At 41.3% G+C, this 144,179-nt stretch overlaps 1 protein-coding gene across 2 annotated transcripts; it reads left to right on the forward strand.

Annotated features, from left to right (window-relative positions):
• The first annotated feature begins 1,869 nt into the window (after positions 1–1,869).
• Positions 1,870–88,042, forward strand: MXRA5 (matrix remodeling associated 5). Of its 2 annotated transcripts, XM_040338164.1 has the most exons (7): positions 1,870–2,273; positions 54,811–55,021; positions 58,147–58,276; positions 61,981–62,371; positions 65,357–70,306; positions 79,378–80,278; positions 85,098–88,042. In XM_040338164.1, the coding sequence occupies exons 2-7, from the start codon at positions 54,819–54,821 to the stop codon at positions 87,001–87,003; spliced, it is 8,481 nt and encodes a 2,826-aa protein (XP_040194098.1). In that variant the 5' UTR covers positions 1,870–2,273; positions 54,811–54,818; the 3' UTR covers positions 87,004–88,042. The 2 variants fall into 2 exon arrangements, with proteins under 2 accessions (XP_040194098.1, XP_040194099.1); XM_040338165.1 differs by lacking the exons at positions 1,870–2,273; positions 54,811–55,021; positions 58,147–58,276 and adding an exon at positions 61,173–61,680.
• Positions 88,043–144,179: the final 56,137 nt, after the last annotated feature.

The following is a 144,179-nucleotide window of genomic DNA, read 5'->3' on the forward strand; positions in this document are numbered from 1 at the left end:
TTTTTCTCACAATGATCTAGCAAAGTGAGGTTACGTTCCACCACGTTTTTCCATTGAAGCTTGCTTCATAAGTAGCTTCTGGGCATGCGTGGATGAAAAAACGTCTTAGAAAACGACGTTTTTTGCTACACACGGTCAATTTCTGTGAAGTAAAAAGTGCACTTTTGAAAAACGACACATAAAATTGAAGCATGCTTCAATTTTTTTTGGTCGTTTTTTACAAGACATAAAACGACGTTTTCCCCCACACACGGTCAATTAAAGTGACGTTTTTAAAAACGTCATTTTTTTTCATCACATAAAGTGATGGTGTGTACGGGGCATTAGGTCTGGAAGTGGTTAAACAGTGACGGAGCCCTTAAAGTAGGTGACCAGAAATCCCGGTTTCCGGGGACAGTCCCGGATTGAGGACACTGTCCCCAGACCAAGTCTGTCCGCGGTTTTGTCCCCGGATTGGATTTGATCAGGGGCTGGGAAAATTTCAAAGACAGAATTAAAAAAAAATATTCTGAATTACACCCCCCGTTCTAGCTTGGGGGGGGGGGGGTGTGTCATTTTTCCATTATCTGCGCCCCTTTCTGATGATCATGTGCTGGTCGGAGCAGAGGGAATATTTCTTCGGTTTCGGGTACATGCCCATTCAGCTCCGCTTACATGTTCTTCTGCCTTGGCTCAAGTCCCGGCCAGCCGCCTGCCTTCCCTGGCAGAGTGATCTTCCTCCACTCCCCACCCAGTAGTAGCCGGGGGCCCGCAGAGTAAGACTTGACAGGGTGTGAGGCGAGCAGCGGCGGCGACGGGTAGAGAGTCGTTGATTGCTGCCATTACTCGTAAAAAAAAAAAAATATGTCCCCGGATTTTATTTTAAAAATCTGGTCACCTTACCTTAGGCCCTGTACACACGATCGAACATGTCTGCTGAAACTGGTCCGCAGACCAGTTTCAGCGGACAGATCCGACCGTGTGTACAGCCTAGCAGACAGGTTTCCAGCAGACAAAAGTTTTAAAGCATGCTTTAAAACGTATCTGCTGGAAACCCGTCCGTCCGACATGTCCGCTGGTTAGTACGCTTAACCAGCGGACCGAAATCTCCCGCATGCGCCGAATGGATTCGACGCATGCGTGGAAGCATTTTACTTCCTGGTTTGCGGACGTGGCGGCGTCAACGTCACCGCCACATCACCGCGCTGTCTGTCCGCGGGGATTTTGGTTTGATGGTGTGTACAACCATCAGACCAAAATCTCCTAGCAGACATGTCCGATGAAAACGGTCCGTGGACCGTTTTCATCGGACATGTTCGAGCGTGTGTACAGGGCCTTAAAGGTCCTGTCAAAAAAATGCAGTCAGCTGTCAGAAATGGGCAACAGAGCTTGTCACTCTATGCACAGAATAAAAGTATAATAAACCTACCCCACCCTGTTAGATTGCAAGCTCCTACGAGCAGGGCCCTCCTAACCCTCTTGTATTTTATTGTAACTGTACTGTCTCCCTTTATATTGTAAAATGCCGCACAAACTGTTGGCACAACTTCAATCCTATACAATAATAATAGGAGTATTTGCAGATGGCTCTGTCTGCAGACCGGCATTGACTAATGCAGCTGTTTGCTTACACTTGCTCAGGTTTACTGCTTTAGGTTTGTTGGGATTGTCGTCGTGCCTTAGGGAATTTCTCTGTGTCTGTCAGTCTGATCTGTCTATAAGATCGGTTCCTAAATGAAAAAGTTCATAGCTCCTTCCAGCATCCACAGGAGTCCCTTGTGTTTGCATCAGGTCCTCTCCAGGAGCAGAGCCTCCCACCAGCAGAGCCTGAGCTGCGCCCTCCTCCCTCCCAACAAAAGAAGGAGGGAGCAGGCATCCGACCTTACTTTAAGGTTCATGCTTCCAGCATTGCTTATTCACTACTATTTTGGATCACATTGTACTAAGTGGATGCTATGTGATTGGGAAATGAAATTCTGCTTTAAACTTTACACATTCTCTTATTAATATGCCCACCTGCCACTGCTAGCTGAGGATACCTATGCTTTACATTGTGGATTCATTCTGCACAACTGACTTCAATGGATTTGTGGTTGTGTTTGGACTTATGACTTCTATACAGCTTTTCCATGTGGATGCAGTGACAGCATACCATACAAAACCTGCAGGACTGAAACTCTATCAGCAAAGGAGATAATAAAAAAAAATACTCACTAACTTTTATTAACTCCCTGATTTTGTTATATAGAAGATGGACTGTGACAGGCGTGTGTGATAATATTGGCATCATACAGGTAATTCGTAATTTTTTTTTCAAACGTATTTGTTTTTCATTACTTGCACAATGAATGGGTTGGACTATTTTGGACAGATATTATTATTATTATTATTATTATTATTATTATTATACAGGATTTATATAGCGCCAACAGTATTACAGTTGTTTACTGTATTTGGATATATTAATGAGCTGATCTGTAAATACTGCAGATGATTGGGGTTTTCATGGTTCATAAGATTTAAAACTATCTTCATTCATTCAAAAAAAAGGTAATTAAAGATTGCATTTAATGAAGAAAAGTATTTCAATAATGCATCATGCAAAATATGTAATTCACTGTCTTTTGTTGCATTATATACCGTTATATTATGTTATTATACATTGATATATTTTTTTTTATTTATTATTTTATTGCAATTTAATGTAATTCTTGTGTGTTTTTATTATTGTTAGTATAGAACACCTGCAGTAATAGTAGTTTAGTAATATTATTATCTTATCAATATATCATACCTTTGTTATTGTACCTTATATTGCTTTATGTTACAGTAATAAGTCTGCATGTGATACATATTGTAATTCAATTTAATTCTAGAGTTTTTTTTTTTTTTTAATAGGAATATAGGGCCAGATTCACGTAGAATTGCGGCGGCGTAACGTATCGTAGATACGTTACGCCGCCGCAATTCTACGTGAATCTGGCCCTATATTCCTATTAAAAAAAAAAAAAAAAAACCTCTAGAATTAAATTGAATTACAATATGTATCACATTACACCGCCGCAAGTTTTCAGCGTAAGTGCCTGATTCACCAAGCACTTCGGCGTAAGCCCGCGTAATTCAAAGGGGCGTGTGCCATTTAAATTAGGCGCGCTCCCGCGCCGGACCAACTACGCATGCTCCCTTTTGAATTTCCCGCCATGCTTTGCGCGAAGTGACGTCATTTTTTCAAACGGCGACGCGCGTAGCGTACTTCCGTATTCCCGGACGTGTTATGCAAGCGACGTTAAATTTTAAATTTCGATGCGGGAACGACGGCCATACTTTAAACAGCAATACGATTGCTGAGTAAAGTTAGGGCAGGTCAAACGACGACTAACTTTGCGACGGGAAACTAGACTAGCAGCGACGTAGCGGACACGAAAATCCGTCTGGAATCGCCGTAACTCCTAATTTGCATACCCGACGCTGGTTTACGACGCGAACTCCCCCCAGCGACGCCCGGGGTACTGCATCCTAAGATCCGACAGTGTAAAACAATTACACCTGTCGGATCTTATGGATATAGATGCAGAACTGATTCTATGAATCAGTCGCATAGATAGAAACAGAGATACGACGGCGTATCAGGAGATACGCCGTCGTATCCCTTTTGTGAATCTGGCCCATAGAGCAGTAGCTTTAGTACTACTATGTTACTAATATACAGTATAACCTTGGTTTGCGAGCATAATTTGTTCCAGAAACATGCTTGTAATCCAAAGCACTTGCATATCAAAGCATTTTTTTTACAGGGTATAAAAGAGAAGAGAGGCACCTCTAAGTGTAGCAATAAGTTGCTAAATGTTGTACCTTCATTAAATGTAACCATATTGTTACACTTAGAGGCTCCTCTCTTCTTTTTTATACTCAGTTGTGACCAGGGCTGTCTTAATAGCATCATGGGCCCCTGGGCAAAGTAATGCTCTGGGGCCCCTACAATGGAGACAGTGCAGATAAACAAAAATCAAGTCGGTAGGAGGTAGGAGATATCTAGAGTGTAGAGGGGTCAGAGTGCTGGGGGCATATCTGGGATGCTTTGGGGAAAGTACAGGCCCCCCCCCCATGCAGCTAGGACCCCTGGGCAGTGCCCAGGTGTGCCCTCTCATTAAGACAGCCCTGGTTGTGACATGACACTACTCTTATATCAAGACATTGCTTGTATATCAAGGCAAAATGTATTAAAACATTTTGCTTGCAAAATGCTCTCAAACCAAGTTACTCTCAAACCAAGGTTTTACTGTATCATATAGTTGATATTGTACAATATATTATTTTGTGTTATAGTAATAGGTCTACATGTGATACATTTTATAATTGCATGCAGAAGATGTTATTATTAGTAGTATGGGACATTTGTTGTTTTAGTAGCTTTGGTGATATGACTATCTTACTAATAATACACCTATCACTACTATACAGTAACCCATTAACCACTTCCCGACCCCCGCATGTATATGTACGTCCACAATATGGCACGTACAGGCATATGGGCGTACACGTACGTCCTCGCCTATTAGCGGGTGGGGGGTCCGATCGGGACCCCCCCCGCTACATGCGGAGGTCGGGTCCGCTCGGGGAGCGATCCGGGACCACGGCGCGGCTATTGGTTTATAGCCGCTCCGTCGCGATCGCTCCCCGGAGCTGAAGAACGGGGAGAGCCGTGTGTAAACACGGCTTCCCCGTCCTTCACTGTGGCGGCGCATCGATCGCGTCATTCCCTTTATAGGGAAGACACGATCGATGACGTCATTCCTACAGCCACACCCCCAAACAGTTGTAAACACATACTAGGTGCACCCTAACTCCTACAGCGCCACCTGTGGTTAACTCCCAAACTGCAACTGTCATTTTCACAATAAAGAATGCAATTTAAATGCATTTTTTGCTGTGAAAATGACAATGGTCCCAAAAATGTGTCAAAATTGTCCGAAGTGTCCGCCATAATGTCGCAGTCACGAAAAAAATTGCTGATCGCCGCCATTAGTAGTAAAAAAAAAATGAAAAAAAAAAATGCAATAAAACTATCCCCTATTTTGTAAACACTATAAATTTTGCGCAAACCAATCGATAAACGCTTATTGCGATTTTTTTTACTAAAAATAGGTAGAAGAATACGTATCGGCCTAAACTGAGGAAAAAAAATGTTTTTATATATGTTTTTGGGGGATATTTATTACAGCAAAAAGTAAAAAATATTGCTTTTTTTTCAAAATTGTCGCTCTATTTTTGTTTATAGCGCAAAAACTAAAAACCGCAGATGTGATCAAATACCACCAAAAGAAAGCTCTATTTGTGGGGAAAAAAGGACGCCAATTTTGTTTGGGAGCCACGTCGCACGACCGCGCAATTGTCTGTTAAAGCGACGCAGTCCCGAACTGTAAAAACACCTTGGGTCTTTAGGCTGCATATTGGTCCGGGGCTTAAGTGGTTAATCAGAAATCAACTCCAATTAGTTTGTTAACATAAAGCTCCTTATAGCCTCTTTATAAATATCTACTATGTAATATTTACTGCTTTATACTGCTATTTGAATTGTTATGTGCCATGAATTACTTGTTTTCCTTACTATAGCAAGATAAAACCTTTTATTTAGAAAGAAATATTCTGTATAATCTGTTGTATGACAATTTCACCCAAAAAAAAAAAAATTCTCTGTTTTGGCTTCTCTTTTTTTAAGGAAAGTGTTAGCGAAGAGCAGGGAAGGGTTAATGAAGTTCATTAGAGCCCAGTTAAGTAGCAAAGTTTGCTAATGGGAATCATGTGTCAGTGAGTGAGACGGCAGGCAGGGGGCAGGTGTGTCCACAGTCTACATGCTGACTCTATCCAGACGGAGAAATTAGACAGTAAAGAGGGATAGTAGGAGGAAAAAACTTCTCCTGCTGCTTATGTAGCTGGTTAAGTCATCAGCATATCAATGTGCTGCTGTATTCTCTTTAGTTGGAAAACGTTCAGGAAATTCTTGCCAAATAATTCCGCCTCCTACTGTATTAAATCAAACGCCTCCTTGATGTGTCAGCGGAGGGAGGAAGATGACGGTACCCATGTGCAAGGTGAACGGACCTCTGCTTTTAATCACTAGACCTGAAAAGCCTGAGCTGTGAAGTCGAGCCAAAGTAACCTGCAATCGGTATATTCATCAGTGACTTCCAGCTAAGACCAGGAAACCCATTTTTATAGGAAGCATGTGTATACGTTTAAGGGATGATGATATCTCCTGGTGTGGAGGCTCGCCAGTCAAAATTACAAAATTATTATTTTATTTCTTTAGAAAGGATTAGCTTCTAAATATTTGCATGGTTTTAAATTTGGGTGTCTAACAGAAATAAAAATACTTATTTTCAGTTATATTATTATTATTATTTAGGTACTTATATACAGTAGCGCTATCAATTTACGCAGCGCTTTACATATACATTGTACATTCACATCAGTCCCTACCCTCAAGGAGCTTACAATCTAAGGTCCCTAACCAGGGCCGTCTTAATAGCATCTTGGGCCCCTGGGCAAAGTAATGCTCTGGGGCTCCTACCCAGGGCAGCCATCACAAATTCTGGGGCCCCTTACACAGCTTTAGGCAGGGCCCCCCTGGAGCAGAGAACCGGGGAAGGGGGATGCTGATGCAAGATAATAAGCGGGGGGTGGGCGGGTGTAATGCAAAAAAAAATCGGGAGGGAGGCTTGCTGGGCCTGTAAGGGGCCCTGGGGGGGGGGCCTTACAGGTGTATTGCAAAAAAACGGGAGGGTGGCCAGCCGGGCCCCTACAATGATGACAGTGCAGGTAAAAAGACATCAAGTAGGTAGGAGGCAGACTGCCCCCCCTGTGTATCTATCACTCTCAGTGCTATCATGGGGCCCCCAATTTCGGGGCAGCGTGGGCTCAAGGACCAGCTGCTTTGGGCAAAGTGTAGGGCCCCCCCCATGCAGCTGGGGCCCCTGGGCAGTGCCAAGGTGTGCCCTCTCATTAAGACAGCCCTGTCCCTAACTCGCATTCATATACTAGGGCCAATTTAGACAGAAGCCAATTAACCTACCAGCATGTCTTTGGAGTTATATAACACTAAATATAGTAGACCCTTTGTAGATACCATCTAGGAACTGCTAAAATTCCTTCTCAGATAAGACATAAACTAAACAGTTTCAAATATTGGTTAATATACACATTGATCCCCCCGTGTAGGTACCATGTGTTGGGTTCATGATGCTTTCAGGCAACTATTGTGCAAAGCATGACCTAATATTTCTAGCAAGCACTATGTGATGTGTATACTTTCATACTGATCCTAGCAAGCACTATGTGATGCGTATACTTTCATACTGATCCTAGAAAGCACTATGTGATGTGTTACACATCACATAGTGCTTTCTAGGATCAGTATGAAAGTATACGCATCACATAGTGCTTTCTAGGATCAGTATGAAAGTATACACATCACATAGTGCTTTCTAGGATCAGTATGAAAGTATACACAACATCACATAGTGCTTGCTAGGATCAGTATGAAAGTATACACATCACATAGTGCTTGCTAGGATCAGTATGAAAGTATACACATCATGTGTATACTTTCATACTGATCCTAGCAAGCACTATGTGATGTGTATACTTTCATACTGATCCTAGCAAGCACTATGTGATGTGTATACTTTCATACTGGTCCTAGCAAGCACTACTGTATGTGATGTGTATACTTTCATACTGTTCCTAGCAAGCTCTATGTGATGTGTATACTTTCATACTGATCCTAGCAAGCACTATGTGATGTGTATACTTTCATACTGATCCTAGCAAGCACTATGTGATGTGTATACTTTCATACTGGTCCTAGCAAGCACTATGTGATGTGTATACTTTCATACTGATCCTAGCAAGCTCTATGTGATGTGTATACTTTCATACTGATCCTAGCAAGCACTATGTGATGTGTATACTTTCATACTGATCCTGGCAAGCACCATGTGATGTGTATACATTCATACTGATCCTAGAAAGCCCTATGTGATGTGTATACTTTCATACTGATCCTAGCAAGCACTATGTGATGTGTATAGTTTCATACTGATCCTGGCAAGCACTATGTGATGTGTATACATTCATAATGATCCTAGAAAGCACTATGTGATGTGTATAAATTCATACTGATCCTAGCAAGCACTATGTGATGTGTATACTTTCATACTGATCCTAGCAAGCACTATGTGATGTGCATACTTTCATAATGATCCTAGCAAGCACTATGTTATGTGTATACTTTCATACTGATCCTAGCAAGCACTATGTGATGTGTATACTTTCATACTGATCCAAGCAAGCACTATGTGATGTGTATACTTTCATACTGATCCTAGCAAGCACTATGTGATGTGTATACTCTCATACTGATCCTGGCAAGCACTATGTGATGTGTATAGTATCCTATTGCCAACTGCACCAAAGATGCTTCCAGATATATTTCAATGTCATTCAATGCATTTCCTTATCTTCAGAACTATAATGATCTAAAGGTAACATTTTGGCACCTGGCTGGCTATTTTTTTTTATATTATCGAATATTGTCATTGTAGAGTGGAAGGTAAAACGTAGTCAACGTAATTGTTATTCAAATTCTTAGCAGTGTTTCTGTACATATAGATAGTATGTGCAGTTAAAGAGGAAGTAAACCCTGGTGGGTTTTACTTCCTATTTTGCTCGCTGCGAAGCCTGCAAATGAAAAGCATAATGGGCTAGTATTCATCGCATACTAGCCCATTATGTGCCACTTACCTGCAAAAGAATCCAGCGATGTCCCCTGTGTAGGCAGCATCCATCTTCTGGCCCCTCTTCGTTCCGGGCCACGGACTTCCGGCTCTGTGATTCGCCGGAGCCGCGTGACGTCACTCCCGCGATTAACGGCACAGGCTAGGGAAGAAACGGCACTTAGTTTTGTTTCTTCCCCACGCATGTGCCTTTGGAATTTTCGGCGGACTACAAGTGAAATATCTCCTGAACGGCACACATTTAGGAGATATTTCCACTACCTATAGGTAAGCCTTATTCTAGGCTTACCTATAGGTAGAAGTCCAAAAAGTGGGTTTACAACCACTTTAAATGTTCCATGGAATAATGCCAGTTTCTAGAGGTGGATGCTAGGACCTCAAGACTGCAGTATCATCAGGACCATTCCCAGAATCTAGGCATGCCTGGTCACCTCGTGTATGGCTTGATGATCATTTTTCCTGTTACGCTATACATAGGATATGTACACTTGACAAGCTTTGCACTGTCATATCTGTCCGTTTCTGAGATAGGACTGTTATGTTGCTATAGTGATAATCCTAAAGCATCATCAAAACAGCACATGTTCATCTGATGCTAGGGTATATAGACGAATAGCAGAGGACTGCTGACTTAATGCAGAAGAACGTATTCCAGATGTAATATGCACCAAAAACAGTTACTTTGGCCTAATGTGACATCTTTGACTCCTTGCGGGGGTCAGTTTTCTGTAAGAATGCTACAAATCATCATAGTATGACAAGGAAATGTAATTTAAATATATTTATACTTCAAAGAATAACACCAAATGCATTGTCCTGTTTGTATTCAATGCCCTTCTCTGTTGACACCACTACAGTTGTTGGTGTAAAAATTCCCTCTGAACTTAGTTGAGGACTTGCTTGAGTTATGATTTCAAGTGCAACCAGTCTTAAGTACAGGCAGTATCCGGGCTACAAACAATATAGGGTCTGTACTGTAGGTTTGTTCTTAAGTTGAATTTGTTTGTAAGTCTGAACAGGTACATTTTTTAAGTGTAGCTCCAACCAAAAATAATATTTTTTACATTTTTGGATAGCATAGGGAAGGGTGTAACATTTGTTTTTATGTCTGTGCCCCTGTTCAGAAGATTTCAGCTCACTTTCTGTCACAATTGGATTTTGAAAAATGTGGGTTGTTGTGGAAACTTGGATTGGTGATACAGCATCAGTGGAGGTACCTTTTTCCCATATTAACTCTAAGGCCCCGTACACACGACAGAGTTTCTCGGCAGAATTCACAGAGAAACTCGGTCAAAACCCGGATTCTGCCGAGAAACTCTGTCGTCTGTACAGTTTTGGCTCGATGGAGCCGTCGAGGAGCTCGACGAGAAAATAGAGAACATGTTCTCTATTTTCTCGTTGTTCTATGGGAGAAGGCGGCCCGCCGAGCTCCTCGGCGGCTTCATCCCAGAACTCGACGAGGAACTCGACGTGCTTGGCAGGTCGAGTTCCTCGGCCGTGTGTACGGGGCCTAAGGCCTTGTACACACGACCGGATCTGTCCGATGAAAACGGTCTGCGGCCTGTTTTCATCGGACATGTCCGCTGGGATCATTTGGTCTGATGGCTGTACACACCATCAGACCAAATTCCCCGCGGACAGGATACGCGGTGACGTGGCCGCGACGATGACGCGGCGACGTGCGCGACCCTGGAAGGTCAATGCTTCCACGCATGCGTCGAATCACTTCAACTCATGCGAGGGCTTTCGGCCGAGCGGACATGTCCGGTGAGTCATACAGACGACCGAACATGTCCAACGGACAGGCTTCCAGCGGACATGTTTCTTAGCATGCTAAGAAACATTTGTCCGCTGGAAACCTGTCCCCTCGGCCGGGAATCCGGTCCGGTCGGCAGTACAGACGACCGAACATGTCCGCGGAAACTGGTCCGCGGACGAGTTTCAGCAAACATGTTCGGTCGTGTGTATGAGGCCTTACAGGAGAGAATTTCTCTTCCTAGGGGTAGATTTCCTCTCACTTCCTGTTGTCTCCTTCCGTTTGGAAGTAGGAGTCGTTTGTAAGTCAGATGTTTGTATCTCAGGGAATGCCTGTAATTGAATAGATGATTTAATCAAATGGTATCACTTTCTTTTTTTCATTGTGTCTTTAGGTTTAAATTAGAAGAATCATACTATCTTTGGTAGTTGGACTAGGGAATTTATCAGCATGTGTAAAAAAGTTATAGGGAATCCGAGTGTTCAAGGCTGTTGGATTATTTTACTAATGCTGCATGCACTGTACTGTAAGTGCTACATAGCAGGTCAACAAGAGACCTGGTGAAACCTGGCATTGTTCAAAGCAAGGTTTTGATAGGCCAAGGAAATGTGAGTTTAATAGTTTGCAAACCTTTTTTGGATGCTATATGTGTTATGTGTTTGTTGTTATTATCAGAGATGAGAGAGGTTTAAAAAAAACATCCTCACATTGTTTAAACCAGATTGGAGCCATTCCTATATATTTTTTTTTTTTTTAATGTTCCATTTATAATATCACCTAGTGTCTTATAGCACACAGGCTGACAAACCTTTCCCAATATTAGTGCTATCCAGTTGGCTTAGGATCAGTGCTTCACTAGGGAAGAAGACCACAAAAATCTTCATCCCACTAAGGCCGCGTACACACGATCAGTCCATATGATGAGAACGGTCCTTCGGACCGTTCTCATCGGTAAACCGATGAAGCTGACTGATGGTCTAATGTGCCTACACACCATCAGTTAAAAAACCGATCAAGTCCAACGCGGTGACGTAAAATACAACGACGTGCTGAGAAAAATGAATTTCAATGCTTCCAAGCATGCATCGACTTGATTCTGAGCATGCGCGGGTTTTTAACCAATGCTTTTGCATACTAACCGTTGGTTTTGACCTATCGGTTAGGCGTCCATCAGTTCAATTTTAAAGCAAGTTCTAAAATTTTAGACCGAAGGACAACTGACCGATGGGGCCCACACACCATCTGTTTGGACCGATGAAACGGTCCTTCAGTCCATTTCCATCGGTTTTGACCGACCGTGTGTACGCGGCCTCAGTTTCTATTACTAAGATGCTGGCCGATGCGTAAGGCCTCATACACACGACCGAGTTTCTCGTCAAAAACCAGCAAGAAACTTGCTGGGAGATATTTTTGTGTGTACATTTTCGTCGAGGAAACTGTCGAGAAACTCGACGAGCCAAAAAGAGAGCAAGTTCTCTCGACGGGAGTCTCAAATTGGCTCGTCGAGTTCCTGGTCGGGCTGGTTTCCGACGAGAAACTCGAGCGTGTGTATGCTAAGAAACCCGCGCTTGCTCAGAATAAAGTATGAGACGGGAGTAAAAGTAGCATTTGTAATGGAGATAACACATTTTTCAAGCTGTAACAGACTGAAAAGTGCAAATCGTCTCTTAACAAACTTTTACTTAACACGCAAACACATGAGATTAGCAAAACCAGCCCCAAGAGTTTAGCCAGTGGAATCGAACTTCCCTTGCCGTTGTATGTGTTCTACATCACCGCGTTTGAGAACGAGGAGATTTTGTCTTGACAGTGTGTACACAAAGCAAGCTTGTCGAGTTCCTCGACAAGCCTAACAAGGAACTCAAGGAGGAAAACGATGTGTTTTGCCCGACGAGTAACTCGGTCGTGTGTATGAGGCCTGAGGCTCTTTTACTCCTCAAATGGCCACTCCCATGCCTGGTTACATAAGCCATGGAATTTATAGAGTAACCAAGAGTTGTTTATATTTTATAGTAAGGCATGTGAACAGAGGAGCCCTTATTGGTGATCTAGATTCTGAATGGGAGAAACCTCATGCCATATAGGGAGAGCAGCAGTAAAGAGCCTTAAAGGGATTGTAAATGTTTTTTTTGTTTTTTTTTCTAAATAGGTTGCTTTAAGCTAGTGTATTGTTGGTTCACTAACCTTTTCCTTCGATTTTCCCTTCTAAATGTTCTTTTTTCTTTGTTTTCTTTGTCTAAATTTCTCACTTCCTGTTCCTCCTCAGTGAGCTGTTCTAGATGACTAACCCCCAGCCAGAACAGCTCGGATGATGGGTGCAAGCTTACTGAGGAGAAACAGGAAGTGAGAAAGTCAGACAAAGAAAATAAACATTTAGAAGGAAAATCAAAGGAAACGGTAAGTGAACCAACAATGCACTAGCTCAAAGGAACCTATTTAGAAAATAAAAAAATAGCCTTTAAAACCCCTTTAACTACGGTATATTTGCTAATGTCAACACATATAAGAACCCTTTACTGTATAGTCTTGTCTACAATTGGTGTGATTCTTTTTTTGGTGTGATCCATGTACAGTATCTCACAAAAGTGAGTACACCCCTCACATGTTTGTAAATATTTTATTACATCTTTTTATGTGACAACACTGAAGAAATTACACTTTGCTACATTGTGTGTGACCACCATTATTTTCCAGCACTGCCTTAACCCTCTTGGACATTGTGTCCACCAGAGCTTCACAGGTTGCCACTGAAGTCCTCTTCCACTCTTTCATGACGACATCACAGAGCTGGTGGATGTTAGAGACATTGAGATCCTCCACCTTCCATTTGAGGATGCCCCACAGATACTCAATAGGGTTTGGGTCTGGAGAAATGCTTGGCCCACTCCATCACCTTTACCCTCACCTTATTTAGCAAGGCAGTGGTCATCTTTGAGGTGTGTGTCTCTGAAGGGAGGGGATCATGCTCTGTCACAGTATGTCACAGTACATGTTTGGCATTTATGGTTCCCTCAATGAACTGTAGCTTTCCAGTGCTGGCAGCACTCATTCAGCCCCAGACCATGACTTTCCCACCACCATGCTTGACTGTGAGCAAGACACATTTGCCTTTGTACTCATCACTTGTTTGCTGCCACACACGATTGACACCAACCAAATTATCTTGGTCTCATCAGACCACAGGACATGGTTCCAGTAATCCATATCCTTAGTCTGCTTGTCTTCAGCAAACTGTTTGAGGGCTTTCTTGTGCATCATCTTTAGAAGAAGTTTCCTTTTGGGACGACAGCCATGCAGACCACATGGATGCCGTGTGCAGAGCAAAGGCGTGTGCACACCCTAATAACTTTGTGCAGTGCTGACTTACCCTAATGCCTGGGCTTCCCCCTGTGTTGCCCACCCTCCCCAGCCTCCCTCCTCTTCTCTCCTATCCCCTTGGCTACTGTTGGATGTTTCAGGATGGAGAGCGGGGAAAGGGCTCACTGTGTTCATTCACAAATTGAAGCATATTAAACACAGTTTACTATGCTTCGGTACGTTTGAGATTTGGGGAGCACACCCTAATGCAATAGGCTGTGCACATCTATGGTGCAAAGTATGGTCTGAGCACTGACAGGCTCACCCCCACCCCTTCAACCTCTGCAGCAATGCTGGCAGCAATCATATGTCTATTTCCCAAAGACAACCTCTGCATATGACGCTGTGCACCACTGCATATGACGCTGTGCATGCAACTTATTTGGTCCACCATTGCTGGGCTTGTTCTGAGTGGAACCTGTCCTGTTAAACCGCTGTATGGTCTTGGCCACCATGCTGCAGCTCAGTTTCAGGGTCTTGGCAATCTTCTTATAGCCTATGCCATCTTTATGTACAACAACAATTCTTATTTTCAGATCCTCAGAGAGTGCTTTGCCATGAGGTGCCATGTTGAACTTCTAGTGACCAGTATGAGAGAGTGAGTGTAATAACACCAAATTTAACACACCTGCTCCCCATTCACACCTGAGACCTTGTAACACCGGCGAGTCACATGACACCGGGAGGGAAAATGGCTAATTGGGCCCAACTTTTTCACTTAGGGGTGTACTCACTTCTGTTGCCAGCGGTTAGACATTAATGGCTGTGTGTTATTTTGAGGAGACAGCAAATTTACACTGTTATACAAGCTGTACACTCACTACTTTACAATGTAGCAAAGTGTAATTTCTTCGGTGTTGTTACATGAAAAGATATAATAAAATATTTACAAAAATGTGAGGAGTGTACTCACTTTTGTGAGATACTGTATGTATATATATTGCTACTATAATTTTTTGGGTGGGTAATTAACAAGTTAATAACCTTTATTTTTTTTAACATATTTCAGAAGGCTTACAGAAGTTATTTCAATCAGGAAGGCTGTATCAGAAAAAAAAACATGTTGCATTTTCTCTTTTTATTACAAGTACTTATATAGCTCCATCAATTTACGCAGCACTTTACATATACAGGTATATTGTACATTCACATCTGTCCCTGCCCTCAAAGAGCTCACAATCTATGGTCCCTGACTCACATTCATACATAAATACAGTATACTATGGCCTTTCACTTGTTTTCTCATATTAACATGGTAAATTTGGCTACATGTACATGGGCACATTTGCCCATGCAGCGCAAATACACTGCTTTCTTCTGTGTTTCTATGTCCTAGAGCTGTGTACTGCTGCCAATTGGCATGAATGGGTAAAGGCTGCTGTATTCAGTTTTGCACCATTATTTCCGTAAAGTAGTACATGCGACTAGACATATACCTGTGCAGTGCACTACTTTACACCAGGGGGGCCCAACCTTTTGAAGAGCGAGGGCCATTTAAATGACTTGGTAACTGGTCGCAGGCCACAATGAGTTTAGTGGACGGATGACATGCATACTGTAGAGAAGACATGGACACAGCCCAGACGGAAGGGGACAGATCCCCTTCTATTTTTTTTAGCGGATCGAATTGGAGGTAGGTGGGTGTAAATGGAAAGTCCGTTTTCATCTGCCGCTCCATAGAGATGAATGGAGATTCCAATTAGGTCAGACTGATCCTGCGAAAGGGGCCAAAGGCTGCATTCAGACTGATGTGCTGCAGTTTACCCACACTGGGGGTGCACCTGTGGCTTTCCTGTGGGTTAGCTGCATTTTTCTATAGATTTCAATTATATCCTGCAGGTGTGGTACACTTTCAGAAAGCGAACCAAACCAGGTAATTACAGAAGTCTACGGCTCAGCGCAGGTAACTTTAAAGGCTAATATGCAAGTTATTGTCCTAAAAAGTGTTTGGGGACCCGGGTCCTGACCCAGGGGACATGTATCAATGGAAAAAAAGTTTTAAAAACGGCAGTTTTTTCGAGAGCAATGAATTTAATAATGCTTAAAGTGAAACAATAAAAGTGAAATATTCCTTTAAATTTCGTACCTGGGGGGGTGTAAAGTATGCCTGTGAAAGCGCAGGTTTCCCGTACTTAGGACTGTCTCTGCACAAAGTGTAATTTCTGAAGTAAAAAAGTCATTTAATAATGACTCGCGGCTATAATGAATTGTCGCCTCCAGGCAATTCAGAGAGAATTCATTTAAAAAAAAAAGCGTGGGGGTCCCCCCAAATTTAATTACCAGGCCCTTCAGGTCTGGTATGGATATTAAGGATTACCCCGCCAACAATTGAAAAGAAAATAACGTCAGGTCCCCCCCCCAAATATCCATTCCAGACCCTTCAGGTCTGGTGTGGATTTTAAGGGGAACTCCACCCCAAATTCGAGTTCCCCCAAAAATCCACACCAGACCCCTTATTCGAGCATGTAACCTGGCCGGCCACAAAAAAGTGGGGGGGACGAGAGAGGGCCCCCCCTCCTGAACTGTACCAGGCCACATGCCCTCAACATGGGGAGGATGTCCTCATGTTAATGGGGACAAGAGCCTCATCCCCACGACCCTTGCCCGGTGGTTGTGGGAGTCTGCAGGCGGGAGGCTTATCAGAATCTGGAAGACCCCTTTAACAAAGGGGACCCCCAGATCCTGCCCCCCCTATGTGAATTGGTAATGGGGTACATTGTACCTTTACCATTTCACGAAGGAAGTGTAAATAATTGTAAAAAAACACACACACCGTTGAAAAAAGTCCTTCATTAAAAAAAAAAAAAAATCCAGCGGTGGTAATCCACTCTTGATCCCCGCTCCCGCGCCAACGTTGTCAGTATCCAGCGACATGTGATCTCCTCTCCGGTCCAGCGATGAGAAGATCATCCAGGTCCGGGATCCAGAGCGCAGCATCGCCGGCCGCCTGTCTCCACCGGAGACAGCCCGGCGAATGACGCGGCTGGAGCTAGTACAGTTCTTATACAGGTGAGGCGGTGCCACCCGTCACGTGACCCCGCCCCCTCTGACACAAGAGGGGAGCCTGGGCTTTCCCAGTGACGTAGCAGAGTGTGTGTCAGAGGGGGACAGGGTCACGTGATGGGTGGCCCCGCCTCACCTATATAAGAATTGTCACTAGCTCCAGCCGCATCATTCGCCGGGCTGTCTCTGGTGGAGACAGGCGGCCGGCGATGCTGTGCTCTGGATCCCGGACCTGGATGATCTTCTCATCGCTGGACCCCGGTGGAGAGGAGATCACCCGTCGCTGAATACCGACAACGTTGGAGCGGGGATTTTTTTTACGGTGTGTTTTTTTTAACGATTATTTACCCTACCTTCGTGAAATGGTAGGGGTACAATGTACCCCATTACAAATTCACATACAGTAGGGGGGCCAGGATCTGGAGGTCCCTTTTGTTAAAGGGGTCTTCCAGATTCTGATAAGCCCCCCGCCTGCAGACCCCCACAACCACTGGGCAAGGGTTGTGGGGATGAAGCCCTTGTCCCCATCAACATGGGGACATCCTACCCATGTTGAGAGCATGTGGCCTGGTACGGTTCAGGAGGGGGGCCACTCTCTTGTCCCCCCCTCTTTTCTGCGGCCGGCCAGGTTACGTGCTCGGATAAGGGGGCTGGTGTGGATTTTTGGGGAAACTCCACGCCATTTTTTTTAATTTGGGGTGGAGTTCCCCTTAAAATCCACACCAGACTTGAAGGGTCTGGAATGGATACTTGGGGGGAACCCCACGTCATTTTTTATTTAAATTGATGGCGGGGTTCCCCTTAATATCCATACCAGACCTGAAGGGCCTGGTAATTGAATTTGGGGGGACCTCACATTTTTTTTTTTTAATGAATGACTATTCTCTGAATTGCCGGGAGCCGACAATTCATTATAGCTGCGAGTCATTTTTAAATGATTTTTTTCCTTCAGAAATTACACTTTGTGCATGGACAGTTCTAAGTACAAGAAACATGCGCTATTTCACAGGCATACTTTACACCCCCCCCAGGTACAAAATTTTAAGGAATTTTTCACTTTTATTGTTTCACTTAAAGCATTATTAAATTCACTGCTCCCGAAAAAACTGCAGTTTTTAAAACTTTTTTTTGCATTGATACATGTCCCCTGGGGCAGGACCCAGGTCCCCAAACACTTTTTAGGACAATAACTTGCATATTAGCCTTTAAAATTAGCACTTTAGATTTCTCCCATAGACTTTAACAGGGTGTTCCGCGGCTTTTCAAATTTGCCGCGAACACCCCAAATTGTTCGTTGTTTGCCGAACAGGCAATGTTCGAGTCGAACATGAGTTCGACTCGAACTCGAAGCTCATCCCTACCCATGTGCATATAGCCTTTGACAATCACTGAAGTCCTTTATGTTCATTCCATTCCATATGTGTTTTCTTGATGTGGTCTGGCAAGGAAATTATACAGTGATAGAAATTTACATATTTTTCTTGTTTCTATTTTCCTTTTAGTACCATTCAGGATTGTTTTAGCCTTTACATCATCTGCCTGGCATTTAGTGCCATTATTTAGGTTGTTCTTGTCTACTATTTAAATCTTTTTTAGTTAAACTTCCTCAAGGCTTGTGTTTTTTTAATTATATTTGTCTTTGTTGTATAAGTATGTCTTAAATGTATTAACCCTGCAGATGAGGACATTTCATGGTAGGGAAGGGCTGTAAGGGGTAGACTGTCATCTTTCTTGTTTTAATAACCTGAGGTCAGTCATCATCTTCTTGAAAAAAAAAAATAGATCAGTTACTGTGGAAATTCATGAAACCCCTTCCAGTTTGACCACAGGTCATGGAATTCCTTTTCTCTGTCATATCAAATGCGCTCATTCATTTTCCATTCGGACTAATAATGCATTTGTATATATTTGACATGTAAAATTTTAATATGTGAGAAAATATATACCGTAATCCGTAATTTATTCCTGACATATATAGGCCTGTTGGATCAGTTCTGTGATCCTCCCATAAAGAGCTTGAAGACATCTTTTCACAATTAATTGAATCTGCTTTCCAACTTCATTCTTTGCTGCATGGCTCATCGTCATATACTATTAATTACAGAAGTAATTATGAATTATAAACAACAAAAAAATAAATAAATACATTACAGTGCCACTTCAGTATTTTTTTATTTATTTTTTTCATTTTCAAACAATGTGAAAGGGCTTAGAATCTTTTATTTTTATTTTTTTTAATTGTTGCTTAGAAACGTTATTGAAGTGAATGTAAAGGCTAAAGGTTTTTACCCTTCATGCATTCTATGCGTGAAGGTAAAAAACCTTCAGTGTGCAGCTCCCCCCTCAGCCCCCCCTAATACTCACCTACGCCCGATCTTGTTTCAATGATATGCACGATATCCGAGGCTCTACTGGGTCTTTCCCTCCTGATTTTCACCCTCAATAACATCAGACATTTGCTGACGAAACGCATAGGGGAAACCTCCAACATATATCACTTCCGATAGTTGGTGAAAGGCAGGTGGAGCGCAAACCGGCATTCCTAATGTTTTAATGCTGGATTTTGTCTATTTAAATGTAAGTGCATTACTGTTGGTTTTAAAATAAAAGTTTATAATACTACACCATTACAGCTCTCTTCTTTCTCTCCTCATCTGTAAACCCATGCTGAGCTATACAAGGGCGCTATAGTGCTGTGTTATACATCTCTAGAGGATCTCCTTATTAGGATATCTGGTGGGTGCTAGCAGCAATCTGGATTTGGATGTATGGTGATCAGACTGTGAATTTCCAGGAAATACCCCATTGCGGTTTTTGACTCCCTGTAATAGGGGTCAATAGAGTCTGGGGAGGGTGCTGTACATCAATATGTTTGTGGAAAAGAGATCACTTTGTCTTCACTCTTGGTGGATGATTACTTCTCTTTAACTGGATTTTATTTGGACTTTATTTTATAGACTATGATAATACATTATTTTCCAGGCTGCAGGCACAGGAAAGACATTTCCTTTCTAAGGGGACATAGACAGCATTTAAAATTTCACAGTAATACCTTATCTATTTACTAAGGCAAGCAGACTAAGAATAGCCTAAACTAGTTAATATTGAGTTACTAGAGAGTAGTAAAGAGGGGAAGAAAGTGGATAAAGGGCACTTGGAGGAAATGGGGATTTGGCACAAAAACACACATTTTGTTTGGTTTGATTGGCAGACATGGGTCATGACATCACTTCTGGTTTCCTTGGCTGCCAATGGCACCAATTTAAAAATCCTTAGTATTCAAAAAACGCGAATTTTGGTGCTTTGAATACTTTTAGGTGCAAAGAAGGAATTGGGGTCTTATAGACGCCAGATCCCTCCATACAAAGTACCTGTCACTGCCTATTACTGTCACAAGGGATGTTTACATACCTCATGACAGCAATAAAAATGATCAGAATTTTTATTTTAAGAGACAGTGTAAAAATAAAAAAATAATACAAAATAAAAAACTTGAAAGCGCCCAGTGCTAGCAATGCATACAAACAATTGGATTAACTTTACTGTTGTTTTTTTTTTTTATTCATAAAAGTGAATTTTTTCCCAAAAAATGTTGTTTAAAATACCAATGCCCAAATGCTGTGTGGCATAAAATATTGCAATGATCGCCATTTTATTCTCTAGGGTCTAAAAAAATATAGATAATGTTTGGGGGTTCTAAGTAATTTTCTAGCAAACAATTTGGTTTTTAACTTGTAAGCAACAAATGTCAGAAAAAGGCTTAGGCAGGAAAGGGTTAAGGGCAAGGTGAGATTTGTTTTGTTCTTTCTTGTAACTATAAATGCTTAATAAAAAAGCTTAGGAAAGAAAAAAAATGCCATTTCCTTTATCCATTAAATGGTTAACTAGTTATTTTTGTGTTTATTAAAAGTCAGCAGCTACAAAAAGTGTAGCTGCTGACTTTTAACAAACTCACACTCACCTGTCTCAGAATTTGGCTATTTTGCCGCCCAAACCCTTGATTCTCTCCCTCTCCTCTCGCCGGTATTACAGCTGTTGGCACCTGGGTTGACAGCTTGCAGCTTCACAGCTGGGTGTGCACTGTGCCTCCTTAATGGTCGGGCAAACTTCTCGGACATGTGACATGTCCCAGAAGATTGCAGGGAGGGAGGGGGAGAGGGGAACTTTCAGTTGGATCGCCTAGGCAGTCTGACCGGAGGTGTGAGTGGGTACCTGTCAAAACTAGGTACCCGCTCCCTGCCAAAAAAAAATTACACGCCAAATGTGGCATAGGAGGGGGGTGGAACTCCGCTTTAAGGGACAGTGACTAAGATGCTTTATTTTGGAAACTGTGGATGGGAGAGAGCACAAACACTATGAAGTTTACTATATTAACAGTAATATATGACTCTTTATAAAATGTATACTTTTTATAAGAAATCTTAATTTGTACTCATAGCCTCTTGTGGAACTAGGGGAAAGAACAGAAGGAAACTGAAAGGAGACCTGGGGTGTGCCATGGTCACGAGATCAGTATGCCTAAAAGGGGGCATACCCAAGAAGAGATAAGAAATGAAAAAGTGATGAAATGAAAGGAGTGGGAGGGTGGGATAACGAAAGGGAAGCCAACAAGAGGAGGCCCTGGGGCTGGAATAAGAAGGTGAGGCTCCTCCTACAAATGTAGGTGGGCCTGCGTCCCGCCTACTTAAATGTACACTATTTGGTATAGTTTCACATAGAAGTCATTTACATTATTCTAAGTGCTCTGAATTGCTTTTAGATTATTTGTTTGTTCTAGGTTACTGCACTTCCCATTCCATAGTATAATTGACTGCCTTTGAAATGATAAAAAAATGATATAATAAACAGCAAAAAAAAAAAGGATGAAGGGTGGTGATGACAAGTATGCAGTACTTATCACAACATATGCTATTCTTACAGTGTGTACCAACTGTACAATGCAGTGATGCTGAAAACAGTAGCTTTCTGCGCACCATCTGGCAGACAGTTTATGAGAAGCTTGAACATTCTTCACATTTAACAGTATGATCATGCTTATTAAAAAGCTGCATGTGCCTCTGCTGATGATTGGTCAAAGCAGTTGTGGGAAATGGAATATGGGGATCTTCAAAGCTGGAATACTAATTTGGCAAATGAAGAGGTGCAAAACCTTAGAAGGAAACAGACTTCTGACAAGATTATGTAACAAGGTGTCGCTGTATTTTCTTTCATGTGACTACAACCCAAGTGTAAAGGCTTGCAAGTTTTTTATGTTGAGATTCCATTTACCTAATCCTCTTCACTCATTGTAATGTTTATATATTGTGCATCTGGAAAACATTTCATGTTATCCTAGAAACCTGCTGCTATAATGTAAAGCAGAATACAGTTATTGTAGAGGCATTGAATGGTAAATATTTACTATATATATATATCTATATCAATCAATATATATATATATATATATATATATATATATATATATATATATATATATATATATATATATATATATATACTAGATACTGTATATATCTTGAGAACTTGCATCAACTGTAGAGCTTTGAGGACTCTCATTTCTTATTTTTAAGGGCTTTTCTAGCCCACTTTTATTAAAAGAAAGAGTTCCACAAAATACAACACATGAGTTTTCTCTTATGGGGTTTTCAGCATTTATCTAACATCAAAACAAACAAGCATTCATCCTTCAGTCTTATACATGCAGCACTCCTGCTCTGCCCTTAACCTGTAGGCCTTTGTCTATCTCCCACAGACCGTCTTCCTACACAACTCTATGCACACAGCTAGCAGCCCTGCTGGACCGGCTCCCACCTCTCTCCTTGGTGGAGCTCTCCTGACTCTTGGGCAACAACCTTCTGTCTGCCGGGGTGGTCGTTGCCCAGCACACACCTGACCAAATAATGTGCTGGTGGTTCTGAAAAACCTGGACCCAAGATTGGATTCCCAAGATTGCCAGTTTCCTCTGCATGACACCCGTCTGGTTGAGAATCCTATGTCATAACCTCTTTCTAGACCCTGGCAGGGCAACACACTGTCATTATATATATATATATATATATATATATATATATATATATATATATATATATATATATATATATATATATATATACACATATTGAACATGCAAGATACACAGTCTTAAGTTATATAAATGCTTTGTTGCATTGTTCATTGATTTGTCCATTGTGTTAAGGTCTTACCAGTGAATGGAACATGTAGGGTCAGTTAATGCCCTTGCTAGCATTTATGTGGATGATCAATTAGAAAGCATGTGTGCCCATTTCTACATTTAAGACAGTATCTTTGATCTTTACTGGAGCTCGTCTAAAGCTGGCTGTATATGTGTAGGGCCAAATCTTAGGCCTTCGTACACACGACCGAGTTTCTCTGCAAAAACCAGCAAGAAACTTGCTGGTATTTTTTTTTTTGCCGAGGAAACCGGTCGTGTGTACACTTTTCAACGAGGAAACTGTTGAGGATCTTGTCGAGCCAAAAAGAGAGCATGTCTTCTTTTTCCTCAACGGGAATGGGGAAATTTGGCTCGCCGAGATCCTCGACAGCCTAACAAGGAACTCGACGAGCAAAGCGATGTGTTTCGCCCGTCGAGTTTCTCGGTCGTATGTACGAGGCTTCAGAGATCTGATTATTCCGTGGCCTTACAAAGTATCTTTTTTATGGATGATACTTTCAAAGCATTTCACAATGGCTGTATATTTGCACTAATTTAGTCCTCATTGGACTTCCCCGCCCCCTTAACTATATCCAGATGAAAAAACAGGTAGCAGTTGGCACAGATTACTAAATAAAAAAATTTAAAGGGAAACTCTGAAGTAGACCATTGTCACCAGTAGAGAGGGTAAGGGGACATTTTTCCAGTGATCTTTTAATGGGGACACACTTTCCAGTGATAACTATCAGTGATGCCTCACACTTTTTAAATGTTTTTACTTTTTTTTCCTGCCATTTCAAAGGGATAGGAAGTAAAAAAAACATCCCTCCAATGGAGACACAGACATGCTTGCAATACTGCAGGTGTTATAACCCCTCCCCACACCAATCAAAGATAGAAAAAAAAAAAGTTTAGGCTCAATTTTTATTCAAAACTATGTTAATGTGGCAATTATTAGTTTAACAGGGAGACAAACACACATATAGAAAAGCTAATTCGTAAGTGATGAGATTGATTGTAGTGGGAATTTGGCAGACCTGGTAAATCCTATACTATAGTAGTAAATGTGATTCTTCAGTTCCCCTTAATATTCACATACCCATTTGCCCGATCTGTGGAGAAGAACATAATCCTCCAAAGTTAATTTTTATATGCAAAGTTAAAGAATTTAAGAACTTATCTATAAAGAGACAAATCCGCCATGAAGGGACCCTAAAGCCCCGTACACACGATCGGACCTTTGCCTGACCAAAATCACATCGGAATTTCATCAGAGTAAAAGAGAATACTTTCTCTATCTAAACGCCGACGGAATTCCTCTGAATTTCCGATGGAAATAATCCGATGGGGCATACACAAGGTCGGAATTTCCGTTGGAAAAAGTCCATCTGACTTTTTCCATCGGAAATTCCTATCGTGTGTATGGGGCATTAGAAACATTTTTAGGTCTTAGGCAAACCCTAAGGCACACAGGATGTTTGATTTAACTCTCGTAAAAGCCAGCAGGATTTTTACAGAACAAATGCCTGGCATTTGTAAAAGTGTCTAAAGCTTTTACAAGCTTTTAGAAGCTTTTACAGCCTTTAAGCTATTGGGTGTTGATTCTTTTTTTTTTTTTTGCCAGAAAAAAATTATTTATTCTGGCCATGGAAATGAATTAATGCTCAAGAACTACCTTTTAGGTGCATTTAGCAGCTTCTAGCAACTTTTGGTAGCATCAAGTGTTTTTTCTGCCCAAACTCTGCTGCTCCTAGATGCACTGGCAGTGGGATTATTTTCCTGACTCTAAAAACCTCTAACAGCCTCTGCCACTAAAATCTTCTAAAAGCCATAGGGGTTAATATACTAAGACTGGAGAGTGCCAAATCTGGTGAAGCTGTGCATGATAGCTTCTTATTTCAGCTTGTTGAATTAAGCTTTGAAAAAAAAAAATGGAAGCTGATTGGTTCCTATGTAAAGCTGCACCAGATTTTGCACTCCCCAGATTTAGTAAATCTCCCCCATAGTGTGCATGGACACATAGAAAAACATTGAGAGGTGTTTTAACTGCTTGCCGACCGTCCGCTGCAGTTATACGGCGGCAGATCGGCTCTGCTGGGCAAGATCAAGTAGCTATATGTCATCTCTCCCAGCAGCCATTAGGGGCCGCCGGGCACCTGCGATCGCTCATTACAGAGCAAGAACCGGGAGCTGTGTGTGTAAACACACAGCTCCCGGTCCTGTCAGGGGAGAAATGCCTGACGATCTGTTCATACAATGTATGAACAGCGATCAGTCATTTCCCCCAGTCAGTCCACCCCCCCTTCAGTTAGAACACCCAGGGAACATACTTAACCCCTTTCCTCGCCTCCTAGTGTTAACCCATTCCCTGCCAGTTGCATTTTTATAGAAATCAATGCATTTTTATAGCACTGATCGCTATAAAAATGCCAATGGTCCCAAAAATGTGTCAAAAGTGTCTGAAGTGTCCGCCATAATGTTGCAGTACCGAAAAAAACGCTGATCGCCGTCATTACTAGTAAAAAAAATATATTAAGAAAAATGCCATAAAAATACCCCCTATTTTGTAAACGCTATAACTTTTGTGCAAACCAATCAATAAAAGCTTATTGCGATTTTTTTTTTACGAAAAATATGTAGATGAATACATATCAGCCTAAACTGAGGAAAAAAAATGTTTTTTTATATATTTTTGGTGGATATTTATTACAGCAAAAAGTAAAAAGTATTCATTTTTTTCAAAATTGTCGCTCTATTTTTGTTAATTACGCAAAAACTAAAAACCGCAGAGGTGATCAAATACCACAAAAAAAGCTCTATTTTTGGGGAAAAAAGGACGCCAATTTTGTTTGGGAGCCACGTCGCACGACCGCGCAATTGTTAGTTAAAGCGACGCAGTGCCGAATCGCAAAAAGTGACCTGGTCTTTGACCAGCAATATGGTCCGGGGGTTAAGTGGTTAAGCTGTAAATAAAATGACGGTGCTAAAAGCGGCAGGAAAACTGTCCTGTGTGCATGAGGCCTTAATAAGATCCATAGCTCATGATAAATATGTGTGATCAGCAGGTTGTAAGGTGCTTTTAAAAAAAATGTGGTGTAATAAACTGTATCTAAAAACAAAATGTTTATATTTGCAGCTTACCAATTCTCAGATGTGGTGGCTATATTCGTTTTTTTTTTTTTTTTTCCCCTGGCCTTTTTAACTTCCTTTAACAGACCAAGCTGTCCAGAAATGGTGTCAGTCAGCTGGTTGTGAGAAACTATTTAACACAGAGTGCTTAAAATGTTCAGCTTTTATTCTTTCAGGTAAAACCTTTATCCCAAAAGGGGAAAAAACAGCTGTAACTATTTGAAAAGTGTTAGCTGGAGTTCGACTTTAATTTGTTAGTCAGATCCACTTAAATTTGCTAGTACATCTAATGCCCCGTACACACGATCGGAATTTTCGATGGAAAAAGTCAGACAGAATTTTTTCATCGCATATTCCGACTGTGTGTATGCCCCATCGGATTTTTTCCATCGGAAATTCCGACGGAGTTAGAAAAAGAACATGTTCTAATTTTTACAGACGGAAAACATTTCTATTGGAAATTCTGTTCGTCTGTATGGAACTCCGATGGCGAGAAAACCATGCATGCTCAGAATCAAGTCAACGTATGCTTGGAAGCATTGAACTTAATTTTTCTCGGCTCGTCGTACATGTTGTACGTCATCGTGTTTTTGACGGTCGGAAATTGGTGTGACAGTGTGTATGCAAGACAGCTTGAACGGAATTCCATCTGAAAAACCGGTCAGAGTTTATTCTGACGGAAACTCTGCCCTCTCTCCAGATTGACAGTGTCGCTGTCCGATGTTAGTCTACCTCTATCTTTTTGAAAACAAAGGAGTAGAGAGGACCTTTGGTGTCACGTTCCTGGTGGAAGAGCTGATAGGATAAGGAAGGCCTGTCTTACACCTCTGACTCAGGGCTCCTGATAAAGTAAACAGGAAGCACAGGAATGTAGAGTGGCACAAGTGCCTGGTGGTCTTGCTACAGGGCTGGACAGGATCTCCCAGTCAAGTGTGTGGTCGCCAGTGAATCACAGCAAGCAGCGATGTGGGGTAGCAGTCAATAGCAATAGACAGGAGCAGGCTGGCACTGGTGATAGCAGACAGGTGAACCAGAGCTCAGTAGCAGGCAGATGGAGAAAATGCACTGGTGTGGATAACAGGCAGATGTTTAAAGCTTGAAAATCCAGTAGGGACTGGAATATAGACAGGGTCAGAGGAGCTCGTCATATTCAGGCAGACTAATCAGGTACAGATGTGGAACAAGAAGTAAAGCTCGGTACAGGCCAGGTCAGTAACAAATCAGCAAAGTAGCAGTAATAGGCACAGGCAGAGGCAAAGTTCAGGGACAAGCCAGGTCAGTACAGGCGAAGTTCAGGAGTTCAGACAAGGCAAGTTAAGTCAATAGCTGGAGGCAGATGCAGATTGTAACAGGTTGAAAATTTGTACGGGAATGCTGTGGACAAGACAGCATGATCCTGGGTACAGGCCCAGTTTAAATAGTATATTTGGCGCTAACATCTGTCACGGGGTGCGCACACGCCTATGTGAGATTATGCATATCTATGCACACCAATGTCTATACTTGTGCAAGCACATGGGCATGAGCGAGTGCACATCTCCTACGTACACGAGAAGAGCCGCAAACAGAAATCTGCCCAGGGAGCCATCTTGTCTGCTGGCATTTCCTTTCTGACAATTGGTCACTTCTCAGACTTAATGTTTGACATTTTTAAAAGAATGAGGGTAAAACATTATTTTGATAAAATGTAGGGCAATTTGTGAGCACATCATTAGCATCATGCTATAATGACAAGTTTAACCAAGTTGGCACTATAATATGCACTAGCATTCAGTATAGAAGCTACTTTCAAATTACATTTCCATTGCCTCCCCTATCCTTGGTTGAATTCTCCAAAGAGCCTGAGATGCCTATGTTAAACTTTCTCATGTGAAGGAAAATCTCTGGAAAGAAAACTGTGAAAAAAAATGAAGTAAAAAAATATGTTTTCCGCATTAAGTGCTACAAACCTAGTGATACTGCTATAGGAGTCAGTGTTATACCTCTTGGCCATTCCTCTAAATTAAGTGATTATGGAGTATTCACTTAGTATAACTTATGAAAACCATCTGTGCAAATTCTAAATATATGGTCTATTCTAATCAAATACTACAAATGCTAGAACACATAGCATAACACTTTTATAAAAGGGGAGGGAAGAATATACAAGTACACAAGTACACACAGCTTGGAATTGTTAATTCAGTTACTATCAAGTGAGATAAATATTGGTGTGAATTGGAAAATTTTAAAAAGCTGAAAGATCAGAATCACGGAACCAGTTATCTGCAGTAGGTGAGTGTCAGATAAAGTTCATGGATACTAGTGAAAGATTTAAAGACTGACATTTTTACAATTTTTCTCCATTACATTTTTATTGAGGTCTTCAAACAAAAGTGCAATACACAGGACTAAACATAACTTGTCCAAATCCGTAATGTACAATAGAACATATGGGTAACAATCGTGTACATGAATCAACACAACATCAAAGAATAGAGTTACAGAGAAAGGAAAAAAACAAATAATGGCACAATGGCACAATGGTGTCCTGGGAAGAGATGGAGAGAGAAAATGTTTTTTAGCATGTGGTATCCCAAATTTTCTTCTAAGAGATCACTGCATCATAGTCTCCAATCCTTTACTGTAGGTCTGGGTGAGATCTATTTTATGGTCTCCTATTTGAAGCTCCATGTAACCGTAGAATCTAGAGAAGGTTGCATAGATATTCTACTCCCCGAGTCATCCAATTAGGCTCATGTGTCAGTGAGAATAAAGGAAGGAATGAAAGGAGTCAAGGTGCTGTGAGAAGAAAAAGAGAAAAAAATTAGGGGGACTTGAGCAGGAGCAAGGGGTTGAAAGTGTCATGGTGAGGTAAGCCCCAAACGGGATTCTCAAGCCTCGTACACACGACCGAGAAACTCGACAGGCGAAACACATCGTTTTCCTCGTCGAGTTCCTTGTTAGGCTGTCGAGAAACTCGACAAGCCAATTTTCTCCATTCCCGTCAAGGAAATAGAGAACATGCTCTCTTTTTGGCTCGTCGAGTTTCTCGACAGTTTCCTCGACGAAAATGTACACACGACCGGTTTGCTCGGCAAAAAAATATCTCCCAGCAAGTTTCTTGCTGGTTTTTGCCGAGAAACTTGTCGTGTGTACGAGGCCTGAAGCCTATATGGTTAGTTCTGACATTTCCATTACCTCAGTAGTTCATTATGTTAATCATATGCATTGTTAGAAAATGTAGGTACTTGTATTTGTGTTTGTTGTCAAGGCACAGTCATATGATGAAGAAGATATTGCGTCGGTGTGAAATCCAGCCTATTGCTAGAGAACACAGATTTATTGCGATGCACCTCTGGCCAGCATCGTTGTATGTGCAGGCATTACCACCACATGTGCACTGGCATGCACTTCTGGACTAGAATGTGTAACAAATACCAGTCAATGCATTAAACTATTTAGATCAATGTGCCAAAAACAATATAAATGTCCAGCAGCATACATCAACAAATAAAAATGCCCAAAAATTTGAAAATACAAAACAGTCCACACACCATGTGTATCTGGTGTGAATTTCTGTCAAGACGTCACTTCACACTTGTGCCAACTTCTGTGTTCCACCACCAGTGTACAAATATACTCTTTACCACAAGGACACGATCCATAGAGCATGAAATCAAAAAGCACATAAAGATCATGAAGCACCTATTTTTTAAGTAGGCTGGTAGATATATAGGGTTCATTTAGGAGGTATGTGGAAAGTTGTCACAATCGCAGAATTGACCTCCACTGAATAAACGTCCTGCCAATATTCTAGGGGATTGTCAGCATTCCACTAGGAAGGTTTTGGACATACCAGGATAGAAGTCATGGTTTAAAGTGATTCTAAAGGTTCAAATTGTATTTCTTATAACTGCTCTGTGAAATGATTTTGCACAGAGAAGCTCCAATCCTTCTATTCTGGCATCCTCCATCTGTGCCCCTGCCCCCCCCCCCTGCCGATTGCCCCCATAGCAAACCGTTTGCTATTGGAGCACTCGTGCAGTCTCACTCCTGAGCTGCGCTGTGTATGTCCATTCACACTCTCTGCTCACTGTCTGTGATTGACAGCAGCAAAAGCCAATAGCTCCCACTGCTGTCCCTGAACCTATTGAGAGGGAGAGAGCAGAGACAGACACTGCTCTCATACACAATGTTAAATTGAGATGGGGTAAGGGGGGCATTGGGTGGAAGCCACACACAGAAGGTTTTTCACCTTAATGCAGAGAAATTCATTAAGGTGAAAAACATCCGCCTTTAGTACCACTTTAAGCGTACTGGGGTCAATAGACCCAGAGTGGAGGAGATGAGATTCAGTTGGCAGTCTTGATGAAATTAGTAAAGTGTGGAGCCTATAAAGATATGGTCGTTTACAGCTTTTGAATGGAGTTTAAAGGAGATTCAGACCTTCTTAATATTTGCCCATATACATGTCAGTCTTAACCTCCCTGGCGGTATGATTCTTTCAGATTTTTGGTGCTGAAAACGGTGCCATTATTTTGCATGGGAATTTGGTGTTTTATATTGTAGGCCTGTAATTCTTAGGAATAACACACTTAAATCTGTCCAAACAAGAGTCTAGTAGACAGACATCCCGGGAATGATAACGTTTGAAACACGAAATCATAAATTATAATATAATAAATAACTATAAATAATTATAACAAATAATAATGTAATTAAAATAAAAATTATTCAATAATGTAATCAAATCAAAAACACTGAAATTTGCTCAGTTGCAGAATTGTCGCTGTCATTACTTTCAGTGTTTGATGATGAATTTCCCCACAAATCGCTATCACTCAATTCTGCAAGTGATTCTGATTTATTATTGCTGTTTTCTAGCTGGTCTAAAACCACTTTTGACATAAAGGGACACTTTTTGGTTGCTATGGACAATCTCCAGTTTCCAGGCAGAAAAAAATGTCTTTATTATATAAAACTGCATGCAGGACACTGGACAGACCACTAGGAACAAAGGGGGTGTGTAATTATTTGATACAGTACTGTAATCTGTCAGATTACAGTATACTGTATCTATACTGTGTTTTTACTTTTTTTAATTTGGCGTCGAACTCCGCCCCATGCGTCGCGCCGCTCGGGAATGGAGCTCGGCGGCACTCGGCAGTCACCAGTGTGTGAATCGAGCGAGATGACAGCTCGCACACAAAGCGGGGAGACATCACAGGATCCAGGGACAAGGTAAGTAACTTCCCCTGTATCCTCCTGCAATGAGATCCCCGGTAACCCCGAGTCTGGCTCAGGGTTACCGCTTTGGTATATAAAATTCACCCCGAGCCAGACTCGGGAATACCGCTAGGCAGGTTAATGATATATTGTATTTCTGTTTGCATAAGTCATCAAAAAATAGAAATATGACTTTTCAGAGGCTAACTTTCCTCACTACTGGCAATAATTTATATTTTGGCTCAAAATAAAAAGCCAGACAAAAGTGAAGTGCACCTTTCCAAGTACAGGTAACGTGTGTGTTAACTAACTGCATGTGAACTATACACATTTGTGGAAAAAGCACTGGTTTTAAACACTCTTGTGAAAAATTGAGTAAATGTCAAAAATAGATTTTAAAAGGAAAAGACACTTTGGCAATGGGCTTCGTTTTTCCTTTGGCATCTATGAACAAAAAGGAAAACTCTCACTGGAACAAATTTTAATTGGCCACAATCCAGAAACAGAGTTTTATGAAGCTTAATAAGGTGTAGCATACTTGAGATGTGAGTTTGAGCCATCCATAGTTTACAGAAGCTCAAATCATACTTAATTTGCAGACATTTAATTTATTTTTTGGTGATTCCTATGTTTTTTAAAGATATTTATTAAAGCAGAGCTGTTAAAAGTCAGTATGTTCATTAAGGAAGCCTACAAAATAAGTTTTTATTCTTTGAATCCTGAGCTACAAGTGTTTTCAGCAACTCATGATATAACTTGTAATAATGCTTTATAGCCCCAGAATTGGTATGTTTTTTTGTGGGATAGAGAATGGTAGGGTTCCCTTTCTCTCCTATACACTAAAGTAGTGACTAAGTTGTTGGTACTCTCTTTACACCCTGTGGGTTTAATGTACTAAATTCAAATAGGCTGTTCACTTTGTTAGGGAATTTCCACTTTGCAGGGGAATTTTCTATTTGTTTTGTAAATGTGTTGAAAAGTTTACTTTGCAAAGTTTTATGTGCAAGGAAAATAATATATGCACACTAAGGATGAGCCGAACACCACCCCGTTCGGTTCGCACCAGAACCTGCGAACAGACCAAAAGTTTGTGTGAACTTTAGAACCCCGTTAAAGTCTATGGGACTCGAACGTTTGAAATCTAAAGTGCTAATTTTAAAGGCTAATATGCAAGTTATTGTCCTAAAAAGTATTTGGGGACCTGGGTCCTGCCCCAGGGGACATGTATCAATGCAAAAAAACGTTTTAAAAACTGAAGTTTTTTCGGGAGCAGTGATTTTAATAATGCTTAAAGTGAAACAATAAAAGTGAAATATTCCTTTAAATTTCGTACCTAGGGGGGGGTGGTGTATAGTATGCCTGTGAAGCAGCGCATGTTTCCCGTGCTTAGAACTGTCTCTGCACAAAGTGTCATTTCTGAAGGAAAAAAAGTTATTTAAAATCACTCGCAGCTATAACGAATTGCCGGCTCCCGGCAATTCAGAGAACAGTGATTCATAAAAAAAAAGCATGGGGTCCCCCCAAATTCAATTACCAGGCCCTTCAGGTCTGGTATGAATATTAAGGGGAACCCCGCCGTCAATTAAAAAAAAAGATGTGGGGTTCCCTCCAAATATCCATTCCTGACCCTTCCACCCCAAATTTAAAAAAAAATGGCGTGGAGTTCCCCCAAAAATATACACCAGACCCCTTATCTGAGAACGCAACCTGGCCGGCCGCAGGAAAAGAGGGCCCCCCCCTCCTGAACCGTACTAGGCCACATGCCCTCAACATTGGGAGGATGCTTTGGGGGTCTGTGACCCCTCAAAGCACCATGCCCCATGTTGATGGGGACAAGGGCCTCATCCTCACAACCCTTGCCCGGTGGTGGTGGGGGTCTGCGGGCGGGGGGCTTATCGGAATCTGGAAGACCCCTTTAACAAAGGGGACCCCCAGATCCCAGCCCCCCTATGTGAATTGGTAATGGAGTACATTTTACCTCTACCATTTCACTAAGAAAGTGTAAAGAATTGTACAAATAAAACACACACACCGTGGAAAAAAATCCAGCAGTGGTAATCCACTCTCGGTCCCCGCTCCAACATTGTCGGTATCCTGCGATGGGTGATCTCCTCTCCGCCGGGGTCCAGCGATGAGAAGATCTCTTCATCCAGGTCCGGGATCCAGAGCGCACGCATCCCCCACTGCCTGTCTCCACCGGAGACTGCCCAGCGAATGACGCAGCTTGAGCCAGTGACAGCTTTTATATAGGTGAGGCGGGGCCGTGACACTGCCCCCCTCTGACGCAAGGGAGAGCCTGGGCTTCCCCAGTGACTTGTTTACAGATCACCGTTTTGCCTCTCTCGGGACCAGCCCGTCTGTCACCAACAACCACGCCAAATTAAAAGTCACTTAAATCCCCTTTCTTCCCTATTCTTATGCTCGGTTCGAACTTCAGCAAGTCGTCTAGATGCCATGTGATTTCATTTACTACGAGAGGGAAAATTCCCTTGCAAAGTAAAAATTCACTTTCAAAGTGAAAATTCACTTTCAAAGTGACCAGCCTCTTTGGCTTTAGTAAACCAGCCCCTGAGTCTTCGGGGGTTCAGCTTTTATATAGATCTTTACAGATCTCATGTTAGACCTCATTTAGAAAATTCTGTCCAGTTCCGGAAAACTCACTTATAAAAAGATATTGATAAAATAAAAAAAAGTTCAGAGATGGGTAACAAAATATTTTTAAAGGTCTGGAGGGATTCAACATTTTAGGAACTTCAGGAACGTAACCAATTAAGACACGGACCAAAATGCAGCTAAAGGACCAGGTCAGGTGTTGCGATTCGGCACTGCGTCGCTTTAACAGACAATTGCGCGATCGTGCGACGTGGCTCCCAAACAAAATTGGCGTGCTTTTTTTCCCACAAATATAGCTTTCTTTTGGTGGTATTTGATCACCTCTGCGGTTTTTATTTTTTGCGCTATAAACAAAAATAGAGCGACAATTTTGAAAAAAAATCAATATTTTTTACTTTTTGCTATAATAAATATATAATAAAAAAATTCCTCAGTTGAGGCCGATACATATTCTTCTACCTATTTTTGGTAAAAAAAATCACAATAAGCGTGTATCGGTTGGTTTGCGTAAAATGTATAGCGTTTACAAAATAGGGGATAGTTTTATTGCATTTTTATACATTTATTTTTTTTACTACTAATGGCGGCGATCAGCGATTTTTTCTGTGACTGCGACATTATGGCGGACACTTCGAACAATTTTGACACATTTTTTGGACCATTGTCATTTTCACAGCAAAAAATGCATTTAAAATGCATTGTTTACTGTGGAAATGACAGTTGCAGTTTGGGAGTTAACCACAAGGGGGCGCTGAAGGGGTTATGTGTGACCTCATGTGTGTTTACAACTGTAGGGGGGTGTGGCTGTAGGTGTGACATCATCGATTGTGAATCCCTATAAAAGGGATCACACGATCGATGCCGCCGCCACAGTGAAGAACGGGGAAGCTGTGTTTACATACAGCTCTCCCCGTTCTTCAGCTCCGGGGACTCCAGCGGCGATCGGGTCCGCGGGTCCCGCGGTCCCGGTCACGGAGCTTCAGACCGGGTCGCGGGTGCGCACCCGCGACCCGCGGCTGAACAATAGCACAGCTTGTACCTGTACGTGCATGTGCCCAGCCGTGCCATTCTGCCGACGTATATGTGCAGGAGGCGGTCCTTAAGTGATTAATGTGTACAATCTGGAGGAAAAAAGGGAAAGGGGAGACATGATCGAAAACGTGAAATACATAAAGGGTTTGCATAAGGTAAAGGAGGGAAATATTTCCAATACAAAGCTAATATCAAGAATATGTGGATTTGACCTCAAACTAACAGGAGGAAAGATCAAATTTAATCCTAGAAAGTGTTTATGTTGAGATTTATATAAATAATATCAATATAAAAAAATGGGGCTGACTTAATGGGCCACTTGGTCTTTTATCTAATGTCAATCTTCCAGGTTTCTATGTTTCTAATTGACAAAGGTTAATGAATGAGGAAAAGCTTTGCTGACTTCCATCATCCAGTCATGTGCAAGCAAAATAAAAAATGTATTTTCCTTGCACTTTATGGGATATTCTTTGCAAAGAAATGTCACCACATCTACTAAGCTCTGGGGAAAACTCCCCTGCAAAGTGCAAGTTCCTTTGCAGAGTTAACATCCAGTTTGCCTTTAGTAAATCAATATCTTTAAAGTCTATATCCAGGCAAAATTTATAAAGCAAATGTTTTAGCCTATGAGCCTCTAAATACAGCTGACCTCTACATAGATTACATTAAATGTATTTTTAAACATAACTTTTTTACATATGCACTTTCAGTATGTTAGATCTCTGTAATCACCTGTGCTTCCAAGACTAGGAGATCAAAGGACAGCACAATGGGAACTCAAATATGTCACTGTCCAGACAGATGCCTGGAACATGGTGTTGTTTTAATACAGTGGAGGACCAGGCTGGGAAATATGGTAGGGTGTTGTGGGGTGGTTAGATTACAAGATTGTCTAAAAATAAATATAAATGTTTTCACAGGTAAACATTTTACATTGTGTATGCTAACCTTTTATTTATCTTCTTAGAATTTAAGCTTATCTTTTATACTTTTGTTAATTTTAGGGTCTATGTTACTACTAGTTCACTTTTGCTCTGTGAATAATATACTAAAGCAGACCTTTCATAACAATGAAGGATCTGCTTTTCTGGCACCCAATTGGTCATAAACATCAGCGTGGCTTATGACGCTTCTAGGAGGTAAAGATGATACCACTGTGCCTTGCCCCTGTCTCCTGTAAACACTGGGTGCTCCAAGTCTTGCAGAGAATACACTGTGCTAGAGCATATTCTGATTGAATTTTGAGTGCCTAGCCATTCAAGGAGGCAAGGGTGAGGTGGTGAGGCATAGGAGCCCAGGAAGCTGGGGGCAAGGCGAGTCCCTTTTTAAAAAAAAAAATGATTTGCATTAGTTTGCTGTTGGTGCAAGTTGATAAAGAGAATGGACTTCAAGAATTTTTTTGGAGCATTTTCCATTTTCTTTGCAAGATGTCCATATAATCAGGACTGCTACAGGTGTAATGAGAACATCCACTTACATTTCCAGCAGGTGGGTGCTGAACTATGAAGGGACATTGTCACCACTGGTATTCCCAAGAGATATAAAACATCAGGAAATAGCTCTGTCAATCAGAATCCTAAATATCAGTGTTTGATGTACTAATGCTATAATTTGTTTTGGTAATAAACATATATTCCAACAATATAAGATCTAAATGTTTGTAACCTGAGAAGTCCCAGATCCAGTAATGCAGATGGCAATAGTAGGTTGCACAATGTACAGTGCCTGTACATATTGCTAGATGAAGTTATTATTATTATTATAATACAGGTTTTATATGGTGCCAACAGTTTGCACAGTGCTTTACAATGCAGTAAAGACACTACACCAACAGTACAATTTAAAAAAAAGAGTTAGAGAAGCCCTTCTCCTGCGAGCTTACAATCTAAAAGGGAGAGGCTGGTGAAACAAAAGGTAGGGACTGTGAGGGATGAACTGATGAGGGAAGTAGAAGATTTGGTTGTTAGCTGGAGGCAGGATAGGCCACGCTGAAGAGATGAGTTTTCGGGGATCGCCTAAAAGTGGACAGAGTAGGAGGTAGTAGGACAGAATGGGGTAGTGCATTCCAGAGGATGGGAGAGACTCTGGAGAAGTCCTGGAGACGAGCATAAGAGGAGGAGACAAGGGAGCTAGAGAGCAGAAGGTCTTGGGAGGAGCAGAGAGGACAGTTTGGGTGATATTTAGAGACAAGATTGGTGATGTAGCTCAGGGCAGACTTGTGGGGCAGAATTGTGAATGGCTTTGTATGTTATTGTTAGTGTTTTGAATTTTATTCTTTGGGCAATGGGAAGCCAGTGGAGGGATTGGCAGAGAGGAGTGGCAGACACTGAACGGTTGGTAAGGTGGATGAGTCTGGTAGCGGCATTCATGATAGACTGAAGAGGGGATAGAGGTAGGCCAATGAGGAGGGAGTTACAATAGTCAAGGCGAGAGAGTGAATAAGTTGCTTAGTGGTCTCGACGGTTAGAAAGGAGTGTAATTTGGAGATGTTTCGGAGGTGAAGTCTGGACGATTTGGACAGTTATTGGATTTGTGGCTGAAAGGTCAGGTCAGAGTCTAGGATTACACCTAGTAACTTGTCATGATGGGAGGGACTGACCAAGGGAGGAGGTGTAAATAGAGAAGAGAAGGGGTCCAAGGAAAACAGAGTTATAGGTCACACTGAAGGAGCACAGAGTCTTGAAGGCCAGAAGAATGGAGTTTTTTGAAGAGGAGGGGATAGTCAACAATATCAAAGGCTGCAGAGAGGTCGAGTAGTATGAGTATGGATTAGTGGCCATTGGTTTTAGCAGTAAATAGGTCATTAGTGAGTTTCAGTAGGGCAGTTTCAGTGGAGTGTACCAAGCGGAAGCCAGACTGTAAGGGGTCAAGAAGGTTGTTGTCAGTGAGGTAGGAGCTAAGATGGTTGTAGACTAAGCATTCTAAAAATGTTGACGCAAACGGGAGCAAGGAGATGGGTCTTAAGTTGTTCAGGTTGGTGGGATCCAGTGGGGGCTTTTTAAGTATGGGGGTGATCAGGGCAAGTTATCATATCAAAGTATTTTAATTCATAGAGAAAAAACAGCAAAAAGGGAAGAAAGCAACAGGCTAAGGTAGGAATTACACACCTAATAGGAGGTTATATGAAAACTAACAATGCAACAGATAGCATGGTTGTTGGTAAAACCTAACGCTAGATTCACACTATTGTGACCTGCTGTACCCACAAAAATGCAGGGAAGAAGTCAATGACAATTTTCTTTAAATTGTGCATCATGAATCACATGGTGCTGCGGGTGCCAATACGTGGGGATGTTATTGATGATTAATTGAACCCCTGCGCATCTGCTAAAGTGCAACGCGCTTCTCTGCGGGTTGGAGAAACCCTCACAAATGTAAACCTAGCCTAAAATATTGCTGGTATTAGATGGACACTTGGTATCTATGAATAATGACATCTCTACATATCCTGCCAATTGGACTTACTCTTATGGCCTGCTGTTTATGCATTTATTGTTGATGCTGCGAATGGTGGATATATTTAAGACTTTGGCAGGTTTACTGGGATTATTATTGTAGTCTACACACTTTCTTTCTTTTCTTCCAATACTTTCAAAACATTTTAGTACACCCAACTTTGAGGGAAAATACAGTAAAACCTTGGATTGCAAGCATATATCGTTCCAGAAACATGCTTGTAATCCAAAGCACTTGTATATCAAAAAAATGTTTTTACAGGGTATAAAAGAAAAAAAGAGAGGCAATAAGTGTAGCAATAAGTTGCTAAATGTTGTACCTTCATTAAATGTAACCATATTGCTACACTTAGAGGCTCCTCTCTTCTATTTTATACTCAGTTGTGACATGACGCTACTCTTATATCAAGACATCGCTTGTATATCAAGGCAAAATTTATTAAAACATTTTGCTCATCTTGCAAAATGCTCTCAAACCAAGTTACTCTCAAACCAAGGTTTTACTGTATGTAAAAAAATATGTAATAAATAAGCAGTATAAGCATACATTTTTAATAAAAAATCTGTGAAATTCCTGTCCTTGCAACAAGTGCTAAGTGCTTGGATTTCTACTTTCAATAGTTTCTTTGAAACACTTAACTGATTTAAAATCTTTTAGTCTGCTGCATCTCTTTTAAAGCTAGCATAACATATTGTCATCATAAATTGGATTAGTACATTGAGATCTTTCTTGTCAGAATTACAATATATGGCTTGCAGAACGTACCCATCAGTTTTGTATTGTGTTCTGCAAAAAAAGATCTCACTTTAGCCTCCAATGGCAAAATATCTTGAAATATTATCTTTTCATTCTGTCTCCTGGAAACATTTTCTTTAGGGATCTCCTAAATTAAGTTTCCCATTATAATTCAGATTGTGTAATTGGTACTAGATAGTTCTTTCAACCTTTCAAAATAAAGAGAATGATTTGCTCTGTGTATGTGGAGTAAAGCATGAGTACAAATGTGACAGCAGACTCAAATATTTTTCTTTTAACATTGCATTCCATTTAGGTTACATTAAAATGTCTTCCAGCAATATACCAAATGTGTACATATCTTGCCTACCAAATACAGTATAAGCTACACATGTTAAATAACATACTATAAAAGTGATATTTTCTAAATAAGGAGTTTACAGTTTATTTTATTCCTGGTATGTACTAGTAAATTGCATGCTATAAAATAGAGGATATCAGGTTTAGGCACGGTAAGGCCCCATGCACACGAGACGCTGGTAAACTCGAGTTCAGAGGCATTTGGGCATTTTTTTCAACTGCCCCTGAACACATTTAATGTTATCCTATGTGTCCATGCACACATTTACGTTTTTTTGCGTTTTAAAGCAGTTGGGTTTAGGCTCATTTTTTCAGACGCAAAATTTTGGGTTCAGACGCAAACGTTTTTGCTTTTCAAAGCTTTGGGAGGGTCTACAATGTCTTTGTTCTGAACGCTGATAGCTGCAAACGCGGTAAAATGCCGCTAAATGCGGCAAAACGCTGCAAAATTTGCGGCAAAAACGGGCGTTTTAAAAGCCGTTTTTTGCCTTCGAAAACTTGAGTTTACATGTGTTTGCATTTGCTTCTCGTGTGCATAGGGCCTAAGTGGCTCATTTGATTATAAAGCTATTAGTGTGTATTTTCGGCGCTTTTCGGTGTTTTTACACGCCCGCGCCAGCCTGCTACTTTTCGCGGCCACCGCGCCTCAGGAAAGTCCGCGGCTTCAGCCGCGGCCTACCGGGGCTCCGACCGTTTCTCCCTGCACCTGCCACCAATAGTGCAGTTCTCTCTGATTATCGCCCCTGCACCCCTTGAGGTCCCCTCCACCCCCCTGTTTAGCAACCAGATCGGTGGAATCATTTTTTTACCAACCTGATTGCCCCCCCAGCCTGGGTCCTGTGTTTTTGCCTGGCGGCCATCTTGGTGCACCCCAGCAACAGTGACACCCAGCACCCCCCCCCTTTTTCCCCTCATTAAGTCAACAGTCTTTGATCCAGGGCTTGAGCCGATCGCCTTTAGGGATCAGGAAGGAATTTTTTTCCCTGCCGCAGCACATTGGCAAGCTTGCCCAGGGTTTTTTTTGCCTTCCTCTGGACCAAAAATTGCTGAGAGCGAGGATTCTGCGAATCCTCTCTCACCGAACACCCGCACCCCCGCCCACGGTGACTGGCAACAATGGTTAAATTGCGATACTCTGCAGAAACCATTTGGGGTCTGAGACAATTCGCAACAATATTACCTGCCGTCACCACAAAAGCCTTAAAATTAGATCAACTTTTGAGAGTCGATCGACGATCGATCATCAAAAATTTCAACCATTCAACACAGCTCAAGCACATATCATGTGCGTTGCTTAACACTAGATCGGCAGTTAAACACCGTTCAGAAATCCATGATTTCTTACTACAAAACGATCTAGACTGCCTCTTTATTACAGAAAGTTGGCTGTCAGACGACTGCAACACCATTCTCGGAGAACTGGTACCAGCAAATTATCGCATCTTAACGGAAAATAGAATAGGGCAAAGAGGAGGAGGCCTGGCGGTGATTCATAAGTCGCATATTGCAATCACTAAACCGGTCCTTCAAAATCCTCTACCTTTTATGGAAACCCTTACGCTTCAACTTCAAGCTCACTCCCAGGAGACCGTTCACATTCTCCTCTGCTATAGGCCCCCTGGGCCCAAATCGCAGTTGCTTCCAGCACTAACGGAGTTCATATCCACTTACTCCCTTAACAGCAATCATCTTTTGCTGCTCGGGGATTTCAATCTGTGGGCCAACTCCTCACAGGATCCCATCGCGGAGGCCTGCATCGACCACCTGGAAGGGTTAGGACTTCAGCAACTTATATGCGGACCCACGCATGCTTCAGGTCACACACTCGACCTAATTTTCAGACAAAATCTGAAAATAAACATTTTGGGTAATGAACCTTTGCCATGTACAGACCACCATGCAATTAGCTTCATAATTCCCAGAATTCCACTAGTTATGAAAGTACCCAAGCCGGTGACAATACACTGGGCTAGATCTCAGAAGAAGCTCCACTCGGAACTCTTCAGATCTACCCTGGGAAACCGAATTGGGGTTATTCCTCCTCAGCTAGCAGCCTCAGATACATTGGATGCCATAAATGCAGCTCTGCTACAGTCAGCCGACTTAGCAGCACCAAAGCGCAAAGTCCGCAGCCGGGCAAAAAAGTCCAGCTGGTTCAATAACCAGCTGTCGCTACTGAAGCAAGAGCGCAGAAGGGCGGAAGCCGCCTGGAAAAGAAGTCCTTCAGAAGACCGCCTCAACTTCTACAAAGCAGTAACAACACGATATCACAAGGAAATTTTCAAAGCCAAAAAACTTCACTTTTCCATGGTGATTAACAGCGCAATGAATCGCCCACGCGAACTCTTCAGGATGGTCACCCAGACCATGAATCCGGGATGTCTTGAAGTCCCCACTTCAGACACCCAAGAGTTCTGCAATGAACTATCGGATTTCTTCATCAACAAAATTGAAAAAATTCGGGTAAGTATTCGGCAAAACAATACTCCACTCAGCCCCCTCTTCAATCAACTACAAAACACTGACAGAAAGCCTCTACAATCAACTAAGTTCACTCTGGAACCCATCTCCATCGATACCACCAAAAAATTCATTGGTGCGTTGCGCAACAGCACAGCACCCAATGACATCATTCCCACCAAGCTACTGAAGGAATGTGCCGACATCCTGGCGCCTCCAATCACACAGCTTATAAATCAGTCATTTAAGGAAGGCATAGTGCCTTCCCTGCTGAAAGAGGGCACAATCCTGCCGATCTTGAAAAAACCTAACAGGTCTAAATGCTCTGTCCAAGATAATGGAGAAAGTGGTGGTAAATCAGCTGCAACAGCATCTGGATACCCACAACCTACTTGATCCATTTCAATCCGGGTTCCGTCCCGGACACGGGACAGAAACGGCCTTACTGAAAATATGGGACGATGCGCTCGAGGCCGCAGACGAATCGTGTCTCCTGGTTCTGCTGGACCTAAGCGCAGCTTTCGACACAGTAGACCATAAATTGCTACTGAGACGACTAACAGAAGTCGCCGGAGTCACAGAAGATGCCTTACCATGGTTCTCCTCTTTTCTCGGAAACCGATCACAAACAGTGAAACTGGGATCTTTCACATCAGAAAAACGCACGGTGCCATGTGGGGTCCCCCAAGGATCCCCCCTATCACCGGTGCTGTTTAATATCTATCTTCGTCCTCTCTTTGATATTATCAGTAGCCAAGAACTACTCTATCACTCTTATGCAGACGACACGCAGTTGTATTTTCGCATCTGCAACAAAAAGGATCATCATCTCAGATTAGAGAAATGTCTCTCTTCAATAGAAAACTGGATGACTAAGAGTTATCTCAAACTCAATAGCGCTAAAACAGAACTCTTTATGTTCGATGCCAGTCGGAAGAGACAACCGGCAACAAACTGGACACCATCGCCCATTCTGGGACAAATCATCTCCCCTAGCTCCAAAGTCAAAAGTCTAGGAGTCACGTTTGACACCTTCATGACAATGGACGCACAAATACGGTCAGTAGTCAGCGGGGCGCACCATTTGATGCGCCTACTACGCAGACTTATTCCATTTATCCCCAAAGAAGACGTAGCAGTCGTGGTGGGAACAATCGTGAATTCCAGACTGGACTATGCAAATGCCCTTTACCTCGGGCTCCCCAAGTACCAAATCGCTCGTCTTCAAGTCGTACAGAATACGGCTGCTAGACTGGTGACTGGGAAAAAATCTTGGGAATCAATCTCACCTTCACTGAGATCCCTTCACTGGTTGCCAGTGAAAGACAGAATTGCATTCAAAGCACTCTGCCTGACACATAAGTGCATCCATGGGAAGGCTCCTAGATATCTATGCGACAAGATCAAACCGCACAATTGCAACCGCATTCTGCGATCCACCGACCAAAATCTGGTCAAGGTTCCTAAAACCAAATACAAGTCCAAAGGAGAAAGAAGGTTTGCTTTCCAGGGCCCCAGGCTTTGGAATGCTTTACCAACCAGCATTCGGTTGGAGCAAAACCACCTGTCTTTCAGAAAGCAGATCAAAACCCTGCTTTTCTGAGGGCATGAGACACAAACAACTAGCGCCCAGAAGCGATTCAGTTCGCATGTGCCGCGCTATATAAATTTTTCATTCATTCATTCATTCAGTGTGTTTTGGAAGTGTCATATTTACAGTTTATTTTCATGCCAGTACCAAGAGATTAGGACAGCGAGAGCTAAATGTGACAACCTAAACTGTTATTCAATCATTTCAATAAAAAGAGGTGCTAAATACAGTGGAACCTTGGTTTAAGAGCATACTTCGTTCCAGAAGCATGCTCTTAAACCAAATCACTCCTATGTCAAAGCAAATTGTCTCATAGGAAATAATGTAAACTCAGATAATTTGTTCCACAACCATTTTTTCATATAAAAATGATTATGGCAAAACAAAATGCAGTAAAAAATGTACTGTAAACATAAAACAAATTAAACTGAACTTGCAGTGGCTCTGAGTTGCAAAAGTACAGTAAAATAATGTGCACAGTGTTAAGAAGTCTGGTGCTCACCTGCTTTATATACTGTATGTAGAGAAGCTCTGTGTTGCAGTAAAAGAATGTGCACAGTGTTAAGAAGTCTGGTGCTCACCTGCTTTATATACTGTATGTAGAGAAGCTATGTGTTGCAGTAAAAGAATGTGCACAGTGTTAAGAAGTCTGGTGCTCATCTGCTTTATATACTGTATGTAGAGAAGCCCTGTGTTGCAGTAAACAAATGTGCCTAGTGTTAATAAGTCTGGTGCTCACCTGCTTTGTATACTGTACTGTATGTAGAGAAGCTGGGTTGGTGCTTATATTTTTACTGTACCAGCTGGTGTACAGTACACACTGTATGTGTCCATAGCATCAGCTCACAGCACTTCCCGGAGAACTCTGAACGGTTGACATCACTTCCGGGTAATCCCGCCCCTGCTGGGAGTGTCTCCAGGAAGTGCTGTGAGTTGTCCTCTGGCCACATACAGTGCATAAAGCTGTGCTGTATACTGTGCAGCTTAACTGGTCATATACATGGCGGTTTTGCACGGATGGCCAGCGGAATCCTTTAAATGTGAGTGTAATTCTTTTTTTTAACTTAAAAAAATGCTTGTATATTAAGATGGCACTCTCAAACCAAAGCAATAATTTTGAAAAAAAGCTGCTCGTCTTTCAAAACGCTCATAAACCATGTTACTCGTAAACCAAGGTTCCACTGTACATTGGAGCTATTAATTGGCAGATATAAACTCATAACATCAACCTATCTAAAAAATAAATAAATAAAACCGTTTAACTAAAAAAAGAAAAAAATGGCTACCTTCTTTACTCTCCTAATTCACATCATAATGTTGCTACATGGCCAAATGGTATCTATATGAGACTGAGTTATGTTGTAAACACTTATGCCCTGTACACATGATCGGTTCATCCGATGAAAACGGTCTGATGGATTTTTTCATCAGATATCCGATTAAGCTGACTTTTATCAGTCTTGTCTACACACCATCAGTTAAAAAAAACGATCGTGTCAGAACACGGTGACGTAAAACACAAGACGTGCTGAGAAAAATGAAGTTCAATGCTTCCAAGCATGCGTCGACTTGATTCTGAGCAAATGCGTGGATTTTTAACCGATGGAGGTGCCCACAGACGATCGTTTTTTTCTATCTTTTTTTAACCATCAGATAATTTTAAAACAAGTTCCTAGTTTTTTCATCGATGGATAAAAAAACGATGGGGCCCACACACGATCGGTTCGTCCAATCGTGCCTTAGTTTTGCAAACATTTGGAGCTGAAAATGCTTCTGCAGTGCTCTACAAGTGGAAACTGATACACAGCTGATCCAATCAGATATACCAGAAATCTATGAGAACCGTTATGGCTAAATATTCAGAAGTCAACCAACATAGGAAAAAAAAACAAGGATTAAGTGACTCCATAATGAAAACCTTCCATGGAATGTCCATCTTACAGGCTGCCCCCAAATGCAAACTGCCTAAAAAAAGCCATTGAAATTTATTTCCCAAAAAAGGCCCTGCCTTACAACGCTTTCAGGAGGCATTAAGCTGGGCTTGAATTTTAGGCATCCTGTTTTCCCTGGTGACACAATGACATCATCCTCATCTACCTGATGCATCAGAAGCCAGGGCAGAGTAAAGTTTTTTGTTTTGTGGGGAATCTGTCAGTAAAGCAGACCTTTCATTTAAAAATGAGGTTCAAAGAGAGTCTAAGGCCCCGTACACACGACCAGTTTCCTCGGCAGAATTCAGCTTCCGACCGAGTTTCTGGCTGAATTCTGCCGAGGAAACTGGTCGTGTGTACACTTTCGGCCGAGGAAGCCAACGAGGAGCTCGACGAGGAAATAGAGAACATGTTCTCTATTTCCTCGTTGTTCTATGGGAGCTCTCGTCCCGCCGAGCTCCTCGGCGGCTTCAGGGCTGAACTGGCCGAGGAACTCGATGTGTTTGGCACGTCGAGTTCCTCGGCCGTGTGTACGAGGCCTAAGGCTAAGCATCACTCCTGAACTTGGTTAAAACCATGGGAAGATGGTTCTTCTGTGGTTTAACTAGTGACCATTGATCCTGGAAAGGAGAGTAATGTCAATTACAAAATGTAATATTTGTCACCACAACAGGAACTAAAGTGAAAGATAACTATGGGGACACCCATTGTGGTGGCAGCTCTCTAAAATGTGATTTTTTTCCTAAAGTGGTTGTAAAGGTTTTATTACCTTCATGCATTCTACACATGAGGGTTAAAAAAACTTCTGCACGCTGCTCCCCCCACAGCCCCACCTGAGCGAAATTTTCAGCATAAGTTGCTCTGATGAATTAAAACATGTCACTAAAGCCCCATACACACGGTCACACTTTTTGCCAACCAACTTTAAAATCTGCAGGTTTTCTGATTTGTCTGACCGTGTGTACGCTCCATCGGACCAACTTTTTTGGGTTTCATCCAACAAAAAGTTGGGTCTGCAAACAGACCAACTTTTCGGCAACAAAAGTCCGATGGTGCCTTGTCTGACTGTGTGTACAGCAATCCAACCAACTTTTGGACAAAGTGCAAATATGCACGCTCAGAACCAATGTTAAAAGCAACAAACAATAGCAGAAGTTAACCAAAGGGTGGCGGTAAAGAGCAGAAAATAGCAAAAAAAACACGTGATGTTAGGAAAGTTTTAGAAAAGTTTGCAGAAAAGTCTGACTGTGTGTATGCTATGGGTGTGGCCGGACAAATCAATTAGGAAAAAAATCCAAGGGAAATTTTGTTGGATGTCTGACTGTGTGTATGGGGCTTTACAGTTAGCTGAACTGATGAACCAACAATTTTATGGCATAAGATGAGAGATCCTTCACTATAGGCTCTGTTCACATCTCTGCGTATGGGGGTGACAATCGTGTTAAAAAAACATGCAAAAAAAAGTGAAAAAAAAAAACATGCAAATAGAATCGCAGGATGCCCGTTGCCCAAAAGAAGCTCCTGTATTTCTTTTGCCAATGCCCAATATATTTGCAGTCCAAATGGCAAGATTTCTGTGGAATTTGAAATAAGTATTCCCCAAATCTCCTACCTATGGATTGTATGATCCAGAAGTTTGTTACACATTTTATATCCATGTATTACCTATCAAACAGTAAATTGTTTGTTGACTTAATCTACAGTCGCAAATAATAAAACTGCATACAGATAAGCTAACCCTGTAAATTAGCTAATGATTATGAGGCTTTAATGCAGCTACTTGCCTACCTGCAATACAGTAGAATGGACATCAATGTAATCTACAAATAGAAAGATGTGGTTTCCTAGTATAACTAAATCAACTTCTAAACGCTGCATGTAACAAACAACACTATATACCATGGAAATAGGCAGTTGATTTTCTCCAGGGCAATACCTACCTGGCGAACTGGCAGATGAATAAGCCATGTCTAAGTCAAGCTTGAAAGTCTAAAGCCTACCTAACTCAAGTCAAAGTTTTTTGCTTTAGATACAGTGAGTAAAAGCCAAAGTTTCTGTCAGTTTTTTATTTCTCTATGTGACCCTACTGGGGAGATTTTCCCATATTTCCTGTCCATGTGCCACCTGTGCATGGGTGGTACAGGTTCCACTGGGATAAACAGAAATAATAGCATTGCCAAAAGTTTTAGCGCTTCCTCACTGCAATTAAAGTGCATTTTTATTTTTCTTGTAGAGTGCAACTGAAATATTGCAAAGTTTGCAGTCTATTTGCCTTTGGTAAATCAACCCCTATATGCTTGGAATGTACATTAACTGAAACATGCCTTGATAATATAACATAATCCAACTTTTTTAACTTTCTAACTTGATTCACAGAACGTACTACTTCAGTAGTTTTAGGTTTCCTCTAACTGTAGGGCATTTTTTTTTTTAAATGGGATTATTACTGAATATGTAAGATTTAGAAAGTGGCTTTATTACAGGTGACACAAATTGCTCATCTCATAAATATTCAGAAACTATTAATAAATATATGAAAATATTCTAATTCAAACCACGCAAAGAAATAACCTATAAGCAATGCTGTACCCCAAAAATGTTAAAATCTTTAATATCTTACACATGTTAGTAACTATTTTTTGCTAATGTTTTTTTTTTTTTTTTTTGCAAGATAACAATACTTTTTAATCAGTCTGCAATCAATAGATTAATGGAACACCATGAATTGTCAGTTTGATATGTACACGTATTTTTTTCCACTTGATAATCGGATGGATGGCTGTTGTTACTTGTCTAAGAGAACATAACCTAAGCCCAAAGGCAAACCATTCTGCAGCTCTACTTTGGTATTGTCATTATAATAGGGAGAAACATCTACATTTGCTTTAGGGTAATGATTTTTAGATCTTACTGACAAACAATGTAAAAACAAAGTTTTAGCATGACGAACAATCGTGAGCTTACCTCATTGGGGAGCTCAGTCAATCAGTGAGTTCTGCTACATATGTGTATGGGGGCCTTTCTTTAAAAACATAATTGTTTTCCTTTCACTAGTAATACTTTTGAGACCTGAAATTGTCTCAATAAACTATGTTGTGAATAATATTGTGAGAAGAACAATGTCATATTATTATTATGTAGCGCTACCCCCGAAGGAGCCGCTGGTTAGATTGGGACAGCATAATTATGTTACCTCTGTGATGTGTCTAGGGGTGATGGCGATGATGAGAGCAATGACGGAATGTCCAGACAGTTAGTTGACGTTTTCTGTGCCTTTATTTTGGGTCCAACATGACCAACAGTCAACGTGGGGTAGATAGAGAAAGGTTGGTGAAAAGGAGAAACTTTGCAGATTCAGGCTATGGATAAAAGAAGCAGTCCTGCCTCCAATGATTATTCTTGCCTCGTCGCCACTCCAGCCAGAGTTGGTATAGTGCCCCTGGACAGGTTCCTCTCACAGGCCTGGCAGCTAGGGCGTCACTCGGAACCACTGAGAAGGAACAAGTCTCTGCCACCGACTTGGCTCTGTTAGAATTAAGATTAGTAAAGAGCCCCTGCCACCGGCCCAGTACTCAGGAACATGGATAGTAGAGCGAATACTTTCAGTCAATAGCTTGCCTGAATCTCCCTCAGGTAGATTTCCTATATTTGTGGCCACCAACTGACAGTTTGCAGCATACAACCTGCCAGTGTTCGGTCACCAAGATCCCTGATGGTTCTGTCTGAGTCCTATTGGATCACCTGCCTCCGTGCTCACCTCAGACCGACTCCCCACTGAACAGCATAACTCGCTTGGGATCTTCTTTTTGAAGTGTGGGGACCCAGTAAGTCACTGGGGCCCCCTCTCAGCTTTAGTTCCCCAGAGCCATGAGGTCCCAGAGTCAGGAACTCCGCGTAGCACGGGCGCCCCGGCCGGTAGGCCATATCGTCAGGGCCCGTGATGTGTGCACACCCTAAAGGTGGGTGCCGCACCTGGAACCAGGAACCCGCGAAGACCCCAAAAATGGTGTCAGCCACAGAAATACCCTCCCCCAGCATGCCCCGCGAGGGAAACACTCCTCTGATTGGCTGCTGGGGAAAGGGCGCCTCCGCCTGGACCCCTCTGGTGCCACCTGCCGTCCAGAGATGAAACTACATCTCTGGAGCACAGAATGACCCACAGGACAGTCCAGGGCTGGCAACAGCATGCCTTCCGAAAATACCCAAAGTGACACTCGGGTGTTTACGGCGCCTGCTCAGTCAGCTCTACACGGCAGGTGCCGTAAACACCCGAGTGACACTTCGAGGATTTTCAGAAGGCGTGACGCGCTTTAGCAGCCCGTCAATCAAATCCGCTTGGCTTAGGAACGCCTATTCCCCGCAGAAATCCCCGCTCGGAGCCGGATAACAACGGCTGATAAAACGATAAGTACAAAAAAAAACAGCATACTGCAGATGTCAGCAGTATGCTGGATCTAATGGCAGAAAGTTGTTTTTTGGGTGAACCGCCGCTTTAAGTCTTTACAACTACTTAAGAATGTATTTCACTGTATGCAGTCATCTGATTTGGGGCCATCCTTTTCCTCTTTTTCCTTCAACTTTTTCCAAGCATATATAATAAAACACTTTTAATGGTACTGTATATTTAATGGACTATTATGAAGCAAGGTTTAGGGTTTACTTACACTTTAAGGCAGTAAAAAATATTTTAGGGTCAGTAAAAGGATTACATTTAAAGGTTAAGTCAAGGGTTACGGATAAGTGTTTTTTTGAGGGCTAGAGTTGGGGCTAGGATTGGGTTAAGTGTTGTAGTCAGCATAAGAGTTAAAGGTCAGGGCATATGGGATACATTTTGTGTTAATTCTTTTTGGCAGTGAAATTCAAGAATTGCAGTGTCAGTACTGAAAGCAACATGCTGATGGGTCCTTTATTTGAAAGCACTCCAAAAACTAAGACAAAGAAATAAATATACAGTTAAATATGTATATAGTAGACCTCTTTAATCTGCCAAGTGATTTGTTATTCTATGCAGCCTGTCCTGTTATCTAAGTACTGCTGTCAGATATGCTTACTACACTGCTTTTACGCTTTTGAGCCTGATCTAGAACCTTCTTCAGCATTTGAATGGACAAAAATGTAGTCCTACTGTGCTCTTCCCTATTGGGGCCATGGTCTATGAACATTTGACATATACATCAAATGATATAAAACTTGGTATAAGAACTTGTATACAAAAAACTTCTATCTCACTCTCCTTTTTGTGCATGATGTGAATGTGATATTTATAGTGACACTAAAGGTTCACATTTAAAAAAATAAAAATAACAAACATATCATACTTACCCCCACTGTGCAGTTCGTTTTACACAGAGTGGCCCCGATTGGCCTCTTCTGGGGTCCCACGGCGGCTCTTGTGGCTCCTCACTGCAATAGATAACCTCCTCTGTGAAGTTCTCTCCTGAGGGGGATACCTTGCGGGCACGCTCCTGTGTCATACACTCAGCATACATAGCCGCCGAGTGTATGACTCGGCCCCGCCCCGGAAGGCCGTGTCATTGGATTTGATTGACAGCAGTGGGAGCCAATGGCTGCGCTGCGATCAATCTATCCAATGAAGAGCCGAGAAGCCATGGGGAGAATGACGGGGGATCACGCCCATGGAAGTTCAGGGCTCAGGTAAGTAAAACAGGGGCTTGGGGGGGCCGGACACTGCAAGGTGTTTTTTCACCTTAACCTCCCTGGCGGTATGATTATTTCAGATTTTAGGTGCTGAAAGCGGTACCATTATTTGCAAGGAAATTTTACTGTATATACTGTAGACCTGTAATTCTTAGGAATAACTCACTTAAATCTGTCCAAACAAGAGTCTAGTAGACATCCCGGGTATGCAATTTTTTTAAAAACAAAATTATAAATTATAATATAATAAATAATTATAAATAATTATAACAAATAATAATATAATTATAATAAAAATGATTCAATAATGTAATCAACTCAAAATCACTGAAATTTGCTCAGTTGCAGAATTGTCGCTGTCATTACTTTTATTTTTTTATGACGAATTTTCCCACAAATCGCTATCGCACAATTCTGCAAGTGATTATAATTTATTATCGCTGTTTTCTAGCTGCTCTAAAACCATTTTTGACATAAAGGGACACTTTTGGTTGCTATGGACAATCTACAGTTTGCAGGCAGAAAGAACAGTTGTTATTATATAAAAGTACATGTAGGACACTGGGCAGACCACTAGGGACAAGGGGTGTGTGTATTTTTTACATACAGTACTGTAATCTATAAGATTACAGTATACTGTATGTAAGGTGTTTGTTTACCTTTTTGAATTTGGCGCCGTTCTCCGCTCCCGTGCGTCGTAACGTCACAGGGAACGGAGATCGGTGGCACACATAGGCACTGTGTGAATCAAGCAAGGTCCCGCTTGCTCACACAGCGTGGTGGCATCGCTGGATCCAGGGACAAGGTAAGTAAACCCTGCCTATGGATGCTGCGAGGCGAGCCCGATATATAACATGGGGAGGGGGGGTCCAAAGAGCAGATGATAACAGAGGTATTCTATTACTGAGCATTCCAGAAAAAAGGGTCAAGTTGAGTGGTCAACTACAGTAAGGGCCAGTGCCACCAATTTTTGTTTGCTTCGGAATGGCTTTTCTGTTCATTCAAGTCTATGTGGAATACAAACGCCATGACAAGGTCCAAGGGAGGTCAATTGCTCCTGCAATGAATTCTGAACGATCTCAGAAGTGTCTCAAACTGATGTCAAAGGCACACTGAATTTTCCCATCCGATCCTGGTGATCCTAGCCCTAACTCTGTCAAAAGGATCATAATACAGTCAGAGAAGATTCTGTTATTTTCTATTATAATTGGTGGGGCAGTAATATTACATGTGACAGAAGGTATTTTATGCCCAACATGCTCTAGAAAAAAACTGGAACTTTCTGACTTTTATTTGCATTCAGGGTTGCAGAAAAAGTATGCTTTTTAGGAAGTTTCTGTAAATGCAGACCAGATAGACAGATTAGAAGTTGCAGTAAATATTGCATTCCAAGTGCATACCAAGTTCCTCCTTCTATTTATGTTCCTTAGCTTGATTTAGGAGCTGTCATAGGTTATGACTGTTAATTATGTAGGGACAAAGGAAGGAATCTCTACACTGACACCTCTTCTGAAAGAGGTGTCAGAAAAATCTGAAGTCACAGTAGAAGAAAATTTCAAATAATATTTCTGTAGCTTGTCAAACTTTACAATAGGTTAATAATTCTGAAAAAAAAAACATAAATTATGCAATCCAAGGATCTTTCAATCGTTTCACTTATCGTTTCGCTTTGTTTAGGAATGAGGGAAGGAAATAAGGAATTTTAGTAAATATTGTAAAAAAGAATGTACTCTAAATTTGCTCTTGTGTCAGCCACAGAATTAATGAGTATAAGCTGTTATATGCTTAACAATAAGCCATCAATATTGTTAGCCCATAGGATTTCACTTTAGCATAAATTCTGAAAATATTATGAGTAGATGTACTTCCGGCTGTACTTTCCAATTTCTATGAAATTACTTAAGCCCTGTACACACGATCGGTTTGTCTGATGAAAATGGACCGATGGGCCATCGGTGAAAAAAAATAGAACCTGTTTTAAATTTTTCCAATGGTTAAAAAAACGATAGAAAAAAACGATCGTCTGTGGAGAAGTCCATCGGTCAAAAATCCATGCATACTCAGAATCAAGTCGACGTATGCTCGGAAGCATTGAACTTCATTTTTCTCAGCACGTCGTAGTGTTTTGCGTCACCGCGTTGGACACGATCGGATTTTTAACCGATGGTGTGTAGGCAAGACTGATGAAAGTCAGCTTCATCGGATATCCGATGAAAAAATCCATCGGATTAGTTTCCATCATGTATCCGATCGTTTGTACAGGGCTTTAAAGTGTAGATAAATGCAACACATTTTCTTTATATTTGGATGGATACTTTCAGGTATTAAACCCATGTCAGTTATTTAGGGGGTTATGTACTAACAGCGGAGCATGCAAATTCTGCTGCAGCTCAGCACAGAAACCAATCAGCTTCCATGTTTAATTGTCAAAGCTTAATTGAACAAGCTGAAATTACAAGCTGATTGACTACCATGCACAGCTTCACTAGATTCAGAGTGCATCAGTTTTAGTAAATGTCAGCCAAAGTGTCTATATAATTAAGAAAGTGGAGAACATGGGTGTGTCACATAATCTATATACAGTATATACTTAAAAATTCTGTATTAAAAACTATGGTTGACATTAAAAATATAAAGTGTAGGCCAGAAAACAGGATAGGCTGGACGACCACAACGAGGTCTGGGAGGGGTGGCATCGGCGGGAGGATTCGCCGTGAGCAGGTATGGGAGTCAACACGGTAACCTAAAGTTCTTCTCTGCTTTCTTCCTTCTTTTTTCTTTTCTCCCCCCTTTCTTTTCTTCTTTCCTGGAAATGCAGACTATCTCTGCAAAATTATACGGGATATCAGTTCTAAAATACTGTTTTGTTTTGCTGACACTGTTACTGAAGGAGTTGGTTTATGTATTTGCGCTGTTTTTGCACTATTTCTGCCAATGGCCCACACCCTCCTAACACTACTGCATATGTAATACTAGTTATTATCTTTCTGCATATGTCTTTTCTGACTCCTTTTGTGTCTATGTATTGTTACTATTTGTGAGACACTTAATAAAAAAACTTTATTTGAAAAAAAAAAGTATAAAGTGTATTGGGAATCTAATGAAATAATGTGGAATGTAAAACACAGAATTAAAGATATATACATAAAAATGTAAATAAGAATAGTCTGAAGCCAAACGTTATCCAATCCTTGACTGCCAAAAAAATAAATAAAGAAAATATCTATTGTGGATCAAAACAATAGTATTGTAATAGATGGAGAAGAAATCACCCGGAATAATGGAGAAGTAAAGCTTGTTTTTTATTCATAGAAGCTGTAGTAGGACTTCTACGAATGAAGCATCTGGGTGAAGATGTTAGGCATAGTTAGCCTATCTCGATGAGAGATAACAGAACAGGCATCAGCACAAGGGACACATTTTACTGGCTATTATTTATGTCCTACATGCAGACTTTAGTTTTTTTTTATTGCACATCTGCACAGGTTTTAAAGTATACACAGTTTTAGTTCTGGAACTTTAATTTTACTTAATTGTACCTGTAAAAAAAATGTTCCTTTTTTTTATACTTGCAGGAAAAAAAATGAAGACATTAACCAGAATGTTTAGCCGGATACATTTATGGTTATTACCAGTAATTATTATAACGTTAAGCTTTCCGCAAAGTGTCTTATCCTGTCCTCACCCATGTGCCTGTTATGTCAACACTGAAGTTCATTGCACTTTTCGATCACTAGCAACAGTACCAACAAGGATACCAAAACACGTGGAAAGAATTAATTTGGGGTATGTATAAAAGCGTTATCTTCATGTGTATCCTAATTACAATTTTGTCAGCAATTTGCATATATTTGGCAAAAGATGAAATGGCATAATCATAAATTTGCCACCACTGTTGCAATGTTCCTTTAAAAACATTCTTACCTGAAGCAAAACCTTCTTTGATTTCCCACTGGGAGAAATTTTGCCATAAAGCAGCAAGCAACAGTAAATGATAGCCTTATTCTCTGAAAATAACCCATACACATCCACTACTTAATAGCCATGTAATCTATTTTTCATTAACCTCCCTGGCGGTATGATTCTTTCAGAAAAAAGGTGCTAAAAGCGGTACCATTATTTGCAAGGAAATTTGGCATTTTATACTGTAGGCCTGTAATTCTTAGGAATAACTCACTAACTCAATCTGACCAAACAAGAGTCTTGTAGGCATCCCGGGTATGACATTTTTTTAAAAACAAAATTATAAATTATAATATAATAAATAATTATAAATAATTATAACAAATAATAATATAATTATAATAATTGTCGCTGTCATTACTTTTATTTTTTTATGACGAATTTCCACACAAATCGCTATCGCACAATTCTGCAAGTGATTATAATTTATTATCGCTGTTTTCTAGCTGCTCTAAAACCATTTTTGACATAAAAAGACACTTTTGGTTGCTATGGACAATCTACAGTTTACAGGCAGAAAGAACAGTTTTTATTATATAAAAGAACATGTAGGGCACTGGGCAGACCACTAGGGACAAGGGGTGTGTGTATTTTTTACATACAGTACTGTAATCTATAAGATTACAGTATACTGTATGTAATGTGTTTGTTTACATTTTTGAATTTGGCGCCGTTCTCCGCTCCCGTGCGTCGTAATGTCGCAGGGAATGGAGATCGGTGGCACAGGAGGACGCTGTGTGAATCGAGCGAGGTCCCGCTCGCTCACACAGCGCATTGGCATCGCTGGATCCAGGGACAAGATAAGTAAACACTGCCTGTGGATCCAGTGAGGCGAGACCGAGTCTGACTCGGGGTTACCGATCCTAGCACAAAAATCTAACCCCGAGTCAGACTCGGGAATACCGCCAGGGGGGTTAAATTGTGTTACTGTGTAATGTGCACTGCTCTATGCACACTCTATAGACCCTAGTCCATCCTGGGAATGGTCAAGAGAGGGTGGCTACATTCCTCATACATTGGAACCATAGAGAATGAACGTAGCCACCCTCTAACAGCAAGTCAGATCACAACAGCATAAAAGGGAACTTGGAGATCTGGAGAGCAATATAAAGTACATTGTTGAGCCAAAAAATACATACTTGAATAGAATTTTTTTAATCAGAGTTTATTGTCATTTTAATTTCTACTGTGGCTAGACACACAGGTGTAATACATTTAAAGTGTACTTTTTTTTGTTTAGTTAAAACCCCTGTATTCTGGTGTCTCTTTCCCATAGGGGATAGTTCCCTACATTTTCTGCCTATAAGGCCCAACAGAAAATGGAAGGAACTTTTTTAAAAGCAAATGTAGTTCACATTCTGGACAGCTTTTACATGAACAGGTGTCCTCACTGGAGGGGTTTCCCGTGTCTCTTGCTCCAGTAAAAAATTCTAGAATTTTAAATATCCCATCATATTTTGTCTCAGGGACAATGGTAAGCAGGACAATAGAGATTGTTATTCTCCTCATTGGGGACAGAGACAGTAAAAAAAAATTGGCAGGGTTTTTTAAGCTGTAGGTTTCGACCACTGCCAATCTATGGGCTTTTTATGGTAGTGGAAACAGTTTTGGGTAATAACTTTCTTTAATTGCATAAAGGGGACACCAGTGGGGGCTTTCATTTGTTATCCTTTAAATGGCATTGTTTGTGTGCCTTTTATAAACCAAGGGCACAAAAAACTTCGGGTTCTCATAGTTGGTCCATTGTACTTTTTCTGGCATCTTAAATAACGGTTTAACAAATCACTGGGCCATATGGGTTAAAGTTTACAGTAATGTAATGAATCAATAAATTTGATTTAAGCTCAGCGCCAACAGTTTTTAGCACACAGATTTGGTAGCTAAGCACATTGACCCCCCTTACACTTTCTCTCCCTGTAGCCTAAGCCTAATCTTAACACTAACCTCCTCTCTCTTCACACTAACCCTCAGCTAAAATGATCCCACCCTAATATAAAATGAATCCCTTATTTGCATACTCATGTCTCTTTTACTAGGATTTTCTGTGTTGAAGACACAACTTTTCTTGCACCAAAAAATTGCAGTGCTGAGATTCTGGTATGGAAATCTGCTGTTGCGATCATGTATTTTCGACTTACTGGTCCAATTTCTTTTTCTAGCCACATAAGCTAAACCAGTTAAAGCCTCTTCAAAAAATGTTTCTCAGGCCGCAGGAGCTTTTAGCTAAAATGTACGTGTCTGCACAGGATATTAGCACATCATGCCAGACTTACCTGGCTGGTGGTCCCCTCCAATGCTGCACTGTCAGTGCTCCCTTCAGGCACGGTTTCCTTCTGAGCGTTAGGAAAGAAGTCACATCATCATGGCACAGACTTGTGTTGTAAATGTACGCTGAGCCCTGCCCAGTTTTCTTTTTATCTGAACTAATGAACACCTCTCCTTTTTCTTATCTCCACAACATGGGGGTGTTTTGTGGTTTAAGGAAGTGATCTAGGCAGAGCTGATATGGCTTCATGAGTTACCATTGGCAGAGAGCACAGGACACAAGACAGCTCTACATTTCTAGAGGGATTAACAGCTACTTTTTTGCACTTGTCAAACAAAATACTTCCACCTGTATATTTAATAGACCAAAAGAGAAAAAAAATGTTCAATGTTAGAATTTATATGCACTCTAATTAATGCAAATAATACTCCTCCTTCAGCAGAAACAGAGTCCATTGTTGGCAATCACAAAGCTGGGGACTGTGGTTGGGAGATGTCATTGCAGGCATTCCCAAAAAATCAAAATCAAAAGTGAACTACAAACCCTACTTGTGGAATATCACATTTTGGTGAAATGACTTTTCGAAAAATCAAATACTTCCTGCCTGAGTTTAGTTTGCAATTACACTGAACTTTTAGAATTGTAGATCTACATTTCTCACATATACTATCTTCTGTTTCAGCTTTAACAGCATTCAATCCATACCTGAAAATTCATTTGTTGGACTTTCAAAACTGGAGATGCTTTTGATTCATAGCAATGATGTGCAAAACATTCCCAATGGTGCTTTTAGAGACCTGAATTCTCTACAGGTAATATGCTTGACTTACATTAAATTTGTGCAACTGCTGCTTTAAGCAGAAGTAAAAATGTCACTTTAGTTCTAACCGGATAATAAAGTTCCCAAAGAATCTATTTAAACAGTGTTCAGTGTATCCTTGTTCTGGTGTAGTGATGAGGTAATGTGCTTGGTCAATACATATAACACTTATATCACTGTATTCCTATTCCTTTCCCTGTGGGTAGGTTGACCTTAAAAATCTTTGTTTTCTGTGGCACATGAAATCAGTTTAGAAAACTGCAAGAGTTTGGAGAACTATAAAAGTGTAATATACAGAAAATGTGTACTATAAAAATGTTAAAGCTTAAATGGAATTTACATTTGAGCATCTACCAAATGATCATAAAATTATTAGAAGTGAAATAGCTCAAATTCGGAAACCAAAGAGCAGATGGCAAATGGTACATACTCCTTTTTTCAGATTTCAGAAAATCATTTTTTATGGCCCAAGGACGCTGCCAACTTTAACGCCCTTTAAACACCTATGCAAAGGATACTATGGACAGCACATTGTGCAGTTCAGATTATCAAAATATGAAGCGTTAGCATTGCGCCGCATTGCTTTGCTTCAAAATGTAAGCCTTATATCACGTCAGGAGGTGTTTGAAGCCTTTTAAAGCCTCCCATGCAAGTCTATGGTAACGCTACTAAGGAAGAATATAATGTCCCAAAATGCCCTGTAATGATAGAGGAAAGCGTAGAGTGTCCTGTAGTCACTTCCTTCTATGCACTTCCAGTTTGTTCTGCTTGAAGATGGCTGACATCAATGTGCCTCTGCTCAGCCAATTGCTCATACATCAGCATCATCTGCAGGAGGCAAAGCATGAGAAAAGGCACAGTAAAGGAATCCATCATGCTGCCTTCCCTGCTAATGAAGTGTGTGCAGGAAACATTCACCATCACAAGCCACACCTCAAATTGTTTATTTCATGTAACTTCCCTTTAAAAAAAAATAGGTATTTATGGAGTGGCCAAACCGTGCATAGGTCATTTGGAGAGCGTTTATAAAGCGTTACTTAGTGCTTGTAAAAAGACACTCTTACGCCTATTCTATTTTGTTATAAGTTAAAAAAAAATCAAAGTGAAGTAAAAAAGTCTAAAGAATAGTCCTTCCAACTTAGGCAGCGCTAAAATAATCAAACATAAAAATAAACACTCGTCGTAAAAGAAACGTTGTTTTCCTCGATGAGGTGCTTGTCAGGCTTGACGAGAATCTTGTCAAGCTTTCCTTGCATACACACTGTCAAGACAAAATCTCGTCGTTCTCAAATGCGGTGACGTACAACACGTATGGTGGCACTATAAAGGGGAAGTTTGATTCCACTGGCGCCACCCTTGGGGCTGCTTTTGCTAATCTCATGTTACTGCGTGCTTAGTGAAATTTTGGTGAGAGACGATTTGCGCTTTTCAGTCTGTTACAGCGTGACGAATGTGCTATCTCCATTACAAACGCTACTTTTACAGAAGGTGCACTCCCGTCTAATACTTTATTCTGAGCATGAGCGGGTTTCTAAGTATACACACAAACTTGTTTCTCGTCGAAAACCAGCCTGACGAGAAACACGACGAGGAAATTGAGACTCCCGACGAGAAAAAAGAGAGCATGTTCTCTTTTTTTCTCGTCGAGATCCACAACAGTTTTCTTAACGAAAAACATACACACTGCCGTTTTTCTTGGCAAAAATGCTCTGCAAGCATTTTTCTTGATGGATTTTGCCGAGGAAAACGGTCGTGTGTACGAGGCTTAAGCACTAAGGGCCAAATCCACAAAAGGGATACGACGGCGTAACTGCTGTTACGCCGTCGTATCCCTGTTCCTAACTATGGAACTGATCCACAGAATCAGTTTTCCATAGTTAGGCAGAAGATCCGGCATGTGTAAGGGACTTACACTGCCGGATCTTAGGATGCAGTACCGCATCCGCCGCTGGGGGCATTTTGTGTCGAAATGCCGCCTCGGGTATGCAAATTAGCACTTACGGAGATCCACGAAGCTTTTCAGCTTCGTTTTTTCTCCGTAAGTTTTAGTTTGCATAGGCAAAATTAGGGCTGCTTTTACAAGGTGTAAAGTTAGTACACCATGTAAAAGCAGACCTTTCTGTCCAGCGACGCGATTTTTTTTTAATTTTTAATTTTTTTTTCCCGCCGTATCTTTTTTTTTTTTCCGACGCAACTTTATTGACCCGTCGCAATCCACAAAGCTCGGCGTAATGTAATTTCGCGCTATGCACGTCGGGAAAATGACGTCACGAGCATGCGCAGTACGGCCGGCGCGGGAGCGCGCCTAATTTAAATGGGAATCGCCCCCATGAAAATAGGAACGCCTTGCGCCGGCGGAATTTAAGTTACACAACCCAAAATTTCTAGGTAAGTGCTTTGTGGATCGGGCACTTAGGTAGAAATTTTAAGGCAGTGTAACTTAAATGGAAAAAAATAAGTTACGCCGGATCTTTGTGGATTTGGCCCTAAAAATTTAAACAGAAAATAATAATGATCTGCAAATCAAAGTGAGCCAAAAGAAAAAGAAGTTAAAAATGTAGTCAAGTTAAAACTAGCCCTTAATGTAGACACTAAAAATACAAAATTTGGTTGTTTACTAAGCCCACCTAGCCCCATGTCAAATGGCTGTACTAAATAGGTTTGCTGATATACTTATCTTACACCTGGCTTCTGCCTCCTGTGCCTTGGACTACACAGAATTTCGTAGTACTTCATCATGAGGATAGTGACATCAACCATCACTTGACATGCATAGGGTGGAAGAAAAATTAAATATAAATATACAATATAAATATATTCTGTACTTATAGATTTCTTTTTTATTAGTGCTGGATTTTGGCATTGCATCCCACAATGCAACATGAAACTAGCAGACAGTAGAGTAAAGCAATGATACTTTGAGGAATGTGGACATTTGTATACACATAGCTGGCTCCCTGGGGTATAGAAAGGTATATGCATGCAAAAAAGTATGTCTCCCTTCCACACCATCAGCGAGGTGAGGAGATGCTGGAAAATAAGGAGACCTTGTGCATCAAGTTGCCACCTCTTGCCCTGGAGTAGTATTGAAGAATTCCTTTGGATCCCTTAGCCTTGCACTATGACTCATTTAAAGGGGAAGTTTGGTTAAAAATATAAAATCTGGCTCTTCTGCAATAAACGATTCTTACCTCCCTCCTTTTAAACTCTTGCACATACACAGTTCACTGTACAATCCCAGCATGTGCCATGATTAATTAACTTCCATTCACATTTTTGGGAGGTATCCCAGCCTGATCAAGCAAGATGGCCAAAGATCCCAAAACTGGAAAAAGCTGGCAAGAACATGTCAGCACCAGTGATGAAGCTTGAGGATGTCCCATGGATGGAGCAGAGGTGGGTATAGTTCTGTTTTAAGTATTTATTTAAAAACTCCAACACTGCTCACGAAAAAAATGTTATCTTTACTTTAAACAAGTAAATACAATTCTGGGATCCATCAATATCCAGTATGCCCAATACCATTGTTCACGGACATCCTAAAAAGAATAACTCAAGGAGAAAACATTTTAGACGAACAGAAAAAGAGGGAAAGACAGAAAAACACATACATAGGATGCAAAAAATGGCTCATTTGGGTTTAACCATACTGTAATGTATTATTATTGGTTTAACCATATTTATTTATCTCTGCAGGTTTTCAAAATGAGCTACAACAAGCTGAAGGTGATTACCAGCCATACATTTCATGGACTTTCTAGCCTAACAAGATTACACATTGACCATAATAAAGTCGACTCCATCCATCCTAATGCATTCAATGGTTTAACGGCATTAAGACTACTTCATTTAGAAGGAAACTTACTTCACCAGCTTCATCCCAACACGTTCTGCACTTTCAGTTTTCTGGACTACTTCCGACAATCAACATTAAAACATCTTTATTTATCAGATAATGTGCTACAAACACTTCCAGCTAGTATGATTCAAACAATGCCACTGCTGGAGAATCTGTACCTCCATGGGAACCCCTGGGCCTGTGACTGCCAGTTAAAATGGTTACTTGAATGGGATGAACAATCAAACGGTAAGATTTTTTTTTACAGTATATATATGTATTGAGGGCCAACGTCAAGTAAAACAAATTTTTAATTATTTTACTCTTTAAAACTATAAGATTTCCAAAATATGCATGTCATTTTATTAGATTTGCTGGCAGCCACACAACACTTTAATACCTCTGGTCACTTTCTCATCATTTATAGCAGCTGTACAGCAAAAAAAGTAGGGACTTTTTTTGTACATATATTTACCTTTAGTCCAGCTTTAGTACTGCAGGGGGTGATGTCATGCTGCATTTCGGTAAGTTCCTGGAGAATTCTGAGTATGCAACATCTTGCCATAAGTTGCTGCACCACAGTGCATGATTGTGTTGTTGAAAGATTACGGATACTCTATATTCCCCATTAACTCACCAGAAGAAGGAGGACATCACCCTCATGCAGGCACCACAAGCAGAAACTGGGAATGATCTTCCCACAGGGATTTTTTTTTAGCTTTTTGTAGAGGGGAAGAGGCACAATTGAATTAAAGTGATTGTAAGGGTTATTTTTTTTTTCTAAAAAAATAACAAACACGGTTTTGCACAGAGCATCTTTGTACATCCTTTTCTGGGGTCTCCCAGTGGCACTCCTGGCTCCTCCTCCTCCTCAAGTGCCTCTACAGAGAGCCATTTTCCCTGGGGGCACTCATGTGGGCATGTCCCCGAGTCCTGCTGCTCTGTCCATTGACACAAACAGCAGGACTGGCACTGGATTTAATTGACAGCAGTGGGAGCCAATGACTTCTGCTGCTATCAATCTATCCAATGAGGACCCGAGACAATGGCTGGAGCTGCTGTGCTCGTCGCAGGTAAAAAAAAGGGGGGCTCTGGGGGGGGGGGGCAGCTTGTAGCATAGAGTTTCCACCTTAATGCATAGAATGCATTAAGGTGAAAAACCTTGAGGGCTTATAACTCATTTAACCACTTCAGCCCCGGAAATATTTACCCCCTTCCTGACCAGAGCACTTTTTGCGATTCGGCACTGCGTCACTTAAACTGACAATTGCGCGAACGTGCAACGTGTCACCCAAACAAAATTGATGTCCTTTTCTCCCCACAAATAGAGCTTTCTTTTGGTAGTATTTGATCACCTCTGTGTTTTTTCTTTTTGCGCTATAAATAAAAAATGAGCGACAATCTTGAAAAAAAGCAATATTTTTTACTTTTTGCTATAATAAATACCCCCCAAAAATATATAAAAAATAATAATTTCTTTCTCAGTTAAGGCCGATATGTATTCTACATACTTTTGTAAAAAAAGTCGCAATTAGCGCATATTGATTGGTTTGCACAAAAGTTATAGCAAAAGTTATAGCATCTACAAAATAGGGGATAGTTTTATAACATTTTTATTATGTTTTTATTAGTAATGGTGGCGATGTGCGATTTTTATCATGATTGCGACATTATGGTGGACACCGGACACTTTTGACACTATTTTGGGATCATTGTCATTTATACAGCGATCAGTGCATCTCCCCGTTCTGCCGCTTCGTGACACGATTGTGGGCACCCAGCGGGCGCCCACTATGCTGCGATTTAAAGGCGACGTACAGGTACGTTGCTTTGCGCAGCTGTGCCTTCTGCCGACGTCTATTGTCATGCAGCGGTCGACAAGCGGTTAAGTGGATGATTTTAACTGTAAGATCTACTGTAACTAAAAGCCACATACACTAAAACTTTTTTGCCTTTAGGTTGGAGAGAGTGAATAATGTTCTAAAGGTCAGTCAGGTTTTTATTGATGTGCTCCCACTGCAAAGATTCCCTCTCACTTTCTGTTCCAATGACAGGCTGTAAGGTTGATTTACTAAAGAATTTGAGAATGTTCATACATTAAATTGAGTGCATTTTTGCTTCAGTTATCCAATGATTTACAGTTAAAATATGTAAATAGGCATTTTCTTAACATGATTGGATAATTAAAAATCTTTTTTTTTTTTTGTGTGTGAACATTGTAAAATCTTTTAGTAAAGCAGCCTCTGCCTGAAAGTGAAAGACTAGGGGTTGATTTACTAAAAGCAAAATGACTGTGCACTATGCAAGTGCAGTTGCTCCAGAGCTTAGTAAATGTGATAAAGCTTCACAAAGTTTTTACCAGAGAAAAAGTGAGAAAATATCCCACACGCAAAAAACTTTTTGCTATTGGTTGTTATTTTAGGTAAAATTCAGTGATATTTGATGTAACTAGGCAAGGTGGAGGACATACTGCACATGCAAACTTTATTTTCTGCTTTTGTGAGGAAAAAATTAAATATAAATTATATAAAATAATATGAAATATTACTAAAATTTTCAGCTTGCCATAACTTCATAAAGTAAAACTCAATTTCTGGGCTATGTAGTAATTCCCCATAGTTCACACTAATTTATACAGTGCTCTAAAATGTGATTTTATTTCATTATTTTTTAAGCTGTATATATTAGAAAGTTGATTAAAAAGCTGTATATAGACCATGTGGTTGTTCGCTTTGCACAGGAAGTTGCACTTTGAAGAGAATTTCCACCAGAGCTTAGTGAATGTGGTAAAATTTTCTTGACAAAGAATACCCAGCCATGGGTAAAAAAATACAGCATTTTGCTTGGTCATGATTGGATGATAGAAGTCAACAGAGCTTCACCTCATTCCCTAAGCTCTGGGGAAAATTCACTTGTAAAGTAAACAGTCTATTTACAGTAAGCAATCCAATCCCTATGAAGACTGTAACTCCATATCTCAATATGAAAAAGCTAGTTATGGGCTTGTTTTCATTTAAGAGCTGTAATTCTTTGTTGAGAAATACAACTGTACTATATATAGCATGATGTAGAGCAGGTGCTTCTAAGTTCAAAGGATGTAGTTAACCAGATAATTATGTCTACATGTAGCTTGTGTGCTGTTCTTGCTTTGAAGTTTCTATGTCTTTGTATTGAAGTATTGTTTTTACTTATCCAGATGTGGAATAATACATTTGCTGTTTCATATCTCTATAGGTGTTTTAAAATGTAAGAAGGATAAAGCATATGAAAACGGACAGCTGTGCCCAATGTGTTCTACTCCAAGACATCTCCAAAATCAAGAAATTCAGGGTTTGAAGGATATGTCCTGTTCGCGTCCTTTTATCTCCTCCCCATTCAGGATAAACAGTAGTGACACCTCCCCTGAAGATGATGATACTGATCTGCCATCATTAGAGCTAAATAAGGGTTTTATTGGACATATCGTTTTAAATATGACGGATGAACATGGGAATACAGTCAACTTGGAATGTCAAATGAAAGAAACAGAAGACTTCAGCAAAATACAATGGAACCAACTTCATCCAGAAGAGATTGACATCAATGCAACCTTTGCAGTGGATTTTGAATGCCCCATGACTCGGGAAAACTATGAAAAATTATGGAAACTAATAGCTTATTATAGTGAAGTTCCTGTTAAGATGGAAAGGGAGTTGTTGTTTACGGATAGCTCCAAAGTGACTTATAGATATAAACAAAATTTAGATCATGATTCGTATTATTATACAGGAGTAAAGGCTGTTATTTCTGCTGAGCCAGAGTGGGTGATGCAGTCTGTTGTCAAACTTCAGCTGAATAGAAAATTGAGCACCTCCAAGAAAGTTACTCTTTCTTTTTCTACACAACTTTCACAATCACTTCACACAAAAGATATTCAATATCCAAAAACCAGTTGGGTTATGATAAACAGGAATGATCGGACCAAAACGTCTTACAGTGTTATCAAAGGACAAGTTTGCCAGTTAAACTGCAATGTAAAGTCTTCAGAAACCCCTACTTTTGAATGGACTCTACCAGATGGGACAACAGTAAAAGCTCCACATAATGACCCTAATAGTAAATATTCAATAGCAACTGGTGGCCAGTTGGTAATCAAATCAGCAGATTTTTCTGATTCTGGCATGTACCATTGTATTGCCCGGGTAAAACATGAGGTAGTCACCTTACCTATCAGAGTGGTTGTGCAGCCACCATCAAATGAGATCTCTGAGAGCAATGTCAAGGTAGTCACCAAAACCATTGGTGAACCTATAACTTTAACTTGCAATGCACTCGCCAATCCAGATGCCGATGTTAACTGGATTTTACCAAGCAATAATATTATTAATTCAGGGACAAATAAAACTGATGCATATTTTTTAAATAATGGTTCCTTATTCATTTCAAATACAAAGCTTACTGATAGCGGTCTTTATAGATGTATTGCTATAAATCAATATGGAGAAGACCATTACAGTGTGCAAGTAGCAATACTGAAAAAGCTCTCTAAACAACAGAATAAGGTGACAATAATTAAAAAACGGCCTATTGTAAAAGTATCAACAAAAGCAAAGTATGATCTTATAGATGATGATAGGGGTTCAGGAGAGAGAGATGTTGAAGAGGAGAAAGATAAGTATTACAATGTACAGGACAAGGTTAAATATGGCAAAGATAAAAGTTCTTCTGTAGGAAGAGGCCAAGGCAAAAACAACAGAAAAGACCGTAAAAAAATTAATACATGGAAGAATACAGAAAAAGTTAAAGAGAGTAATGTGGCAGAAGGGAGAAGGAAGTTTGAATCTAGGAAAAGATTAATTGGAGGCAATAAGCAAATTGATCCTAAGCAATGGGCCAACATTTTAGCCAAAGTAAGAGGGAGAAATGTTCTAAAAACTACAGAATTCCCTCTTCTGACCACCCCGAGAGCAACTACTGCACCAGCAGTCACTCACGACCTCACACCTCCGTCTTCTCTTTCTAAGCCATCATCCATTACAGAACCAGAAATTGTTGAAGAAGCATCAGCTGATGAAGATGAATTATTATATATAACATCTTCACCAAAAGTAACCATAAGGCAATATGATGATTTGACAACATCGCCAGCTGATATAACTACAGTAGGGACTACAGAAGAGTCAGATGACTATAATGAAATTTCCTTTGAAACAGAGATTGAAAAGACTTTGACAACAGAACCACCTGATACAGTGACTACACTTGCTACATCAAGTGTTGATATCACAACACTTGAAAACACTGATATTGAGGACTCCATCTATTCAACAGGTGAGGAGGACTTAAGACCTTTCACAGAAGAAGAAGAAGAAGATGCAAACATACAGTTATATGATACAGATGACCTAGCTGGAACTGTCAGCACTGAACAAGAAAGCCTTATAGATGATTTTTCTACCATGGGAACTGATACCTTTACTACAGAGCAAAATATCCAAATTCATGATAGGGAAAATCACTTCATTGACATTACAACACCTTCCTATGATATGACAGAATTTAGCACATTTGTTAAGTCCAAAGTGATACAATCTACACCCTTTGCCCTTGATGAACTAGTAACTACAGAAAATGAGATTTCATTTACAACCACACCTAACCTTTCAGGAGAAATATCTAAAAATGATCACATAAACTTTTGGGATGTGGATAATGATATCTCCTCTCCATCTCCAACCAGAACTAGTATTCCAGAGAACGAACAAATTGTTTCTAAAGCCATAGACAGTTTAATACCTAAGTCTAGTGTTTCTTTTTCTACACAATCACCTGCAACCACCAGCAAAAATGATTTGGTGCCTATATCATCTGCTCCAGTCACTGAATTCTTCAGAGAGGATTCTATTGCGCCAACTGAAAACATTGTGGATACATACAATTCACATGAATCACAAACATTTTCTTTGGAAACAGGGCAACAATTAGTGACCACCACCCTTAGTCCCCATACTCTGATTATTTCTAGTGACAGAAAAGAAGTGGTAACATTTGCTGTTCCAGAAACAACAACCATCAGAACAACACCTGTACAAAGGCAAATAGCCACCACAACCTCACAGCCCATAACACATGGTAACGTCCAGTATCCTCGAAGAAGAAACCAAGGAAGACGAAAATTCAGACCAAATCGTTTTAGACAGAATCAGATTGTCCCTACAGTTCCTTCTTATAGAGATGTAAATATTATCACTCAAAAACCTTTTGTGATAGAATCTGAAGACAAGTCCACTAACATAGTCAGTTACCCTCTTGATAACAGCATTTATCAGCCTGTTGAAATAACACAGCCAGCAATTAAATTAGCAACACCTAGTCCTGCAGTGCCCAAAATTTCAGAAAAGAGTGTATTAGTACACATTCCATTTACTACTCCTGCGGCTGAAACACAAACATCCAACATTTTTGAATTGCCAATTGTTGCACCTGTTACAACAGCTCAAACAGAACAGAAATCTGATGGCATACATAGCACAAAACATGCAGAGGATTATGTAACAAGATCAAATCAATATATATTAACAAATAAAGCTGAACAGCCTTTTTCTCATAGTACCACTCCAAGGTATTTCATTACGCATTCACCTCTATCAAGGCCTGAAACAGATTTAGATACTTCTAAAGATGCAGATGAAGAAGTTTATATAACTGTAGATCAACCAGTCATAACAGAGCCGTCACCAGTACTTGTAGAAGAACCACCATCTGCGACTACTGAAGCTGCTCCCATTGAAAACGTTCTGAAAGATTTAAATAATAGACAAAACATGGTTCCTGAAAGGGCCATAACATTGCCAGTACAAGTTACACAGAAAACTGACCACTTCATAAAATATTTTAACAAAGCACAAAATGTACCTAAGCAGCTTCCAACCACAACAACAGTACAAACTATACAAAAAATGACAACCACTGTTAATAGGGAAGAAAAGGATCACACAACAGTGCATATACACTCAGGAAACAAGGAAAGTCCTAGAAGACCAGTTCATCAGGCTACAACACCTAGTCTTGGAAAATATGCCACTGTATTTCCGGTAACAAAAAAAGTTTTTGTTCCCACTACACATTATCACTTAAGCTCGTCAAGTATGCCATTTGTGCCTACTCAACCTCCAGTTCCCAAGAGAACCACTGATCAGGAAGATGTAAATGAACTAGACCCATATCCTTCTATCAAAAACAAAATATTTGTTCAGCCAAAGCAGGAAAACGTTAAAGATGTCTATACCACAAGATCAAATAACAGCCTTCTTTATAACACCAAATATTACCATAAACCCAGAGTAGTGAATAACAATCATCATGCAGTAGTTCCACCCTATTACAATCCTTCAAGAGCTACTATAAGACCACCTTTAATTGGAACCCAGGGACCTCTTCGCTACTTTATTACTAATCAGCCCATTTCAGTAACAAATAAACCAGAAATAACAGCTTACACGGCTCAAGAAAGAAAAACGTATACACCATATATATCAACAACCCCACCAACTACAACAACCACAACAGTAATTCCATTATTCAGGCCAAGGCCAGCAACACCAAATAAATATAACCAAGGACAACGAATAACACCCTATTACAGACCATTTGGGAATAACTTTATTACAGATGGTAAAGGCACTGCAATGAGATTCCCTTATCACGTAAATCCATACTATATAAACCCAAGAAACCCTTATCGTTTAAATAGAACAAGGAATTTTCAGTTTACTGCAACTTCCAAACCAAATCTGCCATCTATTGTAGTCCCAGACAATGTAACACCTAGAACCTGGACAACAACATTGATTCCAACAACAACAAGAACTACTACATCCCCTGTTCCAGCTATGACCAAAGTTTCAACAACCACAACAACTTTGGCTGTGACAGCTTCTCCTTATATTGCACAAACCCGAATGTCACAGACACTACATCCATACTGGTATTATTTTAATATCAATCAAAGACCTCGACTTACATCAAGTAAAGCAGAACCAACACCACAACCTCCTATAATTGCCAAAGTCCAAGAAAGCAAACCAAGGATTATAACCACTGGCTTCCAGTTTGTATCACTGCCATATGAAATGGGTGCAATTTTTCCATGCGAAACAACTGGTGAGCCAAAGCCCACCACTACTTGGACAAAACTTGCCACAGGTAACTTGTGAATATAAATGTATCTTTACTTCTTATAAAATTAAATGTTTAACAAAAATAAATGTGCAGTTTAGATGCTATATAAAAACAATATAGATTTCTGGCTTACCAGAATGCAAGCTGTGTAACGCCTGTATAATGATCTAATTCCAGGAGTGCAGCGAACTCCAACTCACAGTGGTGGACAAAAAACAGATTGGATAGGAGTCGATGCACCAGGCGGTACAGGAAACCAGCAATCATATCCAATAAGAAGTATCAAACAGGCATAACAAAAATGAGCAGCGTAACGTGTTTGTCACAGTCATGTGACTTCATTAGGGGATTGGATGCTCGCTGCTCGTTTTTGTTATGCCTGCTTGATACTTCTTATTGGATATGATTGCTGGTTTCCTGTATCGCCTAGGGCATCGAGTCCTATCCAGTCTGGTTTTGTCCACCGCTGTGAGTTGGAGTTCGCTGCAGTTCTGGAGTTAGATCATTATACAGACATTACACAGCTTGCCTTCCGGTAAGCAGGAAATCTATATGGTGGTGGCACACGCGTGATTATGGTGTTATCCCTGAGGTTCACTCTCCTATCTGCTATAGCGCTTAGTGGCTGTCCACATCCAGCTTCTATATTCAATCCATGGACTCTGAGATCATTTTACACAACTGTTTTTAAATACATTTTTAATTATCACTCTCACTGGCTTATTGAGCACAGCTATTTTTTTTTCTTTTTCCTACCTATTCTGAATGTGCTATCTCACGTTTGAGCTGCTGCAGTTTTTTGTGTTTTATATTTGTATTATAATATGTTGATTAGGTAGCTTGGTATTTCTTACTTTTTACTTATATAAAAACAACTAAGTCACTTAGGAATGAAACCCAAAAATTTGCAGGAACCTGTTACAGTCTCCAAATTCCTGACATCTTACCTGAATGCTGAACTCTTTTGACAGATAAAGCTCTAATGCCGCATACAGGCGGTCATTTTTTGTGATGAAATAAAACGACGTTTTATATCATGAAACAAAACAACGTTTTTGAAACTTCAATTTTAAAAAACGACGTTGCCTACACACCATCGTTTTTTCAAAATGCTCTAGCAAAGCGCGGTTACGTTCAGCACTCTTTTCCATTGACGCTCGCTTCATACCTTGCTTCTGAGCATGCACGGGTTTAAAAACGTTGTTTTAGCTACACACAGTGATTTTTTATGACACAAAAAACGACGTTTTGAAAAACGACACAAAAAATTGAAGCATGCTCGAATTTTTTTTTTTTGTCGTTTTTCAGAAGACATAACATTTTTTTTCCCCACACACGGTCATTTTAAATTACGTTTTTAAAAACGTCGTTTTTTTTCATCACATTAAGCGACCGTGTGTGCGCGGCATAACACTTGTAGTGTCAAAACTTTTCTGCCTCATCCTGCCTCCTACGCATTCTTTTTGGCCAGTTAGACAGTCAGTCGTAATGATAGGCCAAAAAGTAAGGGAATAGACAAGCTTCAACACTACCAGGAAATGTCAAAGTGTTCCGATTCAGGACAACCTGATGTTCTGGCATAATAGTAAAGGTTGTTGCAGGTATGTGCAGACACCTCTAAGCCAGTATTTCCAGTAAGACTTTATTCACTTTTTTTTTTTTTTAGCTTAAAAAAAGAGTTCCATTAGAACTTGAGGTCAACAGCTCAGCACTGGTACTATTTAGTGCTGAGAATAATTATACGTCCTGCAGCTGCAATGATGCTTTTTAGAGTGAAGAACAATACCTTAAAGAAAAACTTCAAACAACAACAAATGTTCAGTTTTCCTTTGGGTCCCCCTACCTTCTGCATTCATTGTCTATTAAGCAAGTTAGAGACAGAGAGGGTGACATAGGATTCTGAATTCCTGTACCAGGAAAAAAAACTACCTGATTGTGCAGTGTGAAAGAATTGTCTATAACACAATACTTCAAAATGTATAGTAAGTTATAATAAGCAAATAAATTCTTATCAATTACTACAGCAGCTCTAGTTGTCACTATACACTGTGACCCCTCTTTCCTATGACCATGCATAAAAGGAAATGTTCCCAAGATATAGGAGTGTAAGCAAGAGTCCAGTGAAAAAAGTGCTTTTTAAGGAATGGTGATCTCTCTGCTGCAGGTGACATCAAACGTGCACACTCCACCCTTCAGACTTCTCTCGTGTCAATCTCGCCTCAAGGGTATCTACTCACCAGATGGTAGAGTTCAACAAGCTCTGAACCTCTGCTCTGTCCAAATTCCTCCAACTCCAAAAACAGCAGTTGATCAGCACGCTATGCTCCTAATATCCACTAAATGTAAGGGCACAAAAAGACTAGATCTGGTGTAATACCGCTTTAAGTCTTTATTCCACAAGCTGTATCAATCAGCGTATTGATATAGTTAACGCATATATTAAAAGGTTGTTTAACCTGCCTGGCGGTATTCCCGAGCGTGACTCGGGGTGGGTTTTTCATGCTGCGATCGGTAACCCCGAGTCACGCTCGGGCTAGCTATGCAGAGCCTGCAGCGTGCGCTGGCTTACCTTGTCCTGGATCCAGCGATGTCACCGCGCTGTGTGAGCGAGCGGGACCTCGCTCGATTCACACAGCGTCCTCCTGTGCCGCCGATCTCCGTTCCCTGCAACGTTACGACGCACGGGAGCGGAGAACGGCGCCAAATTCAAAAACGTAAACAAACACTATACATACAGTATACTGTAATCTTATAGATTACAGTACTGTATGCAAAAAATACACACACCCCTTGTCCCTAGTGGTCTGCCCAGTGTCCTACATGTCATTTTATATAATAAAAACCTTTCTTTCTCCCTGCAAACTGTAGATTGTCCATAGCAACTAAAAGTGTCCCTTTATGTCAAAAATGGTTTTAGATCAGCTAAAAAACAGCGATAATAAATTATAATCACTTGCAGGATTGTGCGATAGCGATTTGTGGGGAAATTCGCCATAAAAAAAAAATAATGACAGCGACAATTTTGCAACTGAGAAAATTTCAGTGATTTTGATTTGATTACATTATTGAATAATTTTTATAAGAATTATATTATTATTTGTTATAATTATTTATAATTATTTATTATAATTTATAATTTAGTTTTTTAAAAAAATTCATACCCGGGATGCCTATTAGATTCTTGTTTGGTCAGATTTAAGTGAGTTATTCCTAAGAATTACAGGCCTACAGTATAAAACACCAAATTTCCTTGCAAATAATTGTACCGCTTTTGGTACGTAATTCCAGACAGAATCATACCGCCAGGGAGGTTAAAACAACCAGCAAACACCGGGCTGATTCCTGGCTCACAGTGGAATATCTTTGCATGTGTCAGTCCCGTCCACTGTGGATAGACACTGGTCTGTTACCACACACTGGAGCGCAGCTGGAATGCAGCGCACAGTGTAATGCTTCCTGTGTGTCGTGAGGTCACGCCCTTACATTTCGTCCTTCTGACTTCCTCTGAGGGCGTGGCCTCTCGACGCAACATCACAGTTTAAATACTGATCTATCTGTATACAGGGCGCGCTCAGCATTAACCCCTCTTATCCCTGCAAAAACTCCCGGATAGATCGAGCAGGTGCATTAGGGAATTCGTTCATTGGGGTCAAGCTATAATTAACACACCCTATACCACAACGATCATATAACATCGATTAGAGCTATTATACATGGTGATATTTCTCTCTATCACATCAGGTAATATTAATTGTTCGCAAGTAATATGTATATACTGTATATATAAATCAATCAAAAATTCATATGACAATATATTTAAGATTAAGATAAAAATATATAAATATAAATATATACCCAATAATTGTTCTAATTAAACAGGATTTTCAAAGATCTGATAGTGATCAAGCAGAATAAATATATATCTCTAAACCTCAATATTCACAAAATTGTATTGACACTGCAACACCTCTGTTCCAGTATTATTCACATAAATGTACAATGAGTTCCAATATTCCAAAAAGGTTAATCTAATAGGATTACACGATTAATCTGAATATATCAAATAATCAATATAAAAGAAAGTATATATTTTCTAAAAGAAGGGGAAGGATCGGAAGCATCTTTAGGAGTTTTTTTTTAGATTTTCTCAATAAAAACCCAAACAACATCAAACTCACAAGTCATTATAGTCAAGACAAAATTGACTTTCTCGATTTGAGTATTTACAAGAATAGGGATGTTTTAGAAACAAAAGTATTTTTTAAACCAACAGATCGGAACAGTTTTTGACCAATCCAAAGTGGTCACCATCCAGCCTGGCTAAAAAATATTCCTAAAGGCCAACTTGTGCGGGTGAAGAGAAACTGCTCTACACTAGAGGATTATGAGTCCCAATCTGAGATTCAGAGAAAAGGAATATGATGCCCAACAATTGGATGTAATATCTGAAGAGATAAAATTAATCCCACGAGTAGAGGTCTTAATTAGAAAAATTATTGGGTATATATTTATATATTTTATATTTTTATCTTAATCTTAAATATATTGTCATATGAATTTTTGATTGATTTATATATATATATATATATATATATATATATTACTTGTGCGAACAATTAATATTACCTGATGTGATAGAGAGAAAAATCACCATGTATAATAGCTCTAATCGATGTTATATGATCGCTGTGGTATAGGGTGTGTTAATTATAGCTTGACCCCGTTCCATCCCAAAGAAGTCATGAAACTGTTCACAGACTTCTATAACAATCTTCTTTCATCACTACAATCACTGCCTAAACAGTCCTCGCTAGACTGGTTTAATGCCCCTTGTACAGATATAGAAGTTAACAGAATCATTGGAACGTTAAAGACATCCACAGCCCCAGGCCCTGATGGCTATTCCACATCCTATTATAAAAATAAATTGCCTCTACTATTACGCCAAACCTTACTAAATTATATAATAATACCTTACAGGGTGGCCAATTCCCTCCCAAGATGCTTTTGGCTAACATGTCGCTGCTTCCCAAACCAAATAAAGATCACTCCACCCCCCAAAACTACCGCCCAATATCAGTTATTGACAATGACTTAAAAATATTTGGACGTATCTTGGCAGACAGATTATCTGCGGTTATTTCCCCTTTAGTGGACCCTGATCAAATGGGCTTCATTCCTAACAGACAAATAACAGACAACATACGACTGACCGCAAATATCATTCAGGATTCCAACATACACTCCAAATCCACGCTTTTGCTCAGTTTGGATATACACAAAGCTTTTGACAGTGTAAGCTGGTCATACCTTGATACTTTACTCCCCAAATATGGTATCATGAATGAATTCCTTCATGGCTTTAAGGCTCTCTATCACAACCCTTAAACACGCATCAAACTTCCAGGCAATAACTCTGACTTCTTCCCCCTGACGAAAGGCACTAGACAGGGTTGCCTCCTTTCCCCTTTACTCTTTGCCCTCGCAATTGAGCCCCTTGCCTGTGCTATTAGAAATAATACAGACATCAAAGGATATTTTAAAGGATCCAAAGAATACAAAATGAGTCTCTTAACCCCTTCCCCGCCCCCTAGTGTTAACCCCTTCACTGCCAGTGGCATTTTTATAGTAATCCAATGCATTTTTATAGCACTGATCGCTATAAAAATGCCAGTGGTCCCAAAAATGTATCAAAAGTGTCCGAAGTGTCCGCCATAATGTCGCAGTACCGAAAAAAAATCGCTGATCGCCGCCATTACTAGTAAAAAAATATATTAATAAAAATGCCATAAAAATACCCCCTGTTTTGTAAACGCTATAACTTTTGCGCAAACCAATCAATAAATGCTTATTGCGATTTTTTTTTACGAAAAATATGTAGAAGAATACGAATCGTCCTAAACTGAGGAAAAAAAATGTTTTTTTATATATTTTTGGGGGATATTTATTACAGCAAAAAGTAAAAAATATAATTTTTTTTCAAATTTGTCGCTCTATTTTTGTTTATAGCGCAAAAAATAAAAACCGCAGAGGTAATCAAATACCACCAAAAGAAAGCTCAATTTGTGGGAAAAGAAGGCGCCAATTTTGTTTGGGAGCCATGTCGCACGACCGCGCAATTGTCAGTTAAAGCGGCGCAGTCCCGAATCGCAAAAAGTAGCCTGGTCTTTGGGCAGCAATATGGTCCGGGGCTGAAGTGGTTAAGGATAAATTCCCATTTAATTGGCATGTCGATTCGCTCAGAAACTTAGGTATCCAGATTACACCCCTGTATAACACATTATACCAAGCAAACTACCCTCCCTTATTTAACAATATTAAAAATGTACTTAAACTTTGGTCATCATACCAGATTTCATTCTCGGGCAGAATAGTGGCTGTAAAGATGATGATACTACCCAAGCTTTTGTTCTTTTCAAGAGCCCTTCCTCTTGTTTTGCCTAAAAAAACACTAGACTCATTACAAAGAGAGACTAAAAGATTCATTTGGCAGAACAGGAAACCTAGATTTAGTTATTCTCTCATTTAAAAGGTGGCCTTGGCATCCCAAACCTACTGTATGGCTTTATTACTTATCGGACAGATTTACCCAACTGGCCCAGTGTTAGACCCCTTCACTCGAAATCCCTTGGCTCCGGTTCAAGGAAGAATCTATCCTACCTTACAATCTCTCCTCTGGTCCAAAACCATCCCTCCACAAAAAATAAGACCCTTAAACAATATTGTCACTCACTCCCTCCAACTATGGAACAGACAGGCCCCAAAATTTAAGCTATCTTCTAACACTCCTCCCTGGCATCTTTTCTAGGCGACCCGCATTTTTCCCCCCTAGATAGTGCTCAAAATCAATACTTACCAACGGATTGGAAATCGCGTAACCTGACACATTTAAAATCCCTCACTCACATCAACTCATTTCTCACTTTCTCCAGTCTGCAAACAAAATATAATCTTTCTCCTAATGAATTAGAAAACTATACAAAAATTAGACAATTCTATCAGAAATACTACTCACTTACACTTCACCCCCCCCCCCCTATATACAATTTTAACAAATTTGTATCTCCACCCCTCGAGATAGGGGTTTGATCTCCAGTATATATAAAAGCTTGAATGAAACTAACATGCCTGAGAAATCGCATCCCATGTTACAATGGGAATCAGATCTAAATACTTCATTTACTCTTGAGCAATGAGATGCCATTTTCATAAATCTCCATAGATGTACCAAAACAACATCTATCAGAGAATCAGCTATCAAATTGCTCTATAGATGGTATCTTACACCAGCTAAACTTAATACATTTTATCCCTCACTGTCTCCACTCTGCTTCAGGGCATGTCCCACCCAGGGTACGCTATTACATATTTTTTGGGACTGTCCCCATCTAAAGGACACTTGGCACAAGGCCAGCATCATTATTGACAAAATCTCTGGTCGAAGGATCCCACTTACACCCCAAATCTGCCTTTTATTCTCCCCTATTCAAGATATTCCAACATTTAGCACAAGGCTTATTCACACATTTCTCACCTCCATTCATTGGGCCATAGCCTTTAATTGGCGCTCCACTTCGGCACCCTGGCCACAGATTCTCAACCGCATGACAAACATCAAATTTTCCGAGAGAATTCACCATACGTTATATGATTCTATGCCCCGGTATAAAAAAAATGGTCTCTCTGGGATACCACCTTTCTGGTTCAAGATTAACTTTTACTAACCATACCCTTTTCTTCCTGTACAATGTTCACCATCAATGACACTTGTATACATTCCTGCACAATCATTGTTTTTTTTTTGTACCTTGACCTTTTCTACAATAAAATCGTTTGTAAACAAAAAATAAATAATTATAGCTTGACCCCAATGAACGAATTCCCTAATGCACCTGCCCGATCTATCCGGGAGTTTGTGCAGGGATAAGAGGGGTTAATGCTGAGCGCGCCCTGTATACAGATAGATCACTATTTAAACTGTGATGTTGCGTCGAGAGGCCACGCCCTCAGAGGAAGTCAGAAGGACGAAACGTAAGGGCGTGACCTCATGACACACAGGAAGCATTACACTGTGCGCTGCATTCCAGCTGCGCTCCAGTGTGTGGTAACAGAGCCGTGTCTATCCACGGTGGACGGGACTGACACATGCAAAGATATTCCACTGTGAGCCAGGAATCAGCCCGGTGTTTGCTGGTTGTTTAAACAACCTTTTAATATATGCTGTTAACTATATCAATACGCTGATTGATACAGCTTGTGGAATAAAGACTTAAAGCGGTATTACACCATATCTAGTCTTTTTGTGCCCTTACATTTGGTGGATATTAGGAGCATAGCGCGCTGATCAACTGCTGTTTTTGAATTTGGACGGAGCAGAGGTTCAGAGCTTGTTGAGCTCTACCATCTTGTGAGTAGATACCCTTGAGGGGAGATTGACACGAGAGAAGTCTGAAGGGTGGAGTGTGCACGTTTGATGTCACCTGCAGCAGAGAGCTCACCATTCCTTTAAGAGCAGTTTTTTCACTGGACTCTTGCTTACACTCCTATATCTTGAGAACATTTCCTTTTATGCATGGTCATAGGAAAGAGGGGTCACAGTCTATAGTGACAACTAGCGCTGCTGTAGTAATTGATAAGAATTTGTTTGCTTATTATAACTTACTATAAATTTTGATGTTTTTGTGTTTTAAGCGGCTGCTGACAAATTTAATTGAATGATAAATGGTAACATTTAATCATTATTGCTCTGTTATAAATACCTTTTAGCCCATAGCGCCGAGATGGTGGAATTAGGCCTTGATCTTCACTATTTGTTTATAACACAAGACTGGCTGCACAAAGTTATGTCTCCCTTGAACAAGTAAAACCATGAAGATATACAGTATGTATTTAAACCATGTATTGAACTATTTGCCAGAAGTTATGCTTTATGCTCCATATGGATGCTTTATTTTCCAGGAGCATTGTGAGGAGCTTGATAAAATATAACATTTCTTGCATCCATAAATTATACTGCTTCAAGCTCATATTCAAAACTGTTACTATTTACTATTTTAGTCTTGTACATTTTTTTTTTCTTCTTTTGATTTAAATAGGTGCAGTTATGACTTCAAGCACCAGAATACAAAGATTTGAAGTCTTGGATAATGGAACTTTGCATATCCAGAATCTTCAGCTGCAGGACCGTGGACAGTATATGTGTACTGCACAGAACAAGCATGGCATTGACAAGATGACTGTTACTTTAGCTGTCATTGCCAATCAACCTAAAATGTTATCCTCTCGATACAGGGATATTTTAATTTATCTTGGAGATACGATCATATTGGACTGTAATGCCACTGGAATACCAACTCCTCACATTTCTTGGATATTGCCTGATCGGAGAATAGTACGAACAGTTTCTACAACAGAGTCTCATATTATGCTTTTACCTAATGGAAGTTTGTCTATTAAAGAGGTTACTTTCCCAGACCGAGGAAGCTACAAATGTGTTGCAAGCAATGTGGCTGGAGCCGACAGTTTGACTGTTAAACTTCAAGTATCACCTTTGCCCCCAATAATTCAACAGGAAAAGGTGGAAAATATTTCTCTGCCTCAGAGTCACAGCATATTTATCCATTGCTCAGCGAAAGGTGCTCCTCCACCCACTATTCGATGGGTGCTTTCAGATGGAACCCAGGTTAGACCATCCCAGTTTGCAAATGGAAATGTATTTGTTTTTCCCAATGGAACACTCTACATAAGAAACAGCTCACCAAGAGACATTGGGAAATATGAGTGCATAGCTGCAAATGTTGTGGGTGCAGGCAGGAGAATAGTACATTTAGATGTAAAGAAATATCCATTAAATGCTAAAATTACGGCAAGCTCTCCCCAGAAAACGGATGTGTCTTATGGTGGAACCCTACGCTTAGAGTGCAGTGCAGCAGGAGATCCTTGGCCAAGAATAATGTGGAGACTTCCATCTAAACGTCTGGTTGATTCTTTTTTCAGGTGAGTTGATAATCAATAACGTATATTTTATGTTAGTCCGAAACCCTAGTATATATATGAGTGAAAAAATAACACTAGGGGGTTGATTTACTAAAGGCAAATCCACTTTGCACTACAAGTGCACTTGTAAGTGCAGTCGCTGTAGATCTGGGGGGAATATCTGAAATGAGGGGAAGCTCTGTTTTCTATCATCTAATCATGTACAAACAAAAAATCCGTTTTTTATTTTCCTTGTATGCCCCCCTCAGATCTACAGTGACTGCACTTCCAAGTGCACTTGCAGTGCGCTTGTAGTACAACGTGGATTTGCCTTTGATAAATAAACCCTTAAGTGTCTTGACTTTAATTCCTTATTTGAAGCATTTTTCCTGACTATGAACAATATTATATTCCCATGCAACGTGCCTTTGAGCTTTCTGCCAAATTTGACTTCTTCAGAAAGAGTCAAATCCCTAATACAGCACAAAGTTTCTTACCATGTCATAGCCTTCTCATCCTCCAACTCCTGCACCCCTCTCCTTACAAACTCTACATAATCTTTTTTTTTAAGTTGGTGGGGGAGGATCGAAGGGGTTTAATATACAGTAGAGTGTGAAACTGAAACTCAGAGTTTGCACATCTCTATGTACAGTGGTTGGGCACTTTAGCAAGGTACAGAATCGACTGCTGCTGTATAATAGGATACAGAATTTTGCTCCAAGGGTCACTGAACAAGATGAGAAAGTTGTTTTAACATGGTAAAACCAGTGTGATTTAACCATAATCAGTATGTTAAAACAGATTCTTATCATAACCAGCATTTGTTCTGGGAACAAAATTTAAAACTCATCGTGTGTGGATGATTATTTTATTTTTTTAAAGTAGGAAGGAGATAAAGGCATTAAAAAAAATAAGGATTCTCTTATGTAAAACATTTAAGTTCTGCTGTTACTTTAATAGCTGTGTATTTTATTCTGTGTATCAGGATCCATGATACAGAGCAGCATCTGAAAAGGTTGACAGCAGAGCTCTGCTAAATACATTGGGACATTGCCAGGTGATACACCGGCAGTAGATGTTTCCTCTATCTCAGCACTGTACCTGAGGTGGGTGCCCCTATGCTCCTTGCCTTGGCTCAGCCCTGTCTTTAGAGCTCTCAAGAGATGTTAATCCTCATCGAGCCTTGACATAGGTGTCCTAGTGCATTCTGTCATGAATTTAATAACCTCAATAGACATGTGCATTCGTTTTCGTCCGAATGCATTTTCGTCCGAACTTCAGGTATTTTCGTTATCATTTTAACAAACGATAACGAAAGCACAGAAAACAAAAACCGAAAGATCCGACATAAACAAATGCTTTATTTTCGTTTTTGTTGCGGTCGAATGTGCCTAACCTTAACTCTATTAGTCCAATATTATTCTACATAAAGAGAAAAGATTCGACATTGAGAGAAAAGATTCGACATTATAGAGACATGAAGAAGATTTGACATAGAGAGAAAAGATTCGACATAGAGAGACATGAAGATTCGACGAAGTAGCTAAAAACATACGATCGCAGCAAGCGGACATTTATGGTGAAATGCTCGGCCCATAGGCTATAGAAGAATTCTAATGTTGGTTGACTAGTAATAATAATTAATAAATATAATTATTAGTAGTCATACAACATTAGAATTCTTCTATAGCTTGTAGGCGGAACATTCGACCGGAAATGTATGATTGCGGCATCGTACAGTTTCGTTGCTCCGTCAAATCTTTTTTTTTTTTTTTTTTAATTCTGTCAAATCTTCTTTTTTTTCTTTTTTTTTTAAAGATTCCGTCAAATCTTTTTTTTTTTTTTTTAAAGATTCAGTCGAATCTTCTTAGAGCGTTCGACAGACACCATAAGACTCCAATGACAGATTCAACCTTAATTCATTTGGATTTTTTTAACGAATGGAAAAACAAAATTAATAAAAATGAATTTTCGGGAGTAACTAAATAAATTTATTTTTCGGACGAAAACAAAATTCCGAAAACGAAATATTTCAGTGTGCACATGTCTAAACCTCAACGGATCAAGCCCTAAAGAAGGGAAAGGCCCTTTTCCCCCTCAAAATATGTTGGCTGTATTTAATGCTCTTAACAATTAAATGGTTCAAAAACTCCCTCAAGTGAGATGAACTGTTGTACCAGGTGCTCCCCCATACACATCCAAGGATTTACTGTCTGGTGAGCCCTTCATTTGTTGCCACCAAAAATTGGTAGATCCATTGGAACCAACTTTCACTTCTTTTTGTCCAATGCTATCACACATACAGTATATCAGTCTTTCATTGTAGTAGAATCCAACACAAGGCAAAGCAGTGGACCACAATGCATACACCATGCACTATGATGTGCAGTGTTGTTAATAAATATTAATACATGTTGTGATGTGTTGGCAAGACTTTTAAAATAAATGGGCTACTTTAATGCAACACCTGTTAACTTGTGCCATAACACGTGTGATAACTCACTTAGCACTTAAAGCAGAACTCCAGTAAAAAAAAATTCCCCTTGCAGTGGGTCTGCACCCGCACTGCAAGGATTAACTGCTGTTTTTTTTTATAGAGAAGAGATATACTTACCTAATCCTCCTATCCTCCCAGTACAAGAACTGTCCCTGCGGTCTAGCGGTCTTGTGCAATGGACAGCAATATAAACTAGACGTAGGGCCTTTGAGAATGACACAAATAATAATTTTCACAAAGTCTGTTGCCTGAGTTTTTATGAACGTGATTTGCATATACTCCAGAATGGTATGAAGAGTGATCAGATGAATTGCAATCAATTGCAAAGTCGGTCCCTCTTTGCCATTATAATAAACTTAATTAAGAAAAAAACTTTTCCACTGCATTTGTGAAGAAGACTTTAGGGCACCCAAGAAAGTCCAGCAAGCGCCAGGACCGTCTCCTACAGTTGATTCAGCTGCGGGATCAGGGCACCACCAGTGCAGAACTTGCTCAAGAATGGCAGCAGAGAGGTGTGAGTACATCTGCATGCACAGCTCACTCACAATTTTGCCTAAGAACACAGCCAAGAGTAAAACATGGTAAAAAAACATCCTCCGGGAGCAACTTCTCCCAACCATCCAAGAACAGTTTGGTGTGGAACAATGCTTTTTCCAGCATGATGAAGTACATTGTCATAAGGGAAAAGTGATAACTAAGTGGCTTTGGGAACAAAACATCGACATTTTGGGTTCATGGCCAGAAAACTCCCCAGACCATAATCCCATTGAAAACTTGTGGTCAATAGTCCAGAGGCAGGTAAACAAGAAAAATACCAATTCTGACAAACTCCAACCATTGATTATGTAAGAATGGGCTGCACTTAGAATTTGGTTGACAGAATGCCAGGGCAAAATGCAGAGGTCTTGAAAAAGAAGTGTCAACACTTCAAATATTAACTCTGCAAACTCTGTAAACCTTTTCCAACCACTTTATGCTACAGGTAAGCCTATAATAAGGCTTACCTGTAGCTACCCAGGATATCTCCTAAACCTGAATGGTTTAGGAGATATCCCCTGTCCCCTGCATGTGCTGATGTCATCGGCACATGTGGACTATAGCTAACTGAAGCAATGGCACATATTTGTCAGTGCTTTTGTCAGTGTGCAGTTACCGGCGGCTCCTGCGCGCATGCCCGCGATACCCGGACGTAACCCTGGGGAGAGATGTTGCCAGCCGGAGGGGGGAATAAGGACCGCTGCGGGGGGCTTCGATCTAAGGTAAGTAATTCATAATAAGCTAGTATGCTATGCATACTAGCTCATTATGCCTTTGTCTTGCAGGGTTTGTTTTATAGGGTTTAAAACCACTTTCAGTATACCATAGTAACACCTGAAAAAAAGATCTGAAAACACTGAAGCAGCAAACTTTGTGAAAATGTATATTTGTATCATTCTCAAAACTTTTGTCCATGGCAGCACTAAGAGAAATGTTTATACAAAGTAAATCTCTTAGGTTTATAAAACATTTACTATAAAGAAATAAGAGAAATAGGAATCAGTAAGGCCCTGTACACACGGGCAAGAATCTCGTCAGGAAAAACCTGTCGTTTTCCCTGATGAGATTCTTGGCAAGAATCTCTTGCCACCCGAGTGTACACACTGACCTTTCAAAAGAACCACGGTTCTCTTGAAAGGCAAGAACACGGTTCTCTTGAAAGGCAAGAACGCGGTGACGTCATCGCGTGCGACGAGCATGCGCTCATCACATTCGATGCCAACGCCGCCATCTTGCTTCCCCCTATCTATGTCGTGGAAGCTACCGCGCATGCGTCAAAGTCATTTTGAGCATGCACGGGTTTCCACGGCGACAGGTAAGTATACACACTCTCGGGTTTCTCATCAGGAAACAGGACGACAAGAATCTCGACAAGAAAAAAGAGAGCAGGTTCTCTTTTTTTCTCGTCGAGATTCTGGACAGATTTCAAGACGAGAAACCTGAAAGCCTCGTACACACCAACAGTTTTCTCGGCAAGAAGCAGTTTTCTTGCTGGTTTTTGCAGAGAAAACCGGTCGTGTGTACAAGGCTTCAGACATATAGATATAACATATACAGTATAGATAGACAAAATACATAAAAATTATGAGCAAATCCATTTAAGGGGTAAACAACAGTTGCAGAAAAAGCAGAAAATAAAATGCTCATACATAGGTAGGTATGCCAAGTCCGTTATCCGCTAATTTATGTTGACCAGATTTTATAAACTGAATATTTTCACATTACTGCTGTAACTCTGCTTTTTATTGCTTGCCACCTTTTCATGGATCAGCATAATCATTTTGTTTGTTGTTATTTTTTTTGTAGTTTTGACTCCAGAATCAAAACTTTTGCAAATGGAACTCTCATCATCTACTCTGTTACTGAAAAAGATGCTGGAGATTATTTGTGCATGGCAAGGAACAAGCTTGGAGATGACTATATGGTGCTTAAAGTAAATGTCATGATGAAGCCTGCCAAGATCCAGTTTAAAAATGACATTGACCACAAAGTCACATATGGAGGTGATCTAAAGGTTGACTGTGTAGCTACAGGAGTTCCAAATCCTGAAATTTCATGGAGTCTCCCAGATGGAAGTATGATTAATAATGTTATGCTATCCGATGACAGTGGGACAAGAACAAAAAGATATGTTGTATTTAATAATGGGACCTTATACTTCAATGAAGTTGGAATGAAAGAGGAAGGTGACTATACGTGTTATGCTGTGAACCAAGTTGGTCAAGATGAGATGCGGGTGAGCGTTAAAATATTGGCTGAAAAACCATCAATCAAGAACAAGACTTATTCTATTATTAACGTGCCTTATGGTGATGTTATCACGGTTTCATGTGAAGCCAAAGGAGAGCCTGTCCCAAAAATAACATGGCTCTCCCCATCCAGTAAGCCTATACCTGCATCATCAGACAAGTATCTTATTTACCAAGATGGTACTCTTTTAATACAAAAAGCTCAACGATCTGATAGTGGAAACTATACATGTTTAGCACAAAATGATGGTGGAGAGGACAAGAAAGTGGTTCAAATTCAGGTAAATGTCCTCCCTCCCAAAATTAACGGCTATTCTGACAAAATATTGACAGTTAAAGAATCTGCAATGAAAGATACACGCTTGCTGATTGACTGCAAAGCTGAAGGAATTCCGACACCCCGTGTCATGTGGTCTTTTCCGGAAGGAGTAATCCTTCCTGCTCCTTACTATGGAAATAGAATTACAGTCCATCGAAATGGAACCCTTGACATTAAAGTTCTTAGGAAAACAGATTCAGTACAGTTGGTGTGTATTGCAAGGAATGAAGGAGGGGAGGCAAAATTAGTTGCTCAGTTGACTGTCAATGAACCAGCGGTAAAACCTCAATTTACCACTGAAAATGAAATTGTTGTTGTGTCTGAGGGTCATGTTGCTAAGCTTAATTGCTCTGCTGTCGGGATACCAGAGCCTCATCTTAAATGGATTTTGCCTAATGGTACTGAGATCAACAGTGGTAGTCACCTCAACAGACTGTTTCACAAGCAAGATGGTACATTACACATTGGCTCTGTAGCACTTGCTGATGGAGGGACCTACCGCTGCAGAGCTCTTAACATAGCTGGATCTGCAGACAGACTGGTCATTTTGCAGATTGGACAAAAGCCACAAATGAGTAGCAACTATAATAACCTAGTAAGCATAATCAATGGAGAGACTTTACAACTTCACTGCACTACGCAGGGAGAACCAAGACCTCATATTTCTTGGACACTTCCAAATGGAATTGTTATTGATGGGCCTCAGGTTAAAGGCCGCATATCTCTTTTGCAAAATGGAACCCTTATAATAAAAGACACTACCGTCTATGACAGGGGAAGTTACCAGTGCAAAGCAACTACACATTATGGTTCATCCACAATGAATGTTCCTGTCATTGTTATAGCATATCCTCCTCGTATAACGACCAGTCCTGCACCGGTTATCTATGCAAGACCAGGAAGCTCCATTCAGCTAAACTGCATGTCAATTGGCATACCAAAAGCTGAGATAATGTGGGAGCTTCCGGATAAATCTCAGTTAACTGCGGTAGCTCAGTCTCGTCTTTATGGAAACAAATTTCTTCATCCTCAGGGGACTTTAGTTATTCAACATTCTTCAAAGAGAGATGCAGGTTATTATAAATGCACTGCAAAAAATATACTAGGCAGTGACACAAAGTCCACCTACATACATGTATATTAAAATACATAAAATCAACTGTACAGGTAAAATGCCCGTGACTGCCATGCAAGTGCAAAGTATACTGTATCATTGTTTGCAATAGACAACTTCTAATTAATCATATCTGATGTCATATTAAACTCTACATTCAATAAATCATACTATCTTTTCAAACAAGACGTATAAACTAACCAAAGCAAAGATGTAAATGTATGATAGAATTAATGGTTATAGTTTTAATACAACATTTTTTTTCCTCTTCTAGCATTTCATGAGTGCTGATTTTCTGTTCACAGCTCTGAGATCAGATCTTGTTAATGTGCGTGGATTGGTCTTCATCAAATTAAATTTCAAACCTACTGTATATGCCATTGTAATAGCATTTGAATAAACATGTGTCCTACTTTGGGGCTTTATCCCAACGTAAAACAAACTGAAAAGTGGGTGCACAATCCTTGGTTCAAACAGCGTTCATTAACAAAAATGAATTGAAAATACTTGCTAGCTATCATCATTTGCTTGCATTGTATCTACTGTATAGGGGATGAAATATCTCCTTTATAAAGCATTTCTTTACCAAAAGTTTTTTTCTACTTTTAAAGATTACCTCCACGTTAAAAGACGAAAAGAGGATTTGTGGAGGGGTATTGTAGCGTTTAACACCTAATTTGTGAATACCCAATTTGCTGCCTGTAACTCAAAATGCCATCTGCTTCTGGGACTTTTGACTGGACCCCCTACCTACCAAGGTATTGGAAAGGTTGTAGGGATGTCCTATTGGAAGATGTGAATTCAAACAGTTTTTATGACACACAAACAGCAGATTTGGGATCAGAAGCAAAGGGGTGGGTGTATTTTACATATTGGGCTCAACCCCCCATACACAAATAATCTCTTGATTATTTCTATTTTAAACTAGAGCTGCCTTGTATGCCTTGTACACATGGTCGGACTTTTGACCATGTAAAAGTCCGCTATGAGTCAGTCGGAAGTCCGACGGAAAGATAGAGAACATGTTCTCTATCTAAGGTTCGTCGGACTTCCGACAAAAAAGTCAGATGGAGGCTACACACGGCTGGTCTTTCCGAGAAAAAAAAGCCTGTCTGACTTTTTTTTCTGGGTAAGTCCAGCCGTGTGTACGAGGCATTAAGGACCATTTTGATTAAAAGAAGATACTTGGTAATGCAGTAGCATGTTTCTCAAAAAGAAATATAACAGATGAGTTTTGTTATTTTTGCATTCACAAGAGCATATTGGAAAGGCTGGATCAAGTTGAATGAAGACAAAAGGTTTTTGCAATAATTTATTTTTTCTTGGCCTTAACATCTATCTTATCTACACTACCTAATGAGATCTGTCTTCAGAGTGACAAGCAGAACTTAGCACCAACAAAGAGGAAAGAAAATTTCCATTGTGTACACTTTCTCAGTGTGACGTTTGTCTTAACATTAATATTTTGGAATGATACAGTATCACATTGACTTAATCTGCACCTTACTACCAAAGAAGTATTAATATTATTCACATGTTACAGTGATATGTGCTCTACTCTTTGAAATTGTTCTGATACCACTATTCTAGAAAGGAAAAATTATCTCCAAAATACAAGGTGCTTCTTCTGAACAGCACAGTATGCTATACTAGAAGAATTCTATGGTATGGACAATTTAATATTGTTACGGTTGTAAACCTATGTTTTCATACAGAAGCAGTTTGCATTTTTGCTATAGTTTTTCTTCTACTGAGTCTTATAAGTGCATCCGTGTGCTGGATAACTAATGTTAAATCTTGTAGAAAGCTAGCCCAGACAGTTCAATTATGGGCTTTCATGAACTTGTTAATATGCAACAAAAAACAATTTTCACCTTTCATGCTTTTGCATATGTTCTACTATTAATAATGTAACCATGAGACACAAATAAGTACAATACATGTCTCATTTTTTATAAATTATTGGTCTTTAAAAGACTTTGCTGCAGAACTGTGTTTATATTATTATTATTATTATTATGATCCTTGTACTGTACATTTTATAATAAATATTTTTTCCAAACAATTTGATGTATGTTAATGCTGCACAATTTTGTGGAACTTTGAATTTGTTTTGCACTCACTTTTAAAGTGCATGTGAAGCCAAAATACGCTTTTTTTTTTTTTTTTGCTGTGTTGTTTGCGTTCCAAAGGGAAGATTTCTTTTCACTTCCTGTACCATAGATACAAAGCAGTAGGAGATCTCTTCAAAGTAATGGAAAAAACACTCTTAGATACCTATCACTAGAACTTGATTTACCATTGGAAGGTTTTCCTTCTATACAACTCAGAAGTATTGTCTGTCCAGCGCATTTTATCAGTGGACCGCTCCTGACAATGCCCACTGATGAAATGCATTGAAGAAGAGGAGGCATCATGATGTAATTTTGCACAGTGGAGAGCTTGCACACACACGAGAAGGGTGAGCTGGAGGTGTGTAGCTTCACAGGTAATAAAGTGGTAATAATCTCCAAACTAAAAGTGTAATGTACAGTATTGGAGAATACCAATCATTACATGTGGTGGCTGCATTCATTATCGTTTGTTGGACTTTTTTATTGTGCATTTATTATTTTTTTACTCTGCAGCCTGTAAGGCATTGCCCCTGCAATCAGTAGATCATGGGTACAATGCCAGGATCCTGCAGACTCCTAGTATACTGTCTGCCCGTACCTCTAATATGGGCAGGCAGTTACTGAATAGCAGGGAGAATCAATGGACTATGAGAGCTCTCACAAGCACCCTTGCCGTTCGTTGAGAACTACAAGCCACCGGCCGCTAAGGCTGACAGTACTTGTAGTTCATTCATTCACGGAACTCCCACACGGCCCCCTAATTTTAATTCTGACAGTGGGTTCCTAGGGAAGTCCCCCAGCCTGCTGTCACAGTGAGGAGGGGTGGGAGTGGGAGGAGAGGAGCTGGAACAACCTAAATACGGGTGGAACTTGTAACATGTTCCAAAGTTGAACTGTGGCAAGACACAGGAGGAAGAGGACTTGCAACTTTTTATTTTGCAGACTGCAGTGTTGATGCGTAGCACAGATGGACAGAAGGCACCCTAACTGTGCAAGTCTTACTGCTGGCCACTGACTGGAAAGATAGGGTGGGGCTGAATAGTTGGCATATTGATTGATAGGGTGAGGCAACAAAATAGAGATGGGAGGAACGTCAGGTACATATAAGAGGCCAGTGCTGCGGAGGCCATAACAAACTCAGATAAGAATCAGGAATATACAGTATAGCATGCATACACAAACACACTTGTGAACTGCTGGCAGCTGTAGCAACCTTGAGAAGGTGAGGATCCCACAGTTTCTCACCGATCATTCTACTGTCTCTGCAGAAACACAAACTATCACTGTACTCCTTTGGTACATCTGCATGTTGGCCAAGTACAAAAGACTTATTGCATGGATACCTAAGAAGTATTATTCATGTCGTAATGATCAGTCTATTGGTTTGTAAGAGCAACCTACAGGCTTTTATTAGCTGTTTTTAGGTTACGGAAAGCCTGAGAGGATGCTACCATCATTGTGACTCAATAGCAAAACACTGAAAAATAAAAATATTTTCCAGCACTAAGTTCAGCCAGTCCACATAAAACACCTTGTTAAACTGTTTTAACATTTAGGTTAAAAAAAAGGGTTTGTTGCATACATTTGAAAATACATGTAAATCCACACCACAATGTGAGGATACGTCTACAAACTGTGGTCCTTAACTCTATAAAGCATAAGAGATGTTTTTTGGGGATTTGGTTCAGACATAGGATTTGATTCAGATTATCAGTTTCATTGAGTGAGGCCTCGTACACACGACCAAGGAACTCGTCGTAAATTAAACATTGTTTTCCTCGACGAGTTCCTTGTCAGGCTTGTGGCGAAACTTGACAAGCTTTCTTTGCGTACACACGGTCAAGACCAAATCTCCTCGTTCTCAAACGCAGTGACGTACAACACATACGATGGCAGGGGAAGTTCGATTCCACTGGCACAACCCTTGGGGCTGCTTTTGCTAATCTCATGTTACTGCGTGTTAAGTAAAAGTTTGGTAAGAGACGATTTGCACTTTTCAGTTTGTTACAGCGTGACAAATGTGTTATCTCCATTACAAACGCTACTTTTACCGAAGGTGCGCTCCCATCTCATACTTTATTCTGAGCATGCGCGGGTTTCTAAGCATACACACAAACGTGTTTCCGACGAGGAACACGACAAGGAAATTGAGACTCCCATCGAGGAAAAAGAGAACTTGTTCTCTTTTTTTCTCGTCGAGTTCCTCGACAGTTTTCTCGATGAAAAACATACACACGACCGTTTTCCTCGGCAAAAATGCTCTGCCACCAAGTTTCTTGATGGATTCTGTCGAGGAAAACGGTCGTGTGTACGAGGCCCTAGTCTTGGCTTCTAGTGTCATTCTGTACTTCTAAGAAGGATGAACTGCCTCTGGGTAAGTCTGCTCTAAGTTTATGATTTTGAAATGTTTTTATTCATATTTATATATATATCCCAACCTGTAGGCTTACATACATTTGAATTAGAGACCACACTTTACTGGGATCTTTTAAGTGCTCATATTGTCTAGGGTACCAATAAAAAGCACATGATGCTTTTCTTGGAAACACTGATACTTTGAAGGCTTCCATATGCTACACAAAACTATATATAATGATAATGCTGAACACAGTCCTGAGTTTCCAAATGTATTGATATTCAGGCAAACCATCGCAACTGTTTTTTTTTTTTAAACAAACTTTATTGAAATGTCAAAAAGTGTTTGCATCGTTGTCCAAGGCGGTGAATGGTGTACTTTTTTCAGCATACACCATTGCAATGTGGTGGAGTAAACTGGCCTGGTAGGAAACCAATAATTTTGCCTTGTCTTTCAATGAGACTTCACTAGAATAGCTTCTCGGCACAGTCCTACTGAACCTAGTGTGAATGGGTTCTAAAAAGCTTTTTTTTTTAAACCTGATCACTTGGTCCTGTAGGCTTCCTTCTCTCTGTTCTCATTGCCGCTCCATCAATTGTGGGGTTTTCTAATGGTCTTATGCACACTGTAGGTCCAGCAGGCCTGCACTGTAAGTGAGGACACTGAGGACCCACCCACAACCAGGTGCACTGGGGGAAAGAGTGGAACACTGGCTGCTGGGAAATCTAAGAAATAATGAAAGAAAAATATGCTTTTTAATGGTACCATAGACAAAAATTTGCATCAAACACTTAGATAACCTCTACTGTAAGAGTAGTTTTGACATTTCCCTTGAGTACAGCTAAATGCTAAAACTGTTTATCAAAGTATTTTGTGCTGACTAGCTGGACTGATTGCTGGGGGAATTTTTAAACCGATTATTGTCACGCAATGGAATTGCTCAGCACATAGCAACCAATGACTATGTTAGTTTTATCAAACACCTTCAATTATGATATGCTTCAGAAATATGTACACATCTACAGTACTTACAAATGTTATAAATGGATTCTTCACATAAGAAAGTTTTAGAAATATAGGTTCTTTAATTAATTACATGCAAAGCATATTTTCCATGATTCTCCCCTATTTCTGTGCACCTTAATCTCAGCAGTATGTTGTAAGTTGGGGATACATCTTTTCTTAATTTATTGTATGCTCTTTTATGAAAAGACCATTTATTATATTCTACCTTTTGAAAATCCTGAAATATGAGCTGCCATAATAAAGTTCACAACGGTTTATGAGTAATTTATCAAAAACATTTTTTTCATTATAATTTTGAAAGGATCATACAAAAAAAAAAACGTACAAAACACGTATTTGAAGAGAGCTGTATTTAATTTAACAAAGAATCCACTATAGTAGATTAAAGTGGTTGTAAACTCTCATATATACCCAATGAACAGCCTCAGATGATTCACAGAGATTAAACAAATCCTCCTACAGGTTATTCCTGCAGCCCTCGCCTCCCTACACCCCTTCAAAAGTGCTGAAAAGTAAAAAAAAATCTTTCTTAGTCTGTCAGGAGCACAGAGGAGAGGGTGGAGAAGCTGCAGTAACAGTGTGTGAAAGCTGATTGGAGGAAAGGCACACACCGCCCGCCGGCCAGCAGAAGAACTGTGTTCTGAATAGACAAGCTGTCTGCTGAGCTCCCGACACAAATTTATATTTTGTTTAGGGAAAACTTCTCAGAAGTAACTCATGCTGATAACAGAGGAAGGAAGCACCAGAGAGAATGACATTTAGAGCTTTGGAGACAGATAAGTAACACTACAGATACATGTGCTTTGCTCAGATTTCATGACTGAGGTTTACAACCACATTAATGCATGTAAAACCGAATCATATACATTTGAATCCAAGATGCCAATTATTTTTTTCAAACACAGTTGGAAAAAGTTAGACTTCCTGTCAGCAATTTTTTATATTTGTATCCCATTTTCCTTCACCTGCTGTCTTGTAGCTGTGTCAGGAATTGATGACATGTTAAGGTACATACTTAGACTAAGTCAATATGGTTCATCATCTTATCCTGTAGAGATAGTGGACAGTCCACAGTTTAGGGCTGGCCTCTTGAGGGAAGCATAAGCACACTTCAAAACATGTAGAAAAAGCAGAAATAGAGGCACCTTCTAAGTGTAGACTGTGATACATTTATTGGAATAATAGTATAAAAACGCTTACATTGAAATAAGTAATTGTAAGCATATCGAGATAGTCTCAATGCACACTGGTCCAGGCAGTATCCTATTCATGTCCCATGTAGGAGATGTCCACTGGCTCTGTGTATAGATCAATTCAGGAAGGCCAGCTGGAACACAAGTGGACCGCATCGGCGTGTGACTTCACCGGAAATGACACAACACATTTCTGAGCATGCGCACTGTCGATGTCGATGTCAACTCACCACTGCAGAACTATCTCGATATGCTTGCCATTACTTACCTCAATGTGAGTGTTTTTATCTTTTTGTTCCAATAAATGTAACACAGTCTACACTTAAAAGTCGTCTCTATTTCTGCTTTTTCTATAGTCAATTGACGGCTGGGCGGGACTCTCGTTGATCTGGGTTGATGTCATATGACGTCAACCAGGTCTGGGGCACTCACACCCCAGATGTCAGCCGGGACCGTTCCTGAGAGAAACAGAATGGCAGTCTTCTGATGTAAACAAGGCCGATCGCTGTTCTGTGAGAAGGGGAGGTAAATCTATATCATAGTTTCTAGACGCTGCAACATTTGCGCAAACCAATTAGTATACACTTATTGGGATTTTTTTACTAAAAATATGTAGCAGAATACATATTGGCCTAAATTGGTGAAGAAATTTGATTTTTTAACTTTTTATTGTATTTGTTTTATAGCATATAGTAAGGATATATATTATTTTTAGAAATTGGCGGTTTTATTTTGTTTATAGCGCAAAAAATAAAAGCGCAGAAGTAATCAAATACCACTAAAAGAAAGTTCTATTTGTGGGGAAAAAAGGACATACATTTTATTTGTGTACAGCGTTGCATAACCGTGCAATTGTCAGTTAAAGTAACGCAGTTCTGTATCACAAAAAAATGGCCTGGTCATGAAGCACCTTCCAGAGCTCAAGTGGTTAAAGCAATGAAATTCATTGCTATAAGCAAACATAATGTGTAAAAAACAAAACAAAAAAAAATAAAAACAATCACTTCCCCAGAGTAGTAGAATGTTATTTTGGTAACATTATATTGCTCTGGTCAAAGTGTGTTAGATTAAAATCTTTAAAAAAAGAAAAAATATATAATAATAATAAAAAAAGAAAAAAAAAATTGTTTTGGTGTACTGTCAGTGTCCCTGATCACAGCCATGCCAGTTATAAGATGATGCTTCACGGCACTGGTGACAGTATGTCAATTTTATATATATATATATATATATATATATATATATATATATATATATATATATATATATATATATATATATCGTATTTATCAGCCTATAACACGCACCTTTATTTTAAAAGGGAAGTTTCAGGATTTTTTTTTTATTTTAAATAAAGAACTTTGAAGCAAAATAAGGGTCAGTGCCATGAATGCAGCCTGATCAATGCCCATCTCAGGGAGGGGGCGATATGTGCGCCGTCAGATTACATACAGCGAGAATCTCCTGTGTACTTGGAGGCCTCTTTAATACAAAGTCCTGCCTCCTGGACCGGTTTCTATGATTGACAGAACACTGGTCCAATGCCCGCCCAGGAGATGGGACTTGCTATTACAGAAGCAGCTGAGTAAACAGGAGCTTCTCGCTGTATGTAATCTGACGGCTCTCGTCCCGCCTCCCTCCCCGTTGTCTCCGAGGCAGCCGAATTTACAGTATCGGCGTATAACACGCACACACTATTTGGAACTTATTTGCAGGGTGAAAAAGTGAGTGTTAAAAAAATATAATGTGTATATATATATATATATATATATATATATATATATATATATATATATATATACACTTTTTTTTATTAAGTTCTTCATTTTCCAAAAAAATTATGGAAAAAATGTACAACTTCAAAAAACTTAATATGCCTCCTACTAAATACCTTGGACTGTCTATATTCCAAAAAGGGGTCATTTAGGGGATATCTGTACTGTCCTAAGGCCTTGTACACACAACCAAGTTTCTCGGCAAAAACCAGCAAGAACCTTGCTGGGAGATATTTTTTTGCTAAGAAAACCGGTCGTGTGTACATTTTTCGTCGAGGAAACTGTCGAGAACCTAGTTGAGCCAAGTAAAAGTAGCATTTGTAATGAAGATAACACATTTTTAAAGCTGTAACAAACTGAAAAGTGCAAATCGTCTCTTACCAAACTTTTATTTAACACGCAAACACATGAAATTAGCAAAAGCAGCCCCAAGAGTTTAGCCAGTGGAATCGAACTTCCCCTGCCATTGTATGTGTTGTATGTCACCGCGTTTGAGAACGAGGAGATTTTGGCTTGACTGTGTGTACGCAAAGCAAGCTTGTCGAGTTCCTCGACAAGCCTAACAAGGAACTCGACGAGGAAAATGGTGTGTTTCGCCCGTCGAGTTTCTCGGTCGTTTGTACGAGGCCTGACACATCTTTTTAGCAAAAAAATTTAAAACCCAGCAGCGATTAAATACCACCAAATAAAAGCTCCAGTTGTGTGAACAAAATGATGAAAAATATATTTGGGTACAATGTTGCATTACTGCACAATTGTCATTCAAAGTGTGAGAGCGTTGAAAGCTGAAAATTGTCCTGAGCAGGAAAGGGGGTAAAAGTGCCTGGTATTGAAGTGGCTAAGTACTGGATGTGTATGGGTTATTTTTTTGGAGACTAAAGATATTGTTTAGTGTCACTTAAACTTTTATAAATGCAAATCATGCAATGAGAGTAATGTTTAGTAAGTGCTCAATTAGACATAATCTACCACTTTTCTGTTTAGTAGTCAAAATCAATCAAAATTTTGTTGAACTTGCTCTACTATAAAAAACTAAACAGTACATACTCATACATCCGTAAAATATGTTATAATAGGTCATGCATCAACAAATCTGGTATTAGTAGGCAGACATAACCCTGTGAATAAGAAGGTAAGTAAAAACATTTGTTTTTCTCCTTAATTAGGAAACACCTCACTGGATGTTGAGGAATGTGAGCCGGAAATACCTCTCAGTCTCAGTTACTGGAATCCGACTACAGTTGTTTTCACCTCACCAGCCAACTGCAGGCCATCTGTTTTGTTAGGTTTCTATTTCTAAACTTTGTGTATAAACAACATAAACTTCTGTTCTCACTAAATCCAAAAGCTGTGAAAAAGCATGTCAGCAGCATAAAAATGGAGAAGCTGTTGAAATGTGTTTTCTTCATGCTGTGTTCTGCGGTTTTGATGTACTTGAGACAGCAGAGTTAGTAGGAGCCACTGAATGTTAACCGGACATTTTCCCTGATTAGTGCCTTCCAATGGAGACAACCTCATTGTGTACTCCATCTCCCAGTGTGTCCAAATATGAAGAAAATATGAAGAAAATGAAGAACAATGGAGAGCATGTGGACATTCCTCTATATTAGGGGTCTCCAGTCTTTCCAAACTAAGGCTTTGTACACACGACCGTTTTCCTTGGCAAAAACCATCAAGAAAAATGTTGGCAGAGCACTTTTGCCGAGAAAATCGGTCGTGTGTATGTTTTTCGTTGAGAAAACTGCCGTGGAACTCAACGAGAAAAAAAGAGAACATGCTCTCTTTTTTCTCATCGGGAGTCTCAATTTCCTCGTCGTGTTTCTCGTCGGGCTGGTTTATGACGAGAAACACGTTCGTGTGTATGCTTAGAAACCCGCGCATGCTCAGAATAAAGTATGAGACGGGAGCGCACCTTAGGTAAAAATAGCGTTCGTAATGGAGATAGCACATTCGTCACGCTGTAACAGACTGAAAAGCGCAAATCGTCTCACCAAACCTTTACTTAACACACAGTAATATGAGATTAGCAAAAGCAGCCCCAAGGGTTGTGCCAGTGGAATCAAACTTCCCCTTTATAGTGCCGTCGTACGTGTTGTACGTCACCGCGTTTGAGAACGATGAGAAACACTTGAAAGTGTGTATGCAAGGAAAGCTTGACAAGAACCTCGTCGAGGAAAACAAAGTCTATTTTACGACGAGATTCTCGGTCGTGTGTTCGAGGCCAAAGGGACAATTTTCTGTCCTTCAGCCTTTAGGGCAACCTGATCATTGGTATTAGTAGGATAAATAGTGCCCCATTCGTTGGTGTCAGTAGGAGGAATGGTGCCCCATCATTGGTGTCAGTGGGAGGAATGGTGCCTCATCATTAATTTCAGTGGGAGGAATGGTACCCCATCATTGGTGTCATTGGGAGGAATGGTGCCCCATCATTGGTGTCAGTGAGAGGAATGGTGTCTCATCATTATTGTCAGTGGGAGAATGGTATACCGTCATTGGTGTCAGTGGGAAGAAGTGTGCCTTGTATCAGTGGGAGAAATACAGCCCAAGGGTCAAATAGAGGCAAGCAAAGGGCTGCATCCAGCACACAGTTTGCAGACCACTGCTCTATATTGAGACCAGCCTACCAATCAACATACATTTCTGGTAGGTGCTTAATTTGTAAAAATGTAAATAGGATTAAAAAGGATATTTACTAACATCAAGTCACTTCTATGCAAAGCCTAATGACCTGTAATCACGATCGGACCTTTGTCAAACCAAATTTACATCGGAATTCCACCGGAATTCCATCAGAGTAAAATATAACATGTTCTCTATGTAAACTCCGATGGAATTCATCGAAATTTCCGATGGAATTACTCCGATGGGTCATACACACGGTCGGAATTTCAGATGGAAAAAGTCTGTCTGACTTTTTCCATCGGAAATTCCGATCGTGAGCACGAGGCTTAACAGTCCCAAATTCACTAGATTTCCATCTTATTTTCAGAAGAAGCCAGTTAAAGTAACCTGGATGGTCAGATGGATCATGTACTGAATTTCTGATTCCGCTAACCCACATCATGTTGGACATACAAAAGATTTAGGGCTTGCTCACAGCACAATCCAATGTTACTGTTCATTGACCTGTGTTTTTTAAATGTGTATTTTCTTTACATGCCACCTTAAGGGTCAAAATATTAACATTTGTTTTTGTATTTTGATAGTCAGATTGCATTGCATTGATGCATGTTGACCTGCCTTTTTTGTGCACTAGCATGCAGCGTACGAGTGTGATGTAAATGGGACACATAGACAGTAATTGTTTTTTTGAGTGTCAGTGCAGTAATCAACGAAGTGTGAATGGCCACCGAGGCAGAAATTGTTTTTATTGTGTCAATGCAGTGCTCAACACAGATCAACACAAGTGGTGTGAATGAGCCCTAAATCATTAAGCCCGCATTCACATGCGGCCGTTTTGACATGCGATTTGACATGTCAAATCGCCAGCTATTGTCTGCAACGGCACAGTTCGAATCGGAGCAACTCTGGCTTTGCGGCGCAGCACCGACTCCCAAAAGTAGTCCCTGTAATACTTTTGGCGACTTCGGGGGCAAATTGAATAGATATCTGAGCATGAAGCTGCACAGATGTCTGTCAAATCGCTCCTGAAGTTGGACTGCATTGCCGATTTGAAATCAATGTGAACCTGGGCCTCTTCACACAAGGTCCATTGGGATTTTGCTGGATATCAGTTAACAACCCCTGTGCTATGGTGGTGTGCTCAGAAAAACATTCCTTTTTAAACCCAGCATGTTGGGACACAATTCACCGCCAATAGTACCTAATAAAATGTAATTTTGTTACATTTCAATAAAGCTTGCATGAAAAAAAAAGAAAAAAGTGTAATTCACTGTGATTGGTGCATTGGGACTATTCCTCTCAGCACATGACAGCTATAGTACAATAAGTATGGGTTCTGGTATGGATTTTAAGGGTGAATTCTATGCAAAAATCAAAAACCAACAAGTACTAAGTCTTTATTGACTAAGGAGATCTCTTTTTATGGTTTCCGGTATATTTATTTCCTAAACAGCCCTGAAACAGCTGTGGAGGGGATGGGAGCGGCAGACTCAGGCTCTCAGAGGCTCACTGAGAGGCCGAGCCATCTGTTAATCCAGGCTTTTAGGCAGATCCTGACCATATGGTTAGGATTTTTTCAGAGCCTGGACAGGCTCTGCAACAGGAGTGCAGAACTAACTTCACTCCTGTGACCCACAGGAGAAGTAAAGCCAAAAAGCACCATGCCACAACCACAATTGTTGTGTGCTTGCACTGTGATAGTTTAATGCAAAATCCCCGTTTAGCCCAAAACAAATAAAATAAATAAAACAGGCATTCAGGAGGTGGCAGAAAAAGGTCCCTCCTTAAAACCTGGAACCACTATTCCTGGCCTGCTGATGCCCACGTGATCCACCATGGATAACTTTTCAGAGGTGTAGTAGAGACTACCACTGCAGTGTCACATTCCGCTCCCTATCACAAAATGCTGCGGAAGTGAGGTTTTTTCGCCGCCATCTTGCTACAGCCCACACTCCTGGACAGTAAAGATAGAGTGAGAAGGGGGCAAGCGGACATCTTGTTACACCCACCAGAGTTTTAGATTTGAGACTTATTTTCAACACAAAACAGAGCTTATATGCTTAAAGACAGTATTTGGAAATCCGACGGACTGTTTAAATGTTAAATGTTGAAAGCAGCAGCAAACCTGATGACCTTACATGTTTGCTCATGTGACAAAACACCTCTGATTTTCACATTTAACATCTAAACAGAACGTCGGATTTAAAAACACTGGGCGGATTCAGATACCTGAGCGTATCTGTCCGGCCCGCGTAACGTATCTCCGATACGTTACGCCGCTCTAACTTTGGGCGCAAGTTCTTTATTCAGAAAGAACTTGCGCCCTTAGTTACGGCAGCGTATGTGTTGCGGCGTAAGGCGCGTAATTTAAATGGGGATGTTGGGGGCGTGTATTATTTAAATCTAACTTGACCCCACGCTTTTGACGTATTATTTGAACGGCGCATGCGCCGTCCCTAACATATCCCAGTGTGCATTGCTCTAAATGACGTCGCAAGGACGTCATTGCTTTCGACGTGAACGTAAATTACGTCCAGCCGTATTCGCGAACGACTTACGCAAACAACGTAAAATTTCAAAACTCGGCGCGGGAACGACGGCCATACTTAACATTAGCTACCCCTCATATAGCAAGGTTAACTATACGCCGGAAAAAGCCGAACGCAAACGCCGTAAAAAAAAAGTGCCGGGCGGTCGTTCGTTTCTGAATCGGCGTAAATCCTCATTTGCATATTCCTTGCGTAAAAATACGGAAGCGCTACCTAGCGGCCAGCCTGGAATTGCAGCCTAAGATCCGACGGTGTAAGACACTTACACCTGTTGGATCTTAGGGATATCTATGCGTAACTGATTCTCTGAATCAGTCGCATAAATACGACCGGCGGAACTCAGAGATACGACGGCGTATCAGGAGATACGCCATCGTATCTCTTTCTGAATCCGGCCCACTGTACTTAAGCATATAAGCTCAGTTTTGTGTTGAAAATAAGTGTGAAATCGAAAACTCAGATGGGTGTAACAAGATGTCCGCTTGCCCCCTTCTCACTCTATCATTACTGTGCAGGAGTGTGGGGTGTAGCAAGATGGCGGCGACGGAACGTGACTTCCGGAGCATTCTGTGATTGGGAGCAGAATGTGACAACACACCACCAGTGTTAACCTAGCCTTAGGCCCCGTACACACCATAGAATCCATCCGCTGAAAAATCTCAGCGGATCGGTTTCAGCAGATAGATTCTATGGCGTGTACAATCCAGCGGATCTGTTTCCGCGGATTTTTCTCCCATGCGATGGATTTCCAGCAGATAAATATTTGAAGACATGTCTTCAAATCTATCCTCTGGAATCCATCCCAACGGATTGATCCGCTGGTCTGTACAGACTCACCGGATCAATCCGTCCAAAGGGATCCCCCGCATGCGTCGTAATGGTTCGACGCATGCGTGGAATTCCTTATATGACTGCGTCGCGCACGTCGCCGCGTCATCATCGCGGCGACGGCAAGACACGTCATCGCCAGAGGATTTCGGCGCAGATTTCGATTCGATGGTGAGTACACTCCATCGCATCAAAATCCGCGCAAATCCTCGAGAGGATTTATCCGTGGAAACGGTCCGCTGGACCGTATCCGCGGATAAATCCTCCCGTGTGTACGGGGCCTAAGTGTATAAAACATTTATTTGGCTGGTACTTACATTTTGCTAGAGGGCACTTCTTGGTTTCTCAACTCCAGTCATCTAGGCGCTCCAAAAGGTCATGTTTTCAGGATTTCCCTCAGATGAAAAAGCTGTGGTAGTTAAGGCAGTGAAACTGATCAAACCACCTGTGCACAACAATCGTAAGCCTGAAAACATGACTTGTTTGGGCACATTGAGGAACACTGCTCTAAGCACAGATGACTTAGTACCAGCCTCATAGATGCCCTCTGGGAAGGTTACATCACTGGTGAGATCCCATCTCTAAAGTGTGAGCTTTCATGAATAAGGCCCCTTTCAGACAGAGCGGAATCTATCAAGCGGATCCACCTGCTCAGCGGGGGGATCTCTTCGCTGATCCCCACTGAGCAGGAAGAAGAAAGGTCCATGTCCACTCCACTATGCAGAGCGGACACGGACACGGCCCACTGTTCTCTATGGTGTGGTTGGCTGGAAACAGACTGGTTGTCTGGAAACAGACGGTTCGATCCGATTTGCTAAATGGGCGAACTTATCTGTCTGTTTTTAGCAGACCGGATCGGATAATGGTGGATGTCAGAGGACACATGTCCGCTGACATCTGCCACTCCAAATAGAACAATGGTTGGTCTGATCGGGTCCGCCTGTCTACTTTTCAGGCAGACCCGATCGGTCCTTTGGTGTGAAAGGGGCCTAAGGGGGGAAAAGCAGTTTCTTGTTATTGTTTATTGTATGCTATTGTTTATACTTTGCCATGACTTTGGTAATTTGATTATAACATATAAACAATTATAACTGTACCAGATCTTGCGTTGTACATGTGTGAGACATGCAACATATGTCATTGGTGGGTTATTGACGTTATTTTTAAAACTAAAGGCGCAGGAGTGGGGCACAGGCAGAACATACCCCTGGGCAATCTAGCAGGAGATGACAAATAAAGGTGCATTGATATATGTAAGTGAACATATTTTATAGTTTAATTATATACTTTTACAATATGTTGGCAGTTTAGAAAGATGAAGGCGAAAGGTCCGTTTTAAGTTTTATCAACTGCATTTTTATTACAGCAAAAAAAGCCACAATCTGTTATATGTTTTCTTCAAAGTATATCTAAAATGCATTGCAATGCACTTGGCAAAAAAATAAAGGGTTTGATTCCTAAACAAATGTCTTGTCAAATACAAGATACATTTTTTGTACTTTAGAAAAATGTATGTGTCAAATATACAACATAAATTCAGAATTGAAAAAGTAATCATAGTGTTATAACATTTGCAACAGAGTAAAAACTGTCCAATAGAGATTTCAAAAGGACTAATCATATTTCCTGGACCTGCATTCCTCAATTTGTCAATGTGTAACGCATAGAATATAATTAGTTGTCAAAAGGTGGTACATAAATGATGGTACCATATAAAATATTCTTATACTGTCTGTATTTCTATTACTTCTCTTTTATTGCAGTCATTTTCTAGCTGAGATTAAAATAATAATACTAGTATTTTTTGCAGGAAAATGCAATAGGCTGAGAAAATGTTGTCAGTCTGCTGCAGGGAGGATGAAGCATCTCCTCCGCTGTCAGAATACACTGATCAGCACTGTGGCCTATTGGCTGCAGAGCTGAATGAACACAAATTTTCCAACAAGCCCCTTCATTTCATTATATTGACTTTTCATGAATGGAAACGGTCACAAGGGGGATTGAAATTCGACTGGTCCCTGCTGAACCGGCCAAAATTTAAATCAGCTTAAAGCGGAGCTCCACCCTAAAGTAGAACTTTCCGTTCATCGGAACCCTCCCCCCTCCGGTGTCACATTTGACACCTTTCAGGGGGGCGGGGGTGCAGATACCTGTCTAAGACAGGTATTTGCACCCACATCCGGCCACACAGTCTGCGGGTAGACTGCCGGCAGGATGTCAGATCCCGTCCCCCCATTGTGTTCTGGGAAACACACGGCTCCCAGAACACAGCATGGACCAATGAGCACAGCGCAGCACGACTCGCGCATGCGCTGTAGGGAACCGGGCAGTGAAGCCGCAATGCTGGCGGTGGGGGCAGCAGAGTGACGAGCGATCACTCGTCCTCTGCTGCCGACGGCGCTGGACTCCTGGACAGGTAAGTGTCCTAGTATTAAAAGTCAGCAGCTGCAGTATTTGTAGCTGCTGGCTTTTAATATTTTTTTTTTTATCATGATCGTGATAAAAAATGCTCGAGCAAAGCGCGTTGACGTACAACACGTACGACAGCACTATAAAGGGGAAGTTCCATTCGAATGGCGCCACCCTTGGGGCTGATTATGAAAATCTCCCTTCTCATAACTTGCTTCTGAGAATGCAAATTTTTTTCCCCATCGTTAAAGCCTACACACGACCGTTTTTCCCGACGAGAAACACAACGACGTGAAAAACGACGAAAATAGAGAAGGTTCTAAATTTTTAGTGCCCATTTTTCTCGTCGCGAAAAATGCTCTGGAGCCTACACATGACCGTTTTTCCCGACGAGAAAAACAACGACATGAAAAACGACGAAAATAAAGCAGGTTCTAAATTTTTAGTGCCCATTTTTCACGACCAATTTAAAAAATTGCATTAGTCTCGTCATGAAAAACGGTCGTGTGTACGCGGCATAAGAATTTTGTTCATTTCTGATCCTTCTAATTTTTTTCATCACTGTGTTTGAAAATAAAGTCAATTCAACCCCACTAACAATTAGAAAATCAAACAAATGTTCTAAAAATAAAAACTTTCAAATTAAATTCTACTAGTATATGACCAGCTTTAGATGCACTATCCGATTTGGATGGACTTGACTAACGAATTAAAGCTGAAGTCCAGTTAAGACTTTATAAGCAACTACAGCAAAAAAAATCCTTTTGGGATAAAGGAATACAATCTGACCATTGTAAGCCGTTTTAAATCTCAGTGTTAAATGGTTTGTATTAACCGTCTAACTTACACTTTTTCTGTAAAGCTTGGTCTGTTGGAAGTTGGCTAGATCAACAGTTAAAAAAAAGGAAAAGAAGCCTAACAAAAAAAACGAATGCAGCCACCACATTTAAGAATTGGTAGGCTGTATTATATAAAAAAAATTGAGATTAATACTACTCTAAGCTTTGTGAATAGAGCCCATAATGTAATTTCTGGGCCAGCATCTTAGTCCAGAATGTAGGTGTTAAACCTGAAATATTTAATCTAAAAATTATGTATTCTCATATTCAGCAAGGAAATTGAGCTCTCAGCTACTTTTTACAAGTTTTCCAATTTCTTTTTACTGCTAAAAAAAAAATCTACTGTTTACAGAGCTCAGTAACACCCACAATGCACTGTTTGTTGTGTAATGCTCTGCAGGCTTCAGTGCAAAAAAGTACTGAATGCATATTGATTATATGATTAGCACTGTTGTATTTAATACTTATTTGCAAAAAAGTGGACTGTCACTTTAAAGTGGTTGTAAACACATTGCTTACATTTTAACCCACAGGTAAGCCTATAATAAGGCTTAAGCCCCATACACACTATCAGTTTTCCTGCAGGTTTTTTTCTTCAGGATTACCATAACCATGTAGTGCAAGGGCCTGTCTGATTGCATACAAATTGAAACTCTTATGCCACGTACAGACGGTCGTTTTTTATGATGGAATAAATCATGAAATAAAACAATGCTTTTGAAACTTCATTTTAAAAAACGACGTTGCCTACACACCATAGTTTTTTCAAAATGCTCTAGCAAAGCGCGGTTACGTTCAGCACTCTTTTCCATTGAAGCTAGCTTCATAACTTGCTTCTGAGCATGCGCGGGTTTAAAAACATTGTTTTAAACGTCGTTTTGCCCACACAATATCATTTTAATTGACACAAAAAACATAGTTTTGAAAAACGACACAAAAAATTCAAGCATGTTCGAATTTTTTTTTTGTCGTTTTTCAGAAGACATAAAACGACGTTTTCCCCACACACGGTCATTTTAAATGACGTTTTTAAAAACGTCGTTTTTTTTTCATCACAAAAAACGACCGTCTGTACCCGGCATTAAGGTTTGACCTCATATTAGATGGTTTTGGTAAACCTGAAGAGAAAAACCTGCAGGAAAACTGATAGTGTGTATGGGGCTTTACTTGCAGGTACTGAGAATATCTCCTAAACTTGACATTTATCTTACTAATTTTGGCAAATCATTGAGACACATTATGTTTACAGCTAATATCTATCAAGTCGCATACTGAGACAATTAGGACCATTCACCTTTACCCATGCCATGTCTGCCGCTTGACGTCCTCCCTGGGGGTATCTGTTTTCTCCCCCTCAGCTCCCGTGCCACACCTTGGCTGCTGCCGTCCATTTGGGGGTTCAGCAATGGAGACACTGGCTTCGTTCATTAGTAAGTATTGGGCCAGTTCGTTCTGGCCCATTCTGCCATTGTTCTTGCATTTACCACTGTGACACATCTCTTTATCTATTTTAGATACATTCTATCTGCATCAACCCCTGATAAGCGAGCAATGATCTTGCGAAACGTGCGACGGGTTCTCTGATGCGTGCATTTGTATATACTGCATTGTATAATGTTTGTATCAATTTTAATTACCTTTTATTATGTGCAAATCCATTGGCTGAGCCACCATGCTGTACTATTCATATATGTACATCTATTTTAATAAAAAATCTATACTGTTACTATTTTTGTTACTCAGTGGCAAACTGTGACCACCTCATTTAAAGTCCCAAGGGCGACTCTTTTTCTGCATATGCATACAGGGATGGAGGTCTATCACCGGTGACTGCAGACCTTTTATCTTTATTTAAACTTGCACCTTTTAGGAGATTTTCACTATATCCACATGTGCTGACGTCATCGCCACATGTGCGCTAAAGAAGAGGCTCGCTCAAGCCGTTTTTTCAGTAGCTGTGCCGTGACCGGTGGAACCTGTGCGAATGCGCGGGAGTGACATCATCACGGCTCTGGCCAATCACAGCGCCCGAGGCCGCAAACCCGGAGATAACGTTGGGAGACATGTCGTGGGTCACAACAGTGTACGGGGACCACTGCAAAAGCTTTGTTCTAAGGTAAGTATATCATAATAAACTAGTATGTGATGCATACTAGCTCATTATGTTTTTGTCTTGCAGGTTGTTTTTATTCTTTTTTTTAGAGAAAGTTTACAACCACTTTAGGGACAAATTTCAGAAATACTTCGAAGTACTATGCTTGGAACAACATTAAATACAAATCATGTAACTAGATTTGGGATGTATATGTACTGCATTTTTTTTATATTTAAGGTATGACTAAAAATCTTTGTTAAATTCCACATTAAAGGAAAAAATATAGAAGCCTTTAAAGAGCAGAAAAATCTGCCTGAAGTATTTCCATATGTTTTCCAAAGCCTTTAAAAACTTAAACATTTTCTATTATTTAAATTGCTGGCATATATATGGAAAGTCATTTTTTTACTACTTGTATGTGCATGAAGCTGTTTGGATGAAATCAATATGAACAGGGTATGCAGGCCACAGAAATAAGCTGTCTTATGGACACAAGTGTGCTGGATTTACATTTTCGTGGCACACAGCTCTATTTTTGTCATCTTACATGTGCATGGGCTGTGAGCAGTGTACACAAAATGTAACATTTCTAGAAGCAAGAAGATAATAGTTTTCGGCACAATAGAAACGTCCCTTGCCTACAAAAAAAAATGTCCCCCTTTGCAATTTCTTTTTATTTGATGACTTTAGTTTCACCTTAGGGCATATGTTTTTCTAATACGAAAAGAAGGTGAAATTGATTCTGTGTAATTCCATCTGGTTTTAGATTCAAAAGAGCTATAGCAGAATTAGGTTGTATGGAAGTTATGAACACTTTAGAAGATAAATCAAAAACTGCCTTGCAAAATATTTGGGCTATTGGACAATCCCACCATATATGTTGTTGGGTGCCAGGATCTAAACAGCTACAAAAACAAGCTGCAGGGTAATCTGGAGCATATTTCACTATCCTAGCAGAAACTAAATACCAACGAGAAAGCAACTTAATTAATAATTTTTTCCACAGCAACAACTTTAGAGGAAGAAAATTTAGTGGCTAACTATACTATATATTGAACCATTCAGTATCATCGAATGAGTGGTTTAGATCTTGTTCCCATTTAGAAACCTAGGATGGGGGGCTAGTATCAAAACTAGATAGAATTTGTTTATAAAGAATCACAACAAGTCCTCTGATATGTGGGACATAATTACATACTGTATATGCTCAAAACGCAACATCTGGGAAAACAGAATGCCTGAGAGCCGGTTCACACACAGGCGGCACGACTTTGGGGGCGACTCGGCAAGGCGATCTCAAGGCGACTTGAGAGGCAACTTGCAAAATGACTTCAGTATTGAAGTCAATGCAGGTCGCCCCGAGTTGCCCCCAAAGTCGTACAGGAACCTTTTTCTAAGTCGGAGCGACTTGTGTCGCTCCTATTAGAACGGTTCCATTCACTACTGTGGACCGCGACTTGTCAGGCGGTTCAGTCGCCTGACAGGTCTCCCCAGTGTGAACCGGCTCTGATTGTAGGTATAGTATACAGGGGTCAAGTCCTGGGGAAAAAAGTGTGGGAACTCCCACCCAAGATCCACTCCCCCACCAAAAAAAAAAGAAAATGATACGCTCCTTTGCATAATTACTAAACTGTTTTTTTTTGTTTTTGTTTTTCGATCCACTGTACCTTAGTAATCCTTTATGTTTCTGGCCGCTTCCTGTATATGGATTCATCGGGTAGTGTGCGGGTTTTCCGTCACTTTCTCGAAAGTTCTTTCTAAATCCCGCGATAACTCGCGGCAGACCTCCGCAATGTCTCCTGGGAACAATGACAAAAGCTCCCAGGAGACATTGCGGTATCGAGGAAGTGACGGAATACCCGCACACTACCTGATGAATCCATATACAGGAAGCGGATTACTAAGGTTCGTCTGCCCCTGACAGTGACTCGAGCTGGGCATTGCTGCTTAGTGAAGGATTGGCTCGGGCGGCTCGGCTGCTCTCAGCTGCTCTAGTCCTGCAAAGGGAACTGCGTTCCTGCTGTGAAAAAAGTGCAGGGACTCCGTTCCCACGCGTTCCCGCAGGACTTGAGCCCTGATAGTATAGGTATATAAAAATTGTAATCTGTAAATAACTGAATTATTCTGACTGGGGAAGTCCATAAGTTTCACATAGAGTAGGAAAGGAATGTAAAGAAATCTGGATACAAATGTATTTATTAAGGTTCGAGCAATTAGGGTATCAGGTTTGTTTGCCTTGAGATAATAGAGGTGTTGCAATTTGCGTAAATGTTTATCTGCAGAGTCTGTAAGAAACAAGTCAAACTCTAAAAACTCTAAAAGGGCCCTATCAAGTTTAGCTGTAGTGGAGTAGGAGAAGCAAAACAACCATACTTTTATTGCCCCTGGCGACTTCTATCACTTCCATTAGCCGCTGTTTTTTGCAGAGAATGGGAGGCTGATGGGCTTCACATGCTATTTTGGTTGAGAGGGTGTTCTAAAATCTGCATGTCTTGTAAGAAAGACTGAAGTTCCTCAGCAGAACGGCAGACATATTTAGAGCCTTGGTGCGTGAAACAAATTGAAAACAGGAAATCCCATTGATATGCGATTTGACGTCGCTGTAGAACTTAGATAAACGGCTTCAAATAAATAGTGAGCTCGGAGAGGTCAGCAAATAGCTGATAAGTATGTCCCTGGAAGGTCAGCATTTCTTTAATTCTAGTCATTTCTGTCTGCTGCTTCGTTCCTCCATGCTATAAGCATGAATCACTTCCGACAAGTTTTCCAAACACCAAAAAAGTAAAATGGTGACATGGGAGGGACCTCCAGCAGATTGACAGCCTCAGCTCTGTTCTTGTGAGCTCTGTGAAGGGAGGCACATCTCTTCCATCCAATCAGCTTTCACAGCTCTAATCGCTGAGTTCTGCAGAGTGCATCTTTAGCTCTCCACAACCTTTTTTTCCAACTCTTTTACAAGGAATTTGTAGGAGGAACTTATGTAGTAAAGAATTTGTTTCATCTCTGTGTATCACTAGAGGATAGTTCCTTCACTGAGTATACTGTATGTATGTATTTAGGGTTTACAACCACTTTGAGGCCTCGTACACACGACCGAGTTTCTCGGCAAAAACCAGCAAGAAACTTGCTGTTTTTTTTTTTTGCCGAGGAAACCGGTCGTGTGTAAATTTTTCGACGAGGAAACTGTCGAGGAACTCGTCAAGCCAAAAAGAGAGCATGTTCTCTTTTTCCTCGACGGGAATGGAGAAAATTAGTTCGCTGAGTTCCTCGACAGCCTCACAAGGAACTTGATGAGCAAAACGATGTGTTTCGCCCGTCGAGTTCCTCGGTCGTGTGTACGAGGCCTAAGAGAAACCTTTTCTAAAAGTAATGTAGATTCTGTCATTTGTGACCTCCTGTCATTGTATGACATGGCAAAGTTCAAGTGAAGTCAGAACTCCTGATTTGCACACTTGTTTTGTAGATCAGTGGTCCAAAAAAAATACTAAGACCAGTGGCCTAACATGGAAACAAGTCAATTAGCCTTTTTAGAGGACGACATCAGCAATGGAGGACTTCATACTTCTCTCAGCACAACAATATACCTCCCTATCCCACCCTAATGTTTCGTGTCCTTGTGTTTCCTTTTACTGTTCCGATTGAGCCATTATGCTACAATTCTTGAATATCTACCTTACACCTGTCTGCAAAGATTAACCTTAATTTTCAAGTTTCTTTCAAAATAATTTGTAATTATAGAATTTAGAGTGGAGTTAATTTACTCTTGAGACTTGGATAAAAATTCAGGTAACCAGAATAAAGGTGATGAATGCACAAAAAGGAACAAATAGCCCATATGGAAAGTAAAATACAAGGCTTTAGGTTGATGATGGCTCTCAGAACTCTGCTCTCTGTAGTGTGAACATTAATTAGGGTAATAGCATTGATCTCTACTTGCCTCATGTAAACATGTTCCCAGTTTCATATTGTCTTCTGCAGCATATCTCCAGTCAAAAATATTTCCACATTCTCTGACCCTCATTTCTGCTATTAAGTCTGCAGTTTCTGACAGTCCTCTCAAGCATTATATTGAGTTAAATTAAATTGAACATTATGTGCATCCCTTTGGTGATGTCAGTGGCCGCATTTAGCTCATAATTTGACAACCACTGTTTTAACCAATGGTGGATAAACACTAGTAGAATACTGTTATGATTTTTTTTTTTAGGAATGTGCATTTTATATTCTTATCATTAGTGGGGTCAAATCAACATTTGTTTCCATCCACAGTGATGAGAAACTTTTTCCCAAACTGACAAATTTCTAACAGTGCATACATTTTGTTGTTTGGAAAATTACATAAATGATATTACTGTATAGCCAGCTTAAAGCGGGGTTCCAACCACAATAAGCATTTTTTAAATGTATGTCCTCCTTTCATCATGCGTTTTTATAATATAAATCCGGTCACTTACTATTTTACAAACCGTCGCCACTCCGCATAGTTATTCAAAAACGATAGTTTATAAAACTATGTCCACACTGTTGTCATTTTGCTTGTGGGCATTGTGAAGCCTATAAGCACTTAGGGCCAGATTCACAAATGAGATACGACAGCGTTTCTCCTGATACGCCGTCGTATCTCTGTTTCTATCTATGCGACTGATTCATAGAATCAGTTACGCATAGATAGCCAGAAGATCCGACAGGTGTAATTGTTTTACACTGTCGGATCTTAGGATGCAGTACCGCGGCCGCCGCTGGGGGGAGTTTGCGTCGTAAACTAGCGTCGGGTATGCAAATTAGGAGTTACGGCGGATCCACAACGTTTTTTTTGCGTTCGCTACGTCGCCGCTAGTCAAGTTTCCCGTCGCAAAGTTACACATTTTTTTAGTGCCTTAACTTTAGTCAGCAAGTGTATTGCTGTCTAAAGTCGTTTGCGTAAGCCGTCTGGGAATACGGAAGTACGCTACGCGTGTCGCTGTAACGGCTTCATGGCACGCAAAGCACGGCGGGAGTTAGGAAACGGAGCATGCGCAGTAGGTCCAGCGTGGGAGCGCGCCTAATTTAAATGGCACGCGCCCATTTGAATTGGCCCGCCTTGCGCCGAAGGCCGCGGGCGTAGTTTTCATCGCAAGTGCTTGGTGAATCAGGCACTTGCGATGAAAAATTGCGGCGGTGTAACCTATCTAGGATAAGTTACGCCGCCGCGATTCTACGTGAATCTGGCCCTTACTTCCTGGATATCTTGGATGGGGAGTTATAATGGGGAAGCGCACTGCATCCTGGGAAATGATGACACACATTTCCCAGGAGCATTAGCGTGCTGAGGAGCCGAGGGAGATGATGTCAGAATCCTAGGTGATTCTGAAGGCAGATTTTGTGGGACCGCATAGAAACAGGCATTTCCAGGTGAGTAAAAAATATATATTTTTTGGTCTAATGAGCACAATAATGAAAAAAAAAAATTTGGGATGGAAACTCCACTTTAAATCCTAAATGTAATTCTTTCTTCTAAAGGGCATTAAAAAGCTAATCAAATCCATAGATAGGCAGAAGATCCGACATGTGTAATTGAATTACACTGTCGGATCTTAAGGATGGAATTCTAGGCCGGCCGCTAGGTGGCGAGGCCATTGCGGCCGGCCTAGAATATGCACATGAACACTTACGGCGATCCATGAACGTTCCGACGGGCCCGTCGCGCTAAATCTACGTCATTTACGTCGAGTTACGGCGTGTAAAAATAGGGCTAAGTCCTATTTGACTAAGCCCTATTAAGTATGGCCGTCGTTCCCGCGTCGAAATTTTAAACTTTACGTCGTTTGCGTAAGACGTCCGTGAATGGCGCTGGACGCCATTTACGTTAACGTCTAAGCAAATGACGTTGGAGCGATGTCTGTTGGCGCAATGCACGTCGGGTAAGTTACCCGACGGAGCATGCGCAGTATGTCCGGCGCGGAAGCGCGCCTAATTTAAATGGGACTCGCCCCATTAGATTCGGCACGCCTTGCGCCGGACACATTTAAGTTACACCGCCGCAAATTTCAAGGTAAGTGCTTTGTGGATCTGGCACTTAGGTAGAAATTTTGCAGCGGGGTAACTTGAATCAGAAGATTTAAGTTACGCAGGATATTTGTGGATCTGGCCCTATATGGCCAGAACGAAATAAATAGGTCCAAACATATCTCCTATACTAAAAAAATGCCCTAGATCTACCTATATCCTAGTGAATATTATGTACATATTCTTGCAGGATTGACATGCTACACTGCACCCCTTAAGCCTCCCCAACGGCTTTTCACTCATTCACACAATCAGTCATGCAGAGTTGTGTCACCAGACTTAGTACACAATAAAATCATAGCCACATTAGCACGTTTGCCAGTTTCTTGGCATACATAGTGCTGAACATGTCATTGCAGCATAATTTCTGTCTTGAGTATTGACTGCTAGTCATAAGTATTTTTATTTGGTCTTTTTTTTAATGAAATCTGTCACTTTTAATTGTCCATACAATCACCAACTGTTTCTATTGGGCCTTCGGTGTTGCCGTACCTAAAACACATTGTATGCTGGCAAATCAAACTTAAATAATTCTGAAGGAAATCTAAATAAAAATACATACCTTACACTAGACATGTGCAGACTGGAATATTTTGTTTCGTTTTTTCGTTTTCGTTTGGAAAATAAATTTATTTAGTTACTCCCGAAAATCGTTTTGATTTATTTTGTTTTTTGTTGGGGAATAGCTTTCGTTCGAAAATCCAATAATACTTGGTTTCTGTCGAATGGTCAAAAGAATATTCGCCGGAACGTCAAATCTTTTTTGGTTTCTGTCTAATGGGCAAAAAATATTTGACGGAACGTCGAATCTTTACGTCGAATCGTACATTTCCGTTCGAATATTCCGCCTACAAGAATTCTAATGTTGTATGACTAGTAATAATGTCGAATCTATTCTCTATAATGTCGAATCTATTTTCTCATAAATCGAAATCTATTCTCTGTAATGTCGAATCTATTATTTCTATAGTGTCGAAAATAAAGCATTTTTTATGTCGGATCTTTCGGTTTTCGTTTCCTGCACTTTCGTTATTGTTTGTTAAAACGATAACGAAAAAAACTGATTTTCGGACGAAAATGCATTCTAACAAAAACGAATGCACATGTCTACCTTACACTAGTGGTTGCCAACTTGAAATTTCTAGAGGGTCTCACGTGTGGCTCCTGACATTTACAGAGGGTTTTCTTGCCATGAAATGCATTGTTTCAGGTTGGGCAGTCTATTTGAATTTAATATGACTGCAACATACCCCCATGCCGGAAGTTGTTATTTTATTTATTTTTTCATTTTTGCAACATACTGCAGTTATTGCAGAATACTGCAACATATACTTGAGAGAAAGGGGGAGTAAAATAAACCCTATTGCTGGTGTCAGTGGCAGTAAGGCCGCGTACACACGGTCGGACAAAACCGATGAGAATGGACCGAGGTTCAGTTTCATCGGTCCAAACCGACCGTGTGTATAGCCCATCGGTCTGTTTTCCTTCGGTCCAAAATTGTAAAACATGCTTCAAAACCGAACCGATGTACCGCTGCCCGATCGGTCCAAACCGATGGTTAGTACAGAAAAGCATTGATTCAAAACCCGCGCATGCTCAGAATCAAGTCGACACATGCTGTTGGTGATTCTTAGAACTACAAAATTCCCCACATTGGTGGGGGGAACAGATACCTGTATTTACAAATAGGTCTGTGTGAGCCTGAGGTGTGCTACTCTGTGCTTTAGTCTGGGTTGACATTATGGCTTTGAGGTAACATGTTATGTGTTACAGTGTTGCAGTGTTACATATTTTGAATAGCACCCAAACACACTAAAGCAGGCCATAGACAGAGTGAGATCTGGACAGTTCAGCAGGTAGTGGACACCTTTTGATCCATGTGTGGCCCTCACTCCTTGACAGAAGTTTATTGTTACACTTCCATTGGAAAACATTTTTCGATCAGTGACTATAGCCACTGATCAGTATGTTATGACAGCACAGGCTCCCACTGTCAGAATACAATTTGTGTGGGGGAATTTGTTCCATCCACCTCATTTATGTGGATGGAGGAATCTGTTCACTTATTTTGTTCAGCATGCTGGCAGACCATTCACAGTCAATCATTTGCCCTAGCATCATTAATTCAGTGGACAAGTATGAACCCAGGCTTAGGGAGAATAAAAATTCATCCAGGGGCAGTCACCAGCAAGGATCAGTAGATTAATGGCAGCAATTGTAAAGCTGTTTGCAAACACTGTGTGTGGCCAACAATGAGTGTTTGTAACAGCTGTCAGATCTCTACTCTCTACAAATCAATGGCCTGTGCTGCTGTTCACATGTAACTGCTCGTCTGAGTGGTTGGTTACATGCAAATAGAGCCTCTGACCAACTTTGGACAGAGCCAGTGTTCTGACACACAAACTGGCTCCAGCTAATTGGCCAGTTTTAGCAAACGATCTGCCCCTGGGTGCCTGTGTGAATGTAGTGTGAGCAGTAGGAAATGGATGTAGACTGGAGGGGAGTCAGCGTGGGTTTATTATTTATTACTCCTGTTATGTGACATGGTTGATGTGCGGCTCTCGTGTCCTTCCATAGACCTCTTTCTCTCTTCCTTTCCATAAACTTAGGTTTAGTAACTTCTGCCCTGCCTTAAAGGGGTTGTAAAGGTACAATTTGTTTTTCCTAAATAGCTTCCTTTACCCTAGTGCAGTCCTCATTCACTTACCTCATCCTTCGATTTTGCTTTTAAATGTCCTTATTTCTTCTGAGAAATCCTCACGTCCTGTTCTTCTGTCTGTAACTCCACACAGTAATGCAAGGCTTTCTCCCTGGTGTGGAGTGCTGTGCTCGCCCCCTCCCTTGGACTACGGTAGAGTCAGGACACTCTCGTTGCAGATAGAGAAAGGAGCTGTGTGTTAGTGGGTGTCCTCACTCTCCTGTAGTCCAAGGTAGGGGGCGAGCATGACACTCCACACCAGGGACACTCCACATTACTGTGTGGAGTTACAGACAGAAGAACAGGAAGTGAGGATTTCTCAGAAGAAATAAGGACATTTAAAAGCAAAATCGAAGGATGAGGTAAGTGAGGAAGGCTGCACTGAGGTAAAGGAAGCTATTTAGGGAAAAAAAATTGTACCTTTACAACCTCTTTAACACCAATTTTGCTACCTTTCAAGCACAGCATGTTGCTGTGAGGCTCACCCATGTTCTCCTTGTCATAAAGACAAAGCTCCACACAGTAGCAGGCAGGATTCGCTGAACGTAGTAGAGAGATGTACGCTGAAGCGGCCTAAAGGGATGAGGGAGAAGGAGGATGAGGAGGAAAAGTGGAGGCAGCAGCTTGACCGGGCCAGTAAGCGGTAACCAGTTCATGCCAGCCAGCCTATTCCCTTAATAAACACATGCTGGACACACAGGGTGCCAGGTTTTAGGCAAAAGAACATGTGAGTGTACCTACATTTGCTTTTTGTAAGTTTTAACCAATAAGATACGGTTTTATGTTGTCTTTTCTCTGCCCACCAAGTAATTGCAGTGTGACTGGCCAGTAAAGATACCATCCAGGGGTCTCTTTCCCCTCAAAGCACAAGTGACTACCCTAGACATAGGTGGTCAGCATCTAGCATGAGTTTACATCCATGTGGGGCACTTGGTCTGACATCAAGCAGTGGAGCACTTATTTGCCTATTTTAGAATTGAGCATGAGCACTTTTTTCACATTTGCGGGACTTTGTATAATTTTATTTTTGATTTATATTCTTTTTTGATTTGTCAATAAGCCAAGCGAGGTGTTTGTTTATGTAGCACCCTCTACTTTAGGTAGGTGCTAGAATTACGATTTTTGTAAGAGCAGAGGTAAATTTAATCAGGCCTAGCTGTAAGCTAGGCTTGTTTGTTTTGATCTGTGTGTGCTGGGAGTGGCCTAGAGTAGCAGTAGGTGACTCACATGCAGCGTCACTTCTCGGTTACCTCCCTCTGGCTTCTAGAGGATTCTAGAAGAGAGGAGGGGAAGAGAGGTGGAACTTCCTGGGGCCAACTTGGATTGACAGGGGGCAGGTCTCCTTAAAATCCTAGAGTCAATCCTGCTTGGGAGTTGTTGTCGGGTGGAAGAAGCTGGAGATGGAGCACTAGGTTGTTGGGGCCTTTTGAGGCACTCCCCAGTCTGGGGGCCCTTGGGCCTGTGGGTTTCGGGAGCAAGTCGGAGCCTTTCTGAGAAACAAAAAAGGATCTGGACAGGAGGCACAGAGAGGAACCGAGAAGGACAACGGGAGCTAGTGTTGCCAGGCAAGTCTCCAGGAGGGATCCACCGGAGTGCAGCCAGGAGGGCTGGTGAGTGACAGACACAGTTGGGAAAGCTGGGGAGGCATGCCAGAGCTGACTAGGCCTGTGCAGTCTGAGATGGATGTAGAGCCAGCAGGAGAGGCGGTGGTGTCATGGAAATGGAGTTGGGAAGCAGCAGTCAGGAGGGCTGACAGGGCCTGAAGAGGACTGACAGGGAGCAGTAGTCCACCATAGGACAGATAGCATTAAAATACTTTTATTTTACTATTTTTTGCTACACTAAAGGGGTCCGCAGTCCCTGTCTGCAACTGACAGTTGCTAAGGCCTGACAGAGTCGGACTTGTGCCTACCATTTGCTAGCTGTGCCTGGAACCAAGTATTGTACAGGGGAGAGAGAAACAGTCTACAAATAAGCATTTTGCTGGAGGAGGCTAGAGCTCTAGAAGAGTAAGTAGAGGTTCCAACTGATCATTCAGTTGATTCTACTATTGATCATAGGCATTCCATAATTTCCATTACCAGTCCAAGTTCAAAATCCCTCAATAAAATACAAAACAAACATACGGACTGTTCATTGTCTCCAAGGTGAATGGGAAGTGAATGCCGAGCTGGTGACAGGTGGGACCACAACATACAGCAGCCCCTATGGGGGTACCGCTACATTTATATTTTAGATTTTAAGCAGCTTGACACAGACTGACAGTGCTCTGAGCTCATGAGCCTAGCCAATCACAAATTGGTTGATATCGGAACTGCCAGAATAAAACTGTGCTTACTGGAGCTTGCTCCTGGTTCATTGACAATTATGGATTGGAGAAAAGTGTAATTTTTTTTAAAAACACTGCCCCTAAAAGAGAGGGTTGGCAACTATGGGGGTGGGGGTTGGACCCCCCTGACCCCCTTCCTCATATATGGCCCTGAGGGCCTTTTACTATGGCTTCTGATCATCACTTGGGTTCCAAAGTCTTTGTTCAGTTTAACCAAACAATCCAGGAACAGCTGAAGGTCCCAAAATCTCATGACACTGAGTTCAGAGTATTATTTTCTCCTTTTTTGTTTTTCTTTACGTTTGCATTAGTAATTGGGGAGATGAAAGGTTTGCAAGCAGCATTGCATTTTGATTCAAGATCCGCTTTAACCACTTGAAGTCTGGGGCTAGTGTTTAACTTTTCACACACATTAAAGTTACAATTTTTCCTAGGAAATTACATAGAACCCCCAAATAACTGTACACTTCCTGAAAGCAGAAGCACTGTCAAATAAAATGTTGGCACTTTCAAGTTTTTATGATGAAAATCTGAGCTGAAGAAATATGCAGGATTGTATTGCTGATTGGTAATTCTGGAAATATAATATAGTTTTCACAAAAGAGTAAGAGCCGGTTCACACTGGGGCGGCACGACTTCGGGGGCGACTCGGCAAGGCGTCCTGAAGACGACTTCAGGGGCGACTCGGCAAGGTGTCCTGAAGACGACTTCAGAGGCGACTTGCAAAATGACTTATGTATAGAAGTTAATGCAAGTCGCCCCGAGTCGCCCCCAAAGTCGTACAAGAACCTTTTTCTAAGTCTGAGCGACTTGCGTCGCTCCTATTAGAACGGTTCTATTGAATAGAATGGGACGCGACTCGTCAGGCGGCTGAGCCGCCTGATGAGTGGCCCCAGTGTGAACCAGGTCTAATGCCGCGTACACACGGTCGTTTTTTGTGATGAAATAAAACGAAGTTTTAAATCATGAAACAAAACAACGTTTTTCAAACTTCATTTTCAAAAACGACGCAGCATACACACCATCGCTTTTTCAAAATGCTCTAGCAAAGCGCGGTTACGTTCGGCACGTACGGCGGCACTCTGTTCCATTGAAGCTCGCTTCATAACTTGCTTCTGAGCACGAGCGGGTTTAAAAACGTTGTTTTAAATGTCGTTTTGCCCACACACTATCATTTTAAATGACACAAAAAACAACGTTTTGAAAAAGGACACAAAAAATTCAAGCATGTTCGAATTTTTTATTTGTCGTTTTTCATAAGACATAAAACAACGTTTTCCCCCACACACGGTCATTTTAAATGACGTTTTTAAAAACAACGTTTTTTTTCATCACAAAAAATAACCGTCTGTACGCGGCATAAGAGTACACACATGCATACGCACACAAAAAAAGCACACACACGCACCCTGGGTATTGTTGAATTTTCTTATTAATTCTATGTTTATTTAGTAATCTGATTTGTTTCCATCTAGTTGGGACCATTGCAGAAATTCATATGATGAAACCTTGTCTGGATCAAGACTTCATAACTATTTATGTTTAGTAGCTAAGTGCTTTATGTAGAAAAACATAACTTTATTAACACTATTTATTTAAGAGAAGAGCTGATTGAATTTGCCACTTATGAAAAGGAAATAAGGCTAGACATATTACTTTAGCTATTGCGCACATACATTTAAAACATTAATACAAAGCAAACCACAATGGCCTACGAAACAGCTCAGCTAAGATCTACAAATATATTCTTCTGGTATCAGATTTAAGAAAAATAAGTGGTTCTCTGCTACAGCAAATATAAAACATGCTTAGGCTATATAATGCATATGTTAAAGACTTGGCAACAATTATGCTTGATTTTACCAGTCACTTATGGGATTATCTAAAAATGTTTAATGTTAATATTCAGATAGTACAATGGAAATAGTTGTAGTAAATGCCTGCCCTACAGCTGCTGGCAATAAGGTGATATGTATATAACCTTCGTGGAACAAATGTGTATAAAATTGCAATTTTATACACATAGCGCCAGATTCTTGTAGATTTGCTACTGATCTACTGATACGCCGGCGTAACTCTTTGTGAATCTGGCCCATAATATTTAGATAGGCAGACAGATTTAAAGTACAAATGGACTTATTTGCAGCCTTCTCTTTTCAGTTGGTTACCCTTTAATAGAAAACAGTGCATCTGAAAAGTATTCACTTTTTCCACATTTTGTTATGTTACAGCCTTAATCCAAAATTGATTAAATTCATTACTTTCCTCAAAATTCTACAAACAATACCCCATAATGACAACATGAAAGAAGTGTGTTTGAAATCTTTGCAGATTTATTAAAAATAAAAAAAATTAAAGAAATCACATGTACATAAGTATTCACAGCCTTTGCTCAATACTTTGTTGAAGCACTTTTGGCACCAATTACAGCCTCAAGTCTTTTTGAGTACAATGCTACAAACTTGGCACATCTTTCTCTCGATCCTGACAAGTCTCCCAGTTCCTGCCACTGAAAAACATCCCCACAGCATGACGCTGCCACCACCATGCTTTACTGTAGGGATGGTATTGGCCAGGTGATGAGCAGTGCCTGGTTTTCTCCAGACCTGATGCTTGCCATTCAGGCCAAAGAGTTCAATCTTTGTTTCATCAGACCAAATAATTTTGTTTCTCATGGTCTGAGAGCCTTCAGGGGCCTTTTGGAAAACTTTAGATGGGCTGTCATGTGCCATTTGCTGAGGAGTGGTTTCCATGCAGGCCTAATTAGTGGAGTGCTGCAGAGATGGTTGTTCTTCTAGAAGGTTCTATTCTCTCCACAGAGAATTGCTGTAGCACTGTCAGTGTGACCATCGGTTCTTGGTTACCTCCCTGAATAAGACGCTTCTCCCCTAATCACTCAGTTTGGCCATGCTAGGAAGAGCCCTGGTGGTTCCAAAATTCTTCCATTAACAGATGATGGAGGCCACTGTGCTCTTTGGGACCTTCAATGCTACAGAAATGTTTCTGTACTTTTCCCTAGATCTGTGCCTTGTTACTATTCTGTTTTGGAGGTCTACAGGCAATTATTGTTTGTAGAATTTTGAGGAAAATAATGAATTTAATCCATTTTGGAATAAGGCTGTAACACAACAAAATGGGGAAAAAGTGAAGTGCTGTGGTACAGATGCACTGTAGGTAATCAGCAGAATGATCAGAGAGGGAGTAACAGTAGCTTACTAAACATGTGCAAAGTTTGAATCAATGATGCAAAACAGGTTCAGGATGGCAAAGAACATGCATACACTACAGAATAATACCAAACAGATTAAAAAAGCATACAAACATGAACTCTTCACAGCAATGTTTGAATCAGAGAGTCTAGCCAGAGGCGTTGCTAGGGGGGTGCGGGGGGTGTGGTCCGCACCGGGTGAAACCCGCTAGAGGGGTGACACCATCCAGTTTTTTTTTTTTTTTTTTAGCTGACATGCCCAGCCTGCCCTGTGCAATCCCGGCCTGCCCTGTACCACCCCAGCCTGCCCTTTACCACCTCAGCCTGCCCTGTACCACCCCAAACAGCCCTATACCACCCCAGCCTGCCCTGTACCCCCCCAAACAGCCCTGTACCACTCCAGCCTGCCCTGTACCACCCCAGCCTGCCGTGTGCCACCACAGCCTGCCCTGTACCACCCCAGCCTGCCCTGTACCACCCCAATCTGCCCTATGCCACCATAACTTGCCCTATACCACCCCAACCTGCCCAATGCCACCCTAACTTGCCCTGTACCACCCCAACCTTTCCCATGCCATCCCAACTTGCCCTATGCCACCCTAACTTGCACTATACCCCCCCAACCTGCCCTGTACCACCCTAACTTGCCCTATACCACCCCAACCTGCCCTATGCAACCCTAACTTGCCCTATACCTCCCCAAACTACCCTATATCACCCCAACATGCCCTATACCACCTTAACCTGTCCTATACCACCCCACTACACCAACCTGCCACTATACCACTCTATACTACCCTAACCTGCCTCTATACTATCATTTACAGGGGCTGGTTTGGGGTGCGCCCCATGCCCGTGCGCTGCCTGCTTGGTGCTGGGCAGCCTAGACAGAGGGGGTGACACCATGTTTTACCGCACCGGGTGACACCAACCCTAGTGACGCCACTGAGTCTAGCTAAGAATCACTACTTTAGTTAAACAGTTCAGAACAAAAACAGCTACTTGCGACTATCCTCATAAACAGCATCCCTCCCAGTGACATCCAGGGTAGCTCTAGTAACACAGATGAACAGCTAGAGGGATCTATAGAAAAAAGGGTCACCTTGCTGGAACTGGAATAGTGTGGTAGCAATCAGGGAAGAGTTTTCCACAATAGCTGGGTATTCTGGAGAAGAAGTGAGATATTATGCTCCTACCCAAAAGAATGTTGTTAAATATGTTTGACAAGCTCAAAAAATACCTGTTGGTCTTACCAGAATGCTCATGACTTCATGTGTACTATCCTGGTACAGTAAAGTGAATGAACAGTACTAGTGAAGTTACAGTGCGAAACGCATTAGATTTGTCCCAATTATTGCTGTGGCATGTTTATTTTGTGATTTATTTTAATAAAAGAAACGTTTTTGGAGTGCGGCTGTCCAAGTTCCTTTCGTATTTTTATAGTGAATGAATGTTGTCATCCTAAGGCTGAAGGTGTGTTTCATGAAGAATGACATGAACGTGAAAAATAACAGTACTAAAAAAATAATAATAATTAAGCCATCTAAGGACTGAAAAGCATCATTATATTCAATTTTTGATTTCAGGCTTAGGCATGTTTTAGGGAAAACGAATGAATGCCATTAGTGTTTGCTCACATACAGTTCAGCTGAGGTAGTCATATGCCTGATACGTACACCTGCAAAGTGTTTCAGGGATTTAAAGTGGAACTTCACCCAAAAGGGGAAGTTACGCTTGTCTGTCTCCTCTTTAAGTTTTGGCACTTCATTTATTTGGGAGGCGGGACAGGTAACCAGTTTTGACAGCTACCCACTTCCGGTCGGATCGCCGCAGCAATCCTAGTGGACATTTGGCCCCACTCCTTCCCCTGCAGCCTTTTGGGACACGTCAGGGACAGGTGGGGGAAGCATGTGGTGCCAACATGTCCTGCATGTGGGGAATTCATATGCAGGCCTGGAAGGAGGCAGACTGCCTGGCACCCGGCCGGGAGAACGGGGTTGTACACACAACAAGGAAGCAGCCCCTGGTGCCCAGCACACAGGCGATGTTGGATATGTGTGGGCAGGCAGCATGGGCTCTGTGGTGCAGTAAATAGGGGGAGGCAGGGACCGTTACAACTATCAATAAATGTTGTATTAATGTACATGCTGTTCATACTCACTCAGCCATTATGAGATTTGTTTTCTGTATTCTACACGCCCACACAATGTTATTTCCACAAAAAAATTAAAGATTTTATTTCAAATATTTGTAGCACCCTCTAGTGTGTGTACTACTAGTATTGGTAGAGTAGGTAAAATATATTCAGGCCAGGAATAACCTAAGTCAGTAAATTGGGTCAAGGTTATTAGAGGCCAAGTCTGGATGACTCATCTTGGCAGCTCTCTGGTGCCTCCCCCTGGTGTCTAGAAGGTTGTAAAACCTTCTAGAACTAGAGGCTGGGGCTAGGAGGGTCTAGAAGTGTCTGCCATATTTTTGGGGCCTCAGCCAATCCCTAGAAGTGGGCTGGCATGGGGCTGGGACTACCCCATAAACAGACATGGGTCATGACAGCAAGGAATCAGATGGAAGATGGAGATACAGTGTATACAGTTGAGGAAGCTGTCATGGCCCTGAGGGCAACCCCCTAGTCTGAGGGGGGGTGTCCTGCATTGAGCCGTGGCTCAGGTGCTGGAGGGATCCTGCCAAAGACACAAGGGAGGAAGGAAAAGGTACAAGCTGTTTCACACCATATATGTGCTGCTTTTAAGGGACTGCGAGTTCCTGCCTGTAATGGGCCACTACTAAACTGACAAGGAGTCTAGCATGTTCCTTCAAGAGTGAACCAGCAGAAGCCGTGCAAAGTAGAGCAAGTGTGTGCAGGAGGAAGAAGTTGAAGAAGTGGTACATAGGAAGTTCTTGTTACAGTGAAGCTTCAAGATTCGGTGTGCCTAGCTTTGCAGGAGTGGGGGATCCTTGTTCATCTGTAGCTCCTATGTGGGATGTGCTACATATATATTTGTATTTGTATGCCAATTTAAAACAGTTTATTGATATTATTTATTTATTTTTGCTCTGCATTCCAAAGGCTGTTTTTTTTTTCCTATTTTGAACATGTGACCAGCAGCAGAGGACTACAAGCTCCTTTTGTTTATGTTTCTCTGCAGACAGGCTGGGAAAAATCTGGGATTAGGAAAAGGGTACTTAGATGTTTTTTTTCTTTTTGGTAAAATAATTACAGTGCCATCATCCACATGTTTGTGAACAAGGCTGTTGCGGCTGAAACGCTTCTACCTATGCTGTATTTTTATCTTTATGGAGATATAATAAATTCGGACTGATTTAAAGAGCATGTATGGAGTTGCGGATTGTCCTTTATCCAGCCATCATCCACATACAGAAATAGAATGGACAATGTAAATGAAACAGTGTGTTTAGTATCACCTTAACTCCCTCTTGATTCTCAGTAATAATAATCAAATGAAAGTACAGTAAAACCTTGGTTTGCGAGCATAATTCGTTCCAGAAACATACTTGTAATCCAAAGCACTTGTATATCAAAGCATTTTTTTACAGGGTTTAAAAGAGAAGAGAGGCACCTCTAAGTGTAGCAATAAGTTGCTAAATGTTGTACCTTCATTAAATGTAACAATATTGCTACACTTGTACACACTGTCGTTCCAAACCGATGAGAATGGTCCGACGGGCCATTTCCATCGGTTCACCGCTGAAGTGGCCTAATGGTCTGATGTGCGTACACACCATTGTTCCAAAAACCGATCAGGTCAGAACGCGGTGACGTCAAACACACGACGTGCTGAATAAAACGAAGTTCAATGCTTCCAAGCATGCGTCGACTTGATTCTGAGCATGCGCAGGTTTTGAACCGATGCTTTCTGTACTAACCATCGGTTTGGACCGATCGGGCAGCGTGCCATCGGTTCGATTTTAAAGCATGTTTTAAAATTTTGGACCGAAGGACAACAGACTGATGGGCTATACACACGGTCGGTTTGGACCGATGAAACTGAACCTCGGTCCATTCTCATCGGTTTTGTCCGACCGTGTGTACGCGGCCTTAGAGGCTCATCTCTTCTTTTTTATACTCAGTTGTGACATGGCGCTACTTATATTAAGACATCGCTTGTATATCAAGGTAAAATGTATTAAAACATTTTGCTTGTCTTGCAAAACACTCTCAAATCAAGTTACTCTCAAACCAAGGTTTTACTGTATTATTCTTATTAATAATAATAATTATAACAGCAAAAAAGAAACACAGACACCTTACACTGGTGGTCAGTGAAGAAGTGTCCCCTTACATTGGTGATGAATGTAGGGTTCCTTTGCAAGAAGTGCCCCCTTTTTTTAGATAAAATATTGACTCATATACTGTACAATATTGACTTCTAAAAAGTATTAAGTGGTTTGTGGGAAAAGCATCCCGCTATACTGGAGGCCAGGGTACTGTTCTGTTAGGCCCCATACACACGATAGAATCCATCCGCTGAAAAATCCCAGCGAATGGGTTTCAGCGGATAGATCCTATGGTGTGTACACTCCAGCGGATCTGTTTCCGCGGATATTTATCCCCTGGGATGGATTCCAGCAGATCAAATATTCGCTGACATGCTAAACAAATCTATCTGCTGGAATCCATCCCAACGGATGGATCCGCTGGTCTGTATAGACTCACCGGATCCATCCGTCCGAAGGGATCCCCCGCATGCGTCGTAATGATTCGACGCATGCGTGGAATTCCTTATATGACAGCGTCGCGCACGTCGCCGCGTCATAATCGCGGCGACGGCGCGACACGTCATCGCCAGAGGATTTCGGCGCGGATTTCAATGCGATGGTGAGTACACTCCATCGCAGAGAAATCCGCTGAAATCCTCGAGAGGATTTATCCGCGGAAACGGTCCGCTGGACCGTATTCGCAGATAAATCCTCTCGTGTGTATGGGGCCTAACTCTGATGGTCATTCAGGATATCTATCTCTCAGGACGCCAATTTTGGTTGGGAGCTACGTCGCACGACCACGCAATTGTCAGTTGAATCAACGCAGTGCCGAATCGCAAAAAGGGGCAAGGTCCTTAACCTGCATATTGGTCTGGGTCTTAAGTGGTTAAGGATTGCCTAAATACCTCTGAAGGAACCCTGTCTGACAAAGCCTCATTGGCAGTACCAGTACCAACATATCGTACTTCTCATATAGTACTAAGCACAGGTAATGTACATAATCATAACCTGTAAATATCTCTTCTTTATTTTTCATATATTCCTAAAATAAACAACATAATTTATTGGTCCATAGCAAGTGCAGTCTTGTCTTTTGTATCCTTGTTGCTAATTAAAGGAGTGGTCTTTACAGTAATGCTGTAGAAGCCCTCTGTAAACTGTGCATTGTATGGTCTTGTGTGTATACTCTGTGTAGGGTGTCAATGATTTCAGTGACAGCTGTTTAAGCTGGCCACACACAATGATATACACAATGATAATTGCCAACTCTTAGATCGTCAATAGGCTATTGCATGAAAACATGAAAAAGTACTCAGCCAATATGAAAACTCAAAACCAGGTGTTTTTTATCTAGCTCATCAGAAATGACTGAACAGAAAACATATGCATAGCAATGTGAAACGGCCGAAGGGGCAGACCATCCAAAACTGATATTTTAGTTTTAAGAACTTAATAAAGTTAGATTAAGTACTTTAAAGAAATACCTACAGTTAGATTAAGTTAAAATTAAGGTAAATCGCCCAGCAGCTTCTTATGGTCTTTAGAAGACCATGTATTTTAACATCTGCTCATCTGCTTTGACTATTAAAGGGGTGTCCAACGCTGTCACTTGAATAATGAATGCACTATATTAATATTAAAGTGACTTTAAAAGGAAGTGGGGAGACCTAAAAACACATACATTGAAGCAGGAAGTCCTAAAGTCAGAGCGTATAATAGAATGATCTCTCTGCTGGAGCTCCCAAGAGATACAAGAGGCCGGTGGATAGCAAAACCCGCTAGTTCTTCCCTTTGGATAAAGAGAGCGGAGAAGACCCCCGGAGAGCGGAGAAGACCCCCCCAGGAGAGCGGAAGAGAACCAGATGGCGGCGAAGAAGAAGCCCCCCTGGTAAAAGAGCTAAAGAAGACAGGGGGGCCCCCGGAGCAGACTAATAAATTATTTTAAAAACCCTGTGTCGTGTGTTTATTTACTTTTACACTTTGCCTCCAGGCGAATGGGTAGGGGTACGATGGGGTACCCCATATTCATTCACTTAGGGTGGGGGGCCGGTATCTGGGGGCCCCCCTATTTAAGGGGGCTCCCAGATTCCGATAAGCCCTCCGCCTGCAGACCCCGACAACCAAAGGCCAGGGTTGTCGGGAAGAGGCCCTGTCCTTATCAACATGGGGACAGGGTGCTCTAGGGTGGGGGGGCCGCAGTGTGCCCCCCTGCCCCAGAGCACCCAACCCCCCCATGTTGAGGGCATGAGGCCTGGTACGGCTCAGGAAGGGGGGCTGCTCGCTCGTCCCCACCCCCATTCCTGACTGGCCGGGCAGCGTGCTTTGGATACGGGTCTGGTATGGATTGTGGGGGACCCCCCACGTCGGCTTTTCGGCATAGGGGGGGTCTCCCTTCAACCCATACCAGACCTAAGGGCCTGGTATGCTCCTGGGGGGGAACCCAAGCCCGTTTTTTATTTAAAATTTGGCGTGGAGTTCCTTCTCAGGATGCATACCAAATGCCGAATTGGCGGAAACCAAGTCGGATCTCCCGTCGCTTCTATGACGCGCTCGCTGGAATGTACTTTGTCTATTTCAGCGAGTGCGAGATGTCGGCACCCTGTCGCCGAGAATCAGCGCGGTGCTGTCGTGCTGGAAACACATTCTAGGCAACAGGTACAGTAGGATGTAGTGCATATCCTGGTTTGGAGAAGGAGTCCTTATAGGAGAGGCAAGGAGTGCTGTGGTGGGAAATCAAGTGAAGGCTAGGAAATGGTGATAGCACTACCTTGGCAGTATGAGGGTTTTGCCATTGAGAAATAGCCTATCGGTGGTAGGGAATCAAATTCATTTGGGGTGGAATAAACACTAGCCGTGCCAGAGGCTAGGGGTAAATTAATTTATTATTAAGTAATCATTATTCTTGCCTTTTTTATATTTTATTTTTTTAAGGAAAATATTGACTCATATACAGTTTTATTGTTATAAGACTAAATCTCACAAATCCAATATTATTTGGATGGTCAATACTTTCTGCAATCTGGGACCACATACACATTGAACTTTGTTAGATAGGTTCAGGGATAGGGTACTCTACTCACATGTACATACTGTATGTGTGCTTATGCTATCCCACAATGCAAATGTACAATAGTGATCTATCCCTGTGTGGCCTTCTTTTGGGGGTGGGGGGGTTTGACAAATGGTCCACCACAAACAGGATATTGTACTAAACCTGTAGGTAAACAAGACTACAATAACTTTTGTGGGAGAGTGGGTAAGATCAGGGGTCTCCAAACTTTTCAAACAAAGGGCCACTTTATTGTCCTTCAGACTTAAGGAGGGCCGGATTGTGGCCAGCAGGGGCAGAAAATGTCACGGGCCCAGCATCAGTGAGAATAAATATGGCCTCAGGGTTGGTGGCTAATAGGAGGAGTATTCCTCCTATTAGTAGGAGGAATAGGGGGCCAGATCCTCAAAAGAGATACGACGGAGTAACTGCTGTTACTCCATCGTATCCCTGGTCCTAACTATGGAACTGATCCACAGAATCAGTTTCCCATAGTTAGGACGAAGATCCGGCATGTGTAATTGAATTACACTGCCGGATCTTAGGATGCAGTACCGCATCCGCCGCTGGGGGCATTTCGCGTCGAAATGCCGCTTCGGGTATGCAAATTAGGACTTATGGCGATCCACGAAGCTATTATGCTTCGTTTTGTCGCCGTAAGTTTTAGTTTGCAAGTGCAAAATTAGGGCTGCTTTTACAAAGTGTAAACTGTTTACACCATGTAAAAGCAGACCCTTCTTCCTCGCGCCGCGCTTTTTTTTCGATTTTGAATTTTTTTTTGCCGCCGTATCTTTTTTTTTTTCCGACGCAACTTTATTGACCCGTCGCGATCCACAAAGCCCGACGTAACGTAATTTCGCGCTATGCCCGTTGGGAAAATGACGTCACGAGCATGCGCAGTACGGCCGGCGCGGGAGCGCGCCTCATTTAAATGGGATTCGCCCCCTGATGATGAGGAACGCCTTGCGCCGGCCCGATTTAAGTTACTCCACTCAAAATTTCTAGGTAAGTGCTTTGTGGATCGGGCACTTAGGTAGAAATTTTGCGGCGGTGTAACTTAAATCGGAATATTTAAGTTAAGCCCGTTTTTTGAGGATCTGGCCCAGTATTCCATCATTGGTATCGGTAAAAGATATAGGCCCGGATTCACAAAGCACTTGCGCCGACGTATCTCCAGATAGGCCGCGTAAGTGCAAATATACACCATCGTATCTGTGCGCCGTACCCACAAACTAACATACGCCTAAAAACCGGCTTAATCCCGCCGACGTAACTTACCTACGCCGGCGTAGGGTGGGCGCACATTTACGCTGGCCGCATGGTGGCGCTGCCATTGATTAGCCATTCAAATATGCAAATGAGGAAAATACGGCGATTCACGAACCTGCGCCCACCCGACGCAGGCTACGAGAGGTGCGCGGAAGTTGTACGTCCGGCGTAAAGTTAAGCCCCATAAAGGAGGTGTAACTCAGCAGCAGACATGTAAAGGTCTGCATCAGGGAACATAAGCCGGCGGTTTTTACGTAGTTTACGTTGGACGTGTGTCTGGATGGGCGTAGATTACGTTCATGGCGTAGGCAGTGAACCGGCGTATCTTAGGTAGATGTTCCGACGTGGTTATGAGCATGAGCACGGGGTTGCGTCCACGACACGACGCATGCGCAGTTCGTTCAACGTACTTGTCTGGCTCTCAAACCATCATTTGCATGGGGTCACGCCTCATTTGCATGGCTTTGCATGGGGCAAGCCCACTTCCACCTACGCCGGCCTGCGCCTTCGAAATCTACGCTACGCCAACGCAGCTTTGGGAACACTGGCTTCCTGAATTCCATGCTTGCCTCTCTGCGCTGCGTCGGTGTAGCGTACATTGAGATGCGCTACGGCGGCATAAATGTGCGCCGCTGTCTGTGAATCCGGGCCATAGTGCCCCATTGTTGGTGTCAGTGGGAGAAATAGTGCCTCATATCAGTGGAAAGAATTGTGCCCCAAGGGCCGCATAAAGGCTAGCAAAGGGCCACATCTGGGCCTCGGGACGCAGTTTGGAGACCCCTGGGTTAGATAATAAAGTTGGTAGTGTCTCCACCCAGGACAGGCCTCTGTGAACAGTAGGGATTTCCATCCTGGGAAATGAACCAGTAATCTAATCAAAGTAATTGAGAGCAGAGGAACCACTGCAACCAGCATATAACATTAACCATTAAGTATATAGATGCACACCAGTATGGAAATAATACAGTACACACATCCAATGTACAAACACACAATATCAGTAAAAGGCCCAACAAGAGTCCTGGTGGATGTGAACATATACCAGGGTAGTTATTAACAGAGATTCCTCCAGATGAATGTTGCATGTTGGGTACACGATGGGGCTAGCTTGGTTATTTACAAATACAAACAGTAGAGAACAGCAAATCCCTATTCCTGCTTTTTTTTTCTTTAGTAAATCCAACCCTATAAGATAAGGTGTGAATAAATAGTTCACCAACTTATTTACGGCTGGAATGACAAATTGGTACACTGCAGATAACTGTGGGGATTTTGCTATATCTGTGTGTATTGCAGACATCTAGGCCCGGATTCACGTAGATCGGCGCATATTTCTGCCGGCGTAGCACATCTCATATGCGCTACGCTGACGTAACACAGAGAGGCAAGCAGAGTATTCACAAAGTACTTGCTCACAACGTTACGCCAGCGGAACGTAAATTCCTCGGCGTAAGCCCGCCTAATTTAAAGTAGGTGGAAGGTGGGCGTGATCCATTTAAATGAAGCGTGACCCCATGCAAATGATGGGCCAAACGAACGGCGCATGCGCCTTACCGTGGACTCATCCCAGTGCGCATGCTCATAATCACGTCTAAAATACTCCATAAGATACGTCGAATCACTGCCTACGACGTGACGTAACCTACGCCCAGCCCTATTCACATACTACTACGTAAACGACGTAAAATCCGACGGCTGTTCCCTTGTCCATACCTTAACATAACTTACCCCTGCTTTATGAGGCTTAACTTTACGCCAGACGTACGACTTACGTAAACCGCGTATATGAATGCGCCGGGCGCAAGTACGTTCGTGAATCGTCGTATCTCCCTCATTTGCATATTTGATTTGTAAATCAACGGAAGCGCCCCTTGCGGCCAGTGTAAATATGCACCCACGATACGACGGCGTAGGAAACTTACGTCGGTCGGATGAATCCTATTTTCAGGCGTATCTAGTTCTATGGGCACGGCACATAGATACGACGGCGCACATTGACACTTACGCGGCTTATCTCGAGATAAGCCAGCGTAAGTGCTATGTGAATCCGGGCCTTAGAATTTATCAATAAACAGTGAAGTGAAGATAAATCTAGAATTTAAAATGCAGACTTTTAAATGTACTCAAAAAATACTTGTGTTTCTCATCAAACTTCCAAATCCCTGTGTGAACCTGCCCTAACTTACTATGGAAAGATCTGGTAGAGGTATTATAGATGTTCCAAATTCTGAGCTTCAAACAGTATGCTGCCCTTGTATTTGTAAACCTAACCTGTTTCAGGCTTCAAAGAAAGCCCATTCTTGTAAGTAGTGCTGGGAGACAAAAGTGGCAGTTCAGGATTCCAGTAAAATGTGTTGTTCATTTTTAGTGTATATTTTATCAAAGGTTCACATTTCAGTGAATGGTTATAGTTATTTTTTCAGCACAGGCCCAGACGTTTGGTACTTTGGGATTTTGTCTCTTTTGTTTTGGCTTTCATCACGGATTATCCAAAAGTTTATGTAGGACTTCAGTTGGAAATACAAATTGATTTTTAATGAGAAATGTTAGAGTATTTAGGATCTGGTAAAGCTGCTAATTTCCGCATTTATTTAAAACGAAATTTGTACTAATATCGCAAACAAGTTGGAACAGTGTATTTAGTTTCAATTGACGATACGTTTTTTTTTTCATAGTCATATTCTTTGTTTTATATGTTCTTACTGTAATTTTCTGTAAACCTCTCGCAGAATTTCTACCTATAAGCAGAATTTTTTTTTTGCACCCTTCAGGCTGCATTCATTGTACTTTTCAACCTAAGTTGCCTCTGTGGTACTTTAGAGTATGGATGTATTTTTCCCATGCAGGACAAAGAAACATGTTTACTTTAACCCCCCTCCCCAGAAGCTCATACAGTACTCAAGTTTCCTCTAATCTCCTGCAGCTTCATTCAGCTGACTGAAGCAAAGAAAATACTTGGTACCTTCAAGTATGGGTGAGGATGTGACTCACTGCACATATAGGGGTGTTGGGCTAATCACCAAGCATCAGTGCTGTCTCACTGAGAATGTCCAAAGCCCTGTGTAAGCTACAACGCGTAAGTTTGCATAGGGTAGCTTTGCCTATGTTATGGATGAGTTTAAGGTTCAATCTGAACACAAGTGTGAACCAAAGCTTGGCTGTTCTTCTCGAACATTTCCCCATTTGGTGTAGCACCCCCTAGAGTTGCTAGAGTGCTAGAGTTTTGTACAGGGTAGGTCCATTTGTGAAGGCTTGGCTGGCAGTGTGTTTTTCTGGGTCAAGCTTAAGTGACTCAGGGAGGCTGGTATGACTCATGGGCAGCATCTCTTAACCCCCCCACCACTTCTGGAAACAAGCAAAGATTCCAGAAGAATGGGCATGGAGGGGAGGAGGAGCTGCCTGAAGTATCACTTACCAATTCCCAACAGATGGGTTAGCACCTGGCAGGCCCCGTCAAATTCTTAGGGTCAGCCCAGCTGGGACAGTGGAGTTCGGGTGGAAGATGGAGATGGTGTGTTAGGCTGTCGGAGGCCTTTGAGAGTAGCCCCCTAGTCTTGGGAAACTCAGGCCTGGGCTTGGGTGCAGAAGGGACCCTTCTTCAAGACACACAGGGGGATCTTGACCAAGAGGCACTGGAGCAAGGAGAGGACAGCAGGAGAACACTCAAGGGCAAATCTTTAGGGAGGAAGACAGCAGGGAGGGCTGGTGAGTGTTACAGTCAGAGGACTGAGAGGCATGCCTAGAGGGACTGGGTGCAAGCAGTCTGGAATGGATGCAGAGTCAGTCTGGGAGGACTGTGGAAAAGTAGTGAGGAGGGCTAGTGAAAGGGGCAGCTGCAATCAGGTGGGCAAGCAGTGCCTGAAGAGGTGGTGCTGGGATCAGTAGCCAAAGGCATGGGACAGCTAAGCACTAAGACCTCTTTTCTGCTACACTACCAAAGGGGCCAACGGTCCCTGCCTGCAAAGGGCATTTGCTCTGGATCTGACTGAGTTTGTGTTGGATCATCTTGTCAGTGCTGTAGTTCTACAAGCAAGATTGTGCTGGAGGTAGAAAAGGAGAAGTGTATATATACTGGATGTATATAGTTATGCCCCTAAAGAATTCTGTGTTGATCAAGTGGACATCCCATAATAACCCCATCCCCTATCCAAGTTCAACTCCCCTACTAAAATACTAAAAATACACAGAAGCTGCAAGGACTGGTTACAGACTCCAGTGTGTGTGGAAAATGTGTGTGCCTGGCTGGCGCAGGGTGGGAGATTCCCATGTTCACCAGTGACTCCTATGGGGGTAGCGCTACATTGGTGTTACTTGCTATTATACATGACAGAAAAAAAAAACTCCATTTTTTTTTTATAATAATCCATATCTGACCCTTATCAGAGCATGCGCCTGGCTGGGAATTACTAAAATCACTGCTCCCAACCAAATATTGGACACATGAACTTTACATATTTTCACCAAACCGTGATCAAGTCGGACCTAGGTGAGCCCAGTTTATCACAAATTTCTGGCAGTTAAACTGAGCAATGGGGGAATGAAGGAAAGGTAAGTACTGTGTATTTGCTACACATGTGGCTTGTAGCAGCAATGTATTGCATATGATCACACAATGTGCTAAATGTGTACAATTAATCGCTACTAAATACTGTACTACCACATACTATTTTTTGTACCCTACACCTAAGAGAACCTTTGACTACATGACTGGGCTACTAAGAGCCGGTTCACACTGGGGCGACTTGCGATCCGACTTCATGTCGCCTCAAGTCGTCCCAAGTCGCGCTGTATAGAAAAACAATGGAAGTGAATGGGAGCAGTGTTAATACACACGACTCAAGGCGATCCGACTTCAGAAAAGGTTCCTGTACTACTTCAATCCGACTTGTAGGCGATTTGTACCCATTGATTTCAATGGAGGTGGCCTCAGAAGTCGGATCACTGTCTTAACTGAAGCGACTTTCCAGGAAAATAACATACATTTCTCAGGCAAACCTCTCCTGCCCCCCTCCCTTCCCCTCCCTCTCCCAGAGCTGATGGTTGTTTTATTGGCCACTGGAAAGTCTCCTGTCCTGGAGATGACTTCAAGTTGTGTTGTAAATCGCCCCAGATCGCCCTGTGGTTCATGTTCAAGTCGCGTCGGAGTTGCCTCTGAAAGTCGCGCTGGAAGTCGTGTCGCCCTAGTGTGAACCGACTCTAAAAGTCACCTACGTGCTCCTTGCACATATGTATTTCATAAACAGTAATACAAACACAAAAATGATTAACATTTTGAATCTGTATACAGCGCTCCCAAATGCCCCAGCTCATTGAAATGAATGGGCAGTGCTTCCGAAGCATCTGAAAAGCGATTCCAATGCACCGAAACACGGGCGTTTTTAACCCCTTCTTCGGCCGCTGGCGGGGGCTGAAACGTGCAGCTTAAACAGTGCTAAAGCGTCACTAGAATGTGCAGTGTTTTAGTGCTAACGCATGGGCGGCTCCAGGTGGGGTTTCGGCAGGCATGGGGCCCCTTACACAGCTTCAGGCATGGGCCCCCTGGAGCAGAGAACCAAGGGGGGGGGTGCTGCCGCCTGAAATTGAGAAGCGTGGGGGGGGCTGCTGCGAATTGAAAATCGGGGGGGGGGGGGGCCCTTTACAAAAAAAAGAAGAAATAAAGAAAAATATATAAAAAGAAGGGGGTAGCCATCCAGGGCCCAGGGGACCTCCGGGCCCTTTAATAAAAATGTAATAAATAAATATATATATATAGATATATATATATATATATACACATACAAATTATTATTATTGATTTTTTATAAAACAAAATTACAAAAAAGGGGGGTTGCCATCCGGGACCTCTGGGCCCTTTAATAATAATAATAATAAAAAAAAGAAACCTCTGGGCCCTTTAAAAAAAAATATATAAAAAAAAAATTATAAAAAAAAGGGGGGGGGTTGCCATCCAGGGCCCTGGGGACCTCTGGGCCCTTTAATAAAAACATAAAAAATAAATATATATAAAAAAAAATAAAAAAAAGGGGGTTTGCCACATGGGGCCCTCTGAACCCTTTAATAAAAAAAAAAATATATATATATATATATATAAAAAAAAGAAATAAAATAATATAAAAAAAATATTTTTTTTTATAAAAAAAAGGGGGGTTGCCATCCGGGGCCCTGGGGACCTCTGGGCCCTTTAATAATAATAATAATAATAATAATAAAAAACATATATACATATATATATATATATATATATATATATATATATTTATATAAATATATATATATATATATATATATATATATAAAATAAATAAAAAATATATATTTTTTTATAAAAAAAAGGGGGGTTGTCATCCGGGGCCCTGGAGATCTCCGGGCCCTCTGTTCCCCATAAAAAAAAATTGGCCCTTTAATAAAAAATAAAATAAAAATATAATTTTTTTTTTTTATAAAAAAAAAGGGGGGGTTTCCATCCGGGGCCCTGGGGGCCTTCGGGCCCCTGGGGACCTCCGGACCTCTAAAAAAAAAATTGGCCCTTTAATAAAAAATAAAATAAAAGTACTGCCTGTACCCCCCTGATGGTGGCCCTGGGTTTCGGGCCAGTGATATGAAACAGCTAAGTAATAAGTTCAGAGGGACACAGAGCTGTAATCAGGGTCCAGTCAGAGTCGGCCCTACCATGGGACCCAATGGTACCCATGGTACCAGGCGGCATATTGGAGGGAGCGGCACAGTCACTAACATACGAGCGCCGCGGAGAGCCGTGCTGACCGCGGCGACCGGCACCTAGCAACCAGAGAGACAGAGACCCAGTGAGTGATTACATCAGGAGGAGCAGAGGAGGAGCCGAGGAGGTTGCGACCGCCCCAGCATTCACAGCGCGCCGCTCCTCCGCGCCAAATTGCTCCGCACGAGTCGTCTGTCTGCACATCCTGATCCTTCTCGAGTCCTGACTGTGCTGCCTGTGGACGAGGACCGGACGACAGTGTGAGCCAGCGGCCAGCCTCTAAGACAGTGAGTGACTCCTAAAGAAAATGTAACTAAACTTACAGTTCGGCGCTGCTATTACATGTAATAGCAGATCACAGCTGGCCGCCCCCTCCCATCCTCTCCGCGGCTCCCCCCTTTGCTGCTGACACTGAGAGAAAGTAAGTGCCGCGCCACTAATCCCATCTCCACCTGCCATTGTCTAACTCCCATACCTGTGTGTCTAACCCCCTTCCTACCACCCCTGCCTGTGTGTCTAACCCCCCATCCTACCACCACTGCCTGTGTGTCTAACCCCCCTTCCTACCACCCCTGCCTGTGTGTCTAACCCCCTTCCTACCACCCCTGCCTGTGTGTCTAACCCCCCTTCCTACCACCCCTGCCTGTGTCTAACCCCCTTCCTACCACCCCTGCCTGTGTGTTTAACCCCCCTTCCTACCACCCCTGCCTGTGTGTTTAACCCCCCTTCCTACCACCCCTGCCTGTGTGTCTAACCCCCCTTCCTACCACCCCTGCCTGTGTGTCTAACCCCCCTTCCTACCACCCCTGCCTGTGTCTAACCCCCATACCACCCTTGCCTGAGTCTAAACCCCTCACCACCCCTGCCTCTGTATAACCCCATACCACCCCTGCCTGTGTCTAAACTCCCCCCCCACCACCCCTGCCTGTGTCTAACCCAAAGCACCCTCCCCTCACCACCATCGCTGCCTCTGTCTGAACCCCACTATCACTGTTGCATGTAAATCTGACTTACTGATGAATTAAATTTTGGTTTTAATTGTCATGATATAAAATAATTGTGGGGGCCTTTTGGTCGGTAAGATTTTTTTTTTATTTTTTTTTAGAGGGAGGGGCAGCACTTCATTCCTGGGCCCAAGCAGCACAATGTCTTGGGCCGGCCCTGGGTCCAGTGATGGGCAAGCAAGGATGAAGCCCAGGGTTACAGGGTAGTGATTTGGACTCAGCAATGGGCAAGCAGTAACATGATACAGAGGCAAGAGACAGCCCTCCGCCATGCTGTGCCCTGGCAGTCACACGTAGATCCTGTCATTCTTCTGTCGCATGAACTTCCAAAAATTCATAAATGATGGAACTTATTTTAACACTGGGGGCTACTTAATTATATTTTGTCAAAACATTTTGTTTTTTATAGTACTCTGGTAACCACTGAAATGGCTGTACACAATTTTTTTAAGTGGACCCTTTACCTTTAAACATAAAAAAATTAACAAGCGTAATGGTCAAGTCACACTAATATATATTCTGTTTAAAAAAGGGTACTTTCCATTATCCAGAAGACATTATTATTGTTATTATTTCCTTACTCAGTAGCGTGAAATCTGCCAATAGTGAGATCTTACCCCTAGAATCAGCAAAGCCCCATACACACGATCAGGCTTTTGCCCGGCCAAACTCACATCGGAATTCCGACGGAATTCCATCAGAGTAAAAGAGAACATGTTCTCTATCTAAACTCCGATGTAATTCCTCGGGATATCGGATAGAAAAACTCAGATGGGGCATACACGGTTCGAATTTCCGATGGAAAAAGTCTGTCAGGCTTTTTCCATCAGAAATTCAGATCGTGTGTATGGGGCATAAGAGGACAGGCATGGTTTCAATGTATGAGCTTTCTGTGAGGAGAGTTTCCCACCCTTGGTGTTAAAGAAACCCTTTACCACTCTTACATAACTACATAGACCCGGATTCAGGTAACACTTACGCTGACGTATCTTTAGATACGCCGCGTAAGTGCACAGATGCGCCGTCGTATCTATGCGCCTGATTCTTAATGCAAGATACGCCTGAAATGTGGCTTCATCCGACCGATGTAAGTTTCCTACGCCGTCGGAGCCTGGGCGCATATCTACGCTGGCCGCAAGGGGCGCTTCCATTGATTTACGCCCGTCTCAGTAATATACGCCATTTACGTAAGGCGTACATCCGGCGTAAAGTTATTCCACCTATCGGAGGCGCATCCCATGCAAAGGTATGGACGACGGAACAGCCGTCATATTTTACGTTGTTTACGTAGTAGTACGTGAATGGGGCTGGGCGTAGGTTACGTTCACGTTGTAGGCATTGAGCCGTCGTATCTTAGGGAGTATGTTCGACGTGATTCTGAGCATGCGCGTGCATGCGCCATTCGTTCGGCCCTTTATTTGCATGGGGTCACGCTTCATTTAAATGCATCACGCCCACACTCCACCTACAGTTACTTTGAATTAGGCGGGCTTACGCCGACGGCTTTAAGTTACGCCGGTGCAACGTTGGGAGCAAGTATTTTGAGAATACTGTGCTCGCCGCTCTACACTACGTCGGCGTAGCGTATATTCCATACGCTACGCCGGCATAACTATGCGCCCAGGTATGTGAATCTGGGCCATAGTGTGCACGCCGACAGGCAAATATTGTTGCCACTTAAGTGCTCCTAAGTTTTTCGTACTCAGCACCAATCATCACCATGATCTATTGCCCTTATGTGCTCTTCTAATGAAGACATAGAACTGGCAGCTTCAGGCCTCCTCCAGAGGAAAGGAGTCCCTCCAGTGAGAAGGATTTTCAGAAACACATAAAAAACACTTTTATTCTGACATTTCTGAAAAGAGACACAAACACAAATATGATGACATGTTCTTTTTCTTAGCATTATCATAAAATATTATCCTCCTGGAATACATAAATAACTGTCATTCTGACATTCATAATAAATAAGTTCACATCTGAAATGTATTAAACTTTATGAAAGATGTAAATGCGTTTCTTTTTCTTTTCTCCTGGTGAGTGGCATTTCTCTTCACAGAACGCTGATGCCGCGTACACACGATCATTTTTCGGCATGAAAAAAACGTTGTTTTTAAAAAATGGCATTTAAAATGATCGTGTGTGGGCTTCATATCATTTTTCGGGTTCTGAAAAACGACAATTTTTTTTTTCGAACATGCTGCATTTTTTAACGACGTTTTAAACGATGTAATTTTTCGGGTTGTAAAAAATGATCGTGTGTGGGCTAAAACGACGTTAAAATCCTGGGAATGCTCAGAAGCAAGTTATGAGACGGGGGCGCTCGTTCTGGTAAAACTACCGTTCATAATGGAGTAAGCACATTCATCATGCTGTAACAGACAGAAAAGCGTGAATCGTCTTTTACTAACACGGAATCAGCTAAAGCAGCCCTAAGGGTGGCGTCATCCGCATGGAACTTCCCCTTTATAGTGCCGTTGTACGTGTTGTACGTCACAGCGCTTTGCTAGAGCATTTTTTAAAAACGATGGTGTGTGGGCAATGTTGTTTTAATGATGAAGTTGGAAAAACATTGTTTTTTCATGCTGAAAAATTATCGTGTGTACGCGGAATGAGGCTGGGGTTCTTAGATAAAGCAAAAGTAACAAAAAAGTAACATATTTACAACATTCTGTTAAACTTTAGCATCATCTGTAGGTCATCTCTTCAAACGCAGTTTAGCTGGTACGCAGAACCAGTGGTGTCACTAGGGTTGGTGTCACCTGGTGCGGTGTCAGTCCCCCAAATTATTTTTCCTGTTTTCTGAAAGTGCGCCAAAGATGCAGAATGCAGGACTTTTGGTGCGCTTTTAGAAAATGGAAAAAAATGTGAAACCTAATAGAAATCTATAAGACTGCAGCTATATCTGCACAGCCCCCCAGCTCTGCACTCCTGCACATTACACAGTCCCCCCAGCTCTGCACCCCTCCACATTACACAGCCCCCCAGCTCTGCACCCCTGCACATTACACAGCCCCCAGCTCTGCACCCCTGCACACTACACAGCCCCCCCAGCTCTGCACCCCTGCACATTACACAGCTCCCAGCTCTGCACCCCTGCACACTACACAGTCCCCCCAGCTCTGCACATTACACAGCCCCCAGCTCTGTACCCCTGCACCGTACACAGCCCCCAGCTCTGCACCCCTGCACATTACACAGTCCCCCAGCTCTGCACCCTTGCACATTACACAGCCCCCAGCTCTGCACCCCTGCACATTACACAGCCCCCCAGCTCTGCACGCCTCCACATTACACATCCCCCCTAGCTCTGCACCCTTGCACATTACACAGCCCCCCCAGCTCTGCACCCCTGCACATTACACAGCCCCCCAGCTCTGCACGCCTGCACATTACACAGCCCCCCCAGCTCTGCACCCTTGCACATTAAACAGCCCCCAGCTCTGCACCCCTGCACATTACACACACCCCCTGCTCTGCACCCCTCCACATTACACAGCCCCCCCAGCTCTGCACCCTTGCACATTACACAGCCCCAAGATCTGTACCCCTGCACACTACACAGCCTCACCCAGATTTAATTTTGTAGGGCTCTGGCAGTGCTCATCCTCTTCCTCCTTGCACAAAGGAGCAGATACCAGTCCTGTTGATGGGTTAAGGACCTTCTACAGCTCTGTCCAGCTCTCCTAGAGTAACTGCCTGTCTCCTGGAATCTCCTCCATGCTCTTGAGACTGTGCTGGGAGACACGGCAAACCTTCTGGCAATGACATGTATTGATGTGCCATCCTGGAGGAGTTGAACTGCCTGTGCAAACTTTATAGGGTCCAAGTATTGCCTTGTGCTACCAGTAGTGACACTGACCCTAGCCAAATGCAAAACTAGTGAAAAACAGTCAGAAAAGATGAGTAGGGAAAAAAATGTCGACACCTACACCTGAAAAAACATTCCTGTTTTAGAGGTTGTCTCATTGTTGCCCATCTAGTGCACCTGTTGTTAATTTCAATTAACAGCAAAGCAGCTGAAACTGATTAACAACCCCCTCTATACACCCCTCCCCCTCTGCTACTTAACTGACCAGATCAATATCCCAGGAATTCTGATTCAAAAGTGTTCCTTTAATTTTTTTGAGCAGTGTAGTTCAATGGCATAGCTAGTTATTTGCCTGGAGATTAGCTACTGAGTGCATTAGCATGATAGCTCCATTATTGTTAAATAAAGCTAATGACATTACATTACTAAGGATTAGAGTGTTTCATTGTTCTTTGTATCATATTAGGCTTATTGAATTAGCCTATTTACTTCTCACTTGATAATCTGTTTTATTAGCTGAAGAATCCCGGGTCTATGTAAAGACATATGAACAAGCCATTTCCAGTTTTCACAAGGGAGAACTTACCTTGTGCCATAACACAGTCCATTAACTGACAGTTTCTAGCTCTTCCGACTAAATGTAAATACTATAATTCCGCTGGTGGGATTTTATTTCTACAACTATTTACCAAAGCCATAACTTTTTAATGGTCTGCTGCAGCTTCAGCAGTAAATATAAACATCACCATTGGCAGTCTTACAGCTGTAGTACTATTACTATACATTGCACCAATCCCGTATGATCCAAACAAATAAACCTGAAAATTAACTATATACAGATGTCAGGTCTCCAAAACAAGCAATTCTTACAAAATCTAAGGTATTTTACCTTGTTATAATTTTTTCTAGGTAAAGCGGGTATGTTTACATGATAGATAATGGATGACACATGTAAAAAAAAACAAAAGCCCAGTAATTATATTGTCATCATCTTTAAAAATATATTTATCTGTCTTATTAGGAAAAGGAATTTGCTGGAATTTGGAAAAACACATAGGGGCAGATCCACAAAGCGAGTACGCCGGCGTATCTACTGATACGCCGGCGTACTTTCAAATTTCCCCCGTCGTATCTTTGTTTTGAATCCTCAAAACAAGATACGACGGCATCTGGGTTAGATCCGACAGGCGTACCTCTTCGTATGCCTTCGGATCTAAGATGCAATTTTTCAGCGTCCGCTGGGTGGCGTTCACGTCGTTTTCCGCGTCGAGTATGCAAATTAGCTATTTCCGACGATCCGCGAACGCACGAGCGGCCGTCGCATTTTTTTACGTCGTCTCTAGTCGGCTTTTTCCGGCGTATAGTTACAGCTGCTGTTTTGTGGCATATAGTTAAACCTGCTATGTTAAGTATGGCCATCGTTCCCGCGTTTATTTTGGAAAAAAAAATTTAGTTTGCGGAAGTCGTCCGTGAAGCGGGATGGACATAATTTCCTTGCAACGTCATTTAGCGCAATGCACAGCGGGAAATTTAGGGACAGCACATGCGCAGTTCGTTCGGCGTGGGGACGCGCTTCATTTAAATGAAACACGCCCCCTACTCGCCAATTTGAATTAGGCGCCGTTACTCCGCGAGAGATAGACTACGCCGCAAAATCTTTATGGATTCGAACCAAACTGCAGTAAGGTACGGCGGCGTAGCGTATCTCAGATATGGTGCGCCGGGGCAGATCTTTGTGGATCTGCCCCATGCAGTATTTCATAAATTAAAAATGTTATCCAGATACTGTGTAGCGAAGGTAAGGACAACATTCACATTACTATTATGTATCATGTAAATAAAGTTTACATGATACATATTGTTACATTTTGGTGGATGTTAGGGATTTTAAGCATCTATTGCATGCTTATTTCTCTTGGGGACTTTGGTAGTATTGTCTCTATGCTTGTGTTCCCAAGTTAATTTACCATCTGGGGCCATTGTGAGTATATTTTGGATTTTTTATATATTTAATATTATGAAACTGCAACAGGAGGACTAACAACATCCTGTGGTGGAAGATAACATCCAGTTTAACCCCTTGGTGCCGAGGTCACACAAACTGCACTGGGGTTTTTGCAGTGGGGCTGCATATTTGGGTACTTCCCAGCACAGTGACTGGGTTCTCACTGAGAGCCACATGCCCTGTTCTAATGATCAGGACCCAGAATGTCCGGATTCTGGGTCACCTGATAGCAGTGATAGCCTCTGATTGGCTATCACAGTGAGCAGTCACCGTGAAGCCTGCCCCCGCGTCTTCTGTCTCTGTGAATAGACAAAATCTGTCCTTGCAAAGATAGAAAAAAAAGTGTGTGTAGAAAATAATAATAATAATAATAATAATAATAATAATAATAATAATAACAACAACAATAAAAAAAATATATACCAGGGTTAGTGTTTGGGTCAAAGGTCAAGGTCAATGGTCAGGGTCAGTATTTTTTAGACAGGATTTTTTTTATTATTATTAGTATTATTGTCAGTGTGTTTTAGGTAGGATTAAAAAAGCAAAATGCGCACTATTATTATTGGGCTGTTCCTACAGATATATACAACAACTAACAAATACATATGTGGTATCGCTGTGATCGTCAGGAGTGTGATAATTTGTTTTGGGGTATTCTTTGGTGGTAGGTTATAGTAGTAGCAAAAAAAATGTTGTTTTTTTATTTATTTTTTTACTATTTTGGGTCAGTTTTTCGTTGATAATAAAAAAATAAATCAGGAGCTATCTATTACCATTGACCACCAAATGAAAGACCAATTTGTCCAAAAAAAACAAGGTATAATCCACTTTGGTACACAAAACAGTTGTGAGGATATGTACGGTTTTACTAACACATGTCAAAGTTGCAAAATTGGGCTTAGGCATTAAGATTTGTTTTACACTTAGGCACAAAGGGGTTTATAGTCCATTTTCAGGGCCAGACCTTACCTTTTATTCAAGTTTTATAGGAACCCAGTGACTGGAACTCGCCTGTCAGACCCTACCTATAACCAAAATCAAAA

Source organism: Rana temporaria, chromosome 2, assembly GCF_905171775.1.
Source record: "Rana temporaria chromosome 2, aRanTem1.1, whole genome shotgun sequence".
NCBI lineage: Eukaryota > Metazoa > Chordata > Amphibia > Anura > Ranidae > Rana > Rana temporaria.

Coding starts and splice junctions, on each gene's coding strand:
- MXRA5 (XM_040338164.1), top strand. CDS start 54,819: ATGAAGACATTAACCAGAATGTTTAGCCGGATACATTTATGGTTATTA. Junction 55,022..58,146: donor GTGGAAAGAATTAATTTGGG/GTATGTATAAAA, acceptor CTTCTGTTTCAG/CTTTAACAGCATTCAATCCA. Junction 80,279..85,097: donor CTGGTTGATTCTTTTTTCAG/GTGAGTTGATAA, acceptor TTTTTTTTGTAG/TTTTGACTCCAGAATCAAAA.